This window comes from Hyperolius riggenbachi, chromosome 2, assembly GCF_040937935.1.
Source record: "Hyperolius riggenbachi isolate aHypRig1 chromosome 2, aHypRig1.pri, whole genome shotgun sequence".
NCBI classification, from domain to species: Eukaryota; Metazoa; Chordata; class Amphibia; order Anura; family Hyperoliidae; genus Hyperolius; species Hyperolius riggenbachi.
The window spans coordinates 476904075-477048253 of NC_090647.1; the positions used below are offsets into that span (position 1 = coordinate 476904075).

At 44.1% G+C, this 144179-nt stretch overlaps 1 long non-coding RNA gene across 1 annotated transcript; it reads left to right on the forward strand.

Moving 5' to 3' along the window:
* Positions 1–86970: 86970 nt before the first annotated feature.
* LOC137544893 (uncharacterized) lies at positions 86971–88596 on the forward strand. Its single transcript, XR_011025934.1, has 2 exons — positions 86971–87630; positions 88312–88596. It is a non-coding gene; the product is annotated as an uncharacterized lncRNA (long non-coding RNA).
* Positions 88597–144179: the final 55583 nt, after the last annotated feature.

Sequence of the window (144179 nt, forward strand, 5' to 3'; positions counted from 1 at the left end):
GTTATAGTTTTATCTTATCCGACAGGCATACCTCTCTCCCCTTAGACTATCAAAAATTAAAACTAATTACTCTCCAACATGTCCCAAGTGTTTGGCCGTATCAGCTGATTTTTGGCACATGTTGTGGCAATGCTCCCGAATACAATCTTTTTGGTCACAGGTTACCCAAATGTTAGCTGAAATATTGGAAAAACCAATTGCTTTAGATCCCAAACTCTGCTTACTAGGAATAATACCTGAGCATCAATATAATAAATTCGAGCGCACAATACTACGTGAAGCCCTTTTATATGCACGAAGAGCCATTACACTAGGCTGGATTACTACTCGAATTCCAACAATATCTGATTGGGTTACCCAAGTCAACAATGTTCTACCGTATATTAAGTTAGTTTACCAGCATAGAAATTGCCCTGGCAAATATAACAAAGTATGGAGTAAATGGAATCTATCACCATTGACAGTATTTATATAAGTGTCTTCTAATAATGTTCTAGATTCGCTTTATTATATGTAACTGATGGGTCTGATAGCCTCTTTATATGTGTTAATGTTCAACATGTCCTGTTGACATTTGTTTCCTTTTGGTTGTTTTGATTAATCTGCTTTATATTCCTTGCAATACCATTTGAATGCTCACAATCTGTAATACTTTTTTGTATGTTGAATTGTGGATATTGCTGCTCTGTTTTGTACTCCTTGCAGAATTTTTCATTTTAAGAAATCCAGACCAGGTTTGTAGCATCACTGTTCAGCTTTGAAAAACTTTATATTAGGCTCTGTACATGTGCAACAGTAGCACAGACGTTGATCTCTATCCTTGACATTTCAGACATTTATAGCACATGTGAAAGCAAGAAGTTTTGAATCAGGATGATACCATTTATTGGCTAACTTAGAGATGGATAAACAGTGAGCTTTCGACTTATAAAAAGCCTTCGTCGGACTGGTTCCTGACCAGAACTGAAAAACACAGCTTATATACACTGACATACAGAGGAGAAACATTCTTTAGCAAACATAAATGTAATTAGATGCCTTAACTGTTACTGAGGAGGCTTTCCCAGGCATCCTATCTAAATTGATAAGATCAATAGAATCCTCAACATGACATAAAGCAGACTCTGGTGATGAAGAGACATCGTAAATTCCGAATTCAAATGGTAACTGGCCTGGTTACATGCACCATTAATTCTAAGCTTAAAGGGACTCCGAGCAGTGCAGAAACTATGGAAAGATGCATATCATTTTAAAGCTCTCTTTCTCCTCTTTACAATGATATATAAACCACCACCCTACGTCTTTTAGTTTTTGCTATTTTTGCGATTGAAATTGCTGCGGCCGCGATTTCGAAAATAGAGAAAACTAAAAGGCGTAGGGCAACGATTTAGGTGTCGTCAGAAAGAGGAGAAAGAGAGCTTTAAAATGATATCCATCAAGCCATAGTTATATTGTATTACACAGGACGACACTTTCCCCAGTGTCAGCAGCTCCATTCTGCTGAATGCAGCTGCTGACTTTGACAAAAAGTCGCCCTGTGTAATACAATATAACTATGGAAAGATGGATATCATTTTAAAGCTCTCTTTCTCCTCTTTCTGACGACACAATCGTTGCCCTACGCCTTTTAGTTTTCTCTATTTTCGCGATCGAAATCGCGGCCGCTGCAATTTCAATCGCGAAAATAGCGAAAACTAAAAGGCGTAGGGCGGCGGTTTATATATCATTGGAAAGAGGAGAAAGAGAGCTTTAAAATGATATGCATCTTTCCATAGTTTCTGCACTGCTCGGAGTCCCTTTAAGAGAATTGTGGCATTTAAAGCCAGCACCTGAAAGCAAATAAAATGAATAGTGACAGTGAATTCCATCTTACACAGCATATGGCACAAAAATGAATGAAACGATAGAAAAATTAAAATTAAAAGAACTGTGGCATTTAAAACCCATCGTACCAGCACAAGAAGTTGGAGTCCTTGTTTAAACCATCTTGTACAGTTTTGAACCAATGTATAAACTTAGTTTCTTGTGTTAGTCTCATGTTTCCCGATTTGAAACCACCCATTAATACAGTGACGCGAAAATCGCTTAAACTGTGTCCAGGTAAACAAAAGTGTGTTGGTATTTATTTTGTTGGTATTTTATGTTTGCTAAAGAATGTTTCTCCTCTGTATGTCAGTGTATATAAGCTGTGTTTTTCAGTTCTGGTCAGGAACCAGTCCGACGAAGGCTTTTTATAAGTCGAAAGCTCACTGTTTATCCATCTCTAAGTTAGCCAATAAATGGTATCATCCTGATTCAAAACTTCTTGCTTTTACTCATGGCTAACACGGTACAACACTTTACTGCTTCTACTATAGCACATGTGATACACACAAGTGCTCTGTGTATGTTACTGCCAGGCTAGGGACTTTGCCTCCCACTGGGCTATCTGAAGACAGACGCAGTATTAAGACATCAATATAAATTATTGACGTCCTTGGATGCTCTTTCAAGGGTCATTACAATGGGCAGAGGTTAAGCAAATGTAAATGATGATGATCTATTATATGAGATTACAAATTCTTGAATGCTAGCCAAGTCAAATATTTGTAACAGAATGTTACCATTATTACCTATTACCCATCTATGTCACACAATCAGCATCCATTAGGAACAGAATAATGAGTTTATAGTTTTATAGTCAGTCTATGACATGAAGATTCAGTGTACCTCTACTGGATGCAAAATCTATAGGCTTTCACTGTGATAAAAGGAGCCAGCGAGACCAAGATGTACACAGGAAACTGAACGAACATGTATAGTGTAGGCAAAACAGACAAATGCCTTCTTAAAACAGAAGGTATTTGTTATTTTTTTCAAGTGAGCATATGAGGTGTCCCTCAATGCTTCACTGCTTAATATGCGGATTGTCTTTTTGTTGTCCCTAATGCTAGGTACACACCATACAATTTTCTGGCAGATTTACCTGCCAAATCGATTATTTCCAACATGTCTGATCTGAATTTCAATTAATTTTTTGATTGATTTTGCGATCGATTTTCATATAAGTGAACGAAAGTCGATCAGAAAAACGAAAATTGACAAAAAATTGTATGGTGAGTACCCAGCTTAAAAGCCAAAACACACCTTCATTACTACTGTAATGCAATGATGTGTCATGTAGCCAAAGACAAAGACAAATAACATTTATATTGCGCTTTTCTCCTTGCGGACTCAAAGCGCCAGAGCAGAGCAGCAGCCACTAGGGCGCGCTCTATTGGCAGTAGCAGTGTAAGGGAGACTTGCCAAAGGTCTCCTACTGAATTAGTGCTGGCTTACTGAACAGGCAGAGCCGAGAATCGAACCCAGGTCTCCTGTGTCAGAGGCAGAGCCCTTAACCATTACACCATCAGTACATAGTACACTAATGCACAAATATTTCTGTATATAAGCAACAGTGGCACAGATATTTTTGCAGACATTTATAGCACATACGATACACACACGTGTTCTGTTTAAGTACCATGAATATCATATACAGGAAGGAGAATATGTATAAGACAAAGCAAGACAGATAACATTTATACTGCGCTTTTCACCTGGCGGACTCAAAGCGCCAGAGCCACTAGGGCGAGCTCAGTAAGCAGTAGCAGTGTTAGGGAGTCTTGCCCAAGGTCTCCTTACTGAATAGGTGCTGGCTTACTGAGCAAGAAGAGACGATTAGTATACCATACTAATGAACAAATAATTCTCCTTCAATTACATGTATAATTATAAAGGATTCATTAAAGCAATAAATCATAAACACTAATACAATAAAATATCCAATCCAAAAAATAATTAAGCTTGGGAGGTTATTTTAGGTTAATTAAAGGCTGCAGAATGGCAGATGAATTAGCGATTGTATGATTGTAGTCAAATACAAACATCTGCATCTGAGACTGTCCTTTTCTCATTGAGAAAATGTCCTCCCTTCCAATATCTTTTACTACAGCCTAATATGCAAGATCGGCCATTATGGTGCCAGAAACATTGGAGATTTGAGTACCCAATATGACATGTATCAGTATTCCAGATAAGTTACTGGTCAATTAAAAGGTATCGATTATGATTAGATTAGATTCAGGTAAGTATAACATTCCACAGCACTAAGAACCACATGTATCGCTTTTCGCAAATACCTTTTGTTTTAAGAAGGCAAACTTTTGTTTTGCATAACATTTTAGTACTGTGGCTTTTTGGTCCTTTGTAGCCCCTTACTCTCTCCTAGGAGTTCTGGTTCGCCATGAGCTTGCTGGGTAGTCTGTAACTCTGGGGGTTTCAAGTCCTACTCCCTAGAGCCACATGAATCCATGCCATGCACTGATTAACCGATCTGAAACAGTCTGTATGCATGTTGGATTATTGTGGCTTTGTACAATTAGCAAGCTCACACATCATTGCATTCCAGTGGTTCTGTAGATGTGGTTAGTTTACAGGGACAACAAAAGATTAATTGCACATTCAGCAGTGATGCATTGTGGGATAAATCATGTGCTCACTCCAACCGGAATTATAGCAAATACCTTCTGTTTTAAGAAGGCAAACTTCTGTTCTGCATAAGTAGAAATAGTGATATATCACACACCATCTTTTACACACGTAATCATGTGTGATCATAGACACATGCAAACTGCTCACACCCCTACTACAGTGAGTTCAACCTACATTGTTACTGCAGTAAGATTGGTAATAATATCTATTAGATTTATTTTGCAAAAAATCTACAAATAAAACTTTATTAAAACTTCCTCAAAAGAATCCTAAATTAGAATTGAAGAGAGGTACAATGTCTGTAAAATTGCATGAAACTGGTTATTCAAGTTCCACTGTTGTTTTAAATAAATATGGCTGCAAGTGTTAAAGTCAGATTCAGGTAAGTGAGATGACTTATAGAGAGCAGGTTAAGGTTAGATTCAGCAGTGGCATAGCTGAGGAGCTTGGGGCCCTGTGTGAGATTTATATGGAGCCCCAAGCACTGTATTGATATGGAGCCCATAAACCTCCCAAGCACAGTATTGTTGTCAGAGAGGTGTAATCAAAGTAAGGACTATGTAATGCGCAAATAGAGGTGTTCATTACCAGCATAGCACCAATGAAAAGCTAACATGATGGATGAAGGAGAGCCCCTAATCCCCCTCCCCCCCCCAAATCCAGGGGCCTGGGTGTGGTCGCAACCTCTGCAACCCCTATTGCTATGCCACTGAGATTCAGATAAAAGAGATTACTTATGGGAAGCAGATTTGTATGTGTAGTACAGCTAAGAAATAAAACATTAGGAGCAGAGACATAAATCTAATATTGTCTCCAGTACAGGAAGAGTTAAGAAACGCCAGTTGTTATCTATGCAAAAGAGCCATTGAGCTCCACAACTTTCAAAATCGCAGCAGGAGCTCTGTCTTCTGAAGCTTAATATCTCAAGTGTCTGGCACTGTATTATTTTTTTTGCTGTTCAGTTCAAAAGTTCACTGGCCTGCTCTGTAAAATCATTTAGAATGCTGAGTAGTATGTAAACTGCAAATATCAGAGAATGATGCAATGTTATATGAAAAAAACTATATAACTGAAAATAAAAATATGAGAAGATTTTCTTTGCTACTAATGTTCTAGTAATTATCTGTACTACACAACCAAGTCATTATATCATAACTTTTTTTTTTTCACTTCAGTGTCTCTTAAAGAGAGATGACTTATAGAGAGCAGTTTAAGGTTGGATTTAGATAATAGAGATTATTTATAGAGTGGAGGATTTGGTTAGATTCAGGTAAAAGAGATGACTTATAGAGAGCAGGTTATGGTTAGCTTCAGGAAAGTGAGATGGGAACCTTTGAAAAAGGTGCAAGACGCATCCTGTTGAATAGCAGGCACCGGGTGCTCCAGTATTCATAATAGATGGAATAGAGGTAGATGGTTAGCTGGCAGGCCACAGAGAAGGGAGTTGCAGTAGTAAAGCTGTGAGCAACTCGTGGCATGCACAAGGAGTTCGGTGGCATCGTGGGTGAGAAAGGGATGAATGCAGGAAATGTTCTTTAGCTAGAGATGACAGAAGGTAGATAGTGAGTTTATGTATGGTTTGAACAATTGAGTTGAGTAAATTAGTAAACCAAGGCAGCAGACTTGGGTCACAGCATCTATTCAACATTGATAGGTATTGAATATTGCATCACATAATGTAAAAATAAAAACTTCAGCTTTGTCCATGTTAAGTTTCAGAAAGTCAAAAGACATGAAGGAGGAGATGGCATTGAGATAGTCGTGCGTGTGGGCTGTTAATGTAGCTAGATCTGGAGCTGAGAGATAGATCTGAGTATCATCAGCATATAAGTAATAATGAAAGCCAAAGGAGCTGATAAATTACCCAAAACCATAGCTGTAGATGGAGAAAAGGAGAGGCCCCAGGGCTGAGCATTGGGGAACACCGACAGAGTGTCAGAAAGAGGAGGCGGCACTTCTGAAGGAGCTTCCTGTGGGATAAGAGGAGAGTGTAACGATTGTGGAACTTTCTCCGTGATCAGCGCACAACGCGTGCGCTGATACGGCGGAAATCCTCCACAAGCGTATATTTGCAGACACCCAGCAAAAGGTGCTACGCACCCGTAGAGGGAAAATTCCTGTCGGCAGATGGCGCTGGGGAGTGCAGAGGAACCAATCCTCTGTACCTCCACAAATGCCAGACAGGAATTTGTACGAAGCGCAGAACGCAATCGCAAGAGAGGCGATTGCGAATGAGAACGATCAAAGGGACAGGTTGTATGTGTGTGCGCCAATCCAGTCGCCACCCCGCGACCACGCACACACAACAGCAGATATGAAATAGGAACGCGATCGCGAGAGGTGCGATCGCCAGACGTGACACAAGGCAGATCAGAACAGAATACGAGGGTAGCAAAGGCACAGCAAATAATACAATGAGAAGATGCGGAAAATAACAAACGCTAGCTAACCGCGAACACCGCACTCATTCGCAACAGTGCACGCGGTTATGCGCGGTCTCCACGTGATAAGCACAATAGAGACAAGCACGCCTAACTAACCATTGACAGACAAACATGAAACAGAGGACGCGAGCACTTGCTTAACGGTTACCTCACCGATCCTACAGCAAGCGTTCTTAGCAGACAAGACAGACACACGAAAACAGGGACAAGCGAGAGATAGGATCCACAGCACTAGCGAGAAGCGAGTGTGATCCAGGTACAGAGTAGCAGAACAGAAGGATCCACAGCGCTAGTGAAAAGTGGCTAGCGCGATCCCAGGAGACAGAACGGAAGGATCCACAGCGCTAGCGAAAAAAGTGGCTAGCGCGATCCCAGGAGACAGAACAGAAGGATCCACAGCGCTAGCGAAAAGTGGTTAGATCCCAGGAGACAGAACAGAAGGATCCACAGCGCTAGCAAAAAGTGGCTAGCGCGATCCCAGGAGACAGAACAGAAGGATCCACAGCGCTAGCGAAAAGTGGCTAGCGTGATCCCAGGAGACAGAACAGAAGGATCCACAGCGCTAGCGAAAAGTGGCTAGCGCGATCCCAGGAGACAGAACAGAAGAGATAGCTGGTAGCAACCGCTGCACCAGCTATACTCCAAGAACAGAGATCAGAACCATTTCCTGTCGACCACCGTTGGGACAGGACAATGGCAACAGAACAACAAACAGATAAACAATCCTAACTGCACTTAGGGAATCTGCCTAACACAGTTTCCAGGAATTACTCTAAGCTGATCTTCAAACCAAGAGCATGGCTGACACTCTCCAGAGTGTTACACAGGAAGACTCCTTATGAACCGCGAAGCATTGTGGGAAACACATAGTACTTATAGTACACGCCTCCAATGAATGTGGCCAGGCAATTTGCATGACAACGTATGCAAATTTCTCTGCAAGCACAAGCTGCAAAACTGACAGAAGCTCTTCTTTCCAGAGTCCTGCAGCATGCAAACCTACACAATGGTCAAAAGGCTGCCTGCCTGCACAGGCAGCTGAGCAAATCATCACAGAGAGCCAGTAGAAAGCAAGACCCTGGATGCCTTTTGCTTTATGATATATGGGTCGGTTGCCGACACGGGTTGAGGACCATTAGTTGTTCTTCCGTTTATGCCTCAGTAATGTAAATAGCTTCTAGTTAACAGTCTGAACATAGGTATAAATAATTTTTTCTAAAAACATTATGGCCAATATTCAATTAACTTTTTCTCCTGAGTATTCCTTAGGTGATATTTTCCCACCTTATCAATAAAATGCGTTTTAAGCCACCAGCAAGCAAGAAAATACTAAGAATAATTTTGACAGTACTTTTTTCACCTACTTTTGGTACTTTTTTCAACAGCAGAGTGCTGAAAAGTTATTTTCAACAGATCTTGTTTTCGCCTGAGTTTCCTCCTAGGTGGTATTTGTAAACTTGTTGGCAATAAAATGCTTTTTAAACCACCAACAAGCAAGAAAATACTCTAAATTATATTGCTAGTTCTTTTTCAAATACTTGTTGGTACTTTTTTTAGTTGTAAAGTACTGAAAATATATTTAACCACTTCGCATCCATAACTTGTGGCAGATGTGATATTTTAGCTATATCCCTATTTAATCAGCAATAACTTTAACTCTCTGCTTATGACTCCTAAATACAAATATATTGTTGTTTTTTTTCAAAGAAAAATTAGGCTTTCATTGCCTTTTTTCCCTTTAATAATTTTGTCTTCTATTTTAATGGAAAAAAAAACACATTTTGGCGATTTCTACCGCTTATCACAAAACTTAGATTATTTTCCTGTCATAATTTATGGTGAGGATGTTTGATTCTGAAATAATGCTACAGTGTGTATTTTTTACTATGAGTTGAGTAAATAAAAGTAAATCAATTTTATTAACTCAGGGTACATATATTACCTTTCACCAATAAGTGCTGCAGCAGATAGTGCCAGAAGTATGCACAGGAGTAATGTCCAATCATGCACAGCTGTGCTTCAGCTACAAGACGTAGCTTCAGCCTATGACAGCGGATCACCCCTGAGCCAATGGAGGGGACAGCCGTGTTACATGGCTGTCCCCAGTACAGCGCTGCCTTAGATCACAGCGCTGTACAGGCATAAAAAGCGGAGGTTTGGCCGTCTAACAGTCTTGTAGCGGCGATCGCCGACGGGAGACTCGGAGCGGAGCTCGGTCATCCAAGAGGGGATGCTTGCGCTATCCCCTGCAAAACACTCCCCAAGGACTTTACGCCGATCAGCATTAGGCGGTCCTGGGGGAGCCACTGCGTTCATGCCCATCGGCATGACGCGGTCTTAAAGTGGTTAATGGCAGTTTACTGATGCCTGTCATAGTTATAAAGTAGTGATCAGCTACTTTATTTAAAAAATTGCATTCTCTACCTCCAAATTGGGGCTCGCCACAGGCTACAGCACACAACACAGATGTTTGTTCTTAGTACCCTGTTTGCCAGTTTGCTGCAGTTCACCTCTTTATGGAGCAGCAGTGCTTAGTGACAAAGCAGGTTAATAGGCACCCTACCGCTGCTTTTTCTGGTGAGTAAAAATTGAAGTGGCTGTTCAGGTGAATGGAGCTGCGGATCATTACTTTAGAGAAATTACAGAAAGGTGCTAACTCTCTTGTAACTCGTGATAGGAGTTTGAAAATGGAGACTAAATAGCAGAAGCCTCTTTTCAGATCAGCAGTCTTTTTAAAACAGGCCTTGTAGTCTCCTTCTTTGTTCTTATTACTGATGGAAATGTTTGCGTCTCTAAATATGCCTCCAACAACAAGAATTATATTACTGTTATAATAATAATGATTTATATTGCACCAATATCTTCCATGGCACTGTACAGAATAAGTAACAACAACATGGGTACATAAAAATACAAACTGTGGTACAAAATACAGAAGTGGCTAACAATATAATTGACATAGTGACAAATACACTGTGACAAACAAAACGTACAGCATCTTACAAGACACAAAAAGGAGAGAACACTGCCCTTGTGAGCTTGCAATTTAAATTATACGTATTATAACAATTTTCTGGTTAACTAGTACACTTTTTCTACAATTACCACAGTGCTTGACAGAATTCAATAACTGTAGGGGCTCACACTCTAATCCCAGTTGTCGGCCATAGTCATTGTCTGATGCCCCTATCCGACTCAGGCCAATTTGAGGGCAACTAGTGAAATTACCAGTATACCTGGTGTTTTGGAGAAAACCTGAAGACCCAGAAGGATCCCATGCAAACATGGGAGAGAACATACAAACCCCATGCAGATAGAATCTTGGTCAAGATTTGAACCTGGGAGCCCGGAACTGCAAAGTGAGAGTGCTATCCACTACATCACAGTATGTATAATAACAACAATAATAACAGTAATACAAACTGTGATAAAGCTTTGCTGTTGTCTAAGGCAGGGAACACACTTGTCTTTCAGTTTTATGTGTACGTTTTCTGCACACATGTTTTTATGTAGAAGTGTTTCAATGCAGAAAAACGTGCGCGTTTTTTCACAGCAAATGATGTAATTGATAGAGAAAACTGACAAAATGTGCAGAATTATCATGCAGAATGTCAGTTTTTTTCCAGTGCGCAAAAAACACGTTAGGAATGAACTAGCCCATTGATTAATATATATATAGCAACACATATAATAGAGCAATAAAGCAACACATATAACACATATAATAGAAATAATAATAATGTCAAACTAAAATGCAGCATTAGTAAAGTCAGATAGTTTCATCTATGAACACTAGGTGGCGACCCCATAACAGCTCAATGGCCTTTCAATAGCAGAAGTGGACACAAATTTGTTTGCAAATATAGGAGTATAAAGCATATCTTCATACAAGACATTTGTTTTCAAATATCAGAAAGTATAAAGCATATCTTCATACAGGACAGCAGTCTTCTCTGTTCATAGATCAATGTAATCCATGCTACTACCCTCTGATGCAGCATCATTGACGTCTTGTCTAACGTATAATTATTTACTAAAACGTTCTAAAGCAAAGTGTTCTGTTCCCTGTTTAGAGTTTGACCTCCATCCAAGTGTAACAACGTGTTTAATGGAACAGCTATATTGTAATTGTTTAGTTCTTTGCATTGCATCTCATAATATTTAAAATGCTAATTTAAACATGTAAAAACAGTGTAAAATGTGGACCTACGCAGTGTAAACAAGGGGAAGCAGTTTACTTTCAACAATCCTATATAATAAACCCCGTGTCTCAGCATCCTGTCCCTGTGTGTGTGTGTGTCCCTGCATTTGCGCTACTACGCATGTGCCCCAGGGACAGCCTGGGACAGGAGCAGGATGGGCCAAGTGGCCGGCCAGGTGGGAGGGTGTGCGCGGCAGGCGGTTGCGTGCGCGCAAGCGGCGGCCAGGTGCGCGTGGGGGGCGGGCCCACTCATGTGCATTAGCGTGTGGTGGCGATGACAGACCTAAAGTCCGTTTTTAAACGTGCTAAGGTCACTAGTAGAAAAATACAATTTCAGTACAAAGTGAAGAGAAAAATTACACTGTTAAAAAATGTATTTGATCCAAACCATATACAGTTGTGTTCAAAATTATTAAATGAAATTGAGTGTTTTGGCCAGTTTCACATTGATTTTGATCATTTCAGTCATCTTGTTTACAATTAAATCAAAGAGGAACTTGTAAGTCAGACAAATATAACATAACATTTATAATGAAATAACCACAAATGTCTTTTTTGAGCTCACATCATTATCAGTTTTATTCAACCCCCAAGTGACATTCATTCTTAGTACTTAGTACAACATCCTTTTGCAGTTATAAAAGTTTTTAAACATGAAGCATAGCTTGACAGAAGTGTCTTGTAGCAATCTACGGGTATCTTAGCCCATTCTTCATGGGCAAAAGCCTCACGTTCAGTCACATTCTTAGGCTTGCGCGCTGCAACTGCTTTCTTTAAGTCCCACCAGAGGTTTTCAATCGGATTTAAGTCTGGAGACTGCGATGGCCACTTCAAAATGTTCCAGCCTTTAATCTGCAACCATGCTCTAGTGGACTTGGAGGTATGCTTGGGATCATTGTCCTGTTGAAAGGTCCAACTTCTCCCAAGCCTCAGGTTTGTGACGGACTGCATCACATTTTCATCCAATATCTCCTGGTACTGAAGAGAATTCATGGTACCTTGCACACGCTGAAGCTTCCCTGTACCTGCAGAAGCAAAACAGCCCCAAAGCATGATTGACTCCCACGCCATGCTTCACAGTAGGCAAGGTGTTCTTTTCTTCATAGGCCTTATTCTTACTCTTCCAAACATAGCGTTGATCCATGGGCCCAAACAGTTCTAATTTTGTTTCATCAGTCTACAGAACACTATCCCAAACCTTTTGTGGTTCGTCCACATGACTTTTGGCATACTGCATTCGACTCTTCTTATTCTTTGGAGACAGCAAGGTGGAGTGCCTGGGAGTTCTGGCATGGAGGCCTTCATTACGCAGTGTGCACCTTATTGTCTGAGCTGAAACTTCAGTGCCCGCATCTGACAAATCTTTTTTCAGTTCCTCAGCAGTCACACGGGGACTTTTCTCCACTTTGCACTTCAGGTAGCGCACAGCAGTAGAAGTCAGCATCTTCTTTCTGCCACGACCAGGTAGCATTTCAACAGTGCCCTTTGCCTTGAATTTGCGAATGATGCTTCCTATGGTGTCTCTTGGTATGTTTAACATCTTTGCAATCTTCTGCCATTGCCCTTCCTGTGAAGAGAAATCACCTTTTCTCTTGTCTCCCTGGATCATTCTCTTGACTTCACCATGTTTGTAAACACACCAGTAAATGTCTAGAAGGAGCTGAGTATCACAGTCATTTTAAATCTGCCTAATTGGTGCTTATTATGCTTGACTGCTGCTCGTTAACATCCACAGGTGTTTTCAATACCTGATCAAAAACACTTGAATGAACCTCTGTTCTTAAAGAGAATCCAAGGTGTGTTTAAAGAATGTTATCTGCATACAGAGGCTGGATCTGCCTATACAGACCAGCCTCTGTTGCTATCCCACTAAGGTTCCCCTGCACTCTGAAATCCCTCATAAATCACAGCCGTGCTGTGAGGCTGTGTTTACATCTGTAGTGTCAGTCTCAGCTGCTCCCCCGCCTCCTGCATAGCTCCGGTCCCTGCCCCCGTCCCTTCCCTCCAATCAGCAGGGAGGGAAGGGATGCAGGCGGGGACTGGAGTTCTGCAGGAGGCAATGAGAGCAGCAGACTGACACTATAGAGATAAACACAGCCAGCTCTGACAAGCTGTTTGTCAGCAGCGTGGCTGTGATTTATGAGGGATTGCAGAGTGCAGGGGGACCTTAGGGGGGTTTGGGATAGCAACAGAGGCTGGGCTGTATAGGCAGATTCAGCCTCTGTATGCAGATAATATTCTTCAAACCCACCTCGGGTTCTCTTTAAGGTAGTCTTGAAGGGGTTAAATAATTTTGTCAATGAAGAAATCACACACAAAAAAAACATTTAATACTGTATTACAAAAACAATTGATGTCATTTTAGTTGCATTTGGTTCTGTAAAAAGACCTTGTAAGTGTAAGGCTTGGTGGTGTATTCTCCACAGTCAGCATGCAACGCATGAGCTGGCGTGGAGGAGGTACACACACTAGCACAAGGAAACAGGCTATCCCTAGTATAGTGGAGGGGAGGACTGACTCCAATAGGAGATTGTGGCGCACAGAGCCGGTGCAGATCTGACAGCCACAAACAATGCTTTCGTTATAACGTCTCAGCGCAAAGTAGCGCTGAGCGCATAAACCAGAACTGAGGAGATCAGGACAGGTAGACAGAATTAATGCTTGCTAGCTAGCGGCTACTTAGCGACAGCAAGCGTCCAAAACCAGACAGACTGGAATGAGGCAGCCAATGCGTTGCGGCGATGGCGTGCCTCACAAAGACAGGACAGGATAGTCAGAAAATAGCAGGATTAAGATAGATGAACGTAACACAGATAAATATACAATAAGTATGTTTTCCTAGCGTATTACAATTACAGCTATCAATGAAACTATTTGTAACGTCTGACTAACATATGTATATATCGGCAATGAACCGATATATGACATAAGCAGGAACGCTGACTAGGAATGGAGTAACCCAGGGAACAGGACTCAAAAGGATTCGCTATCTCTTCGCAGAGATGAACGCAATCCACAAACGGTAACAGAACAGGATTCAGAAGGATTCGTTATCTCTTCGCAGAGATGAACGCAATCCACAAACAGTAACAGAACAGGATTCAGAAGGATTCGTTATCTCTTCGCAGAGATGAACGCAATCCACAAACAGAACCAGGAGCAGGGTAACTACCTCAGCACGGGTGGTCACGGTACGCGCAACCTACCAAAACGTGCTGGAAAGCTGACTAACTGCACACAGGATATAAACAGTTCGTGTACGTATACATCAGCAACACTGATGTATCAACGTAACACAAATACAAGGAAAATAATAAACGTGCTGGTATGCATATATATTGGCAATGAACCAATATATGATGCAAAGACCAGCAAAGTATCTTTATAACAAGAAACACGATCGGGGGCTAAAGCGACAGCAAGGCAGGCTTAAGCTGAAGCTATGAAAACCCAAGGAAACCCTGCAGGAAGCAGATCTTTATACTGAGGTCATCCAATGGGAGCAGACATGCAGATTCCCACACAGGTGAATGATAATCAGTCACAAGCCGACAGCAGGGAAAGACAGACAAAGCTATGCAGCTTGCATGGAAATAGATCAGAACTGCCTGAGCTGCAGCACTACTTCCAGCAATAGCTGCTGCAGCAGCGATCATTACAGTACCCCCGCCTTTAAAAGCGGATTCCAGACGCTTTTCAAAACTGAAATTTCCAACAAAACAGTCTGACCGATAATTCATGATGACCGGGACAGCCCGGCAAGACCGAATTCCAGAATCAGTCCCCACAAGACTGGACCCATCAGAACCAGAACCCACAGAACCATGCCCATCAGCACTACAAGCCCCAGTGCGACACCCATCAGAACCATGATTTCCAGAAGAAAGCCCTCCGAAACTCCCTGAGCGATACCCACCGCCTTCCAGGAACCGTTCAGAAACGCCAAAACCTTTGCAATGCCCACCGGTACTGTCTTTACCAACACAAAACCCACTGTTGAACCAGTCCAAGGCACCAGGACAAGTTTTCTCAGAGACCTCCCAGAACACCTTGAAGCTCCAAAGAGATCCTCATAGGTCAGAATGCCCCTTAGGCTCACATGGAGAACCATCAAGAACCCCTATGGAACCCAGGGCAATTCCCGAGTCAGGGCCACAAGGACAAACATCAATATCAGGACTTTCAGGGACCAGAACCATCTCTGGGCATGCAGGCAGACTGGCAATATCAGAACGTGTTCCCACTAAGGAAGCATCAGAGCACGCTAACACCTTAGACACACTTGGGCATTCTGGCACACAAAGAACATCTGGGCACACCGGCACAAGAGAAACCTCTGGGCATGTCAAGGAACTGTGAGCCTCAGGGTCAGCCAAGACAGGACCAAAACCAGGACTGGCCAAAAAAAAATCATCATGACTAAACTTCGCAACTACTGGACTTTTACACGAGAATGCTGGATCAGACTTAGATGTCGCTTATTCCAGCAAAGTCAGTAACAAATCAGATTCAGGGGCACTAACAAGACAGGACAAATCTTCTGATGTATGCACTGAACCAGACAGGGACTCCACAACTACCTCTGGACTGGACAGAGACTCATTTAATACATTGGATTGGAGCTCATGAGGCGCTGCAGAACAAGTCAGTATTGCAGCAGCCCCCACTGGACTAGGCAAAACTGAGGAATTCCCTGGACAGGAAGGGAACTCTGGAACCTCTGCCACAGCGGCCAGAGAACCAGAATCTTTCAGGATACAGGGCTGGGTTTCAGGAACACTCATCAGACCGGACTGAAATTCTGAGATTTCTATTATTTTGACCAGAGAATCAGAATTATCCATGTTACAGGGCAAGACTTCTGAAACATTCAGAGGACAGGGCTGGAGTTCCTCGGCTGTTACAACACTGGAGAGGGACTCAACAACATTGGTTAAATCAGACTGTGTACAGGACAAGGTATCTGACACACTTGCTGACGAGGACAATATTTCAATGGCTTCTGCTTTGCTGGGCAGAAATTCATCAAGTTTTATTAGAGCAGACTGTAATTCCAAAACAGCTGCTAGACAAGTGAATATTACTGCAACACCAACTGAGGTAAGCAGTGCTTCAGCCTCCTCTGCTAGAGGGTTTAAAGTATCCAAAGTACTGGGTGAAGCATAAGACTCTGCGACCACAGCTTCACTGGACAGGATCACTGAACAGTCCATATTGCAGGGCAAAACCATGGAAGCACCTGCTGGACAGCATAATGATTCTGTGACCTGAGTTTCATTGGAGAGATCTACTGCACAATTCATGGTACAGGGCAAATTTATTGGAAAATTTTCTGAACAAGGTAATAATTCTGCGATTTCAGGTTCACATAGCAGATGCTCTGAGCTATTCACGAAACTAGAGCGAGGTGTAGAAACAGGAAGATCAAGACACAATGTTTGCGCATCTGAATCACCATTCATTTGTAAAATTGGAAAATTCAGATGCTGGGGTTCTGAGTTTACTAGACAGGATTGCTGGGACTCGGAAACTGATGTAGTGCATCTATTGGCATCTGCTGGATCAGACAGGAGTTGAACTTTATTAACACAGGTAATTTCTGCAGAAGTGTTTGCAGAGACAGGCAAGATTTTTCTGGTGTCTGTTTCACTAAACAAAGAGTCATGAGTACTGGCTAGGCTGGACTCGGAAGTCAGCAGGACCTCTGGATTCTCTGCTGAGAAATTTGCGCAGGGCAAGGTTAAGAATGTATCAGTGGCTTCTGTTTTACTGGGAAGTAACACTGAGTTATCCATGGTACAGGGTGGAATTGCAGGAACTTCAATTTCACACAAAAAGAGCTCCGAATCACCTGCTGAATCAGCCAAAGGTGCTGAAGCAGGCGGGTCAGAACGCCAAATTTGCGAATTCGGAGTCACATAAAAATCATCCAAAATCAGTTCCCACACATCAATCAAGGGAGCCACACAGTCATACCTACACACACCAGCCTCTATTAGGTTATAGGCTGACTTAATGCATGCGTTCAATACCATTTCACTTTTTGCACTGTAAAATTGACAAAATGAACTTGAATCATTCTTCCATTCACAGACCAGGGCTTCCATCTCTCCCCTCTCGAATGGAGGATCCCATGCATACTTAACAGCGAAACATTTAGGCTGATCACAGTCTGCAGATATGATTGTGGCAGGCACATGTATAGGGTTAATTAGCAGGTGATTGGCAGATTCCTTATTCTTAAGAATCTCCAATACCTGTAGCAAGTGTTGAACTGTAGTGTATGCAAACTTCCCTTGGTTCACAAATAAGTTGATTTGTTCAATACTCTGTAATATCTCATCATAATCATACTCAGATAATTCTTTTAAACAAAAATCTTTATTTTCCCTAGCCAGGGAGGAAAGTTCATTAGTAGTTTCATAAGTCCATTTAACTCCCCTGAAAGACAATTGCATTTCATTATCTGTTAATGGCAGAATCTCATTATAGGTCTCAGTCGCTAAGGATAACGATTCTGCAGATTGGACACGTTTCTTAGAACGTTTGCGTTTTGCCTTTGACCTTGCGGTTTTTGGTGATTTATTCAAAGCTGCAGGAAAATTATCAGTAACACTTTCTGCTTGCTGCTCATTCTTGCAAGCAATTGAAGGAGCAGCTGATTGGCCTGCTGCCAGGAGTTCATTAAGAGGAAAAGGCAATGGATCTATGCGCAACCAGTTATGGATCACAAACGCTAGAAATTCCAGCGGTCTATCTTTCAAATCGGAATGATTGAGAACATCAAATGCCCACTGGAATAATTCCCCTTTAAACAAAATATAACTTAGTTGGAGTGCCCAGGTTGAAACAGGAGTCGCTTGGAGATCAGGATTGGTCAGGAACCTGGCACATTCAGAGAAAAACTCATTTTCTGTTTCAGAGCTAAGTTCTTCAAATTTCTTAAAGGAACAGGAACCATAATTAACAGTGTCATACTTTCTGGGAATCCCCCCCACAATGGGGATTGGTAATGGGGTTTTCATAATGTAAGGCTTGGTGGTGTATTCTCCACAGTCAGCATGCAACGCATGAGCTGGCGTGGAGGAGGTACACACACTAGCACAAGGAAACAGGCTATCCCTAGTATAGTGGAGGGGAGGACTGACTCCAATAGGAGATTGTGGCGCACAGAGCCGGTGCAGATCTGACAGCCACAAACAATGCTTTCGTTATAACGTCTCAGCGCAAAGTAGCGCTGAGCGCATAAACCAGAACTGAGGAGATCAGGACAGGTAGACAGAATGAATGCTTGCTAGCTAGCGGCTACTTAGCGACAGCAAGCATCCAAAACCAGACAGACTGGAATGAGGCAGCCAATGCGTTGCGGCGATGGCGTGCCTCACAAAGACAGGACAGGATAGTCAGAAAATAGCAGGATTAAGATAGATGAACGTAACACAGATAAATATACAATAAGTATGTTTTCCTAGCGTATTACAATTACAGCTATCAATGAAACTATTTGTAACGTCTGACTAACATATGTATATATCGGCAATGAACCGATATATGACATAAGCAGGAACGCTGACTAGGAATGGAGTAACCCAGGGAACAGGACTCAGAAGGATTCGCTATCTCTTCGCAGAGATGAACGCAATCCACAAACGGTAACAGAACAAGATTCAGAAGGATTCGTTATCTCTTCGCAGAGATGAACGCAATCCACAAACAGTAACAGAACAGGATTCAGAAGGATTCGTTATCTCTTCGCAGAGATGAACGCAATCCACAAACAGAACCAGGAGCAGGGTAACTACCTCAGCACGGGTGGTCACGGTACGCGCAACCTACCAAAACGTGCTGGAAAGCTGACTAACTGCACACAGGATATAAACAGTTCGTGTACGTATACATCAGCAACACTGATGTATCAACGTAACACAAATACAAGGAAAATAATAAACGTGCTGGTATGCATATATATTGGCAATGAACCAATATATGATGCAAAGACCAGCAAAGTATCTTTATAACAAGAAACACGATCGGGGGCTAAAGCGACAGCAAGGCAGGCTTAAGCTGAAGCTATGAAAACCCAAGGAAACCCTGCAGGAAGCAGATCTTTATACTGAGGTCATCCAATGGGAGCAGACATGCAGATTCCCACACAGGTGAATGATAATCAGTCACAAGCCGACAGCAGGGAAAGACAGACAAAGCTATGCAGCTTGCATGGAAATAGATCAGAACTGCCTGAGCTGCAGCACTACTTCCAGCAATAGCTGCTGCAGCAGCGATCATTACAGTAAGATTTCATTCTGAACACAATTACAAATGTACACTAAATTCCCTAAAACCCTTTACAGCATTGGGGGTTGAATAATTTTGACCACAACTGTAAATTGTATAAAGCCTGGGACCCACTAGCAGCACTTTTCTAAGCACTAATGTAATGCTATGGGGAATTTTTTTTAAATATCACTTCTCTCAAGTGGGATCACACACTGCATAAACATTTTTCAGTGCAAATTCCGATGGTAAAATATTGGTAAATTACAGCAATATTTCAATACAGCAAAACCTAGCCATATTCTCACACAGAACCCTCCCTCTACCAATGTCTAACCCTCCCCTGATGTCTAACCCTAACCACTCCACCTGCTGATACCTAACCCTAAGCCAGCCCTCTCCTTTGCCTAACTATAACCAGTCTTCTCATTTGCCTAACCCTAACCGACCATCCCACCAATGCCTAACAAAAAAAAAACCCTCTGACGCCTAACCTTAAAGACCCCCTCCAGCAATGTCTGACGTTAACCTCCTTAGCAGTAATCCCAAGCTGGGGTCAGAGTGGTAATCACGACCTGTGAGGATCTATGCAGAGCAATGTGTGCAGCGGGCATTTTAACAAATCTCGCAGGGGATCCCAACTTCGGCCTCCATTCTTCTTCCGCTTCTCTGAGGCTCTGCTTCCCGCTGGTGAGATTGTCGGCTGTCGTCATGACGACAGCCAGCAATCTCACTTTTGGGTTGCAGCGCCACCCGGTGGATGGAGGGATAACTGCAGTGCTGGTGCCAGGGAGGTGAGTGAGTGATGGGCTGCTGCAGATCTCCCTGGCAGCATGATTTTTTACAGGTTATAGGGTCTGAAAGGGTGCAAAAAAATATACTGGTATGTCACAGTTCATCATTGTATGCTATTGACTGTATGTATGTTTCACCCTGGATTAAAGAGCAACGATTAGCAGTGCCCATTCTTTTTCTTCTCTGCACCATACAGCATTGATTGCTACTATCAGAGCACGCTACTGCACCAGAGTGAACTGAGAGAGTGAATCCTGCCAAAGGGTTATCACCCCCCCCCCCCCCCCCCGCTTTACAAGCTGCTTCTATCTGTAGTGCCGACTCTTCTTTCTCTACTTCTGCGATTAACTTTTATTTTACACTACATGGAGGAACGTCTATGTGCTGCATAAATTAGTTACATAGCTTAAAGTGAACCTTCAGACTAAAAATCGACTCAGCTGCACTGAAAAGGCCTGGTGTTTCTTTAACAGTTTCACAGCATCAGAACTTTGTTTCTCTTATACAAGCCTCATTTTTAGCTGCACCAAAGAAAACTGCCCGGGCATTTTTCCCCTGATGTTGTGCAAAGCATGATGGGATTTCTGATGTTGTTGTTCTCGTTCTGCTGTTTTAGTGCAATTTTTTTTTTTTTTACATTTTGAATTTGACATTTGAAGCCTAGCGCGTGCAGCTGGGAGGGGTTATCAGGACAAAGGACAGTTGGAACTGTGTCTTATGCTCCCTGTCACCTCCTTTCAACCAAAAAGATGGCTGCCCCCATGACAAAGATGGCAGCCCCCATGAATCACAAACATTTGCCTGCTCTTTTAAAACAGGGTGGGTAAAAAATTATATTACCTATCTATTCTAATTAACATAACTAATGTAACTTAATGACAGTATGTTTGTTTAGGCTGAAGTTCCCCTTTAAGTTTTACAATAATAGACATTTCCCACGCAATGAAGCAGCGTTTTTTGCAACTGCAACTTTTGCTTTTTATAATTTACGTTGCAATTGTCTCTTTTGGAGAGCTGTGATATGCAATGAAAGGGGCTGTGTAGAATGTATGGGGTCCATGTCACATTGAGTATGAAATCCCTCATGCTAGGCCTGCAGTTAGATGGTCTCTCTTGGACAAGAGGCCCACACAAGGTAGCAATAAAATTGGTAAGAGGACTGAGTCTGTGGACTGCATTCAGTCTCATGAGGTGTAACACAAATTGCAACAGGTTAGCCTCCGTAGACCGCGCGTAAAAAGGCTCCACCGCCACTGTACCGCTCTCTATATACTGGTATGTCACAGTTCATCATTGTATGCAATTGACTGTATGTATGTTTCACCCTGAATTAAAGAGCAACGATTAGTTAGTGTCCATTCTTTTTCTTCTCTGCACCTTATAAAATAAAAATTATCATAACTGATTTACTCACAGCATAAGGGCCCATTCACATTGGGGGTGCAGCATTTTAGTGTTGTGGTAGCATTTCAGCAGGATAGGCAGGCAACTGGTATTGCTTAAAAGGAAATAAATATGGCAGCCTCCATATACCTCTCACTTCAGTTGTCCTTTAAGGTACACAGGACAACAAACCGCCAATAAAATTGCTTTGCGTGGGAAGTGTACAGCAATTTTACCTATACTAGCACCAGAGGAGTAGGGGGTATTACCGTATTAGCGCAAAGCATGCAGTTACTCCCTTGGTGTTCGTTCCAGTAAAATTGCCATGCGCCACCTGCACATGGTAACTTTACCAGCGCCTCATGCATCAGTCCAAAACAAAAAGTGTGCACTGGTTATTCATCCATAAACCCTCAAACCCAATATTACAGTGTGGGATTCCAGGTCTGATGTTGGATTAGTACTACAGATCTGCCTGTTTATCTCATCATGCTATGTTTCACTTCAGGGACACTTTCAAAGAATAGGAATAGTTTCCACAAAGCCAGTTCCAATAATCCTATGTTTCTGTCAGGCGAGAGTGCTAGCACAACACCACCATGACCCTAAGGCCTTGTACGGCAGACATTTCTCCATTTAAACAACACTCCTTTCTGTATAGAAATATTAATAAGCAACTGGGAAGAGGCCCTCTTAAGAGGCTTGTTTTATAAAATTCTTGAAGTAACCTAAAATGCAATAATATATATTTGATGTGAATCCAGCAGCATTTGCTCTGTGTGGGTTTTTTGCTTAGGGGCATCGCCTTGTGGCACGAAAAGCTCTGCTAGATATGACTAGTCAGTCAGTAAGTTTAAAAAGCACCTACTACACACTTCCCAACTTCCAGAGGTCAGAAACAGGGGCGACATCTAGAGCAGAAATATTCAGGGGAGACACATCCTGCCACACCTCGGCTCCGCCTCTTGCAGTCCATGAAGAATTCATAAACAAAGAACAGATTTGCTTTCATGTAAAAATATCAGCCATAGTTTCAGAGACTCAGAGATGATCAATGAGATGGTGCTTATAATTCTGGCCAGCATGCAGAGTGTGCAGCTCGGAACTAAGCCAATAACATTCCTTTCCTGCTGAATTTGATTGGCCCATTTCCAAGCTGCATACAATTTGCATTGCATTTGCATGCATTCCAGAATTATTTGCATCTCACTGACCATCTTTAGTCTCCACCAGGCAACAAAGGATACAATAAAAAACATGCTTTTTTTATTGTTTTTATATATTTTTTGTTAAATAAACAGTGCAGTGATTTTTAGAGGATGGTTATAAAATGTTATTATTATTGTATAGGCTGACATTTTCCACCGAGTCTGCAGTCATGTTACTACTTAACTACTTCACCTCTAAGCGTTTTTCCCCTTAAAGTGGATCCGAGATGAAAAAAAACTATAACAAGTAACCTGTCTATATATAGGGGCAGGGAGTAAGCATAATGAATGAATGGGCTCATTAGAGGGATAGGAAATTTATATTTAATTTTTTGTATTGTAATATTCTGTTTGGCCACTAGCTGTGTTTCAGCCAACAGGAAATGACAGATACTGTCATTTACAATGGAATGATTACTGTTGTTGGTTGCAACAACAATCATATACATTTTAAACACTTAGATTGGGTTTAGGAACATATGTTCCTATTCCCCAGTTTGTGCACTACCGGGGTGGCTATGACATGTGGGCATGCTTGTTACGGGAGTAAAGAGACAAGGACAAGGATCTACGCCCCTAAAAGCTCAGGTGACATTCTCAGGGACATAGATACTCGTCTCACTGCAGGGGAAGTAGTTAACTGTCCCTCAGGTCACAATCTAATCCCTACTATAGTCATAGTTAAGTGACCCTATGATAGTCTAAGGCCAGTTTTGGTTGAAACCTGTTAACTTACCAGCATGAGTTTGAGGAAACAAGAACATACAGATAATATCCAAATTATCAGGTATTTCTATTTGCACATTTTTTCCCCCACAAATGGCAATTGAAAATTGACTTTTTATTTTCAGCATTTTCCTGCTTAGTGGGTACTTTCTGTGAAATATTGGCCCATATGCAATTCACTTTTAGGCCTGGAACCCACTGAAAACCGCAAACGCAAAACGCAACCGCTAGCGTTTTGTCTGCGCGGTTTGCAAGCGGATTCATGCGCGTTTTGGGTCGTGTTTTGCAACATTGTATTTTTTTCCCCAGCGGGTGCCTAGCGTTTTGCGTTTTGCGTTTTTATCCTGATTGGTCCTGTGAATTATTTTTCATTTTGTTACAGTGTGCTGAACCGCAAAACGCTAGCAAAACCGGTTGGTTTAGGTTTTGCTGAGCGTTTCCGCTAGCGGTTCAATACTTTACATTGAAGCGCTAACGCTCCCAAAATGCTGCACGTCCTGCGTTTGCGTTTCTGAGAAACGCAAACACTCCTGTGGAAGTTGCCCCATCCATTAACATTAGCCCAGCGTTTTGGCAAACTGCTAGCGTATCGCAGTGCTGCCAAAGCGCTGCCAAAAGCGATCCTGTGGGTTCCAGCCCTTACTCCTGAGTTTTCTCCTAGGAGATCATTTATCATCTTCTGTTCAGAATAACTTTTCAGCACTCTGCAATTGAAAACGTAACAAAAGGCAGGTGAAAAAGTACTGTTGGCGGGATGGTGCAGCTGTAGCCCCAGGGATGTGAGATTCACGTCCTTGCAGTCTGTGGGGCTGTGCGCGCGATCGTGCAAGCAGAAGCCCGCAATCGCAATGGTCCCGGCAACAGGGGGGATTGGTAGCAGAGGACAGAAGTCTCCTGAGCCAATTTGCTCTTGTCCGGCGAGAATGATCACTGTTTTTGTTCAAAAACAGTGATCATTCTCAAATGGTGCTGCAGCGCTCCCTCCCGCTCGTTTCCACTGCTCCCGCCGCTGATTGTTAGATTAATGAATGGGAACAAAGTTCTCACTCCTTTATGTCCCCTCTAGGTCCACGTAATTGCCAGCATCAATGAGATGCCTGTGTCACTTCCGCAGTAACACAGACACACATTACTTCCTATTTAGCGTACTTATTTTTCGCAATAGAAAATAATGCGTGAGGATATCTCATGGCCAAATAGTAAAATTACACCTACAGACTTTAGGGGCTAAAAATGTTTTAATATGTATGTCAAGGTGGTATATTATTATTAAATTATGGGTTTGTAATTAGTGATGGATGTAAAACTGAAAAAAATGACCTTTATTTCCAAATAAAATATTGTCACCTTACATTGTACTAGAGATATAATGTAAACGTTGCAATACCCAGGACAAATAGGCTAATAAAATGTGTGGCTTTTATCCACAGTTTTACGTTTTATTTTAAAACTATAATGGATGAAAACTGAACCATTTTTTTCTTATTATTCCCATAAAAATGCATTTAGAATAAAATAATACTTAGCGTAATGTACCACCCAAAGAAAGCCTAATTGGTGGCGAAAAAAAAACCAAGGTATGGATAATTTCATTAAATTCATGATAAGTAGTGATGAAGTAATTGGGGAATGAATGGGAGAAGCGCTGAATTGTGAAAATTCCTCTCGCCCATAAGGTGAAAACAACCTGCAGGCTGAAATGGTTAAGTATTTTCTTAGTACATCAACAGTGTTACCTTTATTCTACTAGCAGCAGCATCCGTTGTCCAAATCTGCTCAGCGTCCTTTCTACATGTACAGTTTGCTCTCTAATGACCCCAAGTTGTGCAAACTTGGAATGAGTCAATATGAAGATCTTAGAGGGGCCATCAAATCTTTTGTATCAGAAACTCTATTTTATGCCAGGAAAGAAACCACGTATAGATGGCTCTCTGGAGGGAACGCTGACCCCATATAATAAATGCAACACCTTATGGTAATTTCATAGTACTGTATTATGCATAACTATCCCCATTTCTTGCATAAAATGTATGCCTGATACAACCCTTTCTGACATATTTCCCCATAATATATTATGTACCTACAATTCTTATGTATGCTACCCCCAGCTGTAGTTCTGTGCAGCTGTGCCTTGATAGAGCTCTGAAGATATGCTCTGCCCATTTGTTTGGATGTTTGCATTGTCATTTTCTTGATATCTCAATAAACTCTACTTTTGATTAAAAAAAACCCAACAAGATGCAGGTCATTAATAAACCCCATTATATTATAAACTGTTTAGTTCAAATGAGCTAGTAGTGGTCGTTATGCCAATGTGTTCAATAGCCCTGGTAAGGACAAGGCTAATTTGCATTTAGTTAATGTATTTTGTTTTGTTTTTCTCTTTACTCACAGGAAACAGCATATGTAAGTAAACTGTGAAACTTTTTTCGTCTGTGTTAATGAGCCGAAAGAAAGAAGTGCTATATTGATGCAGGGCTCCAAAGATTCTGCAAAAGCACCTGCCTCTGATAGTAATAACAACTCAGACATCATCTGCAAACATTATTAGTTATACGCCAAGGTGTTTTTACTTAAAGCGTATATCCATACTAAAGAGAAAAAAAATCCTGCAGCGTCCCTGTAGAAAAAAGTTATATATACCTGAGTAGCCTTGTCCCACAAAGCTGTCCCGAAGACCGAGCATCACTCCATTTTCTGCGCCTGGAGTTCACCTATATCAGGTGTGCCCATTAAGTAGATCGCTATCTACCGGTAGACTTCATGGTAGATCCCGACCCCACTACATTTTCCATTCTGTACATACAATTTTACTCCAAAAATTGTACATAGGTAGATCATTTTAACTTGCTAATTTTTAAAGTAGCTCACAAGACAAAAAATTGTAGGCATTCTTGCCCTATATAAAAGCTGATCCCTGGTGCATATTATCCGCCCCCGCCACCTGCTACACCAGTAGCTGGAGTATGGCTATATAGTAGCCAAAGTGCAGCACCCAATTTACTCGGTTGGCACTGCCATGGCCACAAATTACCCAGCAGTCTATCGTGGTGCCTAAATTAACGATCGAGCTGAACGTCCAAATGAACTGCTTTGCGCTGGGGTCTGTTTCTGTATTGTAATTGTCCAGTTTGCCTACTCATTGTAGAGTTGGAGTTCTTTTCTGTGTTGTAATAGATTTTAACTGAGTTCTAGTATAAATAATAGAAATTACTACCTGCAAGGTTAATGCATTGTAGTAGAATACATTTATGAAGAAGGCTGTTTTTATAATTTGACCTCTAAAACATTGAAAGGAAAAATCTAGTTACTATTAGGGAAGAGCTTGAATGTTTGCTGAAATCATTTTCATATCAAAATTAGCATCTTCACCTTTTTTTTTTTAAATATATTTTTTGTCAAGCTACAGAAATCAGAACCTTTTTAACACTCTTACCCTTACGTTTAGGAAACACATATTATTATTTATATATTATACTGTATATTATATATATTTATTATATATTATATATATTTATAATTTTTTTTTAAACGCTGTCACTTTTTTTTTTTTTTTACAAGTGTTTTATTTTAGTAACTATGGGGGCACAGGAGGGTGGATGGAGGGTTTCATTTAATTTATTTCATTTTAATTTACAAGGTGTAAAATGTAGCGTAAAATGTGTATTTTGCATAGCGGTGAACGATGTAATAAAATGTCTGTGCCGTTAACAGGGGCAAATGAGATGTTTTAATACTACCAATGGTCCTGTAGTGGTTTAAATTGTGTTTTCATAAGCCCACTAACTTAAATGCATTTGTTGAAAATGTGACTTTGCATACTAACCCTAAATTACATTTTTGTACATTATCTTATCTTTGTGACAATGGACCATATGCAATTCACTTTTTCTCCAGGGTTTTCTCCTAGGTGATATTTTTGCAACTTGTCATAAAATGCCCTTTAAGCCACTAACAAGCAAGAAAACACTCAAAATAAATTTGATAGCACTTTTTCACCAACTTTTGGGTTCTTTTCCAATTGTAAAATGCTGAAAAGTTAGTTTAAAGAGAAGATGAAAGTTATCTCCTAGGAGATAACTCAGATGAAAATGTTAATTGCATATGGGCCAATGTGATTTCTCATACCTGTAGGCTTCAATGCATTTGGAAAAACAGAGTTTTCTCATGTCCACATATGAAGACCGGGTTAAGTGGGGGAGGAAGCGCCCTCCCCCACTTAACCCGGTCTTCATCGAAGGCACAGAGGTCACCAGAGTATCAAGTGTTCGGTTCTTGGGCACTACCATCACCAAAGACTTGAGATGGAGGGAAAACACCACTAAATGCCAAAAGAAGGCACAGCAACGGCTGTTCTTCCTAAGACAACTAAGGAAGTTTGGCATGCCACAGGAGCTGATGTTAAGCTTCTACACTGCCACCATCGAGTCAATCCTGTGCTCCTCCATCATCGTCTGGCATGGCGGCGCCACCACAAGCGACAAGTACAGACTACAAAGAGTAATAAATGTAGCAAAGGAGGCGTTTTTGTTGCCTCTGAAGAAGCAGATTCATCTGTGAAACGGCTGTTAGGCCTTGCAAATTTCTGTCAGGGATCTTGGGGAAGGAATAAAGGAGTTTATGCATGACTTTTGCTAGCTGGTGCCCGGACTCTGTTTGCCTTCCTTTGCTACAATTGTACCTGGTTACTCCGGAGGCACGGCGTATAACCCCTGCTACCCCCTTGGAGCTGCCAATCAGAGCATCTAGTGCCACCCTACGTGCTTCTTTTCCTTTGCTGAGTTAAAGAGTAATAAATGCTGCAGAAAGAATAGTCGGTACACCCCTGCCACCACTGGACCTCCTCCATGCATCCAGGCTGAGGACAAGGGCAAATAGGATCATGCAAGATCCCCTCCACCCAGGCAGTCGCTTTTTCAACCGCATGCGCTCCGACCACCGTTACAGAGCTATTTCCACCAAAACCTCCAGACACAGGAACTCCTTCTTCCCCCAAGCAGTGCGCCTTCTGAACTCGAGCCCTGCACACAGCAAAGCTAAATAGCAGGACTGTCACACAGGCCTGGTGCGGTTCTTCATTCCATGTGTTTTTGCACCTAGGCCTTACTAACTCATTAGCAGGACTAGCAGCTATGCACCTTTCCTATGTCTGTCTTCACTGCATAGCGTACTTGCACTACATGTTTTCAATGCCTATATCTGTTCTTCAATGTTTTCTGTATTGCACCACTATGTTTTAATGTTGTTCTTGCACTATGCTCTATACCGATGTGTACCACAAACAATTCCGGGTGTGGCAACTGCCACACTTGGCGAATAAATATGATTCTGATTCTGATTTCCACAGTGTGTTTTTTTGCCACCCATATAATTTGACTATTCTCATGCGTGAACAAATTTAAAATTTTCTCAAAAATTACGGCAAAACAAAAATGGCCATATTTGCTCATCACTAGTTACGTAGGCTGGACTAGTTACTATGAGTACTGTATAACCTAAAGGATACCCGAGGTGACATGTGACATGATGAGATAGACATGGGTATGTACAGTGCCTAGCACACAAAAAACTATGCTGTGTTCCCTTTTTTTTATTCTCTGCCTGAAAGAGTTAAACATCAGGTATGTAAGTAACTGACTCAGTCCTGACTCAAACAAGAAGTGACTACAGTGTGACCCTGTAACGTTTGCGGAATTGTTTTCGTGGTCAGCGCACGAGATACGCACTGACACAGCGAAAACTTTCCACAAGCGTATAATTGGGTGAACCCAGGCTAGGTGCAATGCACCAGCAGAGGGCAATCCCCACTGGCAGATGGCGCTGTGGAGTGCAGACGAGTACAATCGCTGCACGGCCACAGATGCCAGATGGGGATTGTACAGATCAAGACAATGCGGGGCTGAACTGCCCATAAAGAGAAAGAGCACAGGGATAGGACGAATGTGTGTTCACCAATCTAGTCGCGACCCTGCGACGGTGAACACACAAACGGTGAAACAAAAGTAGGAACGCGATCGCGAGAAAGGCGATCGCCAGAAGTGACACAAGACAGACTAGAACAAAACACAAGAGGAGCAAAGGCTCAGCAAATAATACAATGAGAATGATAAAGAAAATAACAAATGCTAACTAAACGCGAACACCGCACTCATTCGCAACAGCGAACGCATTTATGCGCGGTCTCCGCGTGTTAAGCACAACAGAGACAAGCACGCCTGACTAACCACCGACAGACAAACACGAAACAAAGAACGTGAACGCTTGCTTAACGGTTACCTCACCGAGCCTACAGCAAGCGCCCGTATGAGACAAGACAGACGAACGAGAAACAAGAACTAGGCAGAAAGGATCCACCGCTCTTCCGCCAGAGCAAGTGTGATCCAAGCAGGAACACAGATCAGAAAGATCCACAGCCGCTAACGCTAGCAGCTAGTGCGATCTAAACTCAGGAACAAGAAAACAGATCAGAAGGATCCACAGCGCTAGCGCTAGAGGCTAGTGCGATCCAGGAAGACAGAACAGAAGGATCCACAGCACTAGCGCAAGGCGAGTGCGATCCAGGCAAGACAGATCAGAAGGAGCTACCAGTAACAACCGCTGTTCCGGTTAACACCCAGACACACAGAACGATTTCCTGTCGACCACCGCTGGGACAGGACAATCGCAACAAACAAACAAACAGATATGCAAACCTAACTGCATGTGATGATCCGCTCAGCTGGCTGCACAGGCAGACAGCTGTTTGTCCATTCCTCTAGTCTGTGGGCTGCAGGTCTCTGTTCCAGAGACCTGTCTTTCCATTGCAAGTTTCTGGTCTGTTCTCTTGCTGGGGAATTTGCATACATTCGTTATGCAAATCCCCTACCTGCCTTCTTTGATGACTGACACTATAAGAGCTTTATGTTTCCCAGAAGGCTTGGCTGGTCATTTCCTTTCCATGGTCTGTTCCTGATGGACACTGCTGGAGTGTCAGCCATTGCTATCTAGTATAGTTAATTCCTGGGGGTTGCTTTAGGCTCCCCTTCTAGCCCAGTCAGATTGTATTATCTGTATTGCCTGTTCTGTCTTGTCTTGCCTGTTGCCATTGTCCTTCCCCAATGGTGGTCGACAGGAAATGGTTCTGATCTCTGTTCTTGGAGTATAGCTGGTGCAGCGGTTGCTACCAGCTATCTCTTCTGTTCTGTCTCCTGGGATCGCGCTAGATACTTTTCGCTAGCGCTGGGGATCCTTCTGTTCTGCTACTCTGTACCTGGATCACGCTAGCCACTTTTCGCTAGTGCTGTGGATCCTATCTCTTGTTTGGCCCTGTTTTCGTGTGTCTGTCTTGTCCGCTACGCTTGCTGGAGGCTCGGTGAGGTAACCGTTAAGCAAGCGCTCGCGTCCTCTGTTTCATGTTTGTCTGTTAATGGTTAGTTAGGCGTGCTTGTCTCTATTGTGCTTATCACGTGGAGATCGCGCATAACCGCGTGCACTGTTGCGAATGAGTGCGGTGTTCGCGGTTAGCTATCGTTTGTTATTTTCCGTATCTCCTTATTGCATTTGCTGTGCCTTTGCTACCCTCGTATTCTATTCTGATCTGCCTTGTGTCACGTCTGGCGATCGCACCTCTCGCGATCGCGTTCCTATTTCGTATCTGCTGTTGTGTGTGCGCGGTCGCGGGGTGGCGACTGGATTGGCGCACACACATACAACCTATCCCTTTGCTCAATCTCATTCGCAATCACTTCTCTTGCGATTGCGTTCTGCGCTTCGTACAATTCCTGTCTGGCACTTGTGGAGGTACAGAGGATTGGTTCCTCTGCACTCCCCAGCGCCATCTGCCGACAGGAATTTCCCTCTACAGGTGCGTAGCACCTTTTGCTGGGTGCCTGCAAATTTACGCTTGTGGAGGAGTTCCGCCGTGTCAGCGCACGCGTTGTGCACTGATCACGGAGAAAGTTCCACAATCGTTACACTGCACTGGGGAAACTACCTAGTGCAGTCCCATGAATTACTCTAAGCTAACTTTAACAAGAAGTAGCATGGCTGACACTCTAGGAGTGTTTACTACAAACCCTGAAGGAATGACCAGCAAAGGACTCTGGGAAACATAGCTCTTTATACTGCAAGTCATCAAAGGAAGCAGGTAGGGGATTTGCAAAACGAATGTATGCAAATTCCTCAGCAGCAGAACAGACCAGAAACTTGCAATGGAAAGACAGGTCTCTCTTCCAGAGATCTGCACCCCACAGACTAGAGGAATGGTCAAACAGCTGTCTGCCAGTGCAGCCAGCTGAGCGGATCATCACAGACCCTCACTGATAAGAAATCATAACTATAAAACACTTTCCTAGCAGAAAATGGTTTCTGAGAGCAGGAAATAGATATAAAGGGTCAATAGTTCATAGCTTTTAGCTCTGGCATACTTCAATTAATGTGTCATTGAGCAAAAGCAATGAAAACAGTAAAAACTTAAAGGGATACTGTAGGGGGGTCGGGGGAAAATGAGTTGAAGTTACCCGGGGCTTCTAATGGTCCCCCTAAGACATGCTGTGCCCGCACAGCCACTCCCCAATGCTCCGGCCCCGCCTCTGGTTCACTTCTGGAATTTCAGTCTTTAAAGTCTGAAAACCACTGCGCCTGCGTTGCCGTGTCCTCGCTACCGCTGATGGCACCAGGAGCGCACGGCGCAGGCCCAGTTTGGTCTGGGCCTGCGCCGTGCGCTCCTGGTGACATCAGGGGAAGCCAGGACATGGCAACGCAGGCGCAGTGGTTTTAAAGTCTGAAATTCCAGAAGTGAACCAGAGGCGGGGCCGGAGCATTGGGGAGTGGCTGCGCGGGCACAGCATGTCTTAGGGGGACCATTAGAAGCCCTGGGTAACTTCAACTCATTTTCCCCTGACCCCCCTACAGTATCCCTTTAAAAAGTAGATTTAAACAAACTAAAACTGTGGAATATCTTAAAAAGTCATTTTTAGGAGAAGAAGGATAGATACAATCATTTAGTTCATTTTCTTTATTTTCAGGTGCCCGTTAATGTCTGCAGTATACGCCTTAATATCTTTCTTTTCAACATACAGTATTGGCTTGCGCAGATGTTAAAGCTCTAGGAAGCCAGTCTAAGCTGAACTGCTTGGCACATAAGAGTCAAAGGCTGGTTTCCAGCTATTAGTGGTTAAATAAAAAGTATGGGTTTATGCCAGTTTTGAATACGCAGGGTTAGGATGGAATTTTCGCTTTTCAAACATAAAACTAAAAATGGAGCTTTTATTGGGAATTTAAGGGAAAGGGAAATTTGCAGTGTTTGAATTTATTACATGTACATTTCTTTCATAAGCTTACAATATTTCTCTTTCAATAACAAAGGCTGTTCATTGGTATTTCTTAATTTTACTAGATTATACCCCGTTTGCAGACATTCACACCAATATACTGTAGATACATAGAGTGGAAGCTGTACAGCTGCTATTATTGTACTGTGATGGACAGAACATATGGTAATATATGAAAGGGAGTCTCTTTGTCGGTAGAAGGAGGACTATTTTTTGGTCTAGTCTCCTCATAGGGGATTCTCAGGGTTTTCTTTATTTTTAAAAGCACTTCAAGAGCAGCAGTTGCTCAGTCCAGCTGCTGAAAGACTGTGCAAATGAATAGGCAGGCTGGCGAACATCTACACAGTGTTCCTTTCTAGGGGGTATCTTTTTTAAAGAATAAAGAAAATAGCCACAGTTGTCCTTTAAAGAGGAACTGTCGCAAAAATCTTAAAATTTAAAACACATAGTTACATAGTTACATAGTTACATAGTTATTTTGGTTGAAAAAAGACATACGTCCATCGAGTTCAACCACTACAAAGTACAACTCCAGCCTGCTCCCTCACATATCCCTGTTGATCCAGAGGAAGGCGAAAAAACCCTTACAAGGCATGGTCCAATTAGCCCCTAAAGGGAAAAATTCCTTCCCGACTCCAGATGGCAATCAGATAAAATCCCTGGATCAACATCATTAGGCATTACTTAGTAATTGTAGCCATGGATGTCTTTCAACGCAAGGAAAGCATCTAAGCCCCCTTTAAATGCAGGTATAGAGTTTGCCATAACGACTTCCTGTGGCAATGCATTCCACATCTTAACCACTCTTACTGTAAAGAACCCTTTCCTAAATAAATGGCTAAAACGTTTTTCCTCCATGCGCAGATCATGTCCTCTAGTCCTTTGAGAAGGCCTAGGGACAAAAAGCTCATCCGCCAAGCTATTATATTGCCCTCTGATGTATTTATACATGTTAATTAGATCCCCTCTAAGGCGTCTTTTATCTAGACTAAATAAACCCAGTTTATCTGACCTTTCTTGATAAGTGAGACCTTCCATCCCACGTATCAATTTTGTTGCTCGTCTCTGCACCTGCTCTAAAACTGCAATATCTTTTTTGTAATGTGGTGCCCAGAACTGAATTCCATATTCCAGATGTGGCCTTACTAGAGAGTTAAACAGGGGCAATATTATGCTAGCATCTCGAGTTTTTATTTCCCTTTTAATGCATCCCAAAATTTTGTTAGCTTTAGCTGCAGCTGCTTGGCATTGAGTACGATTATTTAACTTGTTGTCAATGAGTACTCCTAAGTCCTTCTCCAAGTTTGATGTCCCCAACTGTATCTCATTTATTTTGTATGGTGCTAGACCATTAGTACGTCCAAAATACATGACTTTACATTTGTCAACATTGAATTTCATCTGCCATGTATGTGCCCATATAGCCATCCTATCCAGATCCTGTTGCAATATGACACTATCTTCCTGAGAGTTGATGATTCTGCACAATTTTGTATCATCTGCAAAAATAGCAACATTGCTCACTACTGCATCTACTAGGTCATTAATAAATAAATTGAAGAGCACTGGACCCAGAACAGACCCCTGTGGGACCCCACTGCTAACAGTCTCCCATTTTGAGTACGATCCATTGACCACAACTCTTTGTTTTCTGTCCATTAGCCAGTTCCCTATCCATGATGAACACAGACTCTTCCCCAGTCCTTGCATCCTCAACTTTTGCACCAGACTTTTGTGGGGAACAATGTCGAAGGCCTTTGCAAAGTCCACATCTACAGCATTCCCAATATCCATATTAGCATTCACTACCTCATAAAAGCTGAGCATGTTAGTCAAACAGGACCTGTCTTTAGTAAACCCATGTTGATGCTGAGAAATAAGATTATTTTCTACTATGAAGTCATGTATAGTATCTCTTAGTAACCCCTCAAATAGTTTGCATACAACTGATGTTAAGCTTACAGGTCTATAATTTCCTGGATCTGATTTTTTGCCCTTCTTAAATAATGGGAAAACGTGGGCTGTACGCCAATCCACTGGGACTCTGCCAGTTGCAAGAGAGTCACAAAAGATAAGATAAAGGGGTTTATCTATAACTGAACTTAATTCCCTTAGGACCCGAGGATGCATGCCATCCGGGCCAGGTGCCTTGTCTATTTTTAATTTATTTAGTCTTGCCTTCACTTCTTCCTGCGTTAAGTATTTAACCTTACAGTTAGAAGATTTAAACTCTTCCGCCTCTGTAGTTTGCAACAGTGCTGTTTCTTTTGTGAAAGCATTTAATAACTCTGCCTTACCTTGGTCATCCACCATTGAGTTCCCACCCTCATCCTTTAGGAGTCCTATACAGTCAACCTTTCTTTTTTTAGAGTTAATGTACTTGTAAAACTTTTTTGGGTTAGATTTGATATCCTTAGCGATTTGTTTTTCAGCTTCAATCTTTGCCTGCCTGCTTGCCTTGCCTGCCTAATTTCTTTTTTACAATTTTTATTGCACTCCTTATAATTGCTTAGTGCAGCCTCGGTCCCCTCCTGTTTTAAGACCTTATAGGCATTCTTTTTCCTCTTCATTTTATCTTTAACCTTTCTATTCATCCATAGAGGCCTTTTTTTATTCCTAGATATTTTGTTTCCATATGGGATATACATACTACAATATTGATTGAGTATAAGTTTAAAAGCTTGCCATTTCCCTTCAGTGTCTTCCCCTTGTAGTACATTATCCCAGTTCACCAAACTTAGTGCCTGCCTAATTTGATTGAACTTTGCTTTTCTAAAATTCATAGTTTTAGTGGTCCCGCTGCCCCGTGGCCTATCGGTCACCAGATCAAACGTGCACCAGATCAAACATGCAAATAAGAAGTACATTTCTCCCAGAATAAAATGAGCCATAAATTAATTTTCTCCTATGTTGCTGTCACTTACAGTAGGTAATAGAAATCTGACATTACCAACAGGTTTAGGCTATTCCATCTCTTCTTGGGCGATTCTCAGCATGGCCTTCATTCTTTATACAGACATCCCCTGAAAAAGATTTATACAAAGATGTTGGCCAGCCTCCCTGATCGCTGCACACTATTTTGGGAGTTGGACGGAGCAATTGTCATTCACTAAGTGCTTTTAAAAATAAAGAAAACCCTGAGAACCCCCCATGAGAAGATGGGCTAGTCCAAAATCTGTCGGTAATGTCAGATTTCTAATACTTACTGTAAGTGACAGCAACATAGGAGAAAAGGCACTTATAGCTCATTTTACTCTGGGAGAAATGTACTTCTTATTTATATGTGTTTTAAATTTTAAGATTTTCGCAACAGTTCCTCTTTGAAGACCAAATGAGCCCAAAACTGGCGTTTTCAAAGCAGTTCTTTTGAGTCATGTTAATTAGGTGAAGTATTCCATTTGGAACTGTTTTTTAAATAAAGTTTAAAAAAAAACTATTGCGTAGCTCCACCTGCCTGCAGCTGTATGTCCAAAATTGCGCAAAAAAAAACAGACTAGTGCCTACCTGCAAAAGGGTGCAAGCCCCACTTGTGGGGTCGAATACACACCGAGCATACACATGACCTGTCTACCACTGGAGGATGTTGGTTTCCTGTAACAGCTTGCATGCAACCTATTAAGTACTCGTCCCTCCCACTGCGAAGAAGTCAATCCTCCATGGGAGGGGCCTAACACTAACTAAATCCTAACCTATGTAAATGCATAGCCTGGGTGCGCTTCCAAGTAAAATTGAAAAATCGAAAATTGCGCAAAAGGTGGATCAGCGCAACACCAGGCCGCCTCCGAATGGCCTCCAATCAGAGATGCGCTGAGCCCCCCCAGGAACTACAAACGCACCTTGAACCCAAACAGAAGCTCTGCATATACACCAAAAGCATGGCTGTTAAGTGGGAGCAGCTGACCAAAAACGAATTAAATTAGTACATACTACATAGCAAGGAAATGAGCAATGCTACTTAAAAACAGACTAGTGCCTACCTGCAAAAGAGTGCAAGCCCCACTTGTGGGGTCGAATGCACACCGAGCATACACATGACCTGTCTACCACTGGAGGATGTTGGTTTCCTGTAACAGCTTGCATGCAACCTATTAAGTACTCGTCCCTCCCACTGCGAAGAAGTTAATCCTCCATTGGATGGGGCCTAACACTAACTAAATCCTAACCTATGTAAATGCATAGCCTGGGTGCGCTTCCAAGTAAAATTCAAAAATCGAAAATTGCGCAAAAGGTGGATCAGCGCAACACCAGGCCGCCTCCGAATGGCCTCCAATCAGAGATGCGCTGAGCCCCCCCAGGAACTACAAACGCACTTTGAACCCAAACAGAAGCTCTGCATATACACCAAAAGCATGGCTGTTAAGTGGGAGCAGCTGACCAAAAACGAATTAAATTAGTACATAGCAAGGAAATGAGCAGCGCTACTTAAAAACAGACTAGTGCCTACCTGCAAAAGAGTGCAAGCCCCACTTGTGGGGTCGAATACACACCGAGCATACACATGACCTGTCTACCACTGGAGGATGTTGGTTTCCTGTAACAGCTTGCATGCAACCTATTAAGTACTCGTCCCTCCCACTGCGAAGAAGTCAATCCTCCATGGGAGGGGCCTAATACTAACTAAATCCTAACCTATGTATATGCATAGCCTGGGTGCGCTACCAAGTAAAATTGAAAAATCGAAAATTGCGCAAAAGGTGGATCAGCGCAACACCAGGCCGCCTCCGAATGGCCTCCAATCAGAGATGCGCTGAGCCCCCCCAGGAACTACAAACGCACCTTGAACCCAAACAGAAGCTCTGCATATACACCAAAAGCATGGCTGTTAAGTGGGAGCAGCTGACCAAAAACGAATTAAATTAGTACATAGCAAGGAAATGAGCAGCGCTACTTAAAAACAGACTAGTGCCTACCTGCAAAAGAGTGCAAGCCCCACTTGTGGGGTCGAATACACACCGAGCATACACATGACCTGTCTACCACTGGAGGATGTTGGTTTCCTGTAACAGCTTGCATGCAACCTATTAAGTACTCGTCCCTCCCACTGCGAAGAAGTCAATGCTCCATGGGAGGGGCCTAACACTAACTAAATCCTAACCTATGTATATGCATAGCCTGGGTGCGCTACCAAGTAAAATTGAAAAATCGAAAATTGCGCAAAAGGTGGATCAGCGCAACACCAGGCCGCCTCCGAATGGCCTCCAATCAGAGATGCGCTGAGCCCCCCCAGGAACTACAAACGCACCTTGAACCCAAACAGAAGCTCTGTGTTATGATCATGTCTGCAGCGTTTACTGTTGGCTGCAGTGGTATTGTAACCCAAGCAGTTCTGATGTCATTACATACATTTTCTTGCATAGTTTGGTTTGCACTTAAACTAGTTGCTGATTCCATCTGCAGTCGCTCTGAAGTTAATGACAGTTTAATATGCTTTTGTGTAAACAAACATTGTCTGCTGCAATGGAGGGGCAATCCCTTTCCTGCAGGCTGCATATCATTGTCTGCCTTTTCCTGCTGTCAGCCTGTGATTAATTGCCATTCACTTGTGTGGGAATCTGCAGGTCTGCTCCTATTGGATGACCTCAGTATAAAGAACTGCTTCCTGCAATGCTTGATGGGCTACCATAGTCTCAGATTCTGTCTGTTACTCTGCCCGTGCCCCACCTCGTTCCTAGTCCGTGTGGACTGCGCTGACTCCTGCGAAGGGGTCAGCGAGTCCTCCTAGTTCTGCTCTTGTTCTAGAAGTTGTTACTCTGCTTGTCTTGTGTCATATATTGGTTCATCGCCAATATATACGCATACTTGCGCATTTTGTTATTTTCTTTGTATTCGTGTTACGTTGATACATCAGTGTTGCTGATATATACGTACACGAACTGTTTATTTCCTGTGTTCAGTCAGTCAGCCTTCCAGCACGCTTTGGTAGTTTGCGCGTATCGTGAGCACCCGTGCTGAGGTAGTATCCTGTTCCTGTTTGTGGATTGCGTTCATCTCTGCGAAGAGATAGCGAATCCTTCTGAGTCCTGTTCCCTGTATTACTCCAGTCTTAGTCAGAGTTCCTGCTTATGTCATATATCGGTTCATTGCCGATATATACATATGTTAGTCAGACGTTATAAATAGTTTCATTGATAGCTGTAATTGTAATACGCTAGGAAATCATACTTATTGTATATTTATCTGTGTTACGTTCATCTATCTTGATCCTGCTATTTCCTGACTATCCTGTCCTGTCTTTGTGAGGCACGCCATTGCTGCTAACGCATTGGCTACCTCATTCCAGTCTGTTTTATTGTGGACGCTTGCTGTCACTAAGTAGTGGCTAGTTAAGCAAGCGTTCATTCTGTCTACCTGTCCTGATCTCCTCAGTCCTGGTTTATGCGCTCAGCGCTACTTTGCGCTGAGACGTTATTACGAAAGTGTTGTTTGTGGCTGTTCGGATCTGCACCGGCTCTGTGCACCACAATCTCCTATTGGAGTCAGTCCTCTCCTCCACTAAACTGGGGATATCCTGATTCCTTGTGCTGGTGTGTGTACCTCCTTCACGTCAGCTTATGTGTTGCATGCTGACTGTGGAGATTACACCTCCAAGCTTAACACTCTGCATATACACCAAAAGCATGGCTGTTAAGTGGGAGCAGCTGACCAAAAACGAATTAAATTAGTACATAGCAAGGAAATGAGCAGCGCTACTTAAAAACAGACTAGTGCCTACCTGCAAAAGGGTGCAAGCCCCACTTGTGGGGTCGAATACACACCGAGCATACACATGACCTGTCTACCACTGGAGGATGTTGGTTTCCTGTAACAGCTTGCATGCAACCTATTAAGTACTCGTCCCTCCCACTGCGAAGAAGTCAATCCTCCATGGGATTGGCCTAACACTAACTAAATCCTAACCTATGTATATGCATAGCCTGGGTGCGCTACCAAGTAAAATGGACTGAGAAAGAAAAGAATGTGTTCTACCTGATGGACCACGCCTTTCCTGATTCAGACCCATCAATTCATTTGAGCTGTATCAAAAATGTGTGAGGATCTCAGCCCTCGTAGGACCGGTTTGACATACCTGACTTAGGGTCTTACATGGTCACACCTGACCTGGTCAACAGCTGAATTCAGAAATTAATTTATTTACACTTTATATGTTTTTATCAACCTGATGGGTATTAGAATTTGTCTTTTTTAATTTTGGGATCTCTCAGGATTTAAAGGTAATCTGAAGTGTTGGGCATATGGGCGTTGCCATATCATAATAATGTAATTTGCCTAGGTCTTCTGCTGAGGACTTGTCATCAGTCACAACTGAGTCACATGGCTGAAGTGGGGGGCGGAGGCTGCTGCCCACGGAAGGGGTGGGTGCTGTATACTGAAGGGGAAGGGCTACACGTGGAAGGGAAGTTCCAGGAAATGTGGCTAAGAGAAGAAAAGATTATAGATTCAACCTGATCAATAAAGAAACGTGTCAATATAGGATAGGTTGTCTTGCACTCTCTATGGCATTACACCTTTTAGTGTCCTTTGGAATGCTACAGCAGAAGAAAGGAAATGACGCCCTTATGGAACATATATGAACAAAGACTGGCACATCCCATGCAATACTTTATTTTAACATATAAAAGTTTAAAGTGAACTTTTATATGCTACAATAAAGTATTATATGGGATGTGCCAGCCTTTGTTCATAAATAATCAATTAAGAAATCAGTTGGGGCCCTACCGCCTCTGCTGGTGGGCATTTTACAGCATACATCTCGGTGGGCACTAACTTGTTGGCGTCATCACGGGATCAGGATCCCAGCCAGGAAATTTTAGTTTTTTTTAAGGATGAAAGGTAAAGGAAATTGCAGATATTAGCTGGGTAGCAGCTAGTAGATTAGTGCTGCTCTTGATAAAAAATAATAATATTAATATCAGAAAATGATTCATATTAGAAGTGCAATGCTTCTTAGTAGCATTTTCAGGTGGTGACACAGAACCAATTAACATTAATAGACAACAATAATATCAGCTCATCCTGCAGCTACATGGTTGACACTTTAGTATCAAGTGGGAGAATTAACTTTGATTCCCATCTCAGACATCTGCTCTGTAGTGTACTTGTGCTGAAGTGCTTCTAAAATAACTCTCAGCACCAAAGACCTTCAACACGTCAAGTAAAACTTGTACTGTACTTCAATTCAATTAGAATAACAGCTACGACCAATTAATCATTCTCCATCTTACGGTTTTGACAGCAAGGCTATGATTATGGGTGTATGTGTGCTATAAAGTTTATTTAAAGGAACACCCATGTGAAATATTGCATAGACGACATAAACAGAGGCGATAAAACCCACAAATAAGAATTTTAGCAGTGAAAACCTTAAAGCGGACCTGAACTCAGAACTTCCTCTCTGCTTTATCACAGCATAACATAACATAAAATAACAGCATAATACCCTTTAAAAAAAAACATTTCTTTGTTACTGATAAAAATCCTGCAATAAGCCTGCAGTTTGTCTACTTCCTGCTCTCATGGGAGCAGATATATTGTTAACCACTTCAGGACCGGCCGCCTAACCCCCCTTAAGGACCAGAGCAATTTGCATGAAGGGGGGAGGCGCGTTTGGGGGGATCGGGCGGCCGGATCTCGTCTGTGGCTGGCTGGGCATGGTGTCCCCCATGGAGGCAGATGTCCCCCCTGTAGCTGGCAGCCATCACTCACCTTCCAGGCTCCAGCGATGAGCCGCAGTAGCCACCTCTTCTCCAGCCGGCATCTCCGCTCCAAATGACGCTCAGGTCAGGTGGCGGCTTGATGACGTCATCAAGCCGGGACCCGGCGCTGACGTCAGACGGAGCAGAGATGCTGGCCAGAGCAGGGGGGCCCCGATCGTCGCTGGAACGGCACGGAGGTGAGTGGATCCTCTTCTTTTCCCCCCTACCGCCGCAGCTGTCAAAGTGATCACTACGATCCGACGTAGTGATCACGTGATCAGCAGCCATACGCGATGGCAGCTGATCACTCAGGGGAGATACCAGCTGTCATATTACAGCTTAATCTCCTCTCTCTGGTGCACACAATCGCGTCGGGATGGTTTGTTAGCTCGGACGTTGAATCAACGTCCGGTCAGAACGGTAGCACCACCTGCTGGACGTTGATTCAACGTCCGTGGTCCCCAAAAGGTTAACATCCTGTGTTTACCAATTACCTATCTGCTGTGACAGAGGAGATTACTGACCTGACACAGCTGAGGGATCACATTACAACTTGTGCTTAGTCACAGATGAGGCTAAACTCCCTAAATACATACAGGGTACATTTCTATATGTTTTCCTTCTGTTCTGTGCAAGAGTTCTGGTCAACTTTAAAGCATCTGTCCAAGGAAATTTTTACAGCACTGCCTTCACCACCTTCAACAATCTTAGAACTAAGAATAAGTTTGTAAAAAAAAAAAAAAAACCTAAATACTTTCATTTTTCTCATATTGTGGAGTCATTAGGGGTGTAGATTTGGGGCACGTGCCCTAAACTGCAAGCCAAGTGCCCCAAATAGAGCTGTTGCAGATGCTCATATTTGTATGCCAGCTCCCCGCTGCGGTTCCACCATTTGCCTAATACCATTGCATGGCAACACTATTCAGCCAGTCAGAAGCATTTAGGTGATCCAGTTATACTCTAGATGCCACTGATGAAACCATTCAGCCTGCTACCTGGGTCCTAAAGAAGATGTGGATCCAGAGAAAAACAGGAGAGACGACAGTGCTGTGCAAAATCTACGTCTCCTCCTTATGCATAAAAATGTTATCTGTATGAAAGAAGCAAGGGGTGCACAATGGTGCGAGAAACACTACCGGGGAACATAAAACAGAGGGATGCACTACAGGGGCACTACAAATGGGGTGCTGTGGATGGCAAAGCACTATAGGTACTGAGAGGAAAAAAGAAACAAAGGGAACTATATAAAGCACTACAGGGGCAACTGTAGGAAGAAGAGCAAAATAGGGGCATACTGTGGGCAGAGAAGCACTATTGGGGTTAACAAGTGAAGTCACTATAGGGACAGAAGCACTACAGAGAGTAATGGGGGAGGGGGAGCACAACAAAAGGCAAATACGGAGAGAGGACTACTATAGGGAAGTTCCATGGGGAAAATGTTAAAGGAAAAAGCTATAACACAACCTGCAAGGAGCTTGATCTTCCTAAGGGCCCATTCACACTAGAAGAGCTTTTCTGAGCGTTTATCAATTGATTAGCATTTTTTTAAATGGCTCCCATTCACTTTCATTAAAATCGCAGTAAAAATCGTGGCGATTCCGCTATTGCGTACGCGAAAAATCGCAGCGATATTTCCATGATTTTTACCACGTTTTTAGTGAAAGTGAATGGGAACGAGTTAAAAAAAAACGCTAATCAATCGCAAAACGCTCAGAAAAGTGTTTCTAGTGTGAATGGGACCTTAGGCCACAGTTATAAATATTCTTTCAAAGTTTAGGGGCCATGATGCAACTTTGTGCCCCAGAGCTCTCTAGGAGATAAAGTAATATTTCAGCTTACTTCTCAGGAAAAAAATAATTTACATTTCTGGAATCTATGATAAACTTAAGAGCGTGAGGTGAAATTATACAATGAGCAAACATTGAGTAAATAATTTATCAGGACTTATTTAAAAAATAAGCAATTTTATTCATTACGTCATATACAGAGAGATACTTCTTTAAAGTGTACCGGAGGTGACATGATGAGATAAACATGAGTAAGTAGAGGGCAAAACAGGCTGTTTTACTTGTTTTATTTTACTGCATGGAAGAGTTCATTTTTGGGTATGAAAGTGACTCCTTCTGTCTTGTGGGTACCTTTTTCGGGAATATAGTAAACATCACTGATAAGCAAATTACAGCCATAAAAGTTTTCCAGGCAGAATTCAACTTCTGAGCATAGGGAGGGATAAAAGAGGTCAATAGTTCATGTATTTTTACTCAGGGGCCCTTAATAGGCTGCCACTGAGCAGAGACAACAAAACATTCAATCTACTTTTTAAATGTTTAAATATAAAATAAAACCATGGGATGTTTAAAAAAAGTTATTTTAGGAGTAGGAGGATAAATACAATTGTTTATCTCATCAGTTTATATTCACCTCAGGTTAACTTTAAGGTAGGCAGCAGCTACCCCATCAAGTTTATAATTCCTTATAAAGTTAAACTTACTTTTAATCTGTAACGATCGGTGTAACACAGAGAGGATCTGATTACCGGTGATCTGCAGTATCACCGAGAATACAGATATATACCCGATTATTGATGATCTGCAGTATCACCGATAATCAGATATATCTCTAACCTCTGGACACCTGAGTAATATGAGTGTTTGGTGCAACAGTAATACTTTGAGGAGAGCCTCCGTATAGAGGGTGCAAGGCAGTAAGAGATACTGCCCAAAGAACAGGTTCCTTCCAAGGCCTGAGGCTCCCCAAGGGGAGGAGTCAGGCTGAGAGTGGGAAGGACCAGAGTGTGAGTGACACCAATGGTGAAGTGTCACTGACAGATCTGTGAACTATCTCTAAACTATCTCTAAACAGAGGAGATAGTTCTCGAGGTCGGACAAGCCAGGTCGGCAACAGACAGATCAGATACAGAGGAAAGACTGATACGGAATCCTAAGGCAAGCAAGGTTTGGCAACGGAGTATCAGATATAGCGAAGTACCAAATCAGAGATCAGAAGAGAGGTCAGGAAAAGCAGAAGGTCATAACAAATAATCAACAATTGTCTAGTCTAAAGGTGTGAGCTCCTTGATCATCAACACCCTGGAACTAGTCTGAACATATAACAGGATGGTAAGGCTAATTCCTAGTCTTGGGTGTGAGATCCATAGTCATCAACACCCTGGAACTAGTCTGAAGAATAACACAGATAATATACAGTATTCCTAATCTGAGGTGTGAGGTCCTTGGTCATCAACACCCAGGAACTGGTCTAAAGAATAACACAGAATCTGACAAAAAGGTCTGAGTGCTTCCACGTAGTGATCGCAACGGCAGACAACCAGAGAATGACCAGCACCCAGTATATATAGCAAGGCGCTCTCCAGCGCCTCCCCTAAGTGCTGGACCAATGGGAAGTGGTGGAATTGTCAGCTGACCAGCTGTCATAAGCTCTGCCTCTCAGCGCGAGCGCGCTTCCTTCTGAACCTGTGTGGACTATCAGTCCCAGCCACACCAGACCTGTGCTGCAAACCATCCACTGTGCTGAGCGCGGAACCAGCTGCACCGCTATCAGAGAATGCGGCGGTTCCTCCGCGTTCAGCCATACTACCAGATGTAGGCCCATGCGTGCAAACCGCCGTATCGGGTGCGGAATCCGCCGCCTTGTTCTCAGGACATGCGGCGGTTTCTCCGCGTTCAATCATGCTAGCAGATGCAGACCCACGCGCGCAACCTGCCGTGTTGGACGCGGAATCAGCAGCCTTGCTCTGAGCACCCGCGGTGGCTTTTCCGCGTTTTCTCACATAATCATTGCAATTTCTATTTACTTTTAATCAATGAAAAGAAGCAAGTCAAAAGTTCACAATTAGCCTTACTGAGTAAGCAGAGACATTTCCAAATATTTCTTTCAAATACACATTGAAGCAATTAATTAAGCTATGTACACTTCACTTACTGGACAATCAAAACTTCACACTAATAAAGTTGATACTTGATATATGAGGTATGATTTATCTTCCATTCCTGGCCCCCTCACACCTGTTCTAGACAATATTGATTTTCGTTTTGGGATGGGTAATGCTGCCTTTCTTGGTAGAGGCAGGGATCACTGGCCCCAGATAAGACACTATATCAGACCTTCGTTCCTGTCCTCTCCAGAAAAGTGGTGCTACTCGAATGCAAGCCCGGGTCCTGATTGGTTCCTTATTATACAATTTAGGCAGTTCTATAGCTCCCTTCACCCCTTGTGATGAGTTCATAGGCATCTTTCCCCGTTTGAAGAGCTTTGCTCATATTCTTCTAAACCTCAACATATGCTCTCTCAAGTGTATTCAGTCTTGAATGGGGATTCTTCGGATGCTAGTCTCCAAAAATTACAGGATACCTGGCAAGCACATATAGACAGAGAAATCAACTCTGAGGACTGGGATAAGGCTTATATTCTGTCGCATAAAATGTCCCTATCTGTAATGGCACTAGAACATAATTACAAAATAATTACTAGATGGTGCAGAGACCCAGTTAGACTGGCCAAATTTGATGTTAAGACACTGAATACCTGCTGGTGTTGCTGTTCAGAGATTGGTAGCTATTTCCACATTTGGTGGCAGTGCTCCATTATTCGCCCCTTCTGGCAAAAAGTCTTCGATTTACATAAGGTTCGCTATTGTCAGACTATGCTTTGTACGCCAGAGATTGGGTTATTATCTATTATCCTGGGTTCCTTGGCTAGTGCCAAAAAGTCGATCTCCAGATACCTGCTTATGTGTGCTCGTCTACTTATAGCTAGAAACTGGAGGATGCGGCTGGCCCCTTCCCTTACCAATCTCATTGCTCAAGTTAATCATATTAAAAGGATGGACGACTTAATACTTCCTGCTCAAGACCGCCCTTCGATGGGCGGTGTGGATTGAGTTTTGTGAGTCTGGCGTCCTTCCAACCTTTTTGGCCTAGCCCGTCTTAACAAATGTCACTGACATGTTATATAATGACCTACTCATATATAGGCCCTATTCTTCTTAACACCCTCTGCCAATTAATGCAGTCCCTCCCTCCTGTAGGGCCTCAGGGTAGTCACTACTTTACTTCTGGCCTCAGTTAGCTAAATGCCTCCACACGGTCTAGTTGTCTCCTATCCTTTGGGGCTTTACTCCTCCTCCACCTATGCGACCTATCTATACGAGTTTGCTAGTATTTTCAGATGTGCTTTGCTGCAACCAAGTTAAAATATTCTTCTGGTGTTTATTGGACATTCTCCTACTGAAGCCATAGCCGTTACCGATTTTTTCTACGCTCTTGCCCTTCCTTTCCCTATGCCTTACCAGCTTCCTCTCCCTTCACCTTTCCCTTTCCCCTTTACCTTTATTGCCCTTCCCCAAAATTTGGTCAAGAGTTGTCAGTTCTGATTTTTTTCTATACACTCTGTTTAAAACTTATACTGTTATGTATTCACTCTGATCTTGCTGTGAGCGTATAATTATGACTTTTACCTTCAATAAAAACAGATTTTTGAAAAAAAAAGTATCAATATTACCAAACACTTTAGAGTTAACCATTCCCTCTTTTTATTTTTTCTCCTACTTTTTTTTTTTTAATTTTGTTTTTCTTTTTTGCTTTAGTAATACCTTTTCATGGGTAGTTATGTGTATTCTGTAATTTTGTTAGATAAAACAAGTTTAAAAAAAAGTTTAGGGTTCAAGCTAAATGCATTTGATGAAGCAATCAGTATATTCAAAAATATTAAATTCAGTTATAAGTGCATTAACATCATAGGACTGTTACAAAATGGATGCCATTATTTAAAATAAACTACTTAGCTATATACTTGAATTATGCTGTAACTGGTTTAATAAAAATAAACACAATCTGCTTAAATTAAATATATGAAGCATTACCACTAGCAGCAGGCTCATTTTATTTTCCTTGGATTGGTTTTTGCATTTCTATAACTAGTGAAAGCTTGTACGTATTGTGTTTAACATTAAAACTTGCAGACTATTACATTTAATTTATAAAGTAGTTACAATATTTTAAAGTGTTATTTCATTTAAAACTTTTTTTTAAAGAGGAGCTGTTAGGTATAAGGTCTCAGAGAAAATAAACACATATATCAGTAGCTAAAGATTGGCTGTACTTACATTACATATGCATTTCACTGTCCACGTTTGTACTTCACAGAATTTTTATATAGTATATGCAGAGACTGATGGTCCTGACAGCTCATGGCAGGTTCCATGTTTTTCTGTCTTCTATGAAGCCAATTGTGTCGTCATGTCCTCCCTGCTTCCTGATCACAGAAAAGCTCGTACTGAATAACACAGTGTGCAGTGAATATTAATTAGCCATGTGGCTAGGAACAATAGCTGACTCCTGCAGTGTACTCTGCCCGGAGATTTATCAGTGCTACGCGCTGGACTGATTACAAGCTGCTGTAACGTCTCATTAGCAGCCAAGGGGAGGGCCCCAGAATGCTTTGCAGTATAGTATGCGGCTTGCGTCCTGCTTGGGTCTAACAGCTTTGCTGATAAGCACACATCAAAGGTAAGAGAGATTTTTATCTTCACTAATGCCTTTTTGGCTTCCTTCTAAACTGTTTAACACAGGAGAATAGAGGTTTAAATTAGCTTCTGCAGCCTGACAGTTACTCTTTAAAGGTAACCCCATGAAGTAAAAAAAAAAAAAACTATACTGTACGGTATATAGTAGGCAATATTTATCCTGTGTATGGAGCTAAACTTTAAATGGGATCTATAGTACTTTTATACATCATACTTGAAATAAAAAGTGCCATTATTTTTACTTAGTTACAAATATTCTTTTACATACAACAACTTTAACCACTTTGGACCATATTCTATTGATGAACTCGCCAGCTTAACTTAGGCGATGGGGGCATCGCCTACTCTTATAAAACTTTAGACCCCCCCAGGGTGAAAAGAACTCGCTTGGGCGATATAATCGCCCAGCGAGTTCTTAACACGTTATCCAATTACCCTTATCATGCCTCCAGGAAGCGATACTTCCCGGCAGACATGAGCGTTAGCTTAGACCTGCAAAAAGCAGGTCTAAACCGGCTAACGCACGTCGCCGCCGCAGCATCTGGGGGTCTCCTTTAAAGCGGAATATAACCCTGCATTTCAACTTTGCTCTAAAACATTATTTACAGCATATTATATGCAAAAAGCATTTTTTTTACTAGACCAGCATTGGAAGGGTTAAACACAGAGGTTTAAGGTTCCGGGAGAGATATGCAGAAGTTTAGATTGTTACATTCTATTTAGTTATATGTATCTATTGAGAAATGTTACACACTCTTTGGCTGTCCTCCAGCTCCTGAGAGAGTGAGTCACATTCAACACTTAGATACATGTATGTAAACAAAATGTATCTTTGTCAGCTTCGGATGCGTCTGCAGAAATCTCCAGGAACTTTAAAGCTGTGTGTAACCCTTCCAATGCTGGTCTAGTAAAAAAAAAAATGCTGGTTGCATATAATATACTGTAAATAATGTTTTAGAGCAAAGTTGAAATGCAGGGTTATATTCCGCTTTAATAAGGAGACCCCCAGAGCTCCCCGTCGGGTCGCCGCACACTGTAGAAGCCCCCCATGTAGCTGCACCGGCACCCCTGATGGCATACATACCGCCGCAGATCACCCGACGCCTCTCGTCGCAAAATCCGTCGTGTAATTATGGTGTATCTGACACTGTAATTACTGTGCGCATAGAAGGAGCCCGGGCAAAGCATCTTTGAATCTGCAGCCTGGGCTCCCCATTGGTCCGCTGTGTGAGCCATTTTATTGGTTCAGACAGCGGACCAATGGGGAGCCCCGTGCTCTCACCTGTCCTACTCTACTCCTGTACTACTACTTCTGTGTTAGATAGAATATTGTACTATTTTGTGGTTAGCAAGGCCCAGCTTTACTGCTATACCTGTCCGGCTGTATCTGCCTCTCAGTAATCTAGTCACACCTGTTGTACTATTTAGCTCGATTCTTCTATTGTTTAGTTAGTACTAGTAGTACTGTGTGTACTCACTCACTGTACTCTAGTCTGTGTTTAGGGACCGTCAGTTAGCGTCAGCTAGGGTCTTAGTGTGCGTGCGCACGCACCCTTCAGTTAGTGCTACACCCATCCTCCTATTGTTTATATATATACTACTTCTATTGTGTCTTAGCTGAATTGTACTGTAGTCTGACACCGTCAGTCAGCGTCAGCTAGGGTCTTTGTGTGCGCAGTGCACATCTGCGCTGTCAGCACCCTCCAGTTAGTGCTACACCCGTCCTCCTATTGTTTATATATCACTACTTCTATTGTGTCTTAGCTGAATTGTACTGTAGTCTGACACCGTCAGTCAGCGTCAGCTAGGGTCTTTGTGTGCGCAGTGCACATCTGCGCTGTCAGCACCCTCCAGTTAGTGCTACTCCCGTCCTCCTATTGTTTATATATCACTACTTCTATTGTGTCTTAGCTGAATTGTACTGTAGTCTGACACCGTCAGTCAGCGTCAGCTAGGGTCTTTGTGTGCGGAGTGCGCACTCTCTCGTTAGCGCTACACCGATCTCTGCTGTAGAGTACACCTGTCTGTCACCTCACACATCCACCACCACCAGTCCCACCCCATTAAAGTACCCCACTTGTCCCACCTGCCTTTACATACATAAGTTTTTTTTTTCATTTGTATAATATTAAAAATATACAATGTCTGGCACTGGCAGCCGCGGTCTGGGCAGGGGAAGCAAGGGCAGCAAGGGCATCGCCAAGAGAGGAGGTCGTGGGCGTGGCAGCCACGCCACCACCACCATGCGCAGTTCTGCGTCTGCACCAGTGGCTATTCCGCCATTAGCCACTGGCCGTGGACGCCTTGGCCGCCCAACAGCTGGGAGTCACGCTGCAGAGACACAGCAGCAGCGTGTGGCCCAGATGTTCCTCCCACCGCCAGGTCGTAGCCATCCTATTGAGGAGAAGGACGCAGACGCTGTGGTGCAACTGATGGTGGATGAGCAGGCCACCATTAGCTCTGGAACAGAGTCCTCCACCCCCGCCACCACTCCTGTTCGCAAAAGCAGCAGCAGCCGCCCAGCACTGCCTGGGGAGCAGGAGGAGGAGTGCAGTTCTCCAGCCCCAGCGGGCGACACCAGCACCCTGTTACTCAGCACCTTCTTATGGACCCCAGGAACAGAGAAGGTATGGAGTGCTGTTGCGGAAGAATTGGCAGAGGAAGGAATGCTCATGGGCACTTTGGGGGATGATGCTTTGGACAGTCAGACAGTGGTGACTGTCCATCCGTCCATGCATGCAGAAGGGGAGTTTGGGGGATCCCAGCAAGACATGTTTGTGGAGGGGGAGGATGATGATGACATTGTGAAGGACAAAGACTGGTTGCCACCAGGTCCTAGGAGTGGGGATGTCATCAGCTCTGAGGAGGAGAAGGATGCGTCTGCGGGCCTTGCTAGAAGGATCAGCATCGCAGGCATGGGCAGGATCACAAGTGGGCGTGGTATGCAGGCCACACAGCGTGCTGATCAGGAGACGAGTTCTGCCAGTGCCACCACCAGCCACACCAAGTACCCCCCCCCCCCCCAACCACCACAAGGAGACCGGCGGCAGCAGCACCTTCTAGCCGAAGGGGCAACTTCACCTCCCCAATATGGAATTTTTTCACCCTTCCATATTTGGAGTGCAAGTATGCCACCTGCAACCAGTGCCGCAAGCAGCTCAGCAGAGGGAAGGAGCCCTCTACGTTTGGCACCACCTCTCTGGTCAACCACCTTGTAGGGAAACACTTTCTCGATCATGAGGAGTTCGTGAAGTTGAAGGAAGCTGGCAGCGGCAGACCCGCCACCACTGTGAAGCCGTCGGCAGCAGGAGTGCGTCAGCAACGCACTGCTCCTCCTCCCTCTGCAACTCCTGCCGCCGACACTGAGGCCTGTTCTGGCAGCCAGTCCTCAGTGGCCCCCTCTGCTCCCTCCACTGCTTCCCGTGCCAGCAAAAGACCTCGCCAGACCCTGCTCAGTGACACCTTCCAGGGGGTGGTCAGGGTTCTGCCTCCCAGCAGCCGTTGCGTGCGTCAGCTGAACGGCTTGCTGGCACGGGCCATGTGCTCCCAACTCCTACCTTATTCCCTTGTGCAGGGGGGGGAGCGACATGCGTGCGTGCTCAAATACCCCTTTTCAAAATTCGAGTTAGGTCGAATTCGAATAGTAAATTATTCGAGGTCAGTCGAATATTCGAGTCGAATAATTTTTACTATTCGATTCGACCTCGGACTTCGAGCTCACTATTCGAGTCGGTATTCGAGCTCACTATTCGAGCTGACTATTCGAATTGGCCTTAAATAGCTTCCAACACTTGTTTTGAGGGTGAATGATGCAAGAAACATCTTTTTTTCCAAGTAACAACAGCAAGTGATTATGTGGGGATGTTCCTTTAAAAAAAAATGTGGAAAGAGAAGTTGTGTCCTTAATTTTGTTCAGTAGTGTTACTGTATATACTTGTTCTTCTTCTTCTTTATCTTTCTTCTTCTTCTTCTAGATCTTCTTCTTCTATATCTTCTTCTTCTTCTTCTATATTGTCTTCTTCTTCTTCTTCTTCTTCTTCATCATCTTCTTCTTCTTCTTCATCATCTTCTTCTTCTTCTTCTTCATCATCTTCTTCTTCTTCTTCATCATCTTCTTCTTCATCTTCATCTTCTTCATCTTCTTCTTCTTCATCATCTTCATCTTCTTCATCTTCTTCTTCTTCATCTTCTTCTTCTTCTTCATCTTCTTCTTCTTCTTCTTCATCTTCTTCTTCTTCTTCTTCATCTTCTTCTTCTTCTTCATCTTCTTCATCATCTTCTTCATCTTCTTCTTCTTCTTCTTCATCTTCTTCTTCTTCATCTTCTTCTTCTTCATCTTCTTCATCTTCTTCATCTTCTTCTTTTTTTTCATCTTCTTCTTCATCATCTTCTTCATCTTCTTCTTCATCTTCTTCTTCATCTTCATCTTCTCCTTCTTTTTCAATATCGTCTTCTTCTTCTTCACGTATTTCTCTTTTCAATTTTTTTTTTAAAGAAATGCAGCTATTTTTGAGCGTAACAAATAGCTGGTGGGCGCACGCATGTTGGAAGCGCCATTGTATGTGCTCCCTGGCAGTGGAAACACAAAGACAGCAGGAGGTAAATTCAGCAGCAGGAGGAGGAGGATGAGTGTGTGGCAGCAGGCAGTCAATGAGGCAGGCAGCTCGCCGTGACATAATAGCCCTGGTACCTAGCGGTGATACCAGGGCTGTAAATAAACACAACAGGAGGTCCCAGACAGCGGTCGTGCAGCCCACATTGTGTCCAATACACAACTGGGACAACACAGTTTTCAACCCGGGCACCTCAGAAAAATTAAACCTTTTTTTTTTTTTAATGGTTTGTTTGGTTTTGGTTTTGCAACCAATATAGCTATTGTTTGACGTAATAGCTGGTGGCAGAGTGGCAGCAGAAGGTAATTCTGTGTACCCTGGCAGTGGGAAACACAGACAGACAGCAACAGCAGCAGGAGGAATGGAGGAGTAATGTGAGCAGCTATTGTTTGACGTAATAGCTGGTGGCAGAGTGGCAGCAGAAGGTAAATCATCTGTGTAGTGTACCCTGGCAGTGGGAAACACAGACAGACAGCAGCAGCAGCAGCAGGAGGAGGTATGGAGGAGTAGTGTGAGTGTGGCAGCAGGTAGGCAGCGTGACATAATAGCCCTGGTACCTAGCGGTGATACCAGGGCTGTAAATAAACACAACAGGAGGTCCCAGACAGCGGTCGTGCAGCCCACATTGTGTCCAATACACAACTGGGACAACACAGTTTTCAACCCGGGCACCTCAGAAAAATTAAACCTTTTTTTTTTTTTTAATGGTTTGTTTGGTTTTGGTTTTGCAACCAATATAGCTATTGTTTGACGTAATAGCTGGTGGCAGAGTGGCAGCAGAAGAAGGTAATTCTGTGTACCCTGGCAGTGGGAAACACAGACAGACAGCAGCAGCAGGAGGAGGAATGGAGGAGTAGGCGAGCAGCTATTGTTTGACGTAATAGCTGGTGGCAGAGTGGCAGCAGAAGGTAAATCATCTGTGTACCCTGGCAGTGGGAAACACAGACAGACAGCAGCAGCAGCAGCAGCAGGAGGAGGTATGGAGGAGCAGTGTGAGTGTGGCAGCAGGTAGGCAGCGTGACATAATAGCCCTGGTACCTAGCGGTGATACCAGGGCTGTAAATAAACACAACAGGAGGTCCCAGACAGCGGTCGTGCAGCCCACATTGTGTCCAATACGCAACTGGGACAACACAGTTTTCAACCCGGGCACCTCAGAAAAATTAAACCTTTTTTTTTTTTAATGGTTTGTTTGGTTTTGGTTTTGCAACCAATATAGCTATTGTTTGACGTAATAGCTGGTGGCAGAGTGGCAGCAGAAGAAGGTAATTCTGTGTACCCTGGCAGTGGGAAACACAGACAGACAGCAGCAGCAGCAGCAGGAGGAGGTATGGAGGAGCAGTGTGAGTGTGGCAGCAGGTAGGCAGCGTGACATAATAGCCCTGGTACCTAGCGTGATACCAGGGCTGTAAATAAACACAACAGGAGGTCCCAGACAGCGGTCGTGCAGCCCACATTGTGTCCAATACACAACTGGGACAACACAGTTTTCAACCCGGGCACCTCAGAAAAATTAAACCTTTTTTTTTTTTTTATGGTTTTTTGGTTTTTGGTTTTACAACCAATATAGCTATTGTTTGACGTAATAGCTGGTGGCAGAGTGGCAGCAGAAGAAGGTAATTCTGTGTACCCTGGCAGTGGGAAACACAGACAGACAGCAGAAGGGCAGTACACAGCAGCCCACTGTAGGTGTAAAATGTGTGGCTGCAGGCGACGTAATAGTCAAAGTGAACCAGGCTGGCTTAGTGAGCAGGAGCCAGGAGGTGGTAAAGGGTGGTAAGGCACATTAACGATGGTTCCGGCAGCCAGTTCATGTCCCCCTCTCGCCGACAACAGGGGCCAGGAACTCGCCTTCCACCCACGCCTGGTTCATCTTGAGAAACGTCAGTCTGTCCACAGACTTGTGAGACAGACGTGAGCGTTTCTCGGTGACCACGCCACCAGCTGCACTGAAGCAGCGCTCGGACAGCACGCTGGAAGGGGGGCAGGACAGCACTTCCAGGGCGTACTGCGCCAGCTCGCTCCAGATCTCCATGCGCTTGACCCAATACTCCATGGGATCAACAGGGGCATCGCTGTCAAGCCCGCTGTACGACCCCATGTAGTCAGCCACCATGCGGGTCAGGCGCTGGCTGTGACCGGAGGAGGATGCTGCTGCATGCATCTCCTCTCTAGTCACTGCTGCCGGAGCCTCTACAGTCCTGTAGAGCTCGTGGCTGAGAGACAGCAGGTCTGTGGGGCGCTTGCTGCTGCTGGATGCAGGCACCTGCTGCTGCCTCTGTGCTGGCTGCTGGACAGTGGGGGTGGAAGGCTGGGGGAAGGCTTCCTCCAAGCGCTCAACAAGGGCCTGCTGCAAGCTCCTTATTTGTTGCGCTGGGTCTCCTCCTGCAGGCGGCAGGAACTGGCTCAACTTCCCCTTGAGGCGTGGGTCCAACATCATGCTGATCCAGATGTCCTCCCTCTGCTTCATCTGGATCACCCTGGGGTCCCTGCGCAGGCACGTCAGCATGTGCGCTGCCATTGGGAAGAGGCGGGCCACGTCTGCTGGCACATCGACGTCAGTGCTGTCCTCATCCTCCTCCTCTGCCGCCTCATCCTCTCTCCACCCCCGCACCAACTCAGCTGCGCTGTGCTGATCCCCCTCATCAGCAGCCAGGTCAGGGACCTCCACCAAGTCCTCCTCCTCCTCCCCCTCAGAGGTGGACTGCGCAGCTGGTTGCCGCTCCTGCTGGTCCAAGGCTGCCGCTCCCTGTTCCAGCAAAGCATCGAGGGCCCTGTTCAGCAGAGAAACCAGGGGCACCCACTCGCAGACCATAGCATGGTCCCTGCTCACCATGTTTGTGGCCTGCAGGAAGGGAGCCAGCACAAAGCACACCTGCTGCATGTGCCTCCAGTCATCATCAGGGACGATGGACGGGATGTTGCTGGTCTTGTCCCTTCTCTGAGCGGCGGAAACAGTGGCCAGGGCAAGGTACTGTTTGACAGCGCGCTTCTGTTCAACCAGACGCTCCAACATCGCCAGGGTGGAGTTCCAGCGAGTCGGAACGTCAAGGATCAGCCGATGGCGTGGCAGATCCAGCTCCTTTTGCACGTCTTCCAGGCTCGCACAGGCTGCAGCCGAGCGCCGGAAGTGACGCACAACATTCCTTGCCGTTTCCAGCAGTTCGCCCATCCCCTGGTAGGTGCGCAGGAACTTCTGCACCACCAGGTTCAGCACGTGGGCAAGACAGGGGATGTGGGTCAGGTTTCCCCTGTCTATTGCGGCAACCAGATTGGCCCCATTGTCGGCCACCACCTCTCCGACTCTGAGGCCTCTGGGGGTCAGCCAAATCCTCTCCTGCTCCTGGAGTTTGGCCAACACATGGGTTGCCGTCAGCTTGGTCTTCCCAAGGCTGACCAAGTGCAGCAGCGCTTGGCAGTGGCGGGCCTTCACGCTGCTGCTGAGGCGGGGGGTTTGGCCATGTGTGCCGGAGGATGGCAGAGGATCGGAGGAACCTGCTGCAGTTCCCCTGACCCTGCGGGGTGGCACCACCCACTGTGTTGCTGCTGCTGCTGTGCCCGCTGCTGCTCTCCCATCCTCACCCCCTTCCACCAAGCTGACCCAGTGGACAGTGAAGGACAGGTAGCGGCCTGTCCCGAAGCGGCTGCTCCAGGAGTCCATGGTGACGTGGACCCTTTCACCAACCGCGTGCTCCAGCCCTCGCTCCACATTGGCCATCACAAAGCGGTGCAGTGCAGGAATGGCCTTGCGGGCAAAGAAGTGTCTGCTGGGGAGCTGCCAGTCTGGGGCTGCGCAAGCAAGCAGCGCACGAATGTCGCTCCCCTCCTGCACGAGCGTGTACGGCAGGAGTTGGGAGCACATGGCCCGTGCCAGCAAGCCGTTCAGCTGCCGCACGCGACGGCTGCTGGGAGGCAGAGCCCTAACCACCCCCTGGAAGGACTCGCTCAAAAGGCTCTGGCGTGGCCTTTTGCTGACACGGGAATCAGCAGACACAGCAGAGGAGGCCACTGAGGACTGGCTGCCAGAACAGGCCTCAGTGTCGGCGGCAGGAGTTGCAGAGGGGGGAGGAGCAGTGCGTTTCCGCACTCCTGCTGGTGCTGCTGGAGGAGCAGGAGGGCGGGTGGCTGCTGTTGCTGCTGCTGCTGCTGAAGGCTGTGCAGTGATGGGTGTGGTGCCACTGCCAGCACCAGATGCCTTCAGCCTCTGGAACTCCTCATGCTGGTGGAAATGTTTAGCCGCAAGGTGGTTGATGAGCGAGCTGGTGCAGAACTTTAAGGGGTCTGCACCTCTGCTCAACTTCCGCTGACAGTGGTTGCAAGTGGCGTACTTGCTGTACACAGTGGGCATGGTGAAATATCGCCAGATGGGTGACTTAAACATCCCCCTACGGCATGGAAGCGCTGCTGCCTGTCTCCCTGTGGTGGTTGGGGGGGGGGCTTGGGGGGCTTGGGTGCGGCTGGTGGTGGTACTGGCAGATGCTGCTGCTGCTGCTGCTGAGCCTGAGACACCAGCAGGCTGTGGGACCTGCCTACTGCTGCTGCCAATGCTTGCAATGATGCGCCTCCTTGCAAGGCCCACAAGAGCATCCTCCTCCTCCTCCTCAGAGCTGCTGAGGACGACATCCCCTGGAGGTGGTGGCACCCAGTCTCCGGGTCATCATCATCCTCCCCCTCCTGAAACATGTCCTGCTGGGATGAGGACCCCCCAAACTCCTCTCCTGATGCATGGATGGGCTGCTTGACTGTCGCCACAGTCTTGCTGTCCAATCCCTCATCCCCCAAAGTGCCCATCAGCATCTCCTCCTCATAATCGCCAACAACAGCAGACAATTGACTCATGATGCCTGGGGTCAAAAGACTGCTGAATGACAGGTCGCCAACTGACGGTGAACTGGCCTCCTCCCCAGGCCCTGCTGGGCGGCTGCTGCGAACAGGGGTGGTGGTGGTGGTGGTGGTGAGGGTGGAGGCCTCGGATGCAGAGCTGATGGCGGGCTGCTCATCCTCCGTCATGAGTTGCACCACAGTGTCTGCATCCTTTTCCTCAATGGGACGTTTCCGACCCGGCTGGAGGAAAATGGGAGCAGGTGCTACACGCTGCTGCTGCTGTGTCTCTGCAGCGTGAGTTGCAGATGCTCCTGCTGGGCGGCGCCCAAGGCGTCCACGGCCAGTGGCTATGGGAGGAATGTTAGCCACTGACGCTGCTGCTGCGGAACTGTGCATGGTGGCGCGGCCGCGGCTTGCCACAATGCTGCTCCCTCTCCTCCTGATTCCCTTGCTGCCCTTGCCCTTGCCCAAACCGCGCTGGCTGCCACTTCCAGACATCTTCAATGTTTTGGGCGTATAGACAAAAGTTTTTTAAAAGGGCGGGTGAAAAGTGGGGTACTTTAATGAGGTGAGTTGGTTGGTTGGTGAGGTGACTGAGTGAGTGTCCCCTAGTACAGTAAGTAAGTAGTAACAGTCAGGAAGTACAACTAGCAGTTACAATAATCAGTAGTAATCACAAGTAAATTTAGTGTGTGTACACTCAGACAGTGAGTGCACGCACGCAAGAGCTAGTAGCCTATGAACACAGTGACTGAGTGTCCTAGACTCCTAATACAGTAAGAGTAAGTAGTAACAGTAAGTAGAACTAACTAATTACAATAATCAATCAGCGATCAGAAGGAAATGGAGTGTGGGTGTGTGTACACTCAGACAGTGAGTGCACGCACGCAGGAGCTAGTAGCCTATGAACACAGTGACTGAGTGTCCTAGACTCCTAGTACAGTAAGAGTAAGTAGTAACAGTAAGTAGAACTAACTAATTACAATAATCAATCAGCGATCAGAAGGAAATAGAGTGTGTGTTGTGTGTGTACACTCAGACAGTGAGTGCACGCACGCAGGAGCTAGTAGCCTATGAACAGTGACTGAGTGTCCTAGACTCCTAGTACAGCAAGAGTAATTAGTAACAGTAAGTAGAACTAACTAATTACAATAATCAATCAGCGATCAGAAGGAAATAGAGTGTGTGTTGTGTGTGTACACTCAGACAGTGAGTGCACGCACGCAGGAGCTAGTAGCCTATGAACACAGTGACTGAGTGTCCTAGACTCCTAGTACAGTAAGAGTAAGTAGTAACAGTAAGTAGAACTAACTAATTACAATAATCAATCAGCGATCAGAAGGAAATGGAGTGTGGGTGTGTGTACACTCAGACAGTGAGTGCACGCACGCAGGAGCTAGTAGCCTATGAACACAGTGACTGAGTGTCCTAGACTCCTAGTACAGTAAGAGTAAGTAGTAACAGTAAGTAGAACTAACTAATTACAATAATCAATCAGCGATCAGAAGGAAATAGAGTGTGGGTGGTGTGTGTACACTCAGACAGTGAGTGCACGCACGCAGGAGCTAGTAGCCTATGGACAGTGACTGAGTGTCCTAGACTCCTAGTACAGTAAGATAGTACAGTAAGAGTAAGTAGTAACAGTAAGTACAACTAACTAATTACGATAATCAATCAGCGATCAGAAGGAAATGGAGTGTGGGTGTGTGTACACTCAGACAGTGAGTGCACGCACGCAGGAGCTAGTAGCCTATGAACACAGTGACTGAGTGTCCTAGACTCCTAGTACAGTAAGAGTAAGTAGTAACAGTAAGTAGAACTAACTAATTACAATAATCAATCAGCGATCAGAAGGAAATAGAGTGTGTGTTGTGTGTGTACACTCAGACAGTGAGTGCACGCACGCAGGAGCTAGTAGCCTATGAACAGTGACTGAGTGTCCTAGACTCCTAGTACAGCAAGAGTAATTAGTAACAGTAAGTAGAACTAACTAATTACAATAATCAATCAGCGATCAGAAGGAAATAGAGTGTGTGTTGTGTGTGTACACTCAGACAGTGAGTGCACGCACGCAGGAGCTAGTAGCCTATGAACACAGTGACTGAGTGTCCTAGACTCCTAGTACAGTAAGAGTAAGTAGTAACAGTAAGTAAGTAGAATTAACTAATTACGATAATCAATCAGCGATCAGAAGGAAATGGAGTGTGTGTTGTGTGTGTACACTCAGACAGTGAGTGCACGCACGCAGGAGCTAGTAGCCTATGGACAGTGACTGAGTGTCCTAGACTCCTAGTACAGTAAGAGTAAGTAGTAACAGTAAGTACAACTAACTAATTACGATAATCAATCAGCGATCAGAAGGAAATAGAGTGTGTGTTGTGTGTGTACACTCAGACAGTGAGTGCAGTGCGCACACGCAGGAGCTAGTAGCCTATATGAACAGTGACAGTGAGTGTCCCTACGGGTACAGTAAGAGTAAGTAGTAAGTAAGTACAACTAACTAACAATAATCTATCAGTAATCAGAAGGAAATAGAGTGTGTGTACACACAGACAGTGAGTGAGTGCACACACGCAGGAGCTAGCTAGTAGCCTATAAACAGTGACAGTCAGTGAGTGTCCTACTCCTAGTACAGTATAACTACAATACTATTAGTAAAGGACAGCAGAAATACTGGTATAGATGAGAGAAATAAACAGAGGACAGCTGCCCACAGAGGCAAGGCCCCCCTGAGGCCTAAACCTGTAAGCTTGCAGCAGCTGCCTGTCTCTAATGTAACACACAAGCTACTAACTAAAATACAATGTCTAAATAACTAACAACAATATAGGTGTGTATAGGAGGTGTATGTGAGCAAAAACGCTAGGTAAATGACCACAATAGAGCTCTTGCTAAGCCAAAGCACAAAGGAGCAACTCTCTCTCTGTACAAGTCTCAGGCAAGCACGGAGAAACGTAACATAGCGGCCGCTATTTATAGGGTAGGGGCTGGCCAGGGTCCCCCTCTGTGATTGGCTGCCGTCAGAGGGCCTGGGAGCCCTCTGATTGGCTCTAAGGACATCAATCTGGGCTATGACGCTATTCGAGCTCGGTACCGAGCTCGAATAGCGCCGGGTTGCTCGAATAGCTCGAATAGTGAATGGGCTATTCGAGTGTACTCGGATAGCCCATTCGAATAGCTCCAGCTATTCGGAGCTCGAATACCGAGCTCGAATAGCTGAAAAAGAGCTCGAATATTCGAGCTACTCGGATATTCGAGCTCTGCTGAGCACCACTGCTCCTGATGTGTGCAGCCCCCGATTGGCCAATCCCCAGCCGACATTATTTTGCACGCACGGCCATCCCTGCACTTCACCGCTCTGTGATGGTCAATGTCGGGAGAGGGCTGGAGCACGCGGTGGGTCAACGGGTCCACGTCACCATGGACTCGTGGAGCAGCCGGTTTGGGACAGGCCGCTATCTGTCCTTCACCGTGCATTGGGTCAGCTTGGTGGAAGGGGGTGAGGAAGGGGGAGCAGCATCAGCCGGCACTGCCAGAGCAGCAGCAGCACCAACAACGCAGTGGGTGGTGCCACCATGCAGGGTCAGCGGAACAGCAGCAGGTTCCTCTGATCCGCTTCCATCCTCCGCCACGCCAGCCCAAACCCCCTGCCTCAGCAGCAGCGTGAAGCCTCGCCACTGCCAAGGGCTGCTGGAATTGGTCAGCCTGGGGAAGACCAAACTGATGGCGAACCACGTCCTGGCCAAACTCCGAGAGCAGGAGAGGAATTGGCTGACCCCCAGAGGCCTCAGAGTCGGAGAGGTGGTGTCCGACAATGGGGCAAACCTGGTCGCTGCCATCAGCAGGGGAGACCTGACCCACATCCCCTGCCTGGCGCACGTCCTGAACCTGGTAGCCCAAAAGTTCCTGCGGACCTACCAAGGGATGGACCGACTCCTTGAGGCGGCAAGGAAGGTTGTGCGTCACTTCCGGCACTCGCCTGCAGCCGGGGCGAGCCTGGAAGAGGTGCAGAAGGAGCTGCACCTGCCACAGCACCGGCTCATGCTCGATGTTCTAACTCGCTGGAACTCCACCCTGGCGATGTTGGAGCGTCTGGTTGAACAGAGGCAGGCTGTCAGCCAGTACGTTGCACGAGCAGCAGTTGCCTCCCTCACTGCAACTGGGCATGCCGCCACCAACCTCCCGTCCATCATCTCCACGGAGGACTGGGGGCTCATGCAGCAGGTGTGCTCAGTCCTGGCACCCTTCCTGCAGGCCACCAACATGGTGAGCAGGGACCATGCAATGGTGTGCGAGTGGGTCCCCTTGGTGTGTGTGCTGGACAGGGCCCTGTATGCACTGGTGGAAGAGGGAGCGGCAGCCTTGGACCAGCAGGAGCTGCAGGCATCTTCACAGGCCACCTCTGAGGAGGAGGGCTCGGAGTTGGTGGAGGTCCCTGACCTTGCTGCTGATGAGGGGGAGCAGCAGAGCGCAGCTGGACTGGTGTGGGGGTGGAGAGAGGATGAGGTGGAGGAGGCAGAGGAGGACAGCAATGTCGGCTCTGGGGCTGCCGATGATGTGCCGTGGCCAGACTGTTCCCAATGGCAGTGCACATGCTGAGGTGCCTGCGCAAGGACCCAAGGGTGATCCAGATGAAGCAGAGGGAGGACATCTGGATCTGCATCATGCTGGACCCACGTCTGAAGGGGAAGCTCAGCCAGTTCCTGCCTGCAGGAGGAGACCGTGCGCAACAAATGAGGGATTTGCAGCTGTCCCTTGTTAAGCGCTTGCAGGAAGCCTTCCCTGAGCCATCCACCCCCACTGTCCAGCCAGCACAGAGGCAGCAGCAGGTGCCTGCATCCACCAGCAGCAAGCGCTCGCGCACCACACACCTGCTGTCTCTGACCCAAGAGCTCTACATGAGTGTAGAGCTGCCAAGGACTAGAGAGGAGGTGCCTGCAGCAGCATCCTTCTCCAGTCACAGGCAGCGCTTGACCCGCATGGTGGCTGACTACATGGGGTCCTTCAGCGGGCTTGACAGCATGGCCCCTGTTGATCCCATGGAGTATTGGGTCAAGCACCTGCCGATCTGGAGCAAGCTTGTGCAGTACGCCCTGGATGTGCTCTCCTGCCCCCCTTCCAGCATACTGTCAGAGCGTTGCTTCAGTGCAGCCGGTGGAGTCGTCACTGAGAAGCGATCTCGTCTGTCTCACAAGTCTGTGGACAGACTGACGTTTCTCAAAATGAACCAGGCTTGGGTGGAAGGCGAATTCATGGCCCCTGTTGTCGGCGAGAGGGGTACAGGAAGTGACGACTGGCACACACACATACACCTGCTGCTGCTGTTATATTTCATCCTGCTGTCTGTGTGTTTCCACTGCCAGGGAACACATTGCCCTCCTGCCTGCTGCCAAATGCCACTCTGCCACACACATTTATCCTCCTCATGCTGCCTGCTGTTATATTTCCTCCTGCTGTCTGTGTCTCCTCTCCACTGCCAGGGAACACATTACAAGGTGCTGCTGCCCAAGCGCCACCAGCTATTACGCTGCATTATTTTGAAAAAAAAAAATTGTAATTATTTTAGAGGTGTCCGGGTTGAAAACTGTGCTGTCCCAATTGTGTATTGGACAAAATGTGGGCTTCACGACCGCTGTCTGGAACCTCATGCTGTTCATTTACGGCCCTGGGACCACCGCTAGGACCCAGAGCCTACTATGTCTCGCTGCCTGCCTTCCTTCCTGCTGCCAAATGCCAGTCTGCCACACACACTTATCCTCCTCACGCTGCCTGCTGTTATATTTCCTCCTGCTGTCTGTGTGTTTCCACTGCCAGGGAACACATTACAAGGTGCTGCTGCCCAAGCTCCACCAGCTATTACGCTCAACAATAGCTGCATTATTTTGAATTAAAAAATTTTTTTTAATTATTTTAGAGGTGTCCGGGTTGAAAACTGTGCTGTCCCAATTGTGTATTGGACACAATGTGGGCTTCACGACCGCTGTCTGGAACCTCATGCTGTTCATGTATGGCCCAGGGACCACCGCTAGGACCCAGGGCCTACTATGTCTCGCTGCCTGCCCTCCTGCCTGCTGCCAAATGCCAGTCTGCCACACACACTTATCCTCCTCATGCTGCCTGCTGTTATATTTCCTCCTGCTGTCTGTGTCTCCTCTCCACTGCCAGGGAACACATTACAAGGTGCTTCTGCCCAAGCGCCACCAGCTATTGCGCTCAACAATAGCTGCATTACTTTGAATAAAAAAATTTTTTAAATTATTTTAGAGGTGTCCGGGTTGAAAACTGTGCTGTCCCAATTGTGTATTGGACACAATGTGGGCTTCACGACCGCTGTCTGGAACCTCATGCTGTTCATTTACGGCCCTGGGACCACCGCTAGGACCCAGGGCCTACTATGTCTCGCTGCCTGCCCTCCTGCCTGCTGCCAAATGCCAGTCTGCCACACACACTTATCCTCCTCACGCTGCCTGCTGTTATATTTCCTCCTGCTGTCTGTGTGTTTCCACTGCCAGGGAACACATTACAAGGTGCTGCTGCCCAAGCGCCACCAGCTATTACGCTCAACAATAGCTGCATTATTTTGAATTACAAAAAAAATTGTAATTATTTTAGAGGTGTCCGGGTTGAAAACTGTGCTGTCCCAATTGTCTATTGGACACAATGTGGGCTTTACGACCGCTGTCTGGAACCTCATGCTGTTCATTTATGGCCCTGGGACCACCGCTAGGACCCAGGGCCTACTATGTCTCGCTGCCTGCCCTCCTGCCTGCTGCCAAATGCCAGTCTGCCACACACACTTATCCTCCTCACGCTGCCTGCTGTTATATTTCCTCCTGCTGTCTGTGTCTCCTCTCCACTGCCAGGGAACACATTACAAGGTGCTGCTGCCCAAGCGCCACCAGCTATTACGCTCAACAATAGCTGCATTATTTTGAATTAAAAAAAAATTGTAATTATTTTAGAGGTGTCCGGGTTGAAAACTGTGCTGTCCCAATTGTGTATTGGACACAATGTGGGCTTCACGACCGCTGTCTGGAACCTCATGCTGTTCATTTACGGCCCTGGGACCACCGCTAGGACCCAGGGCCTACTATGTCTCACTGCCTGCCCTCCTGCCTGCTGCCTAATGCCAGTCTGCCACACACACTTATCCTCCTCACGCTGCCTGCTGTTATATTTCCTCCTGCTGTCTGTGTCTCCTCTCCATTGCCAGGTAACACATTACAAGGTGCTGCTGTCCAAGCGCCACCAGCTATTATGCTCAACAATAGCTGCATTATTTTGAAAAAAAAAATTGTAATTATTTTAGAGGTGTCCGGGTTGAAAACTGTGCTGTCCCAATTGTGTATTGGACACAATGTGGGCTTCACGACCGCTGTCTGGAACCTCATGCTGTTCATTTACGGCCCTGGGACCACCGCTAGGACCCAGGGCCTACTATGTCTCGCTGCCTGCCCTCCTGCCTGCTGCCAAATGCCAGTCTGCCACACACACTTATCCTCCTCACGCTGCCTGCTGTTATATTTCCTCCTGCTGTCTGTGTGTTTCCACTGCCAGGGAACACATTACAAGGTGCTGCTGCCCAAGCGCCACCAGCTATTACGCTCAAAAATAGCTGCATTATTTTGAATTAAAAAAAAATTGTAATTATTTTAGAGGTGTCCGGGTTGAAAACTGTGCTGTCCCAATTGTGTATTGGACACAATGTGGGCTTCACGACCGCTGTCTGGAACCTCATGCTGTTCATTTATGGCCCTGGGACCACCGCTAGGACCCAGGGCCTACTATGTCTCGCTGCCTGCCCTCCTGCCTGCTGCCAAATGCCAGTCTGCCACACACACTTATCCTCCTCACGCTGCCTGCTGTTATATTTCCTCCTGCTGTCTGTGTGTTTCCACTGCCAGGGAACACATTACAAGGTGGTGCTGCCCAAGCGCCACCAGCTATTACGCTCAAAAATAGCTGCATTATTTTGAATAAAAAAAAAAAATTTGTAATTATTTTAGAGGTGTCCGGGTTGAAAACTGTGCTGTCCCAATTGTGTATTGGACACAATGTGGGCTTCACGACCGCTGTCTGGAACCTCATGATGTTCATGTATGGCCCTGATACCACCGCTAGGTACCAGGGCCTATTATGTCAGTCACATCACACTGCCTGACACACATTACTCCTCCTCCTGTAGCTGCATTGAGCTTCTGCTGTCTGTGTGCTGCTACCACTGCCAGGGAGAACAGAAGAAGAACTATTTTCTACTGCCACCTGCCCAACCACTCTCCTACCGAGTACCGACCGACTATTACCACACACTACAAATAGCTGCAAGCCTGCAACTACTACTTCCTCCTGCTGCTGATGTCTGTGTTTTACCACCGCCAGGGTACACAGAAAAAGGCGCTGTGGCTTGCAATGTGCCACTACCTACCTATTATGCCATCAACACAAATATAACTATGGTGTTATTACAATAAAATATTTCCAAAAATGAAGTAAAAAAAATATTACAAAAGAAAGGAAAACCAAGACACATAATATAATGATAGAGAAGAGGAAGAAGAAGATGAAGAAGAAGAAGATATAGAAGAAGATGAAGAAGATGAAGAAGATATAGAAGAAGAAGATATAGAAGAAGATGAAGAAGAAGAAGAAGAAGATATAGAAGAAGATGACGAAGATATAGAAGAAGAAGATATAGAAGAAGAAGAAGAAGATATAGAAGAAGAAGAAGAAGAAGAAGATATAGAAGAAGAAAATATAGAAACAGAAGATATAGAAGAAGATATAGAAGAAGAAGAAGAAGATATAGAAGAAGAAGAAGATACAGAAGAAGAAGATATAGAAGAAGAAGATATAGAAGAAGAAGATATAGAAGTAGAAGAAGATATAGAAGTAGAAGAAGATATAGAAGAAGAAGAAATAGACGAAGATGAAGAAGAAGATATAGAAGAAGAAGAAGATATAGAAGAAGAAGATATAGAAGAAGAAGATGAAGACGACGTAAATGAAGACTTCCAACAACCATTTTGGACACACCTTCTCATGCAAACACTTTTCATGAAGTTAATTTACTTTTTTTGAGACCTTTTTTATAACTACTACATCACCACATAATCACTTGATGTTTTTCTTCATAAAAAAGGTGGTTTCATGCATCATTGACTTCCTATACAAGTTTTACAAGCTATTTAAGGCCAGCTCGAATATTTTACTCGAATACAGACTCGGATAGTGACGTCGGATATCCGAGGTCGAATCGGATATTCGATTACATCGGATATCTGACTTCGAGGGAATTCGGATAGTTTACTATCCGAATTCGACCAAACTCGAATAGGATAATGAGGTATCCGAGCAACACTGGTAGAAATTCCTCCAAAATACAGATAATATGGAAGTGGTTCCCCCAAAATAGACAATGTGGCAGCAGCAGTTCCCCCAACATACACATAATTTGGAAGCAGCTCCCCAAAATACACGAAACCTGGCAGCGGATCACCCAAAATACACGTAACACCCAAAAGACATATAATCTGGCAGCAGTGGTCCCCCAAACATACACAATCTGGCAGCAGTTCCCCAAAATACACGTAATCTGGCAGCAGCCGTTCCCCTAACATACACATAATCTGGCAGCTGTTCCCCAAAATACATAACGGCGGTTCCACAAAAATGCAGATAATCTGACAGCAGTTCCCTCAAAATAGGTACTCCCAGCATAGGTAGCCAGGTCTATAGGTGTCCCCAGTATAAGTAGCCATGAGTATAGTAGTCCCCAGTATATGTAGCCAGAGGTATAGTTGCCTAGTATATGTAGCCAAGGGTATATGTGCCCAGTATATGTAGTCAGGGGGTATATGTGCCCAGTATATATAGTCAGGGGGTATATGTGCCCAGTATATGTAGTCAGGGGGTATATGTGCCCAGTATATATAGCCAGGGGTATATGTGCCCAGTATATGTAGTCAGGGGGTATATGTGTCCCCAGTATATGTAGCCAGGGGTATATGTCCCAGTATATGTAGCCAGAGGTATATGTGCCCAGTATATATAGCCAAGGGTATATGTGCCCAGTATATGTAGCCAGGGGTATATGTCCCAGTATATGTAGGCAGGAGTATATGTGCCCAGTATATATGTAGGCAGGGTTATATGTGCCCCAGTATATACAGCCAGGGGTATATGTGCCCAGTATATGTAGTCAGGGGGTATATGTGCCCAGTATATGTAGTCAGGGGGTATATGTGCCCAGTATATATGTAGGCAGGGGTATATGTGCCCCAGTATTTATAGCCAGGGGTATATGTGCCCAGTATATGTATTCAGGGTTATATGTGCCCAGTATATGTAGTCAAGGGGTATATGTGGTCAGTATATGTAGTCAAGGGGTATATGTGCCCAGTATATGTAGTCAGGGGGTATATGTGCCCAGTATATATGTAGTCAGGGGTATATGTGCCCAGTATATATAGCCAGGGGTATATGTGCCCAGTATATGTATTCAGGGTTATATGTGCCCAGTATATGTAGTCAAGGGGTATATGTGGTCAGTATATGTAGTCAAGGGGTATATGTGCCCAGTATATGTAGTCAGGGGGTATATGTGTCCCCAGTATATGTAGTCAGGGGGTATATGTGCCCAGTATATGTAATCAGGGGGTATATGTGCCCAGTATATATGTAGACAGGGGTATATGTGCCCCAGTATATATAGCCAGGGGTATATGTGCCCAGTATATGTAGTCAGGGGGTATATGTGCCCAGTATATGTAGTCAGGGGTATATGTGCCCCAGTATATATAGCCAGGGGTATATGTGCCCAGTATATGTAGTCAGGGGGTATATGTGCCCAGTATATGTAGTCATGGGTATATGTGTCCCAATATATGTAGCCAGGGGTATATGTGCCCAGTATATGTAATCAGGGGGTATATGTGCCCAGTATATATAGTCAGGGGGTATATGTGCCCAGTATATGTAGTCAGGGGGTATATGTGCCCAGTATATATGTAGGCAGCAGGGGTATATGTCCTCAGAATAGGCAGTCAGGTGCCCCCCCCCCCCCCCCAGCAGGAGGGAAGCAGAGAAGAGGGAGAACTGTGTGGACGGGGGAGAAGGGGGGCCATCTCCCCCCCCTTCCCTCACCTTAGGGTGCTGAACTCTCCCTCCCTCGCTGTCCCCACCAGAAGTAACGTGCGGGCAGCCAGCAGCGGGCGGGACTTACCTCTCCTCGTTCCGGCGCGAGCACTCCACTGCCGCAAGTCTGGTGTGATCCAGACCAGAGCAGCGGCACGTAGATACGGCACCGGAACAAGGAGAGGTAAGTCCCGCCCGCTGCTGTCTGCCCGCACGTTACTTCTGGTGGGGACAGCGAGGGAGGGAGAGCTCAGCACCCTAAGGTGAGGGAAGGGGGGGGATGGCCCCCCTTCTCCCCCGTCCACACAGCTCTCCCTCTTCTCTGCGCTGCTCCCCTGCACACGCCAGGGTGAACGGCGTCCACGCTGTGGAAATAGTAAGTGGACGCCGTTCACCCGCGTCCACCCCCCACTCGACCCCTGCCTTATCACCATGGTGATGACTCTAGAAACATTACAGGAGATAAGCTTAGTGAATTGAGGCCTATGATTAGTAGTAAACAGATGTTGGGCTTAAGGCACCACTATTACAATAAAATGCAAAATTCAAAATACATACATACAAGATGTACATTCCTCCCAGAGTAGAATGTACTAAAAACTACTTTTTTTCCTTTGTAGCTGTTGCTTAAGTAGGTAGTAAAAATATGATAGATCTGACAGGTCTTGGACTAGTCAATTTCTTCATGATCCCCAGTATTTCCTTTATTTTTTACAAAAGCACACCCTGGAAAGGTTCTATACAAAGATGGCGGCCAGCCCCTCGTTTTACACTTTCTTGGCAGTTGGACCAAGTAACTGCTAGTATTCAATAAGTGCTTTTGAAAATAAAGTAAACTCTGAGAATCACCTTGAGGAGTACAAGTCCAAAACCTGTTTATACTACCTACTGTAAGTGACAGATGCCCTTTTCCAGTAACAATCGCTAGCATTTGCGCTAAACACTAGCAATTGCGATTCAGCAAAGTCCTTTTTTTTCCCAGCGATTGCGATTTTGCTATGCACTGCATAGCATAGGAAAATCGCGGCAATAATCGCTCCGCGTGCGATTGTGCTTTTGTAAAAATCAAATTGCGGTAGTGGAAATTACCTCCCGTGATTTCTATGTTATTTAGCAAACCCTAGCGATTTTAAAATCGCTAGCGATTTGCAATTTTGCGATTCAGCAATCGCTCTGGTGGAAAAGGGCCCTAACGTAGGAAAAAATTGATAGTGCATTTTACATCTATGCATTTTACAATTTTTTGAGATAGTGGTCCTTTAACAATTGCTTCCCCACTCAACATACACTCTTTGTCCTCTGTACTCTACGCAGTCTTTGTTCTCTCATAAAGAGCCTTATTTCGGGGCTTCTCTGACCTGCCTCATACAGACAGCATATTTCTGCTCATATTATGGCCCTGCCTAAAATGTTTTATGCTGCTAATAAAAATATTGTATTCATATTTTCACCCTAAATTAAGGGGTGTCTATTGTCAGTGCTAGTCTAAAAGCAAATTAGCCCCAATTAAAAGTTAAGAAAACAGTAAGGATGCATTATATTGTTTTTGTTGATTTTTTTGTTTTTGAAGAGACTTCACCTCTCATTGTCTTTGCGCCAGTTAGGGCTTTGCTATGACCTGAACGTCCTGTTTCCCAAGAAAATTGTAATTATAATGCCACAGTACTTGGAGTCATGTTATAGGAAATGTTGCTTATTGTCTTACAGCTTATTAATATTTACTTTTTTTTTTAAATTTGAAAATGATCAACAGTCATTGTGTATGGCACACTCATTTTAAATACGACTTTGTTAATAATAATATGCATTATTTGTCAAGTACAAATGTGTAACATGCATATAAAATAGTATCTGTTGTATGTGTCTGCATAGAATTCTCCAGAGGCAATACAGCAACAGCAGACGTCAGTCTCTCAGTGACAGAGTGTCAAGGGACAGTCAACAAAGAGAAAGCAATCCAATTCATATGCATTTCAGTACTGTTTTTCTAAAGCAAAGCAATCTATATATATAAAATCGGATGTATGTGTGTGTGTGTGTGTGTGTGTATGTGTGTGTGTGTGTGTGTATGTGCCGCGATCACGCGAAAACCGCTTGACCGATTTGAACGAAACTTGGTACACAGATCCCTTACTACCTGGGATGATAGGTTCTGGGGGTCTCGCGGCCCCCCTGCACATGTGGGCGGAGCTACAAACAGCCAATCAGATTCCACCCATTCAAGTCAATGGAAAAAATGTAAAAGGCTGCCATTCTCACAGTAATCAAGCCAAAGTCCCCACACTTGGCACAGTTGGTCACTTGGTGACCGAGGTTACAAATCCAGGAAAAGTGGGCGGAGCATAAAACAGCCAATCAAATTTCAGCCGTTCATTTTAAATGGGAAAATGTAAACTGCAGCCATTCTTAGACTGTTAATCGCAGGGTTCTCAAACTTGCCACACTTGGTCACTGGGTGAATGCGATTAAGATTCAAGAAAATGGGTGGAGCCTACAACAGCCAATCAAAATTCACCTATTGATTTTCAAGGGGAATATTTAAACTGCTGCTATTCTTACACTGTTAATGGCAGAGGCTTCAAACTTCCTACAGTCGGTCATTGGGTAACTGGGGTCCAAATTCACTAAAGGGGCGGGGCCACATACAGCCAATCAGATTTCCTTAGTGGATAAACTGCTTCCATGCACACATTTTTGATGCCAGGAACCTGAAAGCTCACAAACTTGGTCATTGAGTTACTGTGTGTCAAGGTTACAAAAAGTGGGTGGAGCCAAAACAACTTTTACTGGGAAAATATAAACTGCAACCCTTCTTACACCGTTAATGGCAGGGTTCTCAAACTTTGCACAGTTGGTCATTGGGTGACTGAGATTAAGATTTTGGAAGGTGGGTGGAGCCTACAACAGCCAATAAAAATTCACCTTTTGATTTTCAAAGGGAATATTTCATCTGCTACCATTCTCTTATACTGGTAAAAGCAGATGCCTCAAACCTGGTACAGTTGGACACTGGGTGACTAGGGTCCAAATTCAGGAAGGGGGCGGAGCCACAAACAGCCAGATTTGTTTATTTTTCAATGGGAATATACAAAGTATTGATACCAAGGACCCCAAAGCTGATAAACTTGATAATTGAGTGACTGTATGTCAAGGTTAGAAAAAGTGGGCAGTGCCAACAACTTCATTTTTTACATTGCAGGGTTCCCAAACTTTACACAATTGGCCACTGGGTGACTGGGATGAATATTCAGAAATGTGGGTGGAGCCTACAACAGCCAATCAAAATGAACCTATTGATTTTCAAGGGGAATATTCACATTGCTACCATTCTTACACTGATAGTGGCAGAGGCCTCAAACCTGATACAGTCAGTCATTGGGTGACTGGGGTCCAAATTCACTATAGGGGTGAAGCCACAAACAGCCAATCAGATTTGTTAGATTGATTTCAGCCATTCTGTTATTGGCAGGGTTCTCAAACGTGACACAGTTGGCCACTGGGTGACTGGGACTAATATTCAGAAAAGTGGGTGGAGCCTACAGCAGCCAATCAAAATTCACCTTTTGATTTTCAAGGGGAATATTTACATTGCTGACATTAATGCACTCTTAATGGCAGAGGCCTAACATCTGCTACAGTCAGTCACTGGGAGACTGGGGATTAAATTCTGAAAGGAGCGGGCCAAAAACAGCCAATCAGATTTGTTTAATTTCAATGGTGAAATGCAACTTATTGATGCCAAAGCTCATAAACTTGGTCATTAAGTGACTGTATGTCAAGATTAGAAATAGTGGGCAGAGCCAAAAACAACTAACTTTTTACATGGGGAAATGTAAACTGCAGCTTTTCTTACACTGTTAATGGCAGGGTTCTCAAACTTCACACAGTTGGTCACTGGGTGACTAGAATTAATATTCGGAAAAGTAGGTGGAGCCTACAAGAGCCAATCAAAATTCACCTATTGATTTTCAAGGGGAATGTTGAAACTGCAGCCATTCTCGCACTGTTAATAGCAGAGGCCTCAAACCTGCTACAGTCGGTCGTTAAAGAGAACCTGAACTGAAAATAAAAAGTCAAAATAAACATGCACAGGTCATACTTACCTCCCGTGCAGTCTACTCCCCAATCTCTTTCTCCTCTCCCGTGTCCCATTTGTCCACTGTGATCAATGGAATTCTCCGTCCTCCATTTTAAAAATGGCCATTACCCCATAACAGCTTCCTGCTCATCACACTGTTAAACTGTAATATCGCTCACTTGAGCCATAGGGAAACATGGACATTACCTTGTACATTCAGTTGTAACTGACAGCTGCTGATATATAACTGACAGCAACTGGTATATTTCAGTTCTGACAAAATATTGTCAGAACTGGAAGTGATCACTGTAAGGAGAAAATGGTGAGCTTCTGAGAGGAACTGACAGTGAGGTAAGTATGTAATATTCATTTGCAGCGACGTCATGTGTTTATTTTAAATAATTTTACTCACTTCAGGTTCCCTTTAAGTGTTTGGGGTTCAAATTCAGTAAAGGGGCGGAGCCAAAAACAGCCAGATTTCTTTGCTGGATAAACTGCTTATATTAGCACAATTTTGATGCCAGGAACCCAAAAGCTCACAAACTTGGTCATTGAGTAGTGACTGTGTGTCAAGGTTACAAAAAGTGGGTGGAGTTAAAAACAGATTTTTCTGGGACATTGTAAACTGCAGCCCGTCTTCACTGTTAATGGCAGGGTTCTCAAACTTAGCATAGCTGGTTACCGGGTGACTGGGATTAATATTCAGAAAAGTGGGTGGAGCCTAAAAATGCCAATCAAAAATCACATGTCACTTTTCAAGGAGAATATTAAAATTGCTGCCATTTTTGCACTGTTAATGGCACAAGCCTCAAACCTGGCACAGTTGGTCATTGGGTCACTGGGGTTCAAATTCAGAAAAGGGGACAGAGCCACAAACAGTGAATCAGATTTGTTTCATTTAATGGGAAAATACAAATTATTGATGCCAAGGACCCCAAAACTCACAAACTTGGGCATTTAGACTTTGTGTCCAGGTTACAAAAAGTGGGCGGAGTCAAAAACAAATTTCACTGGAAAAGTCTAAACTGCAGCCCTTCTGTTTATTTCAGGGTTCCCAATCTTTGCCCAGATGGTCACTGAGTGACTGAGATTAATATTCAGGGAAGTGGGTGGAGCCTATAGTAGCCAATCAAAATTCACCTGTTGATTTGCAAGTGGAATATTTAAATTGCTGCCATTTTTACACTGTTAATAGCAGATGCCTCAAACCTGCTACAGTTGGTCATTGGTTGACTGGGGTTCAAATGCTGGAGAGGGGTGGAGCCACAAACAGCCTATCTGATTTGTTTAATTTCTATGGAAATATACAAATTATTGATGCCAAGGACCCCAAAGCTCACAAACTTGGTCATTGAGTGTTTGAGCGTTAGGGTTAGAAAGTGGGCGGAGCCAACACCAGTCAAATACATACCCGGGCAACGCCGGGTCATCAGTGGGTGAAGACAAATACAAATTTCACTGAGAAAATGTAAACTGCAGCCATTCTGTTAATGGCAGGGTTTTTAAACTTTGCACAGTTGGTCACTGGGTGACTGAAATTAATATTCAGAAAAGTGGGTGGAGCCTACAAAAGTGAATCAAACTTCACCTGTTGTTTTTCAAGGGGAATATTTAATTGCTACCATTCTTGAACTGTTAATGGCACAGGCCTCAAACCTGGTACAGTTGGTTATTGGGTGACTGGGGTTCAAATTCAGAAAAGGGGGTGGAGCCACACACACCCAATCAGATTTGTTTCATTTCAATGCAGATTATTGATACCAAAGACCGCAAAGCTCACAAACTTGGTCAGTGAGTAATTGTGTGTTAGGGTTAGAAAAAGTAGGCGGAGCCAACACCAGCCAAATACATACCCGGGCAACGCCGGGCAATCAGCTAGTATACAATAGACATGAAGAAATACAGGGACATTGTGAAAGGAATATTCATAGGAGTAGCATTTAATGTATTTCCAATGCTTAAGCAGTATATATCGGTGTTTCAGAACAGAGGTCAATGTACTTGTAACTGTGAACACCCTTTTATGGTTGCAAAGTAGGACTTGCTGAACCTGATTAAGTAAGAGCAGTGCAAATAAAAATGGAGCAAAACTAGGACAATTGCCTACAGCAACCAATGATGTTTTAGCAAGTAAATTAAAGATTTTGACTTGTTGTCTTAGACAACTGCTCCAATTTTGTTCAAGTTTTCTTTGCGCCTGAATTCCTCAAATAGGGTGAAATTATTACTACATACAGAATTGGGGTGGGTATACTCTTCATCTTATTAAAGAGAACCCGAGGCGGGTTTGAAGAATGTTATCTGCATACAGAGGCTGGATCTGCCTATACAGCCCAGTCTTTGTTGCTATCCCAAACCCCCTAAGGTCCCCCTGCACTCTGCAATTCCTCATAAATCACAGCCACGCTGCTGACAAACAGCTTGTCAGAGCTGGATGTGTTTATCTCTATAGTGTCAGTCTGCTGCTCTCCCCGCCTCCTGCAGAACTCCGGTCCCCGCCTGCATCCCTTCCCTCCCTGCTGATTGGAGGGAAGGGATGGGGGCAGGGACTGGAGCTATGCAGGAGGCGGGGGGAGCAGCCGAGACTGACACTACAGATGTAAACACAGCCTCACAGCACGGCTGTGATTTATGGGGGATTGCAGAGTGCAGGGGGACCTTAGGGGGGTTTGGGATAGCAACAGAGGCTGGGCTGTATAGGCAGATCCAGCCTCTGTATGCAGATAACATTTTTTAAACACACCTCGGGTTCTCTTTAAGGATGAACTGACTGCAGTCGTGTATAGGCACTGTAGAAGAGTTCAGGAACATTAGTCTAGAAGTGGTAAGAAACTCAAAAATACATTTTTCCTTTTAAGCATTATAGAAAGAAAAAAAAACATCAGAAAACATGAAAAGACTTCTATTGTGTCACTGAAAGTCATGTTTACACTAAAGCTAATTGATACCATTGCCTTCACAGGGCAAACATATAGATAGTCTTGTAATTAAGTAATTGCTGTGCAAACAAAGTAGAGAAAGTTCTCTGAACCAATGTGATGCTCCTTCAATGGAACAATAGCAGCCCACATGGTTCAGGATGATAGGTTGCTCTGCAAGCTGGGAGCAGTAATCTCCCACACCATCCTGCAAAATACACTTGTTTAATAACTGGTACATCCCCACCTTAGTGCCATGGAGAAGAGGTAACTACCACCACACATGTGAAGATAGGCTCCCAAAAGGTGACTTATAGAGGAATCTGGAACCCCTCTTAACCACTTCCCGACCGCCGTATGTACAATTGGCGGCCGGGAAGTGCACCCCGCAAGGACCGCCGTATTGACAATTGGCGGCGGTCCTTGTAGGGGCATGGGCGGAGCGATCGCGTCATCAGTGACGCGATCCTCCGCCTCCGCCTGGCGCCGCTCACCCGCCGCAACATCCCGCCGGCCATACGGAAGCGCAGGCGGGATGTTAACCCCGCGATCGCCGCATACAAAGTGTATAATACACTTTGTAATGTTTACAAAGTGTATTATACAGGCTGCCTCCTGCCCTGGTGGTCCCAGTGTCCGAGGGACCACCAGGGCAGGCTGCAGCCACCCTAGTCTGCACCAAGCACACTGATTTCCCCCCCCCCCCCCCTGCCCCAGATCGCCCACAGCACCCATCAGACCCCCCCCTGCCCACCCCCCAGACCCCTGTTTGCACCCAATCACCCCCCTAATCACCCATCAATCACTCCCTGTCACTATCTGTCAACGCTATTTTTTTTTTTATCCCCCACCCTGCTCCCTGCCCCCTCCTGATCACCCCCCACCCCTCAGATTCTCCCCAGACCCCCCCCCAGACCACCCCCCCTGTTTACTGTATGCATCTATCCCCCTGATCACCTGTCAATCACCTGTCAATCACCTGTCAATCACCCATCAATCACCCATCAATCACCCTCTGTCACTGCCACCCATCAGCCAGCCCCTAACCTGCCCCTTGCGGGCAATCTGATCACCCCCCCACACCAATAGATCGCCCGCAGATCCGACATCAGATCACCTCCCAAATCCATTGTTTACATCTATTCTCTCCTCTAAACACACACTAATTACCCATCAATCACCCATCAATCACCCCCTATCACCACCTGTCACTTTTACCTATCAGATCAGACCCTAATCTGCCCCTTGCGGGCACCCAATCACCCGCCCACACGCTCAGATTGCCCTCTGACCCCCCCTTATCAATTCACCAGTGCATTAATTACATCTGTTCTTCCCTGTAATAACCCACTGATCACCTGTCAATCACCTGCCAATCACCTATCACCCATCAATCACCCCGTCACTGCCACCCAACAATCAGCCCCTAACCTGCCCCTTGCGGGCAATCTGATCACCCCCCCACACCAATAGATCGCCCGCAGATCCGACATCAGATCACCTCCCAAATCCATTGTTTACATCTATTCTCTCCTCTAAACACACACTAATTACCCATCAATCACCCATCAATCACCCCCTATCACCACCTGTCACTTTTACCTATCAGATCAGACCCTAATCTGCCCCTTGCGGGCACCCAATCACCCGCCCACACGCTCAGATTGCCCTCTGACCCCCCCTTATCAATTCACCAGTGCATTAATTACATCTGTTCTTCCCTGTAATAACCCACTGACCACCTGTCAATCACCTGCCAATCACCTATCACCCATCAATCACCCCGTCACTGCCACCCAACAATCAGCCCCTAACCTGCCCCTTGCGGGCAATCTGATCACCCACCCACACCAATAGATCGCCCGCAGATCCGACATCAGATCACCACCCAAGCGCAGCGTTTACATCTATTCTCTCCTCTAAACACCCACTAATTACCCATCAATCACCCCCTATCACCACCTGTCACTGTTACCCATCAGATCAGACCCTAATCTGCCCCTTGCGGGCACCCAATCGCCCGCCTACACGCTCAGATTGCCCTCAGACCCCCCCTTATCAATTCGCCAGTGCAATATTTACATCTGTTCTCCCCTGTAATAACCCACTGATTACCTGTCAATCACCTATCAATCACCCATCAATCACCCCCTGTCACTGCCACCCATCAATCACCCCCTGTCACTTCCACCCATCAATCACCCGCTGTCACTGCCACCCATCAATCAGCCCCTAACCTGCCCCTTGCGGGCAAACTGATCACCCACCCACACCAATAGATCGCCCGCAGATCCGACATCAGATCACCACCCAAGCGCAGTGTTTCCATCTATTCTCTACCCTAAACACCCACTAATTACCCATCAATCACCCCCTGTCACTGCTACCTATCAGATTAGACCCCTATCTGCCCCTAGGGCACTCAATCACCCGCCCACACCCTCAGAATGCCCTCAGACCCCAGCCCTGATCACCTCGCCAGTGCATTGCTTGCATCTATTCCCCCCTCTAATCACACCTTGAGACACCCATCAATCACCTCCTGTCACCCCCTAGCACACCTACCCATCAGATCAGGCCCCAATTTGCCCCGTGTGGGCTCCTGATCACTCGGCCAATCCCTCAGATCCCCCTCAGACCCCCTTCCGATCACCTCCCCAGTGCATTGATTGCATCTATTTTCCCCTCTAACCACCCCCTGAGACACCCATCAATCACCTCCTGTCACCCCCCTAGCACTCCTATCCATCAGATCAGGCCCAATACAACCTGTCATCTAAAAGGCCACCCTGCTTATGACCGGTTCCACAAAATTCGCCCCCTCATAGACCACCTGTCATCAAAATTTGCAGATGCTTATACCCCTGAACAGTCATTTTGAGACATTTGGTTTCCAGACTACTCACGGTTTTGGGCCTGTAAAATGCCAGGGCGGTATAGGAACCCCACAAGTGACCCTATTTTAGAAAAAAAGACACCCCAAGGTATTCTGTTAGGTGTATGACGAGTTCATAGAAGATTTTATTTTTGTCAAAAGTTAGCGGAAATTAATTTTTATTGGTTTTTTTTCACAAAGTGTCATTTTTCACTAACTTGTGACAAAAAATAAAATCTTCTATGAACTCGCCATACACCTAACGGAATACCTTGGGGTGTCTTCTTTCTAAAATGGGGTCACTTGTGGGGTTCCTATACTGCCCTGGCATTTTAGGGGCCCTAAACCGCGAGGAGTAGTCTAGAAAACAAATGCTTCAAAATGACCTGTGAATAGGACGTTGGGCCCCTTAGCGCACCTAGGCTGCAAAAAATTGTCACACATGTGGTACCGCTGTACTCAGGAAAAGTAGTATAATGTGTTTTGGGGTGTATTTTTACACATACCCATGCTGGATGGGAGAAATTTCTATGTAAATGGACAATTGTGTGTAAAAAAATCAAACAATTGTCATTTACAGAGATATTTCTCCCACTTAGCATGGGTATGTGTAAAAATACACCCCAAAACGCATTATACTACTTCTCCTGAGTACGGCGGTACCACATGTGTGACACTTTTTTACACCCTAAGTACGCTAAGGGGCCCAAAGTCCAATGAGTACCTTTAGGATTTCACAGGTCATTTTGCGACATTTGGTTTCAAGACTACTCCTCACGGTTTAGGGCCCCTAAAATGCCAGGGCAGTATAGGAACCCCACAAATGACCCCATTCTAGAAAGAAGACACCCAAAGGTATTCCGTACGGAGTATGGTGAGTTCATAGAAGATTTTATTTTTTGTCACAAGTTAGCGGAAAATGACACTTTGTGAAAAAAAACTATTAAAATCAATTTCCGCTAACTTGTGACAAAAAAATAAAAACTTCTATGAACTCACCATACTCCTAACGGAATACCTTGGGGTGTCTTCTTTCTAAAATGGGGTCATTAGTGGGGTTCCTATACTGCCCTGGCATTTTAGGGGCCCTAAACCGTGAGGAGTAGTCTTGAAACAAAAATGACCTGTGAAATCCTAAAGGTACTCATTGCACTTTGGGCCCCTTAGTGCAGTTAGGGTGCAAAAAAGTGCCACACATGTGGTATCGCCGTACTCGGGAGAAGTAGTATAATGTGTTTTGGGGTGTATTTTTACACATACCCATGCTGGGTGGGAGAAATACCTCTGTAAATGACAATCTTTTGATTTTTTTACACACAATTGTCCATTTACAGAGGTATTTCTCCCACCCAGCATGGGTATGTGTAAAAATACACCCCAAAACACATTGTACTACTTCTCCTGAGTACGGCGATACCACATGTGTGGCACTTTTTTGCACCCTAACTGCGCTAAAGGGCCCAAAGTCCAATGAGTACCTTTAGAATTTCACAGGTCATTTTGAGAAATTTCGTTTCAAGACTACTCCTCACGGTTTAGGGCCCCTAAAATGCCAGGGCAGTATAGGAACCCCACAAATGACCCCATTTTAGAAAGAAGACACCCCAAGGTATTCCGTTAGGAGTATGGTGAGTTCATAGAAGATTTTATTTTTTGTCAAAAGTTAGTGGAAAATGACACTTTGTGAAAAAACACAATTAAAATCAATTTCCGCTAACTTTTGACAAAAAAATAAAATCTTCTATGAACTCACTATACTCCTAACGGAATACCTTGGGGTGTCTTCTTTCTAAAATGGGGTCATTTGTGGGGTTCCTATACTGCCCTGGCATTTTAGGGGCCCTAAACCGTGAGGAGTAGTCTTGAAACGAAATTTCTCAAAATGACCTGTGAAATTCTAAAGGTACTCATTGGACTTTGGGCCCTTTAGCGCAGTTAGGGTGCAAAAAAGTGCCACACATGTGGTATCGCCGTACTCAGGAGAAGTAGTATAATGTGTTTTGTGGTGTATTTTTACACATACCCATGCTGAGTGGGAGAAAGATCTCTGTAAATGGACAATTGTGTGTAAAAAAAATTAACAAATTGTCATTTACAGAGATATTTCTCCCACCCAGCATGGGTATGTGTAAAAATACACCCCAAAACACATTATACTACTTCTCCTGAGTACGGCAATACCACATGTGTGGCACTTTTTTGCACCCTAACTGCGCTAAGGGGTCCAAAGTCCAATGAGCACCTTCAGGCTTTACAGGGGTGCTTACAATTTAGCACCCCCAAAATGTCAGGACAGTAAACACACCCCACAAATGACCCCATTTTGGAAAGTAGACACTTCAAGGTATTCAGAGAGGAGCATGGTGAGTCCGTGGCAGATTTCATTTTTTTTTGTCGCAAGTTAGAAGAAATGGAAACTTTTTTTTTTTTTTTTTTTTTTTCACAAAGTGTCATTTTCCGCTTACTTGTGACAAAAAATAATATCTTCTATGAACTCACTATGCCTCTCAGTGAATACTTTGGGATGTCTTCTTTCCAAAATGGGGTCATTTGGGGGGTATTTATACTATCCTGGAATTCTAGCCCCTCATGAAACATGACAGAGGGTCAGAAAAGTCAGAGATGCTTGAAAATGGGAAAATTCACTTTTTGCACCATAGTTTGTAAACGCTATAACTTTTACCCAAACCAATAAATATACACTGAATGGGTTTTTTTTTATCAAAAACATGTTTGTCCACATTTTTCGCGCCGCATGTATACAGAAATTTTACTTTATTTGAAAACTGTCAGCACAGAAAGTTAAAAAAATCATTTTTTTGCCAAAATTCATGTCTTTTTTGCTGAATATAATAAAAAGTAAAAATCGCAGGAGCAATCAAATAGCACTAAAAGAAAGCTTTATTAGTGACAAGAAAAGGAGCCAAAATTCATTTAGGTGGTAGGTTGTATGAGCGAGCAATAAACCGTGAAAGCTGCAGTGGTCTGAATGGAAAAAAAGTGGCCGGTCCTTAAGGGGTAGAAAGCCCTAGGTCCTCAAGTGGTTAAAGAGACACTGAAGTGAAAAAAAAAATATATAATGAATTGGTTGTGTCGTACGGATAACTACTAGAAGATTAGCAGCAAAGAAAATATTCTCATATTTTTATTTTCAGTTATATAGTGTGTTTTATAACATTGCATCATGCTTTAATAGTTGCAGTTTACACAATACTCAGCATTCTGAATGATTTTTTTCAGAGCAGTCTTGTGAACTATTGATCTGTCCTCTGGCAGAGAAAAAGAAAATTCTTCACTGACAGCTGAGATAGTAAACTTCAGAAGACAGCCCTCTCCAAGGCTTTGGAAGTCATAGAGCTTAATGGCTTTTTTTGCATACAGATAACAATTGGAGTTTCTTAACTCTTCCTGTACCGGAAACCATTACACGTATGTCTCTGCTCCTAATGTTTTATTTCTTAGCTGTACTACACATACAAATCATTATATCACAATTTTTTTTCCACTTCAGTGTCGCTTTAAATGTATATATTTTGTGGCATTGTACTGTTCTACCTGCTGTCACTGACTTAATGATTCATCTGTGCTCAGTGAAAAACTCACTGAAGATGAATCACTAGTTATAACTGCTGCACAAATGGGTCACAGTGATTCTTTCAGTAGTAAAATATAATATTCTTTTTGACATGTTTTCATTGGTGTCCAATTATATTTGAATTCAGGGAAGAGATTATTGATTTGCTGTCTGATTTGCTATCCTCTTCAGCTTCAGAAGTCTATATAAAAGTATTTGATATAATAGAACATGTCTGGTAACACCACATGAGAATTTTATTGAGAGACCCGCCATTCTAAAGTAACAGGAGATCATTTTTAACACTATTCATTCCCTTTAAGCCCAACTAAACCCAAAACTGAACAACTCAACAAGGCAAATTCGCAAACTAACCATGTTGAATAGTGTAAATTATAAATAGTGAGCTTTTAAAAAACCTGAGGACCAGTTGTGTTGCTCTGCTTGCCTGCAGCTGTACATCTATCCACGGAGGCTGAAGACCTCTCAGTCTTCTGGGCTTCCTGTAACAAAACAAAGATCTTGCAGTAGGTGAACGGAGGTGCCAGCAGGATAAAAGTAGATAAAATCTTTAAAATTTGCTTGGAGGAAGTGGTGGACTTACCTCCATAAAGCAGACATGAAAAACTGTCTGAAAGTATATACACACGTTTATTGTAAAGGTACCCCAAGGATGCAACGCGTTTCGCAGGCTAGGCCCGCTTCATCAGGCAATAAGGTGGGGACACAACAGCAATTCGGTTATAGCAACTGACGTGCCTCTGAAGCGGGCCTCGCCTGCGAAACGCGTTGCACCCTTGGGGTACCTTTACAATAAACGTGTGTATACAGTATACTTTCAGACAGTCTTTCGTGTCTGCTTTATGGAGGTAAGTCCACCACTTCCTCCAAGCAAATTTTAAAGATTTTATCTACTTTTATCCTGCTGGTGCCTCTGTTCACCTACTGCTAGACTGAGTCCACCCTTGGTGGAGGGGGGACCTACCCCTTTCTTTCCGGTCAACAGAGAGCGACTTAATCCTGAGTAAGGACAGGTTTATACTCCTCACCTGCCTATATAGTGGTTGCCTATGTGGTAACCCATGTTTGTGAGTATAATAGTCTCATAAATCATTATCTTCATTTGTTTCTGACATACTACACCATATTGGCCTCTCGGTGTCTCCCTTTTTTAAAACAAAAATCTTAAAACTGTAAAACTACTACTTCCTGTTGCTAGATTCTCCTCCCTTTCACAGTGATGATCGTAATCAGCTAATTATAATTACGCAAAATTTTGCGTAATTTTTTAACAATTACTCCTATACTTACCGTATTTTTCGGACTATAAGACGCACTTTTTCTCCCCCAAAAGTGGGGGGAAAAAGTCAGTGCGTCTTATAGTCTGAATACTACATATTTGGACCTGTGCCTCCTTCCCCTGTCTGCTATGTCTGCATCCCCCTGTCCATGTGTCCCTCTATTTCACAGTGTCTGCCTTTCTGCATGTATTCTGTGACCCGGTGTCTGCTTGTCCACGGTGTCGGTGTCCCAGTGTGGTGGTCGCGTCCATGCGGTTGCCTGGTGTCTGCTTGTCCCCGGTGTCTGCTTGTCCCTGGTGTCGGTTTCCCAGTGTGGTGGTCGTGTCCATGCGGCTGCCCGGTGTCTGCTTGTCCCCGGTGTCTGCTTGACCCCGTGTCGGTTTCCTAGTGTGGTGGTCGGCTGGTCGCGTCCATGCGGCTGCCTGGTGTCTGCTTGTCCCCGGTGTCTGCTTGTCCCCGGTGTCGGTTTCCCAGTGTGGTGGTCGCGTCCATGCGGCTGCCTGGTGTCTGCTTGTCCCCGGTGTCTGCTTGTCCCCGGTGTCGGTTTCCCAGTGTGGTGGTCGCATCCATGCGGCTGCCTGGTGTCTGCTTGTCCCTGGTGTCTGCTTGTCCCCGTTTCCTAGTGTGGTGGTCGCGTCCATGCAGCTGCCCACTGTGTGCTTGTCCCCGGTGTCCCAGTGTGGTGGTCACCTGCGGGCAGCTGCCATTTGATGGCCAGGCGGTCCCCCCGTGTCTCGGGTGCATGGCTCTCGTGTCTTTTGTCATCGTGATTTCCCCCGGTGCCACCGCAGCTTGTGTCATCCTGGGAGGTCCTGGACGTATTTGAGAGAAGTGCACCAATCAGGCAGGGGGCGCTGGCTTCAATGGCCAATCACAATGCTCTCTGCTCCTTACTCCTATGTTGATAGGACGCGATGGTCTCGCCGGCGGGACCACCTCTCCGTCAATTTTGACAATCACAGCACGCAGTTATCGGCCTCCAGCCTGATTGGTTGTTTATCTGCGGAGATGTCCAGGACTTCCGATGATGCAGGCTGCAGCGGTGCCGGGGGACAGCATGATGGTGGAGGAAGCAGGAGAGGTGTGTGTTTGGGACACGGGGGACAGCCTGGTTGATGGGTGGCAGCTGCATGTGTGTGATTGTTGCACTGGGACACCGCAGACACCGGGTGCAGCGGTGCCGGGGGACAGTGCGATGGTGGAGGAAGCAGGAGAGGTGTGTGTTTGGGACACGGGAGACAGTCTGGTTGATGGGTGGCAGCTGCATGTGTGTGATTGTTGCACTGGGACACCGCAGACACCGGGTGCAGCAGTGCCGGGGGACAGCGTGATGGTGGAGGAAGCAGGAGAGGTGTGTGTTTGGGACACGGGGGACAGCCTGGTTGATGGGTGGCAGCTGCATGTGTGTGATTGTTGCACTGGGACACCGCAGACACCGGGTCACAGAGCGCCTGGAGACAGGCAGACACTGGGACATAGGGGGTAGGGAGACACTGGGACATAGGGGGTAGGCAGACACTGGGATATAGGGGGTAGGCAGACATGCAGACCGTGGGACATAGGGGGTAGGGAGACACTGGGACATAGGGGGTAGTCAGACACTGGGACATAGGGTGTAGGGAGACACTGGGACATAGGGAGTAGTCAGACACTGGGACATAGGGTGTAGGCAGACACGCAGACCCTGGGACATAGGGTGTAGGCAGACACGCAGACCCTGGGACATAGGGTGTAGGGAGACACTGGGACATAGGGGGTAGTCAGACACTGGGACATAGGGGGAAGGCAGACACGCAGACCCTGGGACATAGGTGGTAGGGAGACACTGGGACATAGGGGGTAAGCTGACACTGGGACATAGAAGGTAAGCTGACACTGGGACATAGGGGGTAGGCAGACACTAGGACATAGGGGGTAGGCAGACGCACAGACCCTGGGACACAGGGATAGCACGCACTGGGAAAATGGGGATAAAGACCCTGGGCATGGAGGAAACAGGGGACTAAAGAAGGGGGACAGGGCATTGGACGCCAGGACAGAGGACACAGGTGGACAGAGCACATGGAGACAGGAAGGAGAAAGAAGACACAGGGGGCAGAGGATATGGAGACAGAGGAAGGGTGAAAGAAGACACAGGGGGCAGAGGACATGGAGACAGGAAGGGGAAAAAAGGCACAGGGGGCAGAGGACATGGAGACAGAAAGGGGAAAGAAGACACAGGGGGCAGAGGACATGGAGACAGAAGAAGGAAGAAAGAAGACACAGAGGGGCAGAGGACATGGAGACAGGAAGGGGAAAGAAGACACAGGGGGCAGAGGACATGGAGACAGAGGAAGGGTGAAAGAAGACACAGGGGGGCAGAGGACATGGAGACAGAGGAAGGGGGAAAGAGGGCATGGGGCAGAGGACACAAGGTGGACGAAGGACAGAGAGACATAGGAGGACCACAGGGGGCAAAAGAAATACAAGGAAAGCATAAAGGGAGCATAATAATTGGAGGGAAATGTCCATAAGATGCCCCTGCAACATAGACACACCTAGGTTTAGGTTTTGTTTTTTCCCCCTGATTTTTGCCCTCTAAACCTAGGTGCGTCTTATAGTCCGGAGCGTCTTATAGTCCGAAAAATATGGTAATTAAAAATTGTTAATTCAATTGATTTTGTATAATCTTGCTTAATTAGGCATGAATGTATGTGTAATGTACACGGAATTTCATGGCAACGTTGGCTACATGCTAGTGCTACAAAAATTGCTAGCTATGTTAAGGAGAAAAGAATCTCTTTTGAAAATAATTTTTCAAAAAGACCTTGTAGTTTTCAAGAAATTCAATTTTAAACATGCAAAGAAAAATGTTTTTTAAACTCATAAAAATGACAGTTTAAAAACCATTTTTCTTTGCATTTTTAAAATCGTTTTTCTCAAAAACTACAAGGTCTTTTTGAAAAATTATTTTGTTGACTTGTACACACTATACTCTTTAACATATGTAGGAAATTTGGTTAGCAATAGCCTGTATGGGGGCTTTCCTATTCACTGCCAAAGTCGACACAAAATTACACCTAATTACAAAACATGCATAATTATGAATGCTTACAATTACATATGAAATTACTTACTCTTTCCCCTGAAATTTCACATTAGGATTATGATGCGTAAATGCGAATTAGGAGTAATTATGCATAGGGGTAAATTCCGCTCATCACTCCCCTTTTGTCCGCTAATATGTAATATACCCTCCAATAACGCCTATAGAACCAGAATGGGTACTGTAAGAGGATCTGCTACTGACTGGTTCTATCCATGTTAACCCTTTGCACACTTAAAAAATATACATACAATTACAGACAGCAATAAAAACATTGCTAGTAGTATTTATAATGGAATCAATGGTTACACTGCAGCTATCTGATGAAGATGATCAGCCTTAAAAAGAATGTTAGCATTAAAAATATTTTTTTTTAATTATTTTCTTGTTCACTGCCTCTTAATTTTTAAACTACATAATTTGATTATTATCTGTTGTAATAAAACTGTTTTTCTTTTTCCCTTTTCTATATAAAGAAGATCTAACACCAAAGAATAAACTAAGAGAAGAAAGAATAAATCAAACAATGATTGAAGCTTGTACCCCAAAACCTAAAGAGCATGCTGATGAAGCTAACCTTATTAGCTGGGGGAAACAAATGGCTGATGTTTAGAAAAAAAAGGATGATCAGCACACCCACAGGCCTTCCATTCTGATCAGTCTCTACAGTAACCCTGCACTGTGTTCCATCATGGCAGATGCTATAGTGGTCGGTAACTTATAAAAGGCATAAAGGTGTCGTTGACAAGTTCACATTACTAGAGTAAAACCAATTTACAAATCTGAGAGTGATTCAATCACAGACATCCAGATATCTGCAGATCTGGCTGATCCATGCTGGTTCTGAGATGAAGGCAACCGGTCTGCGAACCTTTAGGCTTCAGGCGTCCAGATGTGCTTGCTCTATTGTATTTTTCATAATTTGAAGTAGGATGTATTCAACAGACTTAACATACGCTTAGTATATTTACTAACAGAGCTGAGGGGAAGTGCACAGTTTGGCCAGTGGATCGCAAGTGTGCACTCCAGGCACCGGACACAGAAGTTCCCGTCCTTTGGCAATTGCCTCTGGGAAAAAGTAGCATGCAGGAGCCATTCACCAAGTTTTTAGGATCCTGGAAAATGGCGGTGAATCAAGGTAACATTTCCTCCTACAAAGGAGGATTCTTTGGAGTACAAATCAGGGGTATGGGGGGATATTAGTGGCTAGCCATTGTCTATCTATTTAAGGGATGGAGGAAATGTCTTGAGAAATGATCAACAACCTCCTCCGCACCTCCTCCATGCTTATACTGGCAATTCCACCCTTGTGACAGCTGTATTATTATTATTATTTTTATTTATATAGTGCCAACATCTTCCATAGCGCTGTACATAGTACAAAACAAATATTGTTGAACATGTGTACATGTTAAGTTCAAGACGCTGTACAAGCATGACATCCAGAAATACAAGTATACTTAGTTAATTTGTGGATTGAGACATCAATAAAATTGGTACATAAATACGCTCGTACATTTTACAGCAAATTACAGCAAGATAAGAAACAGTAGGAGAAGGTCAATGCCCTTTGCGAGCTTACAATCTATGAGTTTTGCTGGTTGATGCTTTATGCGATTTTTACAATAAAGTGCAATGTATTAGTACAAAGATGGTGTAATGCGCCTGAACCTCTTTGTGGAATAACACTTAGTGTACTTTATTAACAGGTGCCCAGTGATAGATTTATTTGCATAAATTAGTTATTCTTATTTCATTGTTATTCTTTCTTATGTCTCACGTAGTAACAGAGCCATTAATATCACCTTTGCCTTCACAGGAACGTGCAGAGCTTAACGAACGAGCCAGTCACATGTTGTAAAAGGTGTGCTGAAGAATATACACACTCATTTCCCTTGAGCAACAGCAAAAGCAAGAACTTTGCCATTTATTATCGTCTGAATTAGTTGACGTCTTTTCGTTGAAAGCTTATTAAAATCGTTCCTGGGGTACTGTTCCTTTAATCTTGACCAGACATCACAGTACGGCTTTTATCATGGCTCATTGCAACTGCTGATTTCATAATGCTCCGTTGTGCCAAATAAACGTAGCCAAGTACACATAAGATCCTTGTTTCTTATTCGCTTCTACTCAAATAAATTTAATAAAAGTCACACATGGCAGTAAAAAATCCATCGCTATTATTTCCTTTTAACTTGTCTAGTTACTGAACCAATAAAATTTTTATTTTCCTGTGCAATATTCCTTTCATGAATGGATTACTGTTCCAATGTCTTCCAAAATGCCGTTATTGATTGTCGGAGGGCACATCTGTCAGAAAAATCAGGATTTAGCAGGCGGAGGTGTAATCCAGAAACAAGTTAAATGAACTGTGATTGTGATAGGTGGGCATCTGGGGAGTCTTACACATAAGAACTATCAAACAACACCTAGCAAGCTGGCAACGGCCCGCTGTACCGCTAGTCCCTCACATACTGAGATCCTTCTTGATTGGCGGTTCTGGTGGCCACCAGCCAGTGATTTTCATGAGTATGAGGCTAAGTCTCTCTTGCTTAGCTTCTCGGAACTTGCATTTTCACAATGAAAAGTGAATTTCAGGATTCCTGGAATCAAGCTTACAGAGGAACTGCAGTGAAAATAACGTAATAAAAAAGCATCATTTTTACAATAATTATTTATAAATGATTTAGTCAGTGTTGGCCCATTGTAAAATCTTACATCTTACATTCTGAAATGTATCACATCTTTACTGCGGGCAGGTGATGACTGTGGAAGGAGATGCTGCATTTTTTTCATTTCCCACAATGCAACAAGGCTCCCACAGTGTTATGTCAGTACTTAGGTGCAGACATCACACTGGGGGAGGTTTTTCACCACAATATCAGCCACACAGAGCCCCCTGATAATATGTTTGAGAAAAGGTAAAGATTTCTTGTGGGAAAAGGGGTATCAGCTACTGGTTGGGATGAAGTTCAATCCTTGGTTACAATTACTCTTTAAATAGTGTGACCCTTGTACTGTGGAGACCTGCGATACTACTGTTTTGAAAAATAAATAAAAAGAGATAAAAACTTTATTTCAAGTTGCTCTCTTATCCAGGAAGCCCCATCAAAGCAACGGACATGTTAATCGTATACACGCCTTGCACCGTGCTTTCCTTGCACTCACTACACCAGCCCAAATGGTTGCACTTTAACATTGGCCCACTAAACTTGCAGCATGCAGGCACCGCATGTGGCTCAGTTATACACTCTGTGTAACAGCACATCTATAACTCCATCTCCATCGCTGCCTGCTTGCCTACAGAGCTCCCACAGCATGCAGAGAATGCACATGGCAAAGACAGACAGCACTACGAGCCCAGCAGCGTGAACAGCAGGAGCCTAGAGGAGGACTATGTGCTTGCTAGCTGGGATACCCATACGGGTGTCACCAGCAACTACTAAGGGTGAGATTATTCCACAGTCAGTTGGCCTGTTTAAAGTTTCTCACTGAGGTACACAAAAAGGATAGCAAGCTGAGTGTACGCTAAGGGTGTCACCATAGCATGCAGTAACATTCCGGTGCGACCATACAGTGTGGGATACAGTACAATGAAAGTATACACACACAAACACATTGTGAAAGAGCCCTTAGTGGCCACTGTTTTACAATTCAAAAGTTTTTGTATACAGGTAGGAAGACTGTCGCTCAGGAGGGATCGGGACTTGATGGTTTAGGGGCAAGGCTGTTACTATGCAGGGGGAAGGCGGGCCAAATAGTGCATGACAGATTGGGTGGGGCAAGGGATGAGAACAATGCCCTTGGCCAGTGCTTAGCCAAATTGATACACCAGACAGATTGACCATCAACACATTGAGAACCATCTAGAGTTTGTAGTTAGGCTAGGCATACACTTTTAAGATGTTGTTGAAAGATTAGTATCTTCCTGATTCTGATCAATTACTAGCTTGCGGTGTGTCCCCACTTGTTATTAAACTGAATTTCTGCAAACATCTGATCTAATATGCTCCCCCCCCCCCCCCCCGTAAGTGTAGTTAGAAGATTTTAGCTTTTTACACACTGGTACTGTTTTTTTAGGCAGAATAAAACATACAGCAAACTGCAAGTATCTTTCCTGACCCTTTGATGTAGTTTCAAGCCCATCAAATGCTTAAACTCCTTAATGGTAACTACCCCAAGTCTCGCTCAGGCCGGCACTCCACTCAGAGCGGTAACCCCGAGCCTATATGCAGAGACTACGTGCAGCAGGCATTTGTAACTCACCTCCCCCAGGATCCAGAAGCTGGCAGCCACTCTTCCTCTGGTCCTCGGAGGCTCTTGATCCCTCTGGTGAGATCACCCAGTGGACGGAGGGAGATTTGCAGCGCTGGATCCAGGGGCGGTGAGCTATATGCAGCCCTGCCGCATATCTATCTAGCAGTATGATTTTTTTCATGCTTTTAGGGTCTAAAAGTTTGAAAAAAAATGCACCGCTTTTAGACCCTAAAATCCAGAAGTAATTATACCACTAGGGAGGTTATAGCCCCTTTCAAAATCATACAAAAAAAGTCAATCCTGCATTGATTGAAAAGGAAGGAAAGGGTGTTGCAGGTCCAGTACATTTATTGTTAAAGTTTTGTCGTAATTTTTTGTTTCTCATTAGCTTCACATTATTTCTTGCTAAAGTCACATCTTCACTTAAACTTTTTGAAGCAGGTTCACTTCAAACTCCTGCGGTCAGTTTTAGAATTCAGGCTTCCCTCAAGAGACCAGTCTAAAACAGATCATTGTAAAACTGTTCAAGACTTGTTTTCACAAATGACTTTAAAGGCCTAAAATCATTTATTCTCTTTCTGAATCTTCTGCACCTCTCAAACGCTGAATTACAAAGTTGACAATGCAAAACGGAACGTGTTATTGCAGCTTCTGCTCGGAGCTGCGAGGACTGTTAAGTAAAATTAAGTAGGCCAGTTACCAGCTACGCTGGAAAATAGAGCTAGGAAGGGAGCTTGAATTGCTTTTATGTAAATAATTGATCAGTACAACAAGGGACTGAAAGTGCTTTAATTTGCAGGCAATAATTTGTTGCTTAGGTTAACAGAACATGCTCAAATTTCTGTTCATTCACCTGAGACCAGTTAAGAAATTTTTGAACAAGCATAAGCAAGGCAAAGACTTCCTTCACATCACACTACTACACATATCACACTGCGCTCACATAATGCAGTGCGTGTAATGCTAGGAATACAGTAGATCAGGTAAATGATTAATATAATCTTGGTATCAGTCGTTCACCTGTTCTACCACTTGCGTCATTAGATACAAGAGGTGATTTCAGCAGAAATCTTGGCCGTTATATACAGGTAATTCACTTTTTCTGCTAGATAATTTTTCATCTTCTGCGTAAAATAACTTTACAGCACTCTGCAGTTAAAAAAAAAGTACCAAAAAGTGGATGAAAAGTACTGTCAACATTATTCCGAGTATTTTCTTGCTTGCTCTTACAATGAATGGACATTCCCATTTGATCAAATATAGTTCATTATTCATAATAGGTTAGCATTAGATTCTATGTTTATATTAGATCTAAAATTTGCTCTATTAAAAACTGAAAAGTGTTCTGCCGCACAGAGGATACTTAAGAGGCAGTGATCAAAATTAAGAAAGTGAAACCTGTTCAAGCGTGATAAATTGTGTGTGTAAAATAAAACCCACCTCCGTAAATAGCAGTATTATGAGTATCAGGTAGCCTTTGTTACCCCCAGCTAGGCATCTTTTGTGTCTCTCCACAATGCCCCAGATAGCAAAATTGTGAAGGGAATGCTAGTGTTCTCCCCCCCCCCCCCCCCGCACCCCAAGACAACAGTAGTAGGTGACCTTCCCCCTGCCAACAGAAGTAAAAGGTGGTCTGCTCTAGAGACAGTAAATTTGGCTGGCCGCTTAAGGAAGTTTGGGAGCCGCCACAGGCCCCCGATGTAATACCAGCATTAAGTGTAAATGCCAAGGTCAATGCCGGTATTACAATGAGAGCCTATGGCGGTGCCCAAATAATTGCGCTTTTATCACCGACTGGCGGCAGGGGGGACAGTTAATGTAAGGCGTGGGGGTTGGGTGGCTAAGGTTAGGCATGTAGGTGATTAAGGTTAGGTGTAAGAATGGTGATTAAGGTTAGGTGTAAGAATGGTGATTAAGGTTAGGTGTAAGAATGGTGGTTAAGGGTAGATGTGGGGGGGGGGGGGGGTTAACGGTAGGCATCGGTACTGGGAGCTCAGTGTGAGAATAGGCTAAGGTTTAGCTGTAGTAAAATATTGGAATTTTACGGGATAAGCTGATTCAGATAAGTTGGTTTCATCATATCTACTATATAGCTGTTCAACTGTGTAAGTTTAAGCCCAACTCATCTAATGCATGTTGGAGATGCGGGATTAGCCCTGGAATCGTCAAACATATGTGTTGGGAGTGTCCCCTGATGCAAAATTTTTGGTCTAATATACTTTCCTTCCTAGAGGAGAAATTGAACCTTCAATTTGTTTCTTCCTTTAAGATTTGTCTTCTGGGCTTGGATGAAAATCTTCCATATGGTGCTCACAAAAAACTGCTATTGTGGTTGTTGTTCTTCGATGCTAGAAAAATGATTGCACTGGAATGAAGAATAATTCTGAATCCCCACTTAGTACCTGGATCAATCTGATTAATGCTGCCCTTCCCCTTTATAAGTTTACATGGCAACTGCACATTCAAAACTTCATAAAGTTTGGGACCCCTGGTTAAAATGTTCTGAATCTGCTTCTCCTGTCCCTGGCATTACTCATAGTATTATTGATACTCTATAAATGACTATATATTGTTATCCGACAATTGTGTGCTCCTTGCATTAAGATCCTCATCTATGTATACTTGTATGATATGATAATGCCTTGGTCATGCTGGTATGTCTGATCTATTTTTATCATACCTCCTTAACTGCTCTCCTTATGGTCTCTGTATTCGGTCTTCTGTATTAAATCGATTGAACCCCAAACGTTTTTTGTATCTTACCTACCATTTGCATTCTGTGAGTTGTCTCTAACTCGCACTGTCAATTGGGTTGTGTTTGCTTTTGCTGTTTATAAAAAGATAAAAAGTTGAAAAAATATATTGGTATTTAATACCGATATATTACTAATGTCATTTTCACTGTAATAGCAGAATATCAGTAAATTTACCAATATTCTACTATTGGGTTTTCTGGGTGCTTACATTTACCTGGTGCCCTTTTTGCATGAATGCGTCTTCTCCACTCCACCTCCAAGACAGCAGTGATAGGTGGCTTCCCCCCTCCCTTCCAAAAAAACAGTAGCATTGGATGTCCGTCCCCCCAAGACTGTGTAATAGGTGGCCTCCCCCCAAGACAGTAGTAATAGGTGGCATTCCCCCCTGCCAACAGAAGTAATAGGTGGTCTCCTCCCACCCAACCCCCACAGATGGCAGTGATAGGTGGCCTTCCTCCTCCCACAAGACAGCCGTAATAGGTGCTTCAACAACCACTCCCTTACACACACTCCAAGACCGCAGACTGACTTTAAACACCAATCAATGAAGGAAACATCCTAGCAAGTCAGAAATAACAGAAATAAGTAGTAATGTCATCTTCTGTTTCACTTGCTAAACATGTGAGAATGTTAATCCTTTAGAATGTTCTAAGCTTGTATTTGAAGCTGTATGCGCATACCAGTAGTGCTTTACAGATATTCTGTAGCTGAATGCTATAGGAAACTACAAAAGCTGAAGATCTTGTTTGAGTTTCTTCCAAAGTGGGCAGATCTTGTTGTGTGAACAAATACCATATTGCTAAACAATTGTATGTTTCATGGGTATCAGAAGATGGCTGAAGTCCCTCTGACAATGGGAGGAACTACTACTGATACATCTGCCTACAAGGAGACGGAAAAGCCAAAGTACCTAGGAAGCAAACTCAAATGATGGACAGCGCGTATGGATCACAACATGTGGCAAAAATTCAGCCCAACTTATTACTCTCGTAATCAAATTGTAGAAACAAATTGTAAAAAAAAACAGTTTTTGGCCAACTTATTATGGTGCATGTACTAAATACTGTTTCTCCACTGTGGTAGGTGGAATTCTAATTCCTCTGTTTAAAAAATGGCAATGACCCCATAACAGCTTATAAGTCAGCACTCTGTGAACCTGTAATATCACTCATTTGAGCCATAGGGAAACATGGGCATTACCTTGCACATCATTTGTCTCTTTCAGCTTCTGGAGAGACAAGGATAACTAGATCTAGTCAGAACTGGAAGAAATCATTCCTAGAAGAAAAGATTGAGCTTCTGAGAGCTACAGACGATGAGAAAAGTATGTAATACTAATTTGCTGTTACATAATTTTACTCAGTTCAGGTTCCCTTTTAAGCCTGAAAGCTTGAAAGAAAACTATGTTCAGTTCATGAATGGTATTACCCATTACCTGTATCAACCTTTGTTGGTTTGATGTCTACATATCTGCTTCATGACTATAACCGGACCATACATCACTTGTGTCTGCACAAAGTCAACATTTCTATTAATAAATAAACGAGCTGGCTCCCTTGGGTCGCAAACAGAGATATTAAAGGGAACCAGAGAGGTTGGGGGGAAGCTTTAATACATACCTGGGGCTTCCTCCAGCCCCATAGGCACGGATCGCTCCCACGCCGCCGTCCTCTGCTGCCTGGATCCGCCGGTACCGGGTCCCGTCATTGCCGCTAGTCGGCCAGTCGGCCGGCGGACGCGGCCGATTCGCCGCATCACACGGAGCTCCTTCTATACAAGTACGCATGAGGCTGCCTGCTGTGCAGCCGCATGCGTACATGTATGGAGGGAGCCCCTGTGATGCGGACAATTGGCCGCATCCGCCGGAAGTGACGGGCCCGGTAACGGCGGTTCCAGGAAGCGGAGGATGGCGGCGTGGGAGCGATCCAGGCTTATGGGGCTGGAAGAAGCCCCAGGTATGTATAAAGGCTTGTTCTTTTTTTTCAGCCCGTTCCTCTCTGGTTCCCTTTAAGAGTACGCTGCTAATTGTCATAGAGATACAAAAGCTAGAGCTAGAAAAGTACTAGCCATGTTGTATCTTGTGACATTTTGATAATAGTAATACATATATATAGTCCACAGTGTAGTAGTATATATATATATATATATATATATATACACAGTATACTGTATACTGAATTGCATATGGCCCCAGGTGTCTATTTCTAACATGCTTAGTCTACAATCTGTTTGCCTTGATACATTTTTGACCTGATTGTTAATGAATAGCATTTAATACTGCATGAATGAATGTGTGGTGCTTCTGAGTACCTGTTACAGAAGGCTAATAATACCTGTAGGCATTCCCATGTTGTACAAATTTTGTCTTCACCTGACACGCAGGTTTATAGCTTTTTATAATCTACCTGATTCTTTTGTTCTAAGACTCTTGTTATGCAATTCCTTTCTGTTGGTTTATCAATAAAGCATCCTTTGAACACTAAAAAAAATCTTCAGTTACCTATCAGACACTTAAAGCAAACCCGAACTAAAAATTAAAAGTCAAAATAAACAGACACTCGGCATTCTTACATCCCGTGTAGTCTACACATCAATTTCTTTCTCCTCTCCTGCGTCCTGTTTGTCCACTGTGATCAATGGAATTCTCCATCCTCCATTTTGAAAATGACCATTACCACATAACAGCTTCTTGGTCAGCACACTGTTAAGCTGTGATATCGCCCACTTGAGCCATGGGGAAACATGGACATTTATCCTTTCAGTTAAAACTGACAGCCACTGATATATTTTAGTTCTGACAAAATGTTGTCAAAAATGGAAGGAATCGTAAGAAGAAATTGGTGAGCTTCTGAGAGGAACTGATGGCGAGGTAAGTATGTAATATTTATTTGCAGGTACATCGTGTTTATTTTAAATAATTTTACTTGGTTCTGATTCACTTTTAAAAAAAAAGTACATTTCAGGTTTGGTGGTTCAATTGTGTTCCCTAGAATTCTCCAATTTTAGTAAATCAAATCCCACTATCATTGGCTGTAAAAGACCTTTTTCAGCACCAATAAACGACCCCGAGGAAATATATTCATTGGACAAGTTTTTAAGTTTGGCCCCCTTGAGATAAGCTGGCACTAGTGCTAACTGTATCTTCCCAGACCTTCCTTCTAATTCCCCATAGGCACAAACACAAACTTTTGGTGCAGCATTCACATTTATATACTTTACACGGAAACATACACGTAGGTAACTTTATCAGCCCACACACCCCACTTCCCTTTCCTTATTTTTCCTAAGATTCTTTATTTATAACACGAAAATAATACAGAAGAGAAGATATCTTGACAAACTACATCAGAACTAAACATCTAGGCAGACTTTATTAAAGGGAATCTAAAGTGAAAATAAACTTATAATATAATGATTTGTATGTGTAGTACAGCTAAGAAATAAAACATTAGCAGCAGAGATATGAGTCTAATATTATTTCCAGTACAGGAAGAGTTAGGAAACTCCAGTTGTTATCTATGCAAAAGAGCTTATCTGAGCTCCATGACTTTTAAAGCCACAAAGAGCTCTGCCTGCTGAAGTTTATTATCTCAAGTGTCTGTCACTGTATTTTGTTTTTTTTTGCAGAGGACAGTTCAAAAGTTCACTAGCCTGCTCTCTGAAATCATTTAGAATGCTGAGTGTAGTGTGTAAACTGCAAATATTAGACAATGATACAATGTTAAAAATCAAACAAACGATATAACTAAAAATAAAAATATGGAACTATTTTCTTTGCTACTAATATTCTAGTAATTATCCATACTGCACAACCAATTCATTATATCATAATTTTTTTCCGCTTCAGTGTCACTTTAACCACTTCACCTCCAAGGGGTTTTCCCTTTAAAAAACTAGAACAATTTTCAACTGTCAGCACTCCTTCCATTCATTCGCCTATAGCTTTATTACTACTTATCACAACGAAACAATCTATATCTTGTTTTTTGCCAACAATTAGGCTTTCTTTGGGAGGTACGTTTTGCTAAGAATTATTTTATTCTAAATGTGTTTAACAGGAAAAATAAGAAAAAAATTCATTATTTCTCAGTTTACAGCCATTATAGTTTTTAAATAATACGTGCTACCGTAATTAACCGTTTAAAATTTCTCTCTAGTACAATGTATGGCGCCAATATTTTATTTGCATCCATCCCTAATTACAAGCCCATAATTTATAAAGTAACAATTATATACCCTCTACACATACATATTCAAAAAGTTCAGTCCCTAAGGTAAATATTTATGGGGGTTTTTTTTATTGTAATTTTTTTTTACACACATTTTTGGGGGGCAAATATTGGGGAGTGTGGGAGGTAAGGGGTCAATTTAAAAAGTAAAAATAGGTCCTTTTATTTTAAAAATGTTTTTGGGCGTAATTTTACTATTTGGCAAAAAGATGTCCTTGCGCATAACTTATTACTACGCATAGAGGAAGTAATGCGTGGATGTGTAAGTATCAGCTTTTATGAATGGCGGAGACGTCGGAGGTCGTTCATACTGTGTTCCCATTTACTGATCTCCCGGCTAACGATTAGCAGCAGTAACGATCGCAGCAGCACGCAGGGGGGCGAGGGGGAAGGAACATAGTAGCTACGTCCCTGCACAGAGATATTGCATTTTGCAGGGACGTAGTTACTCGTCCCAGGGGAGGGGAAGTGGTTAAGGCCTGAGACCTGAGGCCAAGAGTGTTAGTAAACATTGACCAATGTTCAAACAACATGCTCAACTATTGAGAACTTGGACCATCAGGACTTCTCCTTACTAATGGTTTTAGCCTTAACTAATATCCCCGTCACAAATTGGTTAACACAGATATACAATTTTTTTTCTCTGGAGAAAATATCTCTCCTATTGAGCTAATTCTATATGTATAAGTGCTGATTTCTTTCTATAACAAATCAAGTTGCATATTTACCGTATTTAGATTGCAGCAAATACAAAATCCGCACATCTGCTGTCTCCGTTTTGGGTTTCTATTTTAGATTTCTTTCCAACAGGCATGGGAAAGTTTATTTTCTGTGTGTATTTTTTTTCTCTGACATCTGCAATAAACATGCTCATTGCCTCAGACAGAAAATGAGCAGCCAGGAACAGAAGTGAGTAACCCCAGACCTTATTAGTGTAATTGATGACAGAGGCCACTTCCGCCAAGGAGTCTGGAAAGCAACAACAATTGAAATATTTAATGACACATTACAGCAAAAGCACAAAGCACTAGGGAGATGAATAAAGCGGGATTTGTGAAGAATTTGGCAGCTCTTATCTGGAACATGATACACAGAAGCTGATATTCGAGCGCTATGCTTTAACACTGAAGATTAGGGGATGTTTCTTTTGTATAGCACTGTTCCTAGAACTACAAATTTTAATAATAAAGTAAAAAAATAAGTGAAACAGAGCAATCAGATGAGCACCTCCACCCTGGATAGTTCATATGGGTGTCTTTCCAAAGCCCCATACCCATCTTGCGATTCTTCCTACGATTTCCCCGACAACCGGCGATTTTTTGAGAGATCATCTATGCAATCTCGCAACGGGGGTATAAGCGCACAATTATGCGACCATCGCACAGCGTTATGTGGCGATAACGACCGTCAAAGCGGATCAGATCTTTAACCACTTCCTGACCGCCTAATGCCATATGGCGGTGGAAGAGCAGCTCTGTTGTTATTTCGTACTGCCATATGGTGTCATCTTGTGAGGAGCGAGATTTGACAGGAGCCTGCGCTCACGCAAGCTCCCATCATTTCAAACAGCAGACACCAGCGATCAGCCTGCCAGCGGCTGATCAGTGCTGGCAGGCTGGTTTTTGTATTTATTTATACAAATGTATTTATATAGCGCTGCCATCTTACGCAGCGCTGTACAGTAAATATTGTCTTGTCTATTAACTATCCCTCGGAGGGCTCACAAACGAATCCCTAGCATAAGCATATGTCTATGTATGATTAGTGTAGTGTATGGATCGTAGTGTAGGGACAGCCAGGTGCTGCCCACTCCAATAAATTCATAAACAATGTATGTTCAGGTTAACTGCTGCACTCTCCACACTGGTTTCAACTGCCCTTCGCTTGTTGTTTCCGGTCCACTCCACTTCTCCATTATTTCCGTTCCATTCCAGTTTGTTCCACTGCAGTATTATTTTTAGTAATATTTAGTATTTATATAGGGGCATCATTTTCAGCAGTGCTGTGCAGAGTATATTGTCTTGTCACTTAACTGCCCCTCAGAGGGGCTCACGATCTAATCCCTACCATAGTCATATGTGCATTGCAGTCTAGAGCCAATTTTTGGGGGAAGTCAAATAACGTATCTGTATGTTTTTAAAATGTGGAGGAGGAAACCCACACAGACACAGTGAGAACATACAAACTCAGTGCGGATAGTGCCCTGGCTGGGATTCATGCAAGGGACCCAGCACTGCAAGGCAAAAGTGCTATCCACTGTACCACCGTGCTGCCCATCATCTCTCACTGTACTCCTTTTGCAATATACTATTGTCTGGTGCGGTTCAATGCACTGTGGTGTTCTTTCACTTTTGTTTGAAGTCTGTCCAATCCTCCAGGTGTCCGTTTCCTTTGCCATCTGTCTTTATTCACATCTCATAGGTACCTTGATGTGCACTAAAAGAAATAGTATAAACACCACATTGTGTACATTATAATAATAATAAGATGCAGGTACAGCGTGGTCCAGAAGATGAAGGTCTAATTTTCTCTACAATGATTTATTACTGAAACAGATACCAAATGAAGAAAAAGAGAATCATCGCACATTTCATATCGGTCTTTAGAAAAAGCACTTGTCAGAGTAAAATGTGTTTTAGGTTTTCTTCAGTTTCATTTAGCATCAGTGTTTTACCAATAAATCTCTGAACAGTAAGAATGAAGTGTGGCCATCCTTTTATATTGTATATGAACTGTCTTTTATTGCCCTTATTAAACTTATAGTAGGTAAGGGAATGCAGACAGTTTTTATTTCTAATGTTTTATTTAAGACCACAACTATAGGAATCTGCATTAGCCTCACACTATATCTAACGCAGGGTATTATGTAGCATTCATGTAAAAATACCGATCAGTAAATATGGCGCTGGATATAGCTGATATTCTAATTTGTGACTGGTAAAATGGGCGCCCGGAAATGCCATACAACATCGGTAATTTTGCCAATGTTCTACTAACCCCAATAGTAGAATATCAGTAATTGTGCCGATATTCTACTATCCCTCACTGTAACCTAATTATCAAACTAACCCTTCCCTATTGAAGTCCTACACTAACCTATATATGCCTAACACCAACCTCCCTCCACCTTACTAATACTAACATCTCGCCTATACATGCCTAACACTAACCTCCATCCCCCTATTCCTAACACTAACCCTCCCCCTATATACAGTATGCTTACACTAACCTCACCCATCTACTCCTAACACTAACCTATATATGCCTAACACCAACCTCCCTCCACCTTACTAATACTAACATCCCCCCTATACATGCCTAACACTAACCTCCATCCCCCTATTCCTAACACTAACCCTCCCCTATATATGCTTTCACTAACCTCACCCATCTACTCCTAACACTAACCCTCCCCCTATATATGCTTAACACACACCTCCCCCTACCTACTCCTAAAGCTCAGCACACACCATACAATCTTGGTTGTACAGATTTACCAAATCTATGTAGTATAAGGGCCAATAGATTGAAAATACCTTGTATGATTGATTGGATAAGCTCTTAAGGTAGCCACACACCATACAATAAAATGATCCGATTTTACAGCAATTCGATAAAAACGATCGTATCTCCCGAAAATATCGAAAGCTTTTTTTTCATTCGACTGAAAAATACGATCGGATTTCCCGTTTTTTTCGATTTAAATCGATCCGGAATGCCAGATATTTCTTTTCAATTTTTTTAAAGATTGTATGGTGTGTGTTAGAGTGTCAGTTTATTAATATACTCACCCTAGCAATTTTCTCAGAGTTTCCAATCATTTTTATCATAATTGGGGAAAGATTGAACATAGGTGTGTGGTACATTGGTCAGATTTTTGAAATGTTACAATAAGTCAGAAAAATAAATTGCAATTCTTAAATTGAACAGATATTTAAAAAATTGTATGGTGTGTGGCCACCTTTATACTACATGAAAGTGGTAAGATTGAACAACCAAGATTGTATGGTGTGTGTTGAGCCTAACACTAACCCTCCCCTTATGTATTCCTATCACTAACCTCCCCCACAAACTCCTAACACTAATCTCCCTCCATATATGCTTAACACACACCTCCCCCTACCTACTCCTAACACTAACCCTCCCCTTATGTATTCCTATCACTAACCTCCCCCACAAACTCCTAACACTAACCTCCCTCCATATATGCTTAACACACACCTCCTTCTACCTACTCCTAACACTAACCCTCCCCTTATGTATTCCTATCACTAACCTCCCCCACAAACTCCTAACACTAACCTCCCTCCATATATGCTTAACACACACCTCCCCCTACCTACTCCTAACACTAACCTCCCTCCATATATGCTTAACACACACCTCCTCCTACCTGCTCCTAACACTAACCCTCCCCTTATGTATTCCTATCGCTAACCTTCCCCACAAACTCCTAACACTAACCTCCCTCCATATATGCTTAACACACACCTCCCCCTACCTACTCCTAACACTAACCTCCCTCCATATATGCTTAACACACACCTCCTCCTACCTGCTCCTAACACTAACCCTCCCCTTATGTATTCCTATCACCTACCTCCCCCACAAACTCCTAACACTAACCTCCCTCCCTATATGCTTTTTTTTTTTTGAACAAAAAACAAGGCTTTATTGATAATTTCAAATATTGTACAGAGTAAAAGGGAATGAAGTACGAGAGTACATAATTGCATCTGGTGGGTGTACATCAGTGGGGAAATATCTGACAACAGAGCAGGAAAAGACAGATATACAACTTATAGATGCATATACAGTACAGGCATTTTGAAGAAGGTATATCAAGTGGATGTGGAACTATTTCTTCTCAATGAGTTGATGGCATACACCAAATTGAGCATAGCATAGGAGATTTCTTAGGTCTAGGGTGCAGTCAAGCATTTATTCTATTTATAGGCCAGGGTTCGCAGGGAGACTTAGAGGAGGAGGTTTACTAGGAATGGTGGGAGGGGAGGTACATTAAGATATTTTCCATTTGTCCCAGACTAGGTGACATTTTTTCTCACAGCCTCTGTGGGCATATATTAACCTTTTATATGGGATGGAGTTATTGACTCTTTTCTTCCAATTGGATATGGTCGGCAGCAAAGGAGACAGCCATTTACTGGCAATTTCTTGCCTGGCCATAAAAAGTGTTTCAGATAGGAGGGTTTTGGAGGAGGAATCTAAGTCTTCATCTTGTATAACGCCTAATAGGCATAGAATGGGGTCCAGTGGGACGGGGCTTCCCATTTTGTCGTGTATGAATTTGGTGACTTGGGTCCAAAAAGCAGTCAGGGGGGGACACTCCCATAACAAATGCATGAAAGAGGGGGAAGCAGTTAAGCATCTGGGACAGGTATCTGACTGAGCGGAATTGTATTTAGAGACTATAGCTGGGGTAAGGTATACTTGATGTAATATATATAGTTGAGTGCTGCGTTCACGCAAGCAAGGAGTGGACTTCTTAACCATAAAAAGAGCATCTTCCCAGTCGTCATCCTGAATCTCAACACCCGCTGCCTCCCACTTGTCCCTGGATTTCATCGTGCGCTCCAGGGCGTTATTGTTGGCCATTACTTTATATATGTTCCCTATCAAATGTGGGGTAGGGCCATTGGCTATCATATCTATGATGGGCGGGTTATATATCTTAAGGGGTAGATGCTTGAATTGACACATGAAGGCGTGCTTCAATTGCAGGTATCTAAACTGCTGGCTGATAGGTAATTTGAACTTAGCTACCAAGGCATGGAAGGTAAGTAGTTGCCCTTGCGTAAGAATGTGTCCCAAGAAGACAATACCATGTGAACTCCAAAAATTGTGGTCAGGGATGGTGTTAAATTCAGGCAGTGCGGGGTTACTCCAAAGAGGCGTATAATATTCATGCCCATCAATAGAGAATTCCCTCCTAACACATTTCCATACACCAACAAACTGTCTCAAAATGGTATTGTCTTGTCTTTTGGGTGGGAGGTGTGTGGAAAGGACCTCTAGCACCAAGCATTCTCTGTGGGGGTCTGGGTCATACCCTAGAGTTTCGGGGTTCACTGCATGTGGGACTACAAACCAAGCAGCCAGGTGCTACAACTGTGAGGCCAGGTAGTACATGTGAAAGGAGGGGAAGGCAATACCCCCAAGGTTATTTGAGTTTTGTAGCAATGTGTATTTTAATTTGGCTCTGCCATTGCCCCAGATAAAAGCCAGGAGAATAGACCTAAGGCGCTTGAAGAATTTTTGGGGGATATATATGGGAGAATGGTGGAAGAGATATAGCAGTTTAGGTAGCAATATCATTTTAATTAGGCTCGTGCGGCCTATCACAGAAAGAGGGAGTTTGGCCCAAGTTTAACAGCGGGTCTGCACATAGGGAATTAGATTGTATATTTCATCCGTGAGGTATTGCTTGGGGGATGTGAAGATGTGCACGCCAAGACATTTAAAGGACTGCACTATTACTGGAGTAGAGGATAGGTCCCCGGGATCATCTAACAGGAGTACCACTGACTTCGAGCGATTGACACACAGCCCAGAATAATAGCTTGCTTCGTCAATTGTATCCAGGGCACAGGAAAGGGAGGGTCCACTGTCCGCCAGATATAGAATTGTATCATGGGCGTACATACTTATTTTGTCTTCTGAGTTAGGGGTTTTTAGGCCCACCACCCCAGGGTGGTTTCTGAGTCTGTGTGCCAAGGGCTCTGCTACCAGGGCGTATAGTAAGGGGGATAAGGGACACCCCTGCCGTGTTCCTCTTTCCAAGGGGAAAGTGTCTGATATCCAGGAATTTGTGCAGACTCGGGCAAGGGGGTTGGTATAGAGTAGTTGGACCCATTTACAGAACGTTTCTCCAATCCCAAACCTGGCAAGGACCGCAGACAGGAAAGGCCACTCCACAGAATCAAAGGCCTTAGCCATGTCTAACGAGGCAATGGCCCTTTTACCTACATTAGTGTGTTGGCATTGCATATTGGAGAATAGGCGACGTATATTTATAGCTGTGTTTTTACCTGGCATGAACCCAGTTTGGTCGGCATGTACTAAGGAAAGTATAACTGTGTTAAGCCTTGTGGCAAGGATTTTGGCAAGAACCTTCACATCGGTTGTAAGAAGCGAAATAGGTCTGTACGATTCACAGAGCTGTGGGTCCTTGCCAGGTTTGGGCAAAACGACTATGAGGGCCTCTCTCATTGAACGTGGAAGTTCCATAGTGTCTAGTGACTGTTGAAATACTTCTAGTAGTGTGGGAGCTATTTCATCTGCATATTTTTTGTAAATTTCAGAGGGGATGCCGTCTAGGCCAGTCGCATTTTTGTTGGGAAAGCTTGCAATGGCACATTCTATTTCTTCTAGTGTGATGGGGCCCTCTAAGTATGTACGTTGCGTTTCATTGAGTCGTGGTAAATTAAGTTCAGAAAGGTATATTTCAGCGTCTGATTGTGATGCTAAGGTTTTACTAGAGTATAAGTCTAAGTAGTAGTCAAAGAAGACTTTATTGATTTTACTGGGTGAGGATACGATGTTGCCTGTCGAGTCAGCTACAGAAGGGATAATTGGAGGGGATGTATGTGGTTTGGCTAGGTGGGCTAGCAGTGCGCCAGCTTTTTCTCCCATTTCGTATCTCATCTGTTTATTGAAAAATAATTTACTAAGGGTCATTTCTTTTAGTAACTCACAGGGCTCACTATGGGATTTGTCCATTATTCTCTTATTTTCAGGATTTGGGTGGGCAGTGTATTGGTTTGTGGCTTGTGTTACCTGAGTAGCCGGTGTTTGCAGTTTGTTATGGGTGGCAGATTTATGTGTGGCAACCGCTTGTATTAAAGCACCTCTGAGGTAGGCCTTAAATGTGTCCCATAAAAGTTTTCTGTTCTCCTCATCCCTGTGGATAAAGAAGAAATCATCAATGTGTTTAGGGAGTGTATCAGCTTTCATAAGCTCCAACCAAAATGGATTAAATTTCCAGTAAGTGAATGGGGGTTTTAGGCCCCAGTTAAGGGAGATTGTGAGGGGGGAGTGGTCAGAGAGCAACCTTGGTAAAATCTGAGCATCCTCAATCATAGGGGCAAGGCAGGCAGAGCCAAATATGTAGTCTAACCGCGACCTTGTATTGTGGGTGCTAGAGGAGTATGTATAGGCCACTTCAGTGGGGTGTACGTGCCTCCATGTGTCAACCAATTGCATATCTGACATGAGGTTATAAAAGGTGGTGTTTTTGTTTTCTTGCGGGGGGTGTCTGTCCCTAGATGCATTGCAGACATTGTTGAAGTCTCCCAGCCATAGAGAGGGGACCCCTGGAAACTGTAGCATGAAATGAATACCTTCTTTTAGGGGTGCAGAGGAGAATGGGGGTGGGATATAAAAGGCTAGTATAAGCAATGGGGTACCGTAAATTTCACAGTGAACAAAAATATATTTGCCCATTGGATCAGCTTGCACTTGGAGTGGATTGAATTGGACACACTTGCTAATAATTAAAGAGACTCCCCTGGAGAATTGTGAGTACGTAGCATGGTACATCCAGCCAATCCAACTTCTGCGGAGGGCGAGTGTCTTATTACCAGTTAGGTGTGTTTCAGTAAGGACAGTGATATCTGGTTTATACCCCGTTAAGTAATTCAGGATTGTGGACCGCTTAATCCTAGCATTTAAACCTCTAACTTCCAACAAATTGCTTTTAGACATTTAGCCATTTGGTTGATTTCTCAGTAGTGTACTTAAGTGCACCACGACCATATCTATATGCCTAAGAGCTACTACGAAATTACATACCACATCCACATAGTATAAAGCCTTAAAACAGAAAACCAAACTTAAACATTGAATGAAAAATAAAAAACCCAAACACCCCATACCACCCGGTTTTGTCAAGGACAAAACTTTTGTTCCCAAAAAGTCCCCTAGGGAGGATTTCCAGAGATAGGTGCACGCACTAAAGTGTGCGACCCACCTACCGGGGGAAACCCGAAGAGTGGAGAGAAAACGCTAGATTAGGATTCCTATAAAGGTTGCAAACTTAAAGGTACAGATACACACCCAACACACCGCTATATGCAGGGAATGAAAGTGTGGTTAGATATTGCACATGTATAACATCCTAGTTCGCTGTAGCGGGATACTAATGACAATAGGATTATATAACGTAATAACATAACAAGACCCAACGTAGTAGAAGAAGGATTTAGGTTATTAGGATTGGCTAACACAGAGAGCAGTTCGGAAATCCAGTAGGCCCAAGTTTTGGGAGACATGTGGAAGCATGCTACCATGCTAGCTGAAGAACATTCAGTTCCTTCAATGCTGGTGTCCGTCCAGAAAAGAACAGGGAGGTACTGTATACCACTCGGCTGGAGTAGAAAGTATTTTGAATATGCCGTCCATGTTTAATGGGGGTAGAATAGAAGTGCACACTAAGCAAAGAGTAGCATTGATTTCTGGGGGCAGCTTTGTGCCTTACTTGTGCGGGGCAAGGGGCAATGTGGAGGAAAAGGGGAAGGAGGGAGAAGGAAGTCTATGGCAATAATGGCAAAGATTGTAGCTAGTGTGCACAAAGTTATTCGGCATATATGGAGGAACAGTACCTTTAGAAATTATAGAGGAAGGTATCCAGCACATCACTCGGCATCCTCACGCCTCGGGGAGTTTCGCGGAGCTTTATTTTCGTCCAACCACTTGGAGGCCTCCTCTGGTTTTAGAAAGAAGTGTGTGCAGCCCCCGGCCACCACCCGCAGCTTGGCTGGGTAAATCATTGCGTAAGGTATAGCTGCATCCCGGAGCCTTTTCTTTACATTAAAGAAGCAAGCCCGCTGTTTCTGTACTTCTATGGAGTAGTCAGGATAGAAGGAGAGGCGTGCGTTTTGAAAGTGTATTTCGCCTTTTTCCCGGGCAGATTGTAGGACGGTGTCACGGTCCCTGTAATTCAATAACTTTAGAATGAAAGTGCGGGGTGGCGCGCCCGGGGGGGCACTTTTGGAGTGATGCGGTGAGCACGTTCCACTATGAAGGCCTGGGAAAACGTGTCGCGACCAAACAGGTCTATTAGTAGTTGTTCCAGGAACTCGGCGGGTTTTGTCCCTTCAGCTTTCTCAGGAAGCCTGACGATTCTGATGTTGGATCGCCGGTTTCAGTTCTCCAGATCGTCATGGCGTTCCCTCATGGTGCGTATGTCGGTTTGTGCTGCCGTGAGGTCCGAGCGGAGAGGCCTGGTGTCATCTTCCAGTGTACTGATGCGCTCTTCCGCACCCGTGACTCTAGAGCGGAGGTTCTGTAGATCATGCCGGAGTAGGGATGTGTCTGTCTTCACCTCCTCAAGTCTGGAGGTTATAGCGGTAAGACTGCCTTGACAGCTAGTTATCGCCTCCATTATCTGGTTAAGTGTGGGCGGAGAGGCCTCTTCATCCTCCGGCGTCACGGCGCCATCTTGCTCTTGAGTACCCATGCGGTATTTCTGGAGTTTCGCAACTGCCTCTGATTGTCTCCTGGACATAATTTACCTTGGCAGGTGCAGGAGAAGTTGAGCTAGCGTTTGATGCAGGTTGTGGCTCTTTATTGGGTGTGCATATCAGTGTTGTCAGATATTTTAGCGGTGCCTAGGCAGGAGCTCCACCAACCTGCGTCTTCACTCCATGAGCTTCCGGCCACGCCCCCCTCCCTCCCTATATGCTTAACACACACCTCCTCCTACCTACTCCTAACACTAAATTCCTATAAAGCCACAACTTAACCAAGCGTCTTTAAAGCTGCTAATCGCTAATTACAACTTTAATAAAGCTGAAATTTACTCCTGTGGCAGTAAAGCCACTAATTACTAATTATTGTGCCTACAGGGGCTATATAGCAGTAATTTATCCAAAGCCTTTTAAATTACAGCAGCAGTAAAGCCACAACTTACCCAAGCGGCCGCAACTTACCCAACCGACTGTAAGGCTGCTAATCAGAACAGCTGTGAAGCCGTAATTTAACCGGCACCCATATTAATCATAATAACGAGATTTGTATTGCTGGGGATAGGGTGTCCAAACTAACAGGCAACATTTGTAATGTCTTGATTACGTGGACCTCTTGATGCCACTATGTGGATAATAGGCCCTCTAGTTGATTACGTGGACCTCTTGATGCCACTATGTGGATCATAGGCCTTCTAGTTGATTACGTGGCCCTCTTGATGCCACTATGTGGATCATAGGCCCTCTAGTTGATTACGTGGCCCTCTCTGTGCCACAATGTGGATCATAGGTCTTCTAGTTTATTACGTGGCCTTTTTGGTGCCACTATGTGGATCATAGGCCCTCTAGTTGATTACGTGGCCCTCTTGGTGCCACTATGTGGATCATAGGCCCTCTAGTGGTTGTGTTAATTAATGCCTTTTATAATGCTCATAATATTATGAATTCCCATAAAAGGATTCATAGGCTGCATCTGAAGCTCTCACAATGTAACCTCTAAACACCCACAGCTGTAAACACCACAGAAATAAAACGTACATTCTATTACAGCTTTATATTATGATTTCTCCTGTTTATATTTTATTGACAACAACATTGCTGTGACAGATATTTAATGTATGTTGGCTCTAATGTAACCAGCTGTAGCATCACAACGGCTTTGAATACTTTTGATCGTGGTACATTTCGGCTGCTGTTCTCCAATCTACATTCTTGTCTAATGGGGTCTATGCAGCATCCTTAATCCAAACTGTCTAGATCAATTTTCACCAATGTCATGTATGTGGGGGACTCTCAGGACCCGCTGCTTTAGCTATGCAGATGGGCTGATGCATATAATTTGCATATACATTTCCTTGTCAACATCAGTAAATATGATCTGGCCAGTTGCTGTAAGCGACTGTGATATTCATTGATGCTTCTTGTATTTAACCAGTAGGCTTGTCTGAACTTGTGTATCTCAAAGTATGTGTATGCTTGTTTTGTTAGAAATGAACAGTTTAGAGTTGCTTGGCTGATCACTGTTATTGTCACTGTATCCTCATTACCAGACAGCCATATCTGTTGGCGCAAGGCAAGATGTTTGTGCAACTTTTTTTCTTTTTTTATTGTAATGATCACTGTGTGAATAAAGAGAGACTATACTTAGAGGTTGTGACAGATGCCTTTGCTGAGTATGTTATTAAAATCCTTATTATTCAGCTGTCATGACAATGCTAAGCCTTGAATTATTTTTGAACCACTGATACTGAACTAGTATGCAGATCAGCTGTTCAGACTTTACTGGTAGCATTCTTGTTCCAGATGTGACACTCAGCAGCTACTTTATCAAAAAGATCAGTATGACAAGCAGCCAAGGAGCATTTTTTTAATGAAGGTTGGCAATGGCAGCTATCACCATCTCTTGGTATAGGTCTGCCTTAATCTTCAAAGTTGTAATCCAAGCTATATATAGGAACTTATTAGGGCTATGGGAAAGTGGCCACTTAAAGGGTACCCATGGTGACATGTGACATGATGAGATAGACATGTGTATGTACAGTGCCAAGGACACAAATAACAATGCTGTGTTCCTTTTCTTCTTTTTCTGCCTATAAGTGTTAAACATCAATTATGCAAGTGACAGTTTATCTCAAGTCGGGATCAAGTCAGCGTAACCCTCAATAATAAGGAATTACAGCAGCACTGTGGTGCAGTGGTTAGCACTCTCACCTTGCAGCGTTGGGTCCCCGGTTTGAATCCCAGCAAGGTCAACATCTGCAAGGAGTTTGTATGTTCTCCCTGTCTCTGCAAGGGGTTCCTCTGGGCACTCTGGTTTCCTCCCACATCCCAAAAAACATACAGATAAGTTAATTGGGTAGGGACTAGATTATGAGCCACTCTGAGGGACAGTTAGTGACAAGACTATACTTATACTCTGTACAGTGCTGCATAATATGGCAGCACTATATAAATACTTAATAAATAAATAAAATTACAGCCATAAAACTTTTCCTGGCAGATAATAGCTTGAGTGCAAAGGATAGATAAAAAAGGCCAATAGTTTATATAGTTTGGCTTAGAACTCTCTCGAATTGTGAGAAGGGAAGATAATACTACATTTTTAACTGATACACAGACACTACAACTGTTGGATTCTAAAAAAAAAGGTAATTTTTTAGGAGTAGTAAGATAGATACAATTGTTTATCTCATCTGTTTACTTTCACCTCGGGATTCCTTTAAACAACACCCAAACCATTGCTTGAGTGTGCCTATGCTTATGCAGCTGACTGGATACCTCAATGGACCTTATACAGTGCTCCAGCAGTTTATAAAGACATTTGACAAGATTTCTGAAGACAGTGAAAGAAGCTGAAAAGGAACATGGCCTATCCATATGCTCTCTACTTCAATGGGAGAAATGAATCAGTCAGAATAGTGTAAAACAAAATAAAAACGATACCAAGGAGAAAAGAGCTGCACCTTTTCTGTACAAGGACTATTTAGAGCCGTTCAAGTGGGAGCTGCCCCTTCTATATACAGTCTGATACAATTTAATCAGAAGGTAGCGCCTACACAACCACCATCTTGTGGGCAAAAACAGTCACACTAATTCCATAGAGTCCATAGCACACTCTACAGGTATTAGAAGTAGGTTTCCACTGTGATCTTCATATACTCTTCAAATAAATTCCTACTACCTTCACCAACACCCCGTGAGCTAACACTCACCAGATACAAAGACCTCCACTCAGGTCTATTAGCACTATGAGACACTTCGGGCCATCCCCCCACCACATAGAATCACAGGCTTGATACCATAGGATTCCTCTCTTCAATCAACCAGCGCTTGCTTACTTCTGACATCCATGAAAATGTGACTTCAAAACAAATGCCTCACATAGCGTAAAACCATAGACATTTACTGCAGTATAAAAACCAATTGCACTTACAAATTGCACTCGTCAATTTCAGCTTATGGTTTTGTTACGGGCTCTCCCCCGTTTGGTTGGGCACCGGCTGGCTCTTGTAGTTCCTCTGCTATCATGGACTCCCAATACCACTGCAGACCCGGATGCTGCTCGATTTACCCTCGTGTTCCTCTGCTCTCAGTTCCGCATCCTGACTCCGCCTTACATGTTTCGTCAATTATGACTCATCAGAAGTTAAGAGTCCGATGTGTTGTGAGAGCTGAAATATCCACCGTACACTCCCTCCCTCTTAGCTCAATGCAGTGTGACAAAGTGTGACAACCCAATACCACTATCACTGCTTCTGCGTCGCAATGCGAAGGTTTTTATCAATGCAACAGCGTAAATGTGAAAGGACCTATTATAGCTCGAGAGGTTGGGACTAGAGAAGGCCCGAATGGTTCGCCGGTGAACGGCTCCCGGTGAACTTCCGAGGTTCGCGTTCGCGGAGAACCGCGAACTTTTCCGGAAGTTAAATTCGTCCCCCCCATAGTGCATCATTAGGGTCAAATTTGACCCTCTACATCACAGTCAACAGGCACATTGTAGCCAATAAGGCTACACTCCCTCCTGGAGCCCCACCCCCCCTCATAAAAGGCAGGCAGCGTCAGGCATTGGACTCACTTGTGTGCCTGCAGTAATTAGAGTAGGGAGAGCTGCTGTGCAGAGACCTATAGGGAAAGCTTAGTTAGGCTCTTGTAGGCTTCTTAGCTTGCTCCTTGCTGATTCTTATTGCTAAAAAAAGCACCCCTCAACAGCTCTTTTGAGAGCTTATCTTGTTTTTGTGAATTTTTTTTTGTGTGTGTGTGTCTCACAGACACTTGTGTTGCATAGACAGCCTTGGTAATTCCTATTGTGTATGCCACTGCCAGGCCCAGCACATTCAGTGACTACCTGTGTGTGTGACAAGTGCACATTGTAATATCCATCACTGCATATACCTGCCTGTTGTTCACAGTGCACCCACCTACCTACGTGGCCGCACGCAGTGTCACTGTGCCTGTCCGGTACCTGTCTGTGTGTGACAGGTGCACATTGTAATACCCATCACTGCATATGCCTACCTGTTGTTCACTTCAGTGCACCCACGTACCTACGTGAGCGCACGCAGTGTGATATTTAATACCACCAGTCACTGTACCTGTTCACGGTATGTGTGTGTGACAGGTGCACATTTGTAATACCCATCACTGCATATACCTACCTTTTGTTCAGTGCACCCACCTACCTACGTGAGCGCACGCAGTGTGTTATTTAATACCACCAGTCGCTGTACCTGTTCACGGTACACGTGTGTGTGTGTGTGTGTGTGTGTGTGTGTGTGTGTGTGTGTGTGTGTGTGTGTGTGTGTGTGTGTGTGTGTGTGTGACAGGTGCACATTTGTAATACCCATCACTGCATATACCTACCTGTTGTTCAGTGCACCCACCTACCTACGTGAGTGCACACAGTGTGATATTTAATACCACCAGTCACTGTACCTGTTCACAGTACGTGTGTGTGTGACAGGTGCACATTTGTAACACCCATCACTGCATATACCTACCTGTTGTTCACAGGGCACCCAACTACCTATGTGAGTGCACGCAGTGTGATATACCACTCCGTGCATACTTGTTAACTGCACCTGCGTGACTGCACATTGTGTTAGTCAAGTCAGTGCATACCTTTCACTTCATCCCCCCCCCCCCCCCCATATGGACAAAACAGACAAAACAGGTAGAGGCAGAGGTAGAGGCAGAGGTAGAGGCAGACCCAGAGAAAGGCCACCCAGCAGGTGTGTGCGAGGTCGTGCTGATGTGATTTAGTGCGGCCCTGGACCAAAGTACAGTGCTAAGAAGAAGGCACGTCCCATCAACTCCCAAGATTGTCAGGATGTGGTTGACTATTTAACACAGAACACCTCATCTTCCGCAGCCACCAGCGCTACTACAAGCACCACATCCGCTGCATTTGACACTTCACAGGAGTTATTTGGTGGGGAGATCACTGATGCACAGCCATTATTGTTACAACAAGATGAAGGTGCTAAGCAAGTTACACCACCTCATATGTCTGAGTTAGGCAACACTATGGACGTAACGTGTGAGGAGGAGGATGATGAAGTACCTACTGTTGGTGTCGTTTTGGAGGTGTCTGAGGCAAGCGAAGCTGGGCAGGATGATTGTGATGATGACGATGATACGGATGCCACGTGGGATCCTAAGAGACAAGATGACCAAGGGGACAGTTCAGAGGGGGAGTCAGAGAGGCGTAGGAGGAGACGAGTTCCTGAAAGAAGCAGGGGGAGCTCGTCATCAGAAACAGCTAGTGGCAGTGTCCGGCGCCATGTATCGCCACCTATGGACAGCCAGCCAACATGCCCTTCAACGTCAGCTGCTGATGCCACCATAGTGCCATCACCCCAGGGGGGCTCAGCGGTTTGGACATTTTTTAATGTGTCTGCCTCAGATCAGAGCAATGCCATCTGTTCTCTCTGCCTCCAAAAATTGAGCCGTGGAAAGGCCAACACCCACGTTGGGACAACTGCCTTACGAAGGCACATGCAGAAAAGGCACAAACTGCAATGGGAAGAGCACCTGAGCAAAAGCAGCACACAAATGAAAAGCCACCCTCCTTCTCCTCTTCCTCCTTCAGGTGCAGCATCTTCAGCCGCTTTCTCTCTTGCACCTTCACAGCCACCCTCCTCCACTCCGCCTCTGACCTTGAGCAGTTCCTGCTCCTCTGCCCACAGCAGTATTCACAAACACCTGATTACTTAAACTAACAACACAATTGTTGCCTCTTTGGTAGGATATAAAACGTAACTTTTAATAAATAAAGATATAAAATACACCCAGAGCTGGCTGTCTTAATTACAAACACATAACTTATGAACTAGGGGTCTATAATAAACAACACTGGAAAGATTACTTCCCCCCCTTACAGTTCATATCGTCGATAATAAATTACACAAAACCCCCACCAAAATAACCCATATTGCCCACAGCAGCCAGGTGTCTGTGAAGGAAATCTTTGAGCGGAAGAAGCCAATTTCTGACAGTCAACCCCTTGCCCGGCATCTGACAGCTGGCTTGGCGGAACTGTTAGCTCGCCAGCTGTTACCATACCAGCTGGTGGACTCTGAGGCCTTCCGTAAATTTGTGGCCATTGGGACACCGCAGTGGAAGTTACCAGTCCGCAATTATTTATCTAAAAAGGCGATACCCAAACTGTACCGTGAGGTTGAGAGGCAAGTGGTGTCATCTCTGGCACACAGAATTGGGTCAATGGTCCATCTGACCACGAATGCCTGGTTTGCCAAGCACGGTCAGGGCAGGTACATTACTTACACAGCCCACTGGGTCAACCTGGTGACCGCTGGCAAGCAGGGAGTACGTGGCTGTGCAGCTGACCTAGTGACACCTCCACGGATTGCAGGCAGGCTTGCTGCCACCTCCTCTCCTCCTGCTACATCCTCTTCGCTGTCATCCTCCTCCTCCTCCTTGGCTGAATGGCAGTTCAACTCTACTGGTGCTGCGATCTCCTCTCCAGCTACACAGCCCCAGCTCCCCAGGGCCTATGCTTCATGCCAGGTACGACCGTGTCACGCCATATTAAACATGTCTTGCCTCAAAGCGGAGAGTCACACTGGAGCAGCTCTCCTGGCTGCTCTTAACAAACAGGTGGATCAGTGGCTGACCCCGCACCAGCTGGAGATCGGCAACGTGGTGTGTGACAAGGGAGGAAATCTCATTTCCGCTTTGAATTTGGGAAAGCTGACACATGTACCCTGCATGGCACATGTGCTGAATCTAGTCATTCAAAGATTTGTGTAAAAGTACCCAGGCTTAGAGGACATCCTGTGGCAGACCAGGAAGGTGTGTGGGCATTTCAGGCGGTCTTACACGGCAATGGCACACTTTGCCGATATTCAGCGGATAAACAAGTTGCCGGTGAGACACCTGATTAGCGATAGCCCGACTCGCTGGAATTCGACCCTCCTTATGTTCTCTCGCCTGCTAGAACAGGAGAAAGCCGTCACCCAGTACCTCTACAACTACAGTAGAAGGACACACTCTGGGGAGATGGGGATGTTCTGGCCCAACGACTGGACACTCATGTGAAATGCATACAGGCTCATGCGGCCGTTTGAGGAGGTGACCAACCTGGTGAGTCGCAGTGAAGGCACTATCAGCGACTTGATCCCGTACGCTTACTTCCTGAAGCGTGCCGTGCGTAGAGTGGTGGATCAAGCTGTGGAGGAGCGTGAACAGGAACAGTTACAGGAGGAAGCGTTGTGGGATCAATTCTAATCAGAACCAGGTGTTTCCTCAACACCTGCGGCAGCACAGAGAGGGGAGGAGGAGGAGTAAGAGTCGTGTGGGGAAGAGGAGTCAGATTTGGATGATGAGGAAGGTGTTTCTTTGGAGGAGGAGGAGGAGGCGGCGGCAGAAGAACAACCGCAGCAGGTGTCGCAGGGGGCTTGTGCTGCTCAATGTTCCCGTGGTATTGTTCGTGGCTGGGGGGAGGAGGAAAACGTACCTGATGTCACTGAGGAAGAGCAAGAGGAGATGGATAGTACGTCTGGATCCAACTTTGTGCAGATGGCGTCTTTTATGCTGACCAGCCTGTTGAGGGACCCCCGTATAAAAAAAACTCAAGCGGAATGAGCTGTATTGGGTGGCCACGCTACTAGACCCTCGGTATAGGCACAAAGTGGCGGAGATGTTTCCAAATCACCAGAAGGCAGAAAGGATGCAGCACTTGTAGAACAAGCTGGCAACTATGCTTTACAATGCGTTTAAGGGTGATGTCAAAGCACAACGCAATAAAGCTACCACTGCCAGTAATCCTCCTCCCACGTCCACGCAGGCAAGGACAGGACGCTCCAGCGATCTCATGGTGATGTTGGACATGCGGACATTCTTTAGTCCAACGCCTCGGCTTAGCCCTTCCGGATCCACCCTCTGCCAACGCCTGGACCGGCAGGTAGCCGACTACCTGGCCTTAAGTGTGGACATAGACACTGAGAGCAGCGATGAACCCTTGGACAACTGGGTGCGCAGGCTTGACCTGTGGCCAGAGCTGTACCAATTTGCCATCCAACTTCTGTCTTGCCCTGCCTCAAGCATCCTGTCAGAAAGGACCTTAAGCGCAGCTGGAGGCATTGGCACTGAGAAGAAAAGTCGCCTAAGTCACAAAAGTGTTCAGTACCTCACCTTTATCAAAATGAATGAGGCATGGATCCCGGAGGGCTACTGCCTGCCCAAAGACTAAGTCAGTCCCCACACACAGCATCTCTGCCCGCAGGCCGCTTGACTGCCTTCTCCGCCACCACCAACAGGGTCCAGGACTCCAGGTGGATTCCTGAATTTTTAAGGCCGCTGCTAACAGCGGCCGCTATACTAATTTTTCTGGTGCGTGTACATGCCTGCCTAATTTTTCTGGCTGCACTGCAGCTGCAACAACAAAACAAAAGGCATGTACATGTGCCAATTCCCCTTCATGATCATTACCTTGCCGCTGTGAAGGGGCTTGCGTATCACAATTAAGCAATGACCGGCGGCGATATGAGAGTCTCGGGGGGGGGAGGGTCAACCCAAGATAATAAGGTCATTGCTTCATTGTGGACAGACCAAATTTGATCAGCTGGACAGTCACTGTTGTTCTATCATTGAGCTACCACAGCCCGGCGACTATATGGGCTGGAAAACCACCACGGCCTGCACTCTCACCATGGTGCGCACCAGTCCAGCACGGCCGTCACTACACAAACAGCTGTTTGCGGTGCGCTACACAGTGAGTTTGGTGTGTCAGTGTGAAGCAGTACTCTAATTACACTTCCTGATTGATGTATACACATGCAAGATGTTTTAAAGCACTTTAGGCCTGCAATTTAGCATTCAATGTGATTTCTGCCCTTAAAACGCTGCTTTGCATCAAATCCAGATTTTTCCCTGGGACTTTTGGCATCTATCCCACTCATCCATGCAAAAACTCAGATGTTAGACCCCTTGAAACATCTTTTCGATCACTTTTGTGGCCAGCATAAGTGTTTCTAGTTTTCAAAGTTCGCCTCCCCATTGAAGTCTATTGCGGTTCGCAAAAGTTCGCGCAAACCAAACTTTTGATTCATATGTTAAGCAATGCTGCATTCAATAGATAGATAGATCGATAGATAGACAGACAGACAGGGGGCAAAAGCCAGTTAGGAAATGAAAGCAAATCAAACTAATTGAAAAAAAAAAAAATACAGAGTGAAAAGGAGAGGAGGCCTTCAGAGTGAGGAACAGAGAGACAACAGAAAGAAAAAATATTAATGCCAATAGATATTTAAAAAAAAATGAGGGTTGTCCATGGACTGTGTTGGTGGAGCTAGAGGTCCACAATCGAGTCAGCACCATCCAATGGCAGTAATTAGCTCTTTATTATATCCACAAGATAAGCATGATGTTCATCTGTTGCAGTGACAACATCACTGTTTTGTTCGGACAGACCTTTCTCAAGCCGTACTGTTCTGATGATGCTGACTCGACTGTGGACTTGTGGCTGATAGAGCACCTGAGCATGCAGATGTACTGGGAGCCATAGCAACACCGCCCTTCCCTTCCGGGGTGCTTCCTACATACAGAGGATCTCTTGATGGAGATACAGATGGGATAGAGGGCAAACAAACATCATCTCAGCCACCTGACCAACCTCTCTTAACCTACGTTTATAAATGCAACTTGTCTTAATTAACTTAACCTACTGCATGTTATACTCTAATTTCATTTAGCTTGCCAAAAACCATAGTGCTGGAAGAGCTGGAAGAACTGATCTGTATCAAGTTCTCACTGACCTGACTTCACTGTCATAGCAATATGGTTTTAGTTATGTTACAAGCGATCCACTTGCACTTCACAGTGTTTGAGGCAGGGATGTCTACTGTTCTCCATAAGGGAAGACGCTAAATGGGATACAGACTTGCAGCTTGCATTAAATGTACCGATAACAAATACATTGTGTGTCTGTTACTGTAAGCACTTTAATCCAGGCTGTCTCCAGTTTTAATAGTTGTATTTGCAAGGATTATTTTTAGGGCTACGCAGTGGCAAATAAAGCGATGATGATTTTCCAATACACAAATGCAGAATGAATTATCAGGGCTATAAAATAAAGCTTTCTTGTCTTCCTAGTATCCACCCAAGAAAACATGTAAGGAAAGCTTCACACAAGCTGAAAGATGCCATGAGGTTTTTCCTTTCAAAGTAACAATGGCTGACCAAACTAATAGTTATTATAGACAGTCCTGTGTCAAACCAACAAACATTGATTCAGGTAACATCTTTAAAGAGGAGCTGTCAGCTATACGATCTCTAAAAAACCCACACTTGTTTATATATATATAAATAGATAAATACTTGCTCTACTTACATAACATATGTATTGTACTGTCTTCATTGTACTGTATTGTACTATCTTCTTAGCATTGCCCATTTTAACTGTGGCTATTTTGAAGCCAATCCTGTGGTCATTTCCTCCCTTACTCTCCTCTGCCTGATTTGCCCACCCTTCACTATAGAAAGTGCATTGTCTCAGCATGAGAGATAGAAACAGTAGGGAAAGAGGTTTCAGCCAATCAGGCTGCATTAGTTAAGTCTGAGGGGAAGTAAAGAAGCAAAAAAGGACAACCCAGCATGCCCTGCAACTTCCTCTTTGTGTACCAAATTTTGTGTGCACCGAATACGAGTCAGGTAAACTGAGAAATGATCATTTATCAACAAGAAAAGTAATAGTGATTTTAACTTTTGGATTGCCTGATTAGCATCTTTATTACTTGTGTACCAGATAAAAAATAAAAAACTGATTTTTGATTTTATGCCTGACAGTTACATTTTAAAGGACCACTGTAGCAGAAAATTTTAATATACAGTACATATCGTACATATAAAATATCCATTTCTCCTTGGGTAAATGCACTACAAATGACCTTTTTCCTATGTTGCTGTTGTTTGCAGTAAGTAGTAAAATGCTGACAGAATTTTGAACTAGTCCATTTCTTCATGGGTGATTCTCACCATCTCCTTTATTGTTTATAAATGCAATCCCTGGAAAGGCTCTACATAACAATGCTGGCCAGCCTCCCTACTCACTTGCACACTGTTTTGGCAGTTGGATGGAGCAACTGCCATACTGTAAGTTTTTTCTAAATAAAGAAATACCAGAAAATTCCCCATGCGGAGATAGACTAGTCCAAAATCTGTCAGATCTCTCAGATTCTTACTACTTTACTGTAAGTGACAGAAACACAGAATGAAAGTAATTTATAGTGGATTTTACTCTGGGAGAAATCTACATTTTATATGCACGTATTTGTGTCAAGCAGCACTGATCTGCTCTATCCCCTTATTATGTGGGACTAAGGTGAACAAACTCTGCCAATATTCATTGATCAGGAATAATCTCCACATCACCCAATGGCCGAATCGTTGGTGTCGTTCAACTGGAATGTTTCTTGCCAGATTCTGCAGAGAGTGGCTAAAGAACTGACCCTATAGCAAGTACTACAGGGGAGTGGGACATCCACAGGGACTCTCCAGGTTTGTGTGGATTTTTGGTAACAAGTACAATAATGGGATCCTACGATGTTCCACACTTAAATTATCAGCAGTATTCTTAGTGATCAAACAGTTCAGTAATGCATCATAGATCAGCATATCAACCTTTTTCTTAATGTGCCATGTGGGATCAAAAGAACATTTTTCATAATGACCCACAGTCTGCAGCTGTCTGTTTGCTTCTGATATACTGCGTTTTATCTTGAACAACAGTGACACCCCCTTTATCCGCCTCAAGGATCATAATTTGCTCATTGCTACTCAGCAACTGTAATGCTTTCCTTTCAGATTCATTGAGATTGTCGCCCCTATGTTCACCACCATTTCTTTACTGCAGCCATTACTAAACTATTAAGTGTCTGCAGGGCATGGGGATGTTAAAGGACAACCAAGGTGACACGTGACATGATGAGATAAACATGTGTATGTACAGTGCTAAGCACACAAATAACAAGGCTGTGTTCATTTTTTTGTTTCTCTGCCTGAAAGAGTTAAACATCAGGCATACAAGTGACAGTTTTTGTCCGGGTCGGGACTACGTCAGACTGGATCAGACTATAGCATAACCCTAACTGATATGTAATTACAGCCATAAAATATTTTCCTGTCAGTAAATGGCTTACGAGAGAGGGAAAGAGATAAAAAGGGTCAATAATTCATAGCTTTGACATGGCATACTTCAATGAAGGTGTCATTGAGCAGAGACAATTAATCAGTAAAAACTAGATTTACCTATAAAATAAAACTGTGGGATAACTAAAAAAGTCATTTTTAGGAGATGGAGGACAGGTACAATTATTTTTCTCATCGGTTTATTTTCACCTCGGATGCCCTTTAAGACCTCTTGCACACTACATGTGATTCAGTTTTTTTATACGATCCGATTTTTGATTCCGATTAAAAAATGTAGCAGCATGCAGTACTTTTTTTAATCAGGATAAAAAAATCGGATGTAGTGTGCAAGAGGCCTAAGTCTGGGTTCCCCATGGGGGGTGGATTTCTGGAAGGGCCACAGCCCGGGCCTTGGGTGGTTGCAGGCCCGGAGCACCTGGACGTGATGAATGGGTTGTTACATATGAGAGAGGAGGGTGAAAATCGGAAGAAACACATGAAAAATTAAACTAATGCTCAAGGGGGCTGTTCATAAAAGAACGGGGCTGTTGTACATGGATGTTACACATGGAAGAGGAAGCGGCACATGGAATGGGAGGGTCATTGCTGCACAGGAAAGAGGAGACACAACATACTTGGCCTATGGGCACAAAAAATATAAACCCTACCTTGGGGATCCACATGCTCTTATTACTTAGAAGCTTTTTTAGCTATATAATGTAACGATTGAGGAACTTTCTCCGTGATCAGCGCACAACGCGTGCGCTGATACGGCGGAAATCCTCCACAAGCGTATATTTGCAGGCACCCAGCAAAAGGTGCTACGCACCCGTAGAGGGAAAATTCCTGTCGGCAGATGGCGCTGGGGAGTGCAGAGGAACCAATCCTCTGTACCTCCACAAATGCCAGACAGGAATTTGTACGAAACGCAGAACGCAATCACAAGAGAGGCGATTGCGAATGAGAACGAGCAAAGGGACAGATTGTATGTGTGTGCGCCAATCTAGTCGCCACCCCGCGACCACGCACACACAACAGCAGATATGAAATAGGAACGTGATCGCGAGAGGTGCGATCGCCAGACGTGACACAAGGCAGATCAGAACAGAATACGAGGTTAGCAAAGGCACAGCAAATAATACAATGAGAATAACAAGGAAAATAACAAACGTTAGCTAACCGTGGACACCGCACTCATTCGCAACAGTGCACGCGGTTATGCGCGGTCTCCACGTGATAAGCACAATAGAGACAAGCACGCCTAACTAACCATTGACAGACAAACATGAAACAGAGGACGCGTACGCTTGCTTAACGGTTACCTCACCGAGCCTCCAGCAAGCGTAGCAGACAAGACAGACACACGAAAACAGGGACAAGCGAGAGATAGGATCCCCAGCGCTAGCGAAAAGTGGCTAGCGCGATCCCAGGAGACAGAACAGAAGGATCCCCAGCGCTAGCGAAAAGTGGCTAGCGCGATCCCAGGAGACAGAACAAAAGGATCCCCAGCGCTAGCTGACAGGACAATGGCAACAGAACATACAAACAGATAATACAATCCTAACTGCACTAGGGAAAACCTGCCTAGCGCAGATTCAGGAATTACTCTAAGCTGAACTTCAAACAAAGAGCATGGCTGACACTCCCGGCCAGAGTGTTACACAGGACAAAATCCTTATGAACAGCGAAGCATTGTGGGAAAGACATAGTACTTATAGTACACGCCTCCAATGAATGTGGCCAGGCAATTTGACAACGTATGCAAATTCCTCTGCAAGCACAACTGACAGAAGCTCTTCTTTCCAGAGTCCTGCAGCATGCAAACCTACACAATGGTCAAAAGGCTGGCTGCCTGCACAGGCAGCTGAGCAAATCATCACAGTACCCCCCCCTCCAGGGTCGAATTCCAGACGACCCTCAAAACTGCTATTAGCAACAGACTCAAACTGAAGACTCATGAAGGTCGGGGCAGCCCGACAAGGTCCAATTCCAGAGTCAGTCCACCCGAAACCGACCTCATCGGAAACAGAAGCCACCGAAACATGCCCATCAGTACTACCAGTCTCAGTATAACACCCATCAGGACTGTGACCGCCAGAGAAGAAGCCATCGATACCCTCCAGACAATACCCACCACCTTCCAAGGAGCGTCCGAAAATACTAAACCTGACACAATACCTGTTCGAAGTGTCCCTTACAACACAAAAGCCACCGTTGATCTTATCCAGGGGACCAAGCAAAATTTCTCCCGGAATCTCCCAGAACCTTTTGAAGCTCCACAGAGATCCCAAGAGGGCAGAACAATCACCAGGCTCACATGGAGAATTACCAAGAACCCCCATGGAACCAATGACAATTCCAGATTCAGAATTACGAGGACACCCATCAAGATCAAGACTTTCAGGGACCACTTCTGGGCATGCAAGCAGGCAGGCTAAGTCAGAACATGTCTCCACCGAGGAAGCATCTGAGTATGCTGGTAACCGAGGCACACTTGGGCTTTCTGGGTCACAGAGCACATTGGGGTACACCAGCACAGGAGAAACCTCAGGACATGTTGGGGAACTGCCAACCTCAGAGTCCGACACGAGGAAACCAAAACCAGGACCGGGCAGAGAATCATCACGAGCAATGGTCTCAAGCACTGGACTTTCAAAAGAAGACTCGGATTCAAATTCGGAAATTTCTGTGACTGCAATATCATCATTGACTACACATGACTGAAGCTCCACCAGAGCTGAAAAGGTAGCCAGCAAGGCAGCAATGCCTACGGAAGAGGGCAACACCTCAGAAGGACTTGGGGGGCAGGAGACATCTCCTACAAGTTCTGCACCCTTTGGGAGGAACTCGGAGACCTCCAGAACATCATTTTTCAAGTTTTCTAAGAAGGATTCTGAACTATCCATGTTACAGGGCAAAACTGGAACTTTATTTTGTGGACAGGACAGATGTCCCAGGAATGGTTCCACCATAACCTGAGACTGGATCTCATCATCATGAGGGGAATGTACAGGTATATTTACTGGAACACACACTGACTCCCTAACTTCATTCTCACTGTACCCAGAATTCTGTGTGGCAGTCAAACTAGCTTGTAACTCCAAAGCTGCAGAAAAACAGGTAAAAATAGCAGCAATACCTAGACGAGCCTCTAGGGGCAGGGCAGGAGATATTGTACAAGGCAATATTGACTCATCCAGAGTACAGGGTGGAGAGTCAGAACCTCCCTCAGAGCAAGAAAGGGGCTCACAAACGTCAGTGTGAAAGGAAAACATGTTTTTATTCATGGTACAGGGCAGGTTCAGAGAAAGCGTCTCTGAATAAGGCAAAGAGGGTTCAGCATCAGATTCGCAAAACCGAAGCGCTGTCTCACTCTTAGATTCGGCTAACAATGTCGAATCCGAGGAATCAGAACGCAAAACCTGCGAATCAAAATTCACTTTAGGTTGTGAAACTGACGCTTCTATAGCGCAAACCTCCGCGATCTGCGGAGCAGACTGCAAGGCATCTAGGACCGAAACGCTGGAGCAACTGTCCCCAGGCAACGGGCCCTCACAGGTGAGAACAGGGTGAGACAGAGACTCATTTGCAGAAGAAATAGCGACATCAACAGGATAAACTTTATTAGGCATAATAATTTTACTTTTGACGCTGCATAGTCGAGAAATTTTCCCCATAGCAGGGTCACAGACGGAAGATCTCAAAGATCTGTTTCTAAATGACAAAGGATCCCACACATCCTTGAGGAAACCGGCAGACTCATGCCGATCACAATCTGCAGGAACATCCGAGAAACAGGCATCAGATCGCACAGATTCAAACTGCACACTGTCAGGAGCGAATCCTTCAGGATTCGCACAGGAATCAACCACAGCGGCACACTCATTCATTTCAGATTGCACAAAGTCAAGACTCACATGCTTTACCCCAGAAAGGCAGGAACAATCATCCGAAAACAATGTCTCTTTATTGGAATCAATTGGTTGGTGTGTGTGCAACTCATCCAAAATCGTTTGCCATACATAGATCACCAGATCCACATCATCCTTGTCACATTCATCGGAATCAATCAGAAGGTACATTGAATCGAGACAAGCATTCAAGACATTTTCGCTTTTTGCGATGTAAAAATCGCAAAAGGCTTTCCAATCAAAATCGAATTCTTCCAGCAAGGCCCCAATATCCCAGGAAGCAAATGGGGGTTCAAACAGGCCAGTATCCAAATAATCTCCATAGGGGTGGAGTTCAGGAACAAGAACAGATTTTTTAACTGCTTTAATATAGTGTGCGATCCTACCTATAGCAGGATCCACCTGAGCTTTGGATTGGGGCAAAAAAGCCGGAGACGGAACAACATCATTACAAACATCAATAGGGAGTGTTTTATTCCGATGCTTGCGTTTTTTTTAGTTTTTCTCTTTTTAGCCACTTTGCATGTCTGCTGTTTAAAACCTGAAGTGGCAACAGACACATTGAACTGATTGTCATACTGAAAAGTTTTGCATGGAAGGGAAAGATCAGCTGACTTATCAGCAGCTACACACTCAATCAGAGCAGGTGGTAAGCCAGGCAGTTTAAACCAGTGAGAGAATATCACTGCAAGCAACTGATACAGATTACCATTCCAAGAATTGATTTTTAACAGATTATACGCCCAGGTGAACAAACCGTCTTTTAAGAGCACATAGGCAAACAGAAGAGCCGACGTGGACGGATCAGAAATCTGAAAGGTGGGATTCAGACAAAACTTCACACATTCAGAAAGAAATTCCGCCTTGGTCTCTGAATTTAGCCTTTTAAAGCTCTTAAAGACACAGGACCCAAACTCGACAAAATCGTACAAATGAGAAATTCCGTCTACACTGGGGTTTTGGGTTGGGCTGTTCATACTGTAACGATTGTGGAACTTTCTCCGTGATCAGCGCACAACGCGTGCGCTGATACGGCGGAAATCCTCCACAAGCGTATATTTGCAGGCACCCAGCAAAAGGTGCTACGCACCCGTAGAGGGAAAATTCCTGTCGGCAGATGGCGCTGGGGAGTGCAGAGGAACCAATCCTCTGTACCTCCACAAATGCCAGACAGGAATTTGTACGAAACGCAGAACGCAATCGCAAGAGAGGCGATTGCGAATGAAAACGAGCAAAGGGACAGATTGTATGTGTGTGCGCCAATCTAGTCGCCACCCCGAGACCGCGCACACACAACAGCAGATATGAAATAGGAACGTGATCGCGAGAGGTGCGATCGCCAGACGTGACACAAGGCAGATCAGAACAGAATACGAGGTTAGCAAAGGCACAGCAAAAAATTCAATGAGAATAACAAGGAAAATAACAAACGCTGGCTAACCGCGGACACCGCACTCATTCGCAACAGTGCACGCGGTTATGCGCGGTCTCCACGTGATAAGCACAATATAGACAAGCACGCCTAACTAACCATTGACAGACAAACATGAAACAGAGGACGCGTACGCTTGCTTAACGGTTACCTCACCGAGCCTCCAGCAAGCGTAGCAGACAAGACAGACACACGAAAACAGGGACAAGCGAGAGATAGGATCCCCAGCGCTAGCGAAAAGTGGCTAGCGCGATCCCAGGAGACAGAACAGAAGGATCCCCAGCGCTAGCGAAAAGTGGCTAGCGCGATCCCAGGAGACAGAACAGAAGGATCCCCAGCGCTAGCTGACAGGACAATGGCAACAGAACATACAAACAGATAATACAATCCTAACTGCACTAGGGAAAACCTGCCTAGCGCAGATTCAGGAATTACTCTAAGCTGAACTTCAAAGAGTGTTACACAGGACAAAATCCTTATGAACAGCGAAGCATTGTGGGAAAGACATAGTACTTATAGTACACGCCTCCAATGAATGTGGCCAGGCAATTTGCATGACAAAGTATGCAAATTCCTCTGCAAGCACAAGCTTCAAAACTGACAGAAGCTCTTCTTTCCAGAGTCCTGCAGCATGCAAACCTACACAATGGTCAAAAGGCTGGCTGCCTGCACAGGCAGCTGAGCAAATCATCACATATAAATACTGTGTCTTTACAACACCTCTTTAACTGTAATAGTCAAAGTGGTAGAAATTAATTTCCCAATTAAAATAGTCTAGCTCATTCGCAGGCACAAAACCTAACCCTTCATTCAGTACTGCAGATTCTTGGTTAGTCAGACGGTATGAAGAAATGTTCACCACTAAGGTACTTAACTATTTCACTGTTGTTTGATAGAAGAATGTACACCTGATGAAGGGGGTAACTCCGAAACATGTTGTCTAACTCTGAGATTTGATAAACACAAGCTTATTGAACCATGTGAGTGCCACCTTCACATTTATTGTTAATTTATTGTACTTTAATATTTGTTGGTTTGATGTTGGCAGATCTGGTCCTTGACTAAACACATGAACAATTACAGTCCCCTGCAAGGATTGGGACTTGATCCCGCAGTGGCGTGTGATGGAGCATCATGGAGTGGGAGAGTAAGGAAGAGGACAATGGTATCGGTTGGCACTTAGATGAACTGTATCACTCTCCAACATATCAGGGTGGATCTGAGGCTACTGTACACTCTCTAGATCACTGGCAGCCCTAAATGGCTGAAAACCATGATCTAACCTGTGTACAAGGCTTTAAGGACAACTGAAGTGAGAGGGATATGGAGGCTGCCATATTTATTTTCTTTTAAACAATACCAGTTGCCTGGCAGCCCTGCTGATCTATTTGGCTGGAGTAGTGTCTGAATCACACCAGAAACAAGCATGCAACTAATCTTATCACTTCTGACAATAATGTCAGAAACACCTGAACTGCATATGCTTGTTCAGGGTCTATAGCTAAATATATTGGAGGCAGATAATCAGCAGGACAGCCAGGCAACTGGTATGTAAAAGCAAATAAAGAAAATTCTGAGTGGTCTGATCAGGGGCTCTGAGACTAACTCCCATGTACTATCTCTCAAAACTAACTCAAATATATACACTTCTGACCCGGAACAAATAAATCTAATATTTTGTGAATATTATGCTAAATTATATGGCCCAGATTCCCACACTCTAGACTTAGAAAAAATTGATAACATACTATCTAAAATTAATCTGCCAAAACTATCGGAAGAAGATAGGGAGTGCTTAGACGCAGATATAACAGAAGGGGAAATTAGGCTGTGCATCACTTCACTTGCTAATAATAAGGCCCCTGGCCCTGATGGCCTGACAGGAGAATTTTTTAAAATCCTAAAAAATGAGATCAGTAACACACTACAAAAAGTATATTCCACCTCCATTTCTAAACAACAAGCCACTGAAGCCTCACAATTAGCGTATATTAAACTATTGCCAAAGCCAGGCAAAGATAACACCCTCCCAGAATCTTATCGACCAATTTCATTAATAAATGTGGACAGGAAAATACTAACAAAAATATTAGCCAATAGACTAGCCGACATCATGCCCAAATTGGTGAGCCCATGCCAAGCAGGCTTTACACATAATAGATCCGCAGTGGCAAATGTACGCAAGGTTCTTACTCTTCTTGATTACGCAAAGAACTATCCAGTAACTGCAAAAAAATATGCCTTATTGTTCCTTGACGCAGAAAAGGCATTTGATAATGTCAAATGGCCTTGGTTAGAAAAAATCATGCATAAGCTTGAATTTCCCCCAATGTTTCTGAACATATTAGCCATATTACATGCACATCCCACAGCCCAAATATACACTCCAGGTTTCCTCTCCCCCAAATTTTCGTTATTTAAAGGGACAAGACAGGGATGCCCCTTATCCCCTTTACTGTTTAATTTGGCTCTGGAGCCCCTTCTTAGACTACTCCAGCTCAAACTGAAAGGAATACCCATTGGCTCAGCAAGAGTTCTACAGGCAGCGTTTGCAGATGACCTAGTCCTCTTTCTGGCCGACCCAATAGCTCAGATCCCGATAATCTTTGAATTATTAGAAGAACTCAGCCCCCTTAGTGGTTTTAAGATAAACCAATCCAAAAGTGAACTGCTGTTTCTTACAGGGGCGGGCAAAACACAGTCAGGAGTGGGAGCATTACCCGTAAAAATTACCAACAGGGTACGATACCTAGGTATATACCTTAATAGGGACCCATCTTCACTTTACTCTTTGAACTATGACCCACTAGTGCGAGACCTCCAAGAGAAACTGCACAGATGGGAGAGTCTACCTCTCAACTTAATGGGAAGGGCGGCAATCCTCAAATCAGTTTGTTTCGGCAAACTACTCTATCCACTCCAAACAATTCCCCTATTAGTCAAACATGTGGATATTCAAAAGCTGGAGAAATCATTTACACGCTTTTTATGGAAGGGGAAAAAGGCGAGGATTGCTTTGTCCAAATTAAAATTTCCTAAAGATAAGGGTGGACTGGGACTGCCAGACATACGACGCTATAACTTAGCCTGCTTGTTCAGGCATGTGAGAGATTGGGTCCGCCAGACGAGTGTTTTCTCCAATTTTAAGTTGGAGAGTGCCTATGTAGAGCCATGGTCACTGACTGCAACACTTCACACTCCATATAAGGCCCTACCTGCGAGGCTGAAGGGCAGTAGACTAATTCGAGATACATGGGTTACCTGGAAGGAAACACGCAAATTGTTCCAGGTCCCTATGCATGTATCCAAATATATGCCTTTGTGGGGACATCCCGGTTTTAGGGCCAGCATGGCACATAGCGGTTTTAGTGATTGGGAGGAAAGAGGTATAACTAAGTTGGGAAACATTCTGGCACTGGACAAGCACAGGTGGTTGTCTTTTAGAGAAATCCAAGATCAGTTTGGTATACCCCGCTCTCATTTCCTATTTTACGCCCAGTTACGTTCATATATCACCTCCCAGACACGAGACATGTCCAAAGTACATTCTATAAATGACTTTGACCTTTTCTTCTCACCCACAATCCAAAAATTATCTTTAGCAGATATCCAGAAAAAACTAGAATATAGAACATTGAGGGGAGCAAGCGAGGTATACCAAAAGATCTGGTCGAAATATATAAATGATCCGCTAATTGGAAATAAAATATTGGAGGGGAATAATGTGTTTAGGTATATAATGATCAGTGAATCTTGGAGAGAATCACACTACAAGATGATAAATAAGGCAAAATACGCCTTCAACCTGAAATATATAAATCCCCCTTCTTACTACGCTCCAGTATGTCCTAAATGTGGAGAACCAGAGGCGGATATGTTTCATTGCATCTGGACCTGTGCTCCTATTTCTCTGTTTTGGATGAAAGTCCAAAGGTATATCAAAGACGTATGCAATATTGACTGGTTACTCACCCCTCAACTCTTTCTATTCCATTACAAAGAAGATCCAGCTAATATAGGGGTACCCCCTCAGCCTCCCCCTAACGGATCCAACAAACTGGCCCACTTAATCCTGGCTGCAGCAAGAAAAACGATTTACAATAAATGGATCTATCCTAGCCCCTCTAAGTTGTGGGACCTAAAAGAGGAATTAATGCACATCTTCAACCTGGACAAATTAGAGACGCTACAACATAAGGAGAAACTTACAAAATCTTTATTCACCACATGGAAACATTTTATTCTTCATTCATACTCAGACATTGAGATCCATAAAATGATGGAACACTTTAAATATACCTCTTGGTATGCAGTTCTAGACTTGCAGGACAAACTTGGCAGGCTAAAGGTTCCGAGTCGCTAGCTGTGCTCTGGATCTATCCAGGGGAACATGCTACTAACTAATAGCACCCTGTTGTAGGACCTGTTGGAAATTTTAGCTTATTTTCTCTGTTTTAGATATATTGCGGTAGACCTCGATAATATTCCATTAATTCAGCATGTAAATCAGGGGAGGACGGCCCTTTGGTGGCAAAAGGGGGGTGGAGGGGAGGGTTAGTTTTGGGGGGGGGGGGCAGAAGGGTGGGAGAGGTTGGGGTTTATGTACATGTACTTACCATTGTATGGGCCCATGGCCAATAACCTGAAATGCTTTATGTGGGTTTAATAAAACAATAAAATATGTTTTAAAAAAAAAAAAGCAAATAAATATGACATATATAATAGCAAATATATCGGCGCCAAGGGACAATGGAACCGCCGCTGAGAAGAACAATGTCCAAAAGTTCAAAAGTCAGGCATACATCAAAGGTCAGCGCAGGTTTAGAAAGTCATTATATGTAGGGAATGATAAATTCTTCACCACAATATATCAAATGCTCAGAGGTAGGTATCCGCCAAACATCAAAACTAGAAAAGGCTTACCAGCTCCCAACAACCCACATTATAAGGTGGTAAAATGGCTCAGGTCACAGATAACGTCCAGGGAACATCAGACGTCGTGAAGATCCAGTGGACATCCGTATGGAGGTAAAGTTTCAGGAATTTATATAGGAAAACAAAAACGGCAATATCTAAGCGTAACCCGTTTATTTAGATAACATTTCTTTAAAAGGCAGTAGATATAAAAACAATAACTCACATACGGGCCCATAAACAGGGAACCCCGGAAGATTAGCGCGCATGTAATGGTCAATCGTAGATCAATAGACAATGGTGCCACCTGTTACCTTCCCGACCGGTTTCGCAGTCTTGCGTCATCGGGGGAGATATGTAAATAAATATGACAGCCTCCATATCCCTTTCGCTTCAGTTGTCCTTTGACAGCAGTCCATACCTCACTAGCTAGTCTTGTGGTGATAAGGGCAAAGCTTCTACAATAGACATAAACCCCTATATTGCACACACGTACACTCCAGTTTGATAATGAATGAAAACAGGACATTTAAAAACAAAAAAAAAGATTAGCTTTGGCTTTAAAGTTTATCGTTATTCCCTTGTGTTCAGTAATTCATTATTTAATCAAAATATGATGATACAGTTGCAAATTGGTTACAGATGTAGTTTGGAAATAAATCCAATCCTTACACATGGGCAGCACATGGTCTCACTCTCCTTCATACAGTGCAATGATTTCCTCTCTGGCAGAAATAATGCTAAAAAACTGGATGTTTGAACCATTTCAATCTATTTCCTGACATTATAAGTGCAATAAAGAAAAAAACATACCAGATATCAGGAAGGCAGGTCTGCGCGCGTCTTACTGCATCAGGAAATGCAAACCAACTTACATTTAATGGGTGTTTCATGGTGGGTCACATTGCGTGCAATTTTTCATTCACGTTGCGTGCGTAATTTATATCTGGACAGCAGGTGAACGTTTTTGGGACATTGCGTGCAATCTCCCTATGGACAATCGCGCACACATTTACACAATTGAATGTGTGTGGTGTCCAAAAACCTGCGTGCAATAATATGTGTGCAATGTAAAAGCACCCCAGAGTCAACCTACCCTAAGTAAGTACACGACATAAGCAGGCCCTGCACTGGGTGCCATTATCTCTTGAGAAGAATGGGAGGAGCTATAGTGAAAATAACATAATTCATAAAATTGCTTATTTATTTATTTATTTTACAATATTTATTTATAAATTACTTACTCAGAGTTTGCCCAGTGTAAAATTTTTGCTCTCCTTGATTTACATTCTGAAATGTATCGCAAGTGGCTACATCTTTAGTCTTCCCAAGTAATGTCTGTGCATAGAATTCTCGGTAAGGGCCTATTTCCACTTTCCGCAGAGTTTCCCCACAGGCAAATCGCGCGGGGAAACTCTGCCATAGGGATCAATAGCGCCGCCGGTCGAATCGCTTGTGCTAGTGATTCGGCCGGCATCTCCATCCGAGATGGTGCGGGAGGCTGCGGATCCCATAGCCGTGCATGGCACTGCTGATGGGATTCATCTGCGTCCCCGCAGACCTGGAAGACGCGCAGATGCCTGAGACTCAAGTGGAAACGGGCCCTAAACAAACATTCTGCAATGGGAGATACAGTGCTTGGTAATTGGAAACAGCCATTATTTCCTACAATGCAACGAGGTTTACAGACAGGAGCTGTCAGGGCCTTGGTCCTGACATGACACTGTGGGAGGAATTTCACCACAATATCAGTCATACAGATGTTCCAGATGATCTTTTTGAGAAAAGGTAAAGATTTCTCATAGGAAAAGGGGTATCAGCTACTGACTGGGATGAAGTTCAAGCCAAGGTCAACGTTCCACTTTAATAATATACAGGTTTCAAACTTCCCTATTTTTGAGAGCTGGTCTCTCTTATTTTTAACCCAAATCTATTCAATTCTCTATATTTTCCACTCTTTTTGGTATGCTATTCAGTGCAGCTCATCAGTACATAAATGTATTGAATATTTGTATACAAGAGTATAAATAAAGTGAAGTTGTTGCCAATAACTGGAGTGGCTTAGCTTTTTCAATGTCTACTACATATATATACAATTTAGCTTGTATGGGCAATAATTTTTCATTTCTGTTTAAAATAACTTTTCAGCACTCTGCAATTGGGATAGTACCAAAAAGAAGGTGAAAAAGTACTGTCAAAATTATTCTACTTTCTTGCTTGCTGGTGGCTTAAAAGGCATTTTTGATAAGATGACAAAATATCACCTAGGAGAAAAAGAGAATTTGATTAGGCCCTTATCAGTAAAATGCCCTTTAGGGCTGGTTCACAAGGACGTCTGCGCGGCGTCGCGTTTGACGTGCGGCAGCTGCGCGGTCAGGCTTTCAGCAGCCTTCGCATCGCGTTTGGATGTGGTCGCGTTTTTTCTTCCCCTAGGAGGACATTACCCGTCGCGGTTGGCCGCCCCTGGAAGCTACATGTAGCTTCCAGGGGCACCTCGAACGCAAGCAAAAATCGGAACCCGAACGGTGCGTTTGTGTAAACGCGTGCAAAAGCTCGGTGCAAATGCTCCCATTAACTTGAATGGGAGCGTTTAACGTGACATTCCGAACGCTTGCGGTAAACGCTCCGCAAGCGTCCGTCTGAACCAACCCTTAAGCCTCCAGCAAGCAAGAAAATACTCAGAATAGTTTTGACAGTACGTTTTCATCTACTTTTTGGCCTATACCTCTGTGCTTACAGTAGTCAGCTTTGCTATCAAGTATAGCTAAACAGCATGAGTCCCAGATTCTTTGGTACAATGATAACACACTGACTGTTATTTGCCAAACCCGAGGTATGCATAAAAAAATGACGCTGGCAAATTTGGACGCAGGGTGAAGCCAAAAGATGACTCACCCTGCTCTAGCCAAATCTCTGCCCGCGATAAATACAATTCCCTCACCGGGTTGTAGCACCTCCGGAGGCCATGTAATTTGAGCTCCAGCTATTGCCGGCAGTTGAATTACCTAATTTTTTGCTAATTTGCCCAAATTAGTCCCTGAGCACTGCTGTGGTGTAATTCGCATTATGGCCAATGGCAGCACCCAAATCATCGCTGTCTCGACCCCAGGTAATTGACAGCAATTAACCCTGCAGATACAACACAGCCCCCATCATATCAGCCAGGAAGTCTCTGCCACTTCCATTACAAGTCTGACCCACAAGTGACTTATGACAAACCTGTCCCGAGTCTTTGTAGCAGTATATCTAGTACACTGTTTCAGGTCCACTTCATAGAAAATCAATGATGTGCTATAAGAGACATTTTATACCTCTTCAAGCCCTTGTAATAGAGCGGATAGCACTGATGCTATCCACTCATTGTCTGTCCACATCAGGACCGCAGTATAAATTAACCTCTGCAGTTCATAACCTGGACAAAGGTTGCCTTTTATACAGTCCAGCCGTGAACGTAGAGGTGAGGAAGAACTATGTGACAAATCCTTCTATTCTGTCCACTTAAAATTTATCATCTGTGAATCTATTGAAAAAACATTTTCTGGGAAATAAATCCCTGGTTGTCTGCTTTTGCGTGTTCTTTACTTATCCCTGTATTGATTTCTGTCCTGAAGATTTAAGCCTCTCAATTTGTTTTATGAGTACACTGCTGCAAACCTGACAAGAATAGACAGTGATAGATATTTTCCTGTGTCATTTTATACAGAGATAAAAAGCATTTTTTTCCATATTAGTTGTGCCCTTACATCATCCCAGACTAGTGTTTCTGACAGAAGCAGAGGAATGATTTGCTCCTTTACTCTCCTAGCTATTGCAAGTGTCAAAGTTAAGACCTCTAATACCATATTAATGTGCGGCATGATAGATATTTTACTTACATCACCGTATGGCCTGTTTCTGCTGCACTAATCAGCACTGCTGCTTTAGAGGTTATTTTTAACGTAAAAAATAGGGGCAGGCCTATCTGTGATGGTGTTATAAAACAGACAATTAAAAAAGATCAATTGGGCGGGAGCGGTCAGAGCTTGCATTCTGCCATATACAGATGCTATTTGTATTTGATCTGAGGAAGCAGACTGTGTACGCGAAACGCGTTTTCGTTTTTAGTGTCTGATTATTGAACTTTCACCTTTGAACTTGGCATTGTCCCTTCTTTTTGGAGGTAAGCCATTTTTTATTACACATTTCATTCTTGTACAGACAAATGGGTACATTTAATACATTTCATTCTTGCCATCCATGAATTTGTGGGGTGCCTCCTCCCTCCCAGTTGTTACGTCCACAGCCCCCCAGCCATTTGGGGGGTTAGTCTCTTGTCATCATTACCGAACAATTGTTTCTTCTTGGAGTGTGACCCACACACCCGATGCCCAAAGAACTCGAGTGAGGATGGGATCTCCTCACCTGCTTTCATACTGTGGTTGCTAGTTCTGCAACCCACGTTTGTGAGTAAACAATTGTTTTATTTTACTGCAAGACCAGTACCTAACATACTACACCTTTAAAGGGAAGGTCCGAGGAATTTAAAAAAAAAATTACCTGGGGCTTCTTCCAGCCTCTGGCATCCGTCCTGTGCCCTCACTGCAGCTCCGGTGGCTCCCGGTCTGCTCCGGTGTAGAAGCCGACCTTGCCAGGTCAGCTTCCGCGTTGGCTTCCTCTGCGCTCCAGCATGCGGTTCACTGGTCCCTAGTTCTGCGCCTGTGCTGTACAGTCCAGATGACGTCAGCGTGACTCTGAGAGCTGCTCACGCAGGCGCAGTAGGAATCGTGCACCGGAGGGGACCCAGTACCACCAGTGGTGTGCGGAGCTGCGGCGAGGGCACAGAACGGCTAACAGGGGCTGGAGGAAGCCCCAGGTAAGTGGATTTTTTTTCTTTATCAATTGCTCGGATGTGTCCTTTAAGGGGCTCCTGGTGTCTCTGCGTTTTTTTTTTCCGTTTCTTTAGGAAGTCTTTGAACTCCTCTGGACAACTCACACCCCTCCAATTAAAAAAAGATGTAATGTGTAAGCAGCAATTTATTTAATTAAAGCAGACCTGAACTTATAACTTCCTCTCTGCTTTAAAATATAAACAACAGCATAATAACGTTTAAAGAAAAACATTTCTTTGTTACAGCTGATACAAATCTTGCAGTTTATCTACAGTGTGTCTACTTCCTGCTTTCATGGAAGCAGACAAAGGGTTAACAGCCTGTGTTTACAAATTAGCAGCTCTGCTGAGGCAGCCAGCCGACACCGCTGAAAGATCAAGATAGTTTGTGATTAGTCACAGATGAGGGGGAATTAGACATGCTAAACTCTCTAAATACATACAGGGAGCGTTTATCTATGTTTCCTTCTGTCCTGGGCAAGAGTTCAGGTCCACTTTAATAAACTGCTACAGCTATGCAGGAAAATATAGTACTATATAGAGAATTAAACGCAATTTACCTATGGACCGAATTTACATAATCTTATTTACATAATCCTATGCAATCCAGTTCATCTGGATTCTCACTCTGGTACTAGATTACATTTTGCAATGTGTATTGTTCAAAATGTTCTTTGAAGTGATCTGCTGAATATATAAATAATAATTACCATCACTCTACTGTTTATGGTCACAATGATCCTGTGTTTGCACAATCCTTGTCCAGGCCAACATTTTAGCAGGATTTGAGTGGTGGATCCCTCATGACAGTAGTTCCCCATCACTCGCCTCCAACACCTTCCAGTAAACTGCATGCTTATAAGATGAACATTTAGTATCATATTCAGGGCCGAGCCGAGGCATAGGCTGGAGAGGCTCCAGCCTCAGGGCGCAGTGTAGGAGGGGGCGCAAAATTCATTCAGCTGTCATTCCTAATTGTGTTTGAAGCAGAAAGAAATAAGAAAAGGGGATACATAGCAGTGACTGCAAGCCAGATAACTTGATATTAAGGTGTTGGGGAGGTTGTGGGCCCTGTGGCACCTCTTAGTCTAATAGCAATCAGTGTGTGATGGCTGGGGTGGCAGGGATGGAGGGGCGCACTTTGGTGTCTCAGCCTTGGGTGCTGGAGGGCCTTGTCCCGGCTCTGATCATATTTATATTTCCAGTTTGAGTGCTTAATTTTAAGACTGAATTCTAAACAGCAGCTATGACAAATCTATTTTGTCGAGCTGCAAATCAAACAGAAGTATTAACCATTTAAACTTTTTTCAAGCAGTTTTTGTTACATCCAGTCTAGTCCTGTCATGTTTGTTATTGTTTTGATGGTGTGGGTATTGATTTGATTTTGTTTAGCAGTTATTGAAGCAGGGGGTTTATGGAGACCGCAGGATTCTGAATTATTAAAACTGGGAAGACATAACTCCGGACACTATTAGCTATTGGGGGCTAGTTGGAATTCAAGTGGCTTTGGCTTTTAATTTAGCTAGTACCTTGGGGTATAGTTAGAGGCTGTAGGACCTTCAGGACTCATAAATGAGCTGAACGCCCCTCCTGAAATAGGCACTGAATTGTATAAGTGTTTTTACCTTAAATAAATGTATTGTTTTATAAATAAAGAATCTAAAAAAACCTAACCCCCCCCCCCCCCCCCCCGCAAAAAAAACCTTTTGAGCTGTAAAACCTTGCTATCAGCCTTTTCATAGTTGGATAAAACTCTTTTGGCTTCTATTTACTTTTCAGTAAAAGGTCTGCATAGGACAAGTTGTTCACTAAATTAATTTGTATAAACATCTCTAGTACTATACATACCTATACATACCTATGTTTATATAATCATGCCAATTGTCAGTTCAGCTGTACTTTAATCGCTTTTCCTTTTCTTCACTTTAACTTTTTACTCACTTCTGCTAATTCCCTTTCCAATACCAACACTATTGACCTTCCATACCTGAATCAACAATATAATGTCTATTACCGGTAATTAGATTGTCTGGTTAAAAACTGAGGCCGAAAGGAATAGATGGTAGTAAAGGCAAATAGATGGTGGTAAAGGCATCTAACCACTAAAATATTGATTAGTGTATTAAATATTTAAAGCATACTTGAACTGACCTGTGGCATAATAAAATAAATATGTGTACATATAGTACTAGTCCTACTATCCTACTACACATACAGTACTGGTTCTATTATCCACTTGTCTGAGGACTTTTTTTCTTGTGTTTTCTTTTCTAGCTCAAATTTTGGACATAGTCCAACATAGTAAAAATAGCTGCCACTAAGTGGTGCTGTTGCCAAGTCAAATTGTCACTTTCTATCAGTGTAAGACTAAGTCTGACACTTTGATCGCCACTGGTCTTATCCTCTGCTGCTGTGCCACATAATGTACATATTATGTGTGAGCACTGGGGCGTGTTGTAGGGGTGCCACTGGCGGATCTGGTCCGGCATGGCATCACCCTATGTTGATCTTCTTCAGACTCATGCTTTGCAATAACAATATTACGCTGGTACGTGTGCAAGGAGCTGAAACTAGTACGTTCTACAACCCCTACCCCTAATACCTGGTCACCTCCTTGCTTGAGAACAAGGAGGTAAAGACCCTCCAGTTGCCAGCAGCAGAAGAATTGTCACGATCACCCAGCACAAAAAAAGCTGGGGGGGGGGAGAGAGATGTGGGTGATAGAGAATATGGATTGGAACAAAGGCTAAAACACTTCCATTTGGCTGAGGAAAAACTGCTGATAACAAGGCAGGGATATGAAGTTCAAAGGCTATGATTTACTTTGTTTTGCAGCAGATAATATATATGTATATAACCCTTTGTGTAGCATGTATTAGTGACATTATCCCGAGGAAGAGGCCTGGAAATGCATTAGTGCTTAACTTTGATGCCATGTGGAATCTCAGGTGCAGAGAGCAGGTTGTACAGGCGGTGAGGGCATTGTTGGCAGCTCATCCCTTTAACTACTTCCACAGGTCTTGTGGCTAGTTAGATGTAATTTATGCACTTAAAGGACATCCAAGCTGAAAGAGAAAAATTAAGCATTACTTACCTGGGGCTTGTTCCCACCCCGAGAAGCCTACTTGGTCCAGCGTTGTAGTTACACTGCCCTCCAGTGCGTCGCTAGCCCATCTGAATAATCCCAGACCACAGCTGTGCTTGAGGGCTTCTGCGCATGCGCATTTGCGTGTCCCTCTAGATCATGCTCCTGTAGCCAGGAGCATTCTGCGCTTGCAGAGTTCACAAGGACTTAAACTGCTATTGAGAGATGAGCGCAGGCATGCAGGCACATAAGCCTGCAAGTTTTACTGTGTTTGAGGATCTTTCAGCTCAGATGTCTTTTAATATGTGTAAGTAGCCCCAGATGCTATATAACTTAGATGTGTTAGTAATAAACGTGTGATGGGACGAGGTTCATTACAGCAGTGACTAGTGTCTGATCTTCAATCCCCATGACTCCATGTGCTTTGTACTGCAGCTAACTACAGGTGCGATGCCCAGTTTATTTATAAAGAAAGAAGCTATCAAAGACTCTTCTTTATTTACTGCATATTTACGGCATTCACAGTGGAATGCCCTCTTTCTCTTTATATTATTGCATTTCAGTGTGTGTCACTTAATAAGTGCTCACCCAAAAGCATGTAGAAAGTAGGAAGTAAAATTTTAGTCATACCCTCCAGTGATGTCTTACTGCAATGACCATTTAACTGCATAGAGCATGAGAATACCTGAGGATGCTGAGGATGCCATACTTTTTAGTTGGACCAATCACTCGCAGTCACCGCTGCCTGGCACGAAAGCAAAAGCGTTACTGTAATACAAAACAAGTGTTCTAGAACAGTCTTGGGTACATCAGTTTAGCTTTCGATAATTTTTATTGTTTTAAAACATAAAATAGGAGTACAATCTATTTGCAACCAATACTTTAAACAAGAATAATGTAACAAGTTTAATGACAGCTGCGGCGAGCGGTACCACCGCCGCAGCTGCCTCCTTGTCTCCGCTCATTTCCCCGGCGTCTGGGTCACCAGGGGCGGAGGTGGCTGCAGCAAACGATTCCGCCGCCGCAGCTGTCCTCGTGCTCCTGCCCGTCTCTCCAGCGTCTAGGACGTCGAGGACGGGGCTTTCTTGGGGTTATAGGGTGGCTGGACAGGACCTTTATGCCAGGAAGAGAGGCGTCAGCTGACCTGCTGGTCGGCTGACGTCAGAGGAGTTCCACGGCGCCCAGGATTGGCTGTTGGAGGGGGGCGTGACAGTGAGGTCTCCTTTGCTTCTTAAGCCTCCGGGCTTCATTCACACGCTGTCTGTTGTCATGAATACTTGCGTGTTAGCGCTCAGACCTTAGACTAGATCCCAGGTGTTGATGCTAAGGACTTCACACCTAGTCTAGGATATTGCTTCATTGTTACTGTTTATTTGTTAGACTAGTTCCCGGGTGTTGATGCCAAGGACTTCACACCCAGACTAGGATATTGCCTATTGTATTGATCTCCTGTGTATGACTCTTGACTATTCCTCTGACTCTGATCCTGCTTTCCGATCCTGTACCTTTGCCTAACTGCCTTGTTAGTGGCTGAACATTAGCCTGATTACCAATTACTCTCTTGCCTCACGATTCTCTACCGATACTTACCTCTCTGTTGCCGAACCTTGCCTGTCAGACCTTTCTACTCACCAGTCAGCCCTCGCCACTAGTGAGGTGTTAGCTTCACCAGCTCCTCTGGTGAAGTTATTCATTAGTGCAGTACTGTTGTATCTTCTGCTCCTAGGCTGCAGTACAGTCTGAGTCACCCGCTCCTCGGGTGATCACTCGGCTGCAGTACACTCTGAATCACCCGCCTCTCGGGAGATTCGGTCTCTTCAGTATTGTATCTCCAGCTTGCTGGAGCTTGAACCTGATTACACGGTCAGTGTACTGATAGTACCTCATCAGCCTCTGGTGAGGTCTCATTAAACTATTTAAGTTACGGTTGCACCAAATCACTATACTCTCAGCTCTTTGTCTCCTATACTGGTATTATTGGTGATGCTGCAGATCACACATAATCTGGTATAGCGTCTGCATTATTGGTGATTCTGCAGATCACACATAATCAGACATCTGAGCTACAACAGAAGACCGTTACAAATAATCACCAAAAAGAACCTGCATAAGGTCAAAGCATAGAAAATATTCCAGATAATGCCAAACTGTCAAATATCAAAATGTATTTAACTATCAATTAAACAAACTTACTAACATAACCTAAAGGAGAGAAAAGTGCATGTGGTATTATTGCATCATATTAATGAACAAGGCTGTATCATTAATTCAGTGTAGAATTAAAAAAAAATTGTTTATAGGTAAATCAATGTTCAGTGTAGTTTGCCTTCTTAAGCACTTGCCGACCGCACACTCATACCGTGCGGCGGCAAACTGGCAGCTGGAGGACCAGCGACGCAGATCTGCGTCGCCAGGTGCCTCCCTAATTAATCAGGAAAGGCCGCTCGCGCGGGCAGCAGCGCCGTAAGGCAGATCGGCGATCCCTGGCCAATCAGCGGCCGGGGATCGCCGCCATGTGACAGAGAACATCCTGTCACAGGCTGCACAGGACGGATAGCGTCCTGTGCAGCCCCGATCACCAGGGGGGAAAGGTAGGAGAGGGAGGGGGGGGAATTTCGCTGCTGAGGGGGGCTTTAAGGTGCCCCCCCCCCGCAAACCTCAGGCAGGCAGGAGCGATCAGACCCCCCCTGCACATCATCCCCATAGGGGGGAAAAAAGGGGGGCGATCTGATCGCTCTGCATGCACCCTGATCTGTGCTGGGGGCTGCAGAGCCCACCCAGCACAGATCACAAAAAACAGTGCTGGTCCTTAAGGTGGGTAAAGGCTGGGTCATCAAGTGGTTAAAACAGTTATTTGCGATAATTCAGCTTTATGTGAGCGACTGTGGATGCCCACAATGCATCACTACTAAATATGCAAATTATCTCTTAATGCCCCTGAAGCCAGGCTTACATCCAGAATCACTGGTGTATAGCAAGCCTATAGCTTATAAAATTTACAGAGCCACATCAACCCAACATGCAGACAGCCTGTTGGTCTTCGACAGTGCATGGCAGGCATTGATATGGCGCTATGGGATAGGGCTTGGACCAGTACAACAGAGTAACCAAGCAGCTCAGGGTGACTCACAACTACTAGGAAAGTATAGGGGACTAAAAGAGACTGAAAAGTCCTCTTACTTAAAAAACAATACTTTGGGCTTGATTCACAAAAGAGTGCTAACTGTTAGCACGGGCGTTTTCGCGCGAATTTTCGCATTGCGCACGATGGCGAATTTTCGCGCGAAACGATAACGTTTTCGCGTGCAAACGCGAATTTTCCCGCAAAATGGTTATCGGTTTCGCGAGAAAATCCGCGTTTGCGCGCGGAAACGTTATCGTTTCGCCCATGCTAACAGTTAGCACTCTTTTGTGAATCAAGCCCTTAGTGTGGTTTGCCTTCTTAAAACAGAAGGTATTTGCAATAATTAAGATTTAAAGAGAAACTCCAACCTAGAATTGAACTTTATCCCAATCAGTAGCTGATACCCCCTTTTACATGAGAAATATAATGATTTTCACAAACAGACCATCAGGGGCGCTGTATGACTGATTTTGTGCTGAAACCCCTCCCACAAGAAGCTCTGAGTACCGCGGTGCTCTGGGCAAACTGCCACAATGTAACAATGTTCACAGACAGGAATTAGCTGTTTACAGCTATCTATAAGAGCCAAAACAGCTAGGAGCAGCTACATAACCTGCCCACAGTAAAAATGTCACCATGTAATACATGTCAGAATGTGAATCTGGGAGAGGAAAGATTTTACAATGAGCAAACACTGACTAAATCATTTATCCATAATTATGGTAAAAAATGAAGCACTTTTTTTACTACATTATTTTCACTGGAGTTCCTCTTTAAGTGTGTAACTGTGGTTAACCACAATGCACCACTACTGAATATGCAAATGATCTCTTTATGCCCCTTAAAGCAGTAGGATCAGCCATACTATGTCAGGGAAAAAAAAAACATATATAAGTAGATAAATACTTGATCTACCTACATAACAAATGTATTATACTGTCCACGTTTTGATTTCAGTGAATGTTATATAGTAAATTACGAGAATTCTGTTCCTGGTGGCGGCCATGTCTTTTGCCCACAGTTAAGGCTAACTCGTGATGTCATTTCTGCCCTTTACTTTTTTTCTTGTCTCCTCCAATCGCTGAGTCGCCTCAGCCTTGCTTGTAAACACAAGTGAGTAGGGGATTAGGTTTGAGATAAGAAGCTGGCAGGGAAATAAAGGGAAGAGGAGGAATAGATTATAGATAAAAAGAACCCCCAGTATGCAATTCTTTGGCACGACTACTAAAGGGCCAGTGTTCCTTACGTATGTGATAACTCCAAATCATACCAGCAGAAAAAGTTTTGAAAGTTTTGAATGCAGGATTAGCATCTTTATCACGTAATACATTCAGACCAGTTGCTGTTGAAATTTGATTTTTATGGTGACGATACCGCTTTAAGTCAGGCTTAAATCCAGATCCGGTGGTGTATAGCAAGCCTATAGCTCATAAACTGTACAGAGCCTCATCAACCCAACATGCAGACAGTCTGTTCAGGCTGTTGGTCCTCCTCAATGTATTTATAGGTAAATCAGTTTAATAAAGATTGCAAAAATACTTACAATGTATAAAGATAATTTAGTTAAGATTTTTTTCTTAGGGAATGTGTAGTTATGCTTTAACATACTATTATTATTCACTGCACCTTGTGCAGTCGATTCACGGCCCGGCAAAACTTCACTTGAAGTACAAGGGCAGCGAATAAAAGTCTTAAGTGGCGGGTGGCCGCTTCACGCGCTCCAGTCCTCACCCGTTAGCGGAGAGATGAATAAATGGGAACGCAGAACTTACGTCCCCAGCAAATAGTAAATTACACCAAAATTCACTTTTATTTAATAAAAATCCCAACATCAACTTTTATAATTAATCTCCCATAGTTCCCAAACTTTTGTTTTGTGTAGGAAAAAACAAAATTTACATTAAAAAAATGTATAAGTAGTTACCTAAGGGACTGAACTTTTTTAATATTTTTGTCAAGGGTATATTACTGTTAATTTTTAAT